The 144,179-nt window shown below is 39.9% G+C and overlaps 2 protein-coding genes across 5 annotated transcripts; one reads left to right on the plus strand and one right to left on the minus strand.

Annotated features, from left to right (window-relative positions):
- The first annotated feature begins 2,397 nt into the window (after positions 1 to 2,397).
- Positions 2,398 to 91,501, plus strand: SMAP1 (small ArfGAP 1). 2 transcript variants are annotated; one of them, XM_051777734.1, is made up of 11 exons: positions 2,398 to 2,630; positions 28,884 to 29,017; positions 29,672 to 29,757; positions 33,547 to 33,622; positions 42,996 to 43,073; positions 47,109 to 47,189; positions 69,472 to 69,556; positions 77,891 to 78,018; positions 88,408 to 88,576; positions 89,216 to 89,547; positions 90,521 to 91,501. In XM_051777734.1, the coding sequence occupies exons 1-11, from the start codon at positions 2,513 to 2,515 to the stop codon at positions 90,653 to 90,655; spliced, it is 1,422 nt and encodes a 473-aa protein (XP_051633694.1). In that variant the 5' UTR covers positions 2,398 to 2,512; the 3' UTR covers positions 90,656 to 91,501. The 2 variants fall into 2 exon arrangements, with proteins under 2 accessions (XP_051633694.1, XP_051633695.1); XM_051777735.1 differs by lacking the exon at positions 42,996 to 43,073 and having other exon boundaries at positions 2,399 to 2,630.
- Positions 90,747 to 111,260, minus strand: B3GAT2 (beta-1,3-glucuronyltransferase 2). 3 transcript variants are annotated; one of them, XM_051777745.1, is made up of 4 exons: positions 111,237 to 111,260; positions 98,985 to 99,129; positions 92,133 to 92,281; positions 90,747 to 92,053 (listed from the first exon to the last, which is right to left on the minus strand). In XM_051777745.1, exons 2-4 carry the CDS (start codon positions 99,127 to 99,129, stop codon positions 91,967 to 91,969), a joined length of 381 nt encoding a protein of 126 aa, XP_051633705.1. In that variant the 5' UTR covers positions 111,237 to 111,260; the 3' UTR covers positions 90,747 to 91,966. The 3 variants fall into 3 exon arrangements, with proteins under 3 accessions (XP_051633705.1, XP_051633704.1, XP_051633703.1); XM_051777744.1 differs by lacking the exon at positions 111,237 to 111,260 and adding an exon at positions 110,240 to 110,560; XM_051777743.1 differs by lacking the exon at positions 111,237 to 111,260 and adding an exon at positions 110,021 to 110,560.
- Positions 111,261 to 144,179: the final 32,919 nt, after the last annotated feature.

Consider the following 144,179-nt stretch of genomic DNA (forward strand, 5'->3'; position numbering starts at 1 on the left):
GAGCAACATCTCTGGCCTCTCTGCACTACATGTCACGGCATGGTGTGGGCAGACCTTAAGTCATTCTGTAAATCATACTGTATCCCGAAAGACATCTTTTCTTCCTTTTTTTTCTCTCTGAAAAATGCTTCGGGCAGTAACTTCACATCTACAACACTGCTTCTCTTCAGGATCTAGAAGAAGCAGCAAAGGCACAGAAGGGATACATTTTTGTCCTCTTTTGATTCATTTGAACTCTGAGGGAAACACCTAATAAAGTATTTACAGCGTGCTGTTTTCAAAGCCCTATCTATTAAAATATTAATAACCTGTTCATCTCAGCCCCCTGGTGAAGCAGGTGATTTCGTGTTTCTACTAGAAGCAGAAGTATTTAGAAGGAAAGGATAATTTTCAGACCTGAACACAAAAAGCGCATCTTCATGTTTGACTGTTAGAAGAGGATATTCCATATTAATCAAGATATCTAGTTTTAAGGCACTAAGGGCAAAAGTGCACACCAAACAATACAATTAGTCTGCACTTGTGTAGGTTTTTTCTGGTAGTATGGAAGACAATTTCAGATTACATTTAAATTACAGGTCAGGTCTGTCATGTACAAAAGCAACTACTATTTTCTTGTAAAATGGCAGTGCCGCTGGTTACTTGGCATATGAGAGGCAAGTTAATCTCCTTTTCTCTCGGGGAATTTCTACCCACTTCTCTTGCTCTGAGTCCTGGAATAACAGCAAGGAGCAGAGGCTGCCCTTCTAGCTGAAACTGGTTTTCTCTAAAAAAAAAAATCCAATAATTAAAACCACTTTAGGCTAGAAAAAAAGTTGTATGCTTGTAGGTAAATATTCAGCTAGAAGAAGTCAGTCCTGTTTAATGTCATGTTTAAGCGGCCAGGACTATTGCGCCCCAATAATCAAGTCTCTGGCAAGGGACTCATGGTGAATATCAGAATACAACGTCTGTGTTGCACACCTTCTGGTGTAGCAAGTCTGGATTTAGACACTGCAGTAAGGCAGCTGGAGCTCAGCTTTGTTGTGCCATTCTGTATTGCTGGTTTTAACCCTTAATGCCAGCTCCAATTAGGATGGTAAACCCTCTGTTGAAATTATGTGTCTATACCACATCCTCATTTTGCAGCCTCACACCCAGTAGCTCACTGGCCAGAACACTCTATGGGCAGATTTTAACTCTCTATTTGAGGGAAATCTAACCACATTCTCCCATTTTGGGTGCTAGCTAGCTACTAATTAACTTGACTAATTAACTTAACATTATTCTTAGGTTTTTCTGTTGTAACTCTTCCAAACCTAGGGGAGTTGGAACCGAGAAAAAGAAAGATACGGAGAATGACTCAGTAATTTAATGACTGAGAGAGAAAAGACCTGAAATTCCATCTGCCTCACTTAAGGATTTTATAGGCTATATATAGGCTTCAGCTCTTTCCAGAAGGGTTGGATTAGAGGCAAAAAACCACAACAAGCTAGAATTGATTTGATAAAAAAGGATGTTACTGGTGAACAGACTCAACAGAGTAGTCAAGAGAGGCAAAGGGACATGATACAAAATGGAGAAAGGGGGCAATATAGACATGGTACAAAGTGTAGAGGTCCAGCCTTGGTCCCAGAAAATCAGCTTGGGCTGTGCCTTCTGCAAGTGCTTTGTGTCCAACCAACAGAGCAGCCTCAGGATCCAGCTCTGCCTTCCTCAGAGCATCTCACCACCTCGGTGGGAGTGGAAAAGCCCTACTCTCCTCATTGTATGGTCTCTGCTGCCTGTAATGCTTTATTTCAGACAGAAACACGTACTCTTGGAGAAAGTTCAGAGGGCAAGTTAAGGCTGTGGCAGTATCTGTTCAGTCCAGAGGCTGTAAGAGCTTATCTTTATTCCCTCAGCAGCGGCCTGAAGAAAGAGACACCTGCCTCAAAGACACGGACACTGGCAGATCCCTTGGCTGCGTGTTTCGGGGCACTTCCCGCCTTGTTGCCACCTGGAGCAGCGCGGCCCCCAGGACACCCCAGGGACCCGTCCCCTCACGGCCGGGGCGGGGCGGGGCGGGGCGGCGCGCGCACAGGTGCGGCGGCTCGCGCCGGGCTCCGCCCCCTCGAGCAGCACCTGGAGGGCGGGATCACCCTCCGGCGGATGGATATTTCACCTGCTGGCTCCTGGTGACCCCCCCTCGGCTGGACACCGCCTCTCCGTGCCCTTCCAAAGCCAGGGCGGGGGTTTTCGCTCTTTGCGAAGATCTGCGAGGAAGGGGCGACATCCTAGCGCGGCATTTGAGACGCGGCGGACTATTTTTCGTCTCTGGCGGCACAGGGGGCTGCTGGGGGTGGGGGGGTCGTGTGCGCGCGCGCGCCGGGAGCAGCGGAGAGGGAGGCAGACAGACAGGCAGGCGGGCGGATGCGTCCGCGCCCGCAAGTAGTTCCGGTTGAGGAAGTCAGCGCTCGCGGCCGCCGGTTCCCGTGGCCGCGCCAGGGCAGGAGCGCTCCCGGCCCCGCTCCCGGCCCGCTCGAGCCGCGCCATGGCCACCCGCTCCTGCCGGGAGAAGGCGCAGAAGCAGAACGAGCAGCACCAGGCCATCCTGGCCAAGCTGCTGCGGGAGGAGGACAACAAGTACTGCGCGGACTGCGAGGCCAAGGGTACGCGGGGCGGGGGACGAGGGGCCGCCCGGGCGCGGCGCTGCCCCCGCGGGTCCCGCTCGGGGCTGCGAGGACCGGGAGGGGCCGCGCCACGTCCGCAGGGGCGGCCGGGCACGGCGGGCGGCCCTTCCCGGCCCCTGGCCCGGCGGGCGGCAGCCGGGATCGGGACCGGGATGGGCGGGCCCGGGGCAGCGGCGGTGCAGACGGGCAGACAGCCTGTCCTTTCGGTGCCGGCCGCCTCCCGCTCCTCCATGGGCTGGGCTGTAGCTGCCTTGTCCTCTGGCGAGGAACCCCCAGCTGGGGCTTTATGCAATGGCTGGCCCAGCCCTTTCCTGAAGTTTCACGGCCGCGTCCGCTTCCTGCGCTGCCAGGTATCGATCGAGAGCGGGCTGTGGCCTTCGGGAAGGGACTGGCCAGTGCCAGGGGTAGTTGCCAGATGAGTTGAATGCCGACTGTCCAAAACAATATACCCTGTGATGCTGACTCAGTCAAAATGCCAGGCTTTGTGAATCTGGCTGTCTGTGTCTGATTAAATGTGTCACAGATGTAGCTTTGGTGATGAATGAAATTTTAGAGATTATATCGCTGTCAAATCTTACATTTCTTTTGTCTAGTGGGTTTTCTTTCCTACACAAAAGTAGATACATATTTGTGTTTGTATTTACTTTGGATTCTGTAGCTTTGAAATAGAAAAACGTAGCACATCCCTCTTTCATCTAGAGTCAATTAATTAAGATCTTACCCTAAATAAGATGACTGCACTGTAAGTTATTAAGTGTAATGCTTCCTGAATAACGACCAGGGGTTCTCACTGTATGATTAGTCAGAGCCGCCTTGTTCAGTCCTTCTCCATTGAGTGGAGGTGAAGTACAGTGAGCTTTGTTTGAGCAACCAGAAATGGCACTGTGTTTGTAAATTCTCTTTCCAATCTCCATATGCTGATTTTTTTTTGCCACTGACATAAGAAATGCAGTGCCTTGAACAATTGGAAACAGGACTGTATTGTCCTAAGATATAACCCTAAGAATTATATGATGTGAATTACACCAAAGGTTAATAGATCTTTATATTTTGTAACTCTTCTTAAACATTTTCTAGTACAGTTCTTCTTGCCTCCTGACTTCTGGTTACCATGTAAAAGACTCATTGTAACTGGCGGTTTTCTGGAAAAAACATGTTTGTATGTTTTGTGTGTTATTGGCACTTCAGATTTCTGTGCTGAATGCTGCTCTGAGTTGCTTGCTGGTGGAATTCCCTATATATATTGTTCTATAGCGTAGGCCTTAGGGCTGTGTTGCTCAAGATCAGAGTCTGGAATTCTCCAATTACTTTTTGTTCTACCTTCTGAGTTTCCTCTTTCTAACCATCACCTGGTCAAAGTATTGTTTGTAAGTCTCTGTAGTCCTTGATGCTTGGTTACTTTTGCCCTTTCAGTTCAACAGTGCTGACACTTTCATCTTCCTCTTCCTTTAATGTGTTAATTAATGTATAATAATGTATTTTTATTCACTGTTCTTTTCTTTGGTGTTTTGTTTTGTAAGATCAAGCTTCAGTGTATCTTGAATTTGGTTCTTTTCTGTTCAGGTTCTGGAGGACCTACCAATCTTGACCTGGCTGCCTTCTGCTAGTACCTCTTAAGTAAAATAGTTTACTAGAAGGATGGAAACTGAATTAAGTCTGATGGGGCTTCTGAAGGCTTCTTGCTTTTCCCTTTTGCTCAACTCTGCTTCTCCCTTGCTGTCTGTCTGTGTGTCAGAGGCATGGCTTGCTTTTACCCTGTCCTCCAGGAAAGCTGGCCTGAAAATACTGGGTTGATGCAATTTGAGGGAATTATGGGTTGTTTATTTATTCTCTTTCTCTCTTCAAGTTTAATTTTTACTTTCTTCATCCTGTTCTAGCAACTCTTCTTTTAAGTCTTTTGTCATATTAGATTTATAGTGCTATCTGACTTTGCCTCTACTGTATTAAGTGTATGTTTTTTTATAGATGGAGAGGAGTGTGTGGAATGATAAAGATGCTTTAGTTGCAGCTGTTCTAGAGGTGCTTGGCTGAGAGATGGTCATATATGCACAGTCTTTGTAGATTTCTTTCCTTAAGTTAATGAAGTTTCTTTCCAGGAAGGAGAGTTGTGTGAACAAGTTGACATGCTTTCACTATGCCCTGAAGTCTGGATTTCTGTATACTTCCAGTAGACATAGCTCAGAAAAAAACCCAAGATCAATTGTTTAGTTGAAAATCAAGCTTGTCATAAGCCTGTAATGCCACTGTTGAGCTCTTCCTTGTTACATCAGTCTTTGTTAAAACTTCATGTTAACAAAATAAGTGAAAAATCTGCAGCCAGCTAGCAGTTTTTTCCTAATATGTTACACGTTTAATCCATGGTGTTTGAGTGCTCATGACTTGCTGCCGTCTGGCAAAGCTGTAGTTTTGCTAGTCCTGGAATGCAGTGCTGTCTGAGGCAGTAGCTATTAACATGGCTCTGTTAAGCTAACCAGAGTCTGTCAGGTCTTTGTGTGACTTTCCCCAGACTGTGACAGTCTCCTTCACCTCTTGCAGCACTAACAGCATCCCTTTCATCTCTGGTCATGTTTGTCATTAGTCTGGAGTTCCCTTTTGCCACTTCCAGTAGGGAGCCTCTTCATCCTGGATTCTGCAGACATGGACATGAAACCACTCATGACAAAATATTTAGGACTTCTGCCAGTCCTAGTTCATGTTTTGTAAAAAGCATGTTTTTCCTTTTGTTAATGTAATTTATTCTGTTTTCTTTGAAATGTTGTCTGCTTTAGTTTCTGTTACTTCCCTCTCTTGCGTGAACTTTGCTCCATTTTCTGTCATTCTCTTCTCTGTTGCTCAGTAGGATCCCCTGAGTTCTACTTTTTGGGTTTTTTTCTGCTCACCTAATTGTGAGGTAACACCGTCTTCGGGATTAACTCTGGTTGTGTTAACTGTGTTGCATTTGCATCTCGGGTCTTGTTCTGGCACTGTTTAAAAACATTGTTTTCAGTATGGTCTTTCAGATAGCTGTCAGTTCAGCATGGGTTCTTAACCAAAGCTGTCATCCTTAATTCCTTTCTCTCACCCTAGGTGTTACAGTCTTTCTTAAACCTGAGGTATTATATTTACCCTAAGCTTCTGTCCAGATAGTTGCATCAAAGTCTTGTGGAAATTTTGCAGATTATGCTTGTATATCTGTTTTAACTGCTATTCTTTGAGCCTTCAGGAATTCTTAAGTAGCTAGGTGTAATTTAAAATCTTATAAATATCTTCTTGACCCTTAAAAATTTAATCTGATCCTATTACCGTATTTATCACTTGTTACTTTCATTGTATCTGCAGTAATGCCACTGTTGAACTCCTTTGTATCATTAAGGCTTCTCCTCTGGCTTGTACTTCTTGCATCAAGATGATGATCATCAAAACTTACTACCATCCTGTCACTACTAAATTACTGAGTTAGCTCTCCTTGCTCTCAGATATAGGACCACCATCTGTATGTCCTGTGAGCAGATTTGAAGCATGCACCTTTCCTGTATTATCACATGCTTGCTCTGTGTAAGAATTCAAAAAAGTTACTTCTTGGTCTTCCTCAAGATAATCTTCCTGTCATTAATAGTGGTCTTGTATCAAGAACAAACCAATCCTTTGGTTTCTGATCTGCTTTTTCAAGTATGTGGTATGCAGACATGTTAGATGGCTTTGGAAGGTGTAGAATGCAGCTGAGGACGCATCTGCCAGAGTAGCATTAAGTAATAATTAGGATTGCTGACTCTGGCAACAATTTTTGGAAGTGTTTTTTATTCTGTATTTGCCTTTTGCCTGTTAAAATAGTTGCTGTGAATCTGATTGTCACTGCTAAAACGTGTCGGAAACTACCTGTCGTAGGGCCATACGGTAGTTGCCATATGTCACCTTCAAACTGTAAATCTTACAGCTGTCAGAAAGAGTAGATGACACTCTGTGGGGAAGAAGCCTAAAAATCAAAGGTTCTGGAACTGTTTTTTCAATCACTGAGACTTTTGGAAGAGTGGGGAGGTTGTGATGACATTTGACAAGGCAGTGCTTGTCTGTGTACTGCCTGTTCTTTACATCCCTGCCTGAACAGCAGTTACAGATACTTACATAAGGCAGTAAATGTCTTCCCAGTGTTATACTACTGGAAAGTAGTTACACTTCTGTTTTTGATATATGTGGGAAATAATAGGATATGGTGGCAGTAGCTTAAGTCACCCTGAAGTTTTCAAAGAGAGGCAGCTGAAATGCCTTTGTGATCCTTTTCTTTGTATAACTAAGTAAAGCTGGTAGGAACTGGAAGGATCTAGGAGAGGAAAGTAGATGGACAAATCTGTAGCTATATCAGGTGTGTAGACTATGCTGAAAGCTGTTGTAAAGCATGTGAATTTTTCTTCCCTTTCACTGTAGAGGGAAGGTAATGCATTTTTTTATTGTTGTTTCAGTGCTGGTATTTGAGTCCCTTAAGCAATAATACCTCTTAGAGATCTGTCAGATGGAACCAAAATAAAAAACCTGTTAATATCAGTCAGGGACCCTTTGACTATAGGGGATATAATTTGCTATTTCTGTGTGGTTAATACCTACTCATAACATGCCAGAAGTCTCCTGTGTTGTTACTGCTGGGCAGCAAGGCTGGTGTTACTTGGATGCTGATATTAAACAGTACTGAATCAAGTACTTAGAAATTAAAGTGTGTGATGAAGCACAAAAGGAGATGCTTTTTTCTTAGAAGGTGACAAGATATTCACCAGAATCAAAGGTCTGTGCACCTAGGCAAGCAGGCCTGTAGATTGAGGACAATCAGTCTTGGTTGAGTGTTCTTGATTATCTCTGCAAATGTGGAACATAAGATTGATTACTGTCCCTAACAATGTTTGAAACCAGGGTGAATGTTCTCTGACATACCATTTCTGTTTGCTATGATTGTATTTGGATGCATTTGTCTTTAGTACAAATGGATTGACTACTGAAGACTGCTTGTAAATTCATCTCTCTGTCAAGGAGGCAATTATGTGAGTTGTCAGCTCCTTTCCAATTTTTTAAAACTGTAACCAATTGTAATTGGAAGCTTGCAGACCTTAGTATAAACAATTGTAGATGTTTTGGGCCTTCAGAAAAAGTGAATAAATTTCTGTATTGGAGGAAGTGGTCTGGTTTTTTGGGTTTTATTTTTTTTTTTTTTAATATTTGCTTACTTCATGCCTGGTAGCACTTGAAACATGTTTAAATGATCTGGTACCACAATCCTAGCATGAAGAGGCACATGGATGCTGTTGCTTGTTCAATGAGATTAAAATTGGTTTATTTTGGTTATAATAGTAATGAAAATACTTTTCAATACTTAGAGTTGTACTGTACAGTCATTGAATATCAATATGTAACTGAAGACTTGGTCTTTTCTGTCTGAAAAGTGAAAGGTACAGGCTCATGGGGTGTGGGGAGAGACTGGACAGGAAAGACTGCAGTACTGAAATTTGTTTAGGTAGAACCAATTGTTAAGTGAACCTAATTTTAACTTCCCTAACAATTGGCCAATCCCAAACAGAAAGTCTCTCAGCAGTAGGGGAGCAAAACATCTAGTTTAAGTAAGTGGGTAAACTAGCTATCAGTAGAAATCTGGAATATTCCAGGTGTGTTTAAAGCTGCTATGATTACTTTTTTTTTTTTTTTTTTTACAATTTAAGTCTTGTACGGAATCTCTTCTGTGTCTGGGAGATCAACTCAAATGTTTGTGTGTGATCACAGCTTTTTGTGAAGCTTCTTTTGCTCTTTAATTGTTTGATGTGTGGTCTTTCCACGGTGTTCATCTTGCCTGTATACTTCAATAAATAGTGTACTTCTTCCTCAAGATTTAACCTAAAACAGTTGGATAGCTTATAACCCACTGCCCCCAGCTCATGCAAGGCTTCAGCTTTTGCTTCTTACAGTGTAAGAAAGCTTTGGGACAGCTCATCAACAGAGCTCACACTGGGACAAGGCCTGGCTGCTGTACCTCCTCAGGTGAAGTTCTTCCCTGTATTCCTCTTAAGGTGAAGGAACTCTTGAAGTAGGGCATTATGGGCAATGGAAGACAGTTGGATTATGTTGGAGGTCAGTTCCACACATCTCCAGTGCAACTTCTTGCCCTGTATTGAAGTTCAAACACAAAGTAATAACTGACCAATAGATTTAGTGCTCTGTGGATATTGTGTGCCAGTGACCATAGTTGCAAATATCAGATGTTACTGCAGGTCACTTGGATCAAGAAATTGCTGGTACTTCTCTGTGCATTTCTGTTGCAAGGTTGGTATTGCTGCTGGGAGATCAAATTGGTAAAGATTGTGCGAGCGTTACAGACTGGAATATGAATTGACAGATGCAACAATTAAAAGCCTCTAGCTGTCCAGTGAGGCTTTGCAATATACTTCCTTAAGGAATAATGAAGGCAAACCATTTTGATTCAGGGTGAGTCTTACTTAAACTTTGCAACTGGAATGATCTATGTTGAACTATAGAATTTCTAGTGATACAGTTCCTTACTATGATTAGTGACTATTTGGTACTTACAGTCTTGTTTTTCTGGCCTCTTTTTGAAGATAGTACCTTCAAAGACCTTAAGGGACCAGAGACTCCCTTCAGTCTCTCTTTATACTGTATAACCAGATAGGGTTTTTTTCCTGTTTCCCTGCTACTAAATAAAACTACCTCAGTGTTCTGTTTTTGTTTTATATGCTCTTACTTGTTGCTGACACTGGTTGGATGAGACTGAAACTTAGGAATTAGTTGCTGTTGCAGCCCTGAAAGTGGTAATTGTCTTCCCCAAACAAAGAGCCTCACTTGCTGGGAGAATAGTGTGGCAGTTTTAGCTTAGAACTTAGAGAACCACTTTGAGTAGGTTGGGTATTGCAGTGTTGGGTGACTCTAGTGGTGCCTGTAAGGAAGGGATTTGTTTCCATCTCTTGACTCTTACAGATCAGAAAAATACTCTCAAAAAGTCACAGGAAATCTGCTTAGCTTCTAATAGAACAGTTATTTGCAAAATCTGAAGGCTTTTTACCCAAGTCCTTAAAATGGTATTTGTGGGTGCAATCTCCATTCTTCAGGACTTAACTGAACTTGACTGGATGAGACCCAAAGTGGTATGATGTAGCTTTGAACTTAGCATTGCTTTGACATAAGGCTGGACTGGGTGACCTCTGGAGGTCCCTTTCAACCTAATTATTTCTGTGACTACTAATAAAAATATTTGTGGGATTTGGTTCTTTATTATGCTGCAAATTTTAGATTCTCTGAGGTGTATTATACAGATGCAAAATTCCTTACATGCTTAGTTTGCTGTCCTACATTGAGAAGTCATTGGCAATCTAAGGTGTTTCCATTGTGTGAACCATAAAGGTGGGACAGTTCCTGAAAAGTGATCATTAGTATTGATAAGACCACGTTCTTGCCTTTTGGAGTGCAAAACACCTCAGTCCTTTTGGTCAGAGTGTGTCTCCCAATGGTACCTAAGCTGTGGTTCTGCCACTCTCTAGTGACATGAAAAAGCTGCCACTGCAGGATGCAGTTTACACCAACTGGTCTTTCCTTTGTTCCTAAATTTCCTTTTGTGTAGTGGAATGATGCTGTCTTGTGAATCTACCCTCTTTGATCTGAATGCTGTAAAGAAAGAGCAACTGTGCTGCAGCTTTAAGAGGTCTTTGTACAGGATACAGAGGAAACAATCAGATATATCTGTATGATATCCAGACTTTTAGGGAGGTACCTTTTCCTGGAGAGGTGATTCTGTCTTTAATGCATATGCCCTGTAGGACTTAAGAGTCAATTATCAGACATTACTCAGGGAGTAGTCAGCAGTTGATTTAGCTCAGGTGTCACATTGTCCTAGACTAGCTTGGTAAGGTTCATTTGGGTATGATTCAGCTTTACATTAGGAACTGAGATGCTTCATTTTGTTCTCTTGTGGCCACAACTAAATTCTTAAAGGCATAATGACTTTGCCTTGTGAACAGGTAAAGTTTTTTGTTGATATCTTATTCTGATGTTGAGATTCTTAAAGAGTTATCCTATGAAACCCATGACTAGTTGAATCTACCTTCACTGTCCTGTCAATAAGTTGTTTTTAGATATTATGAAAAAGTAAAAATTATTTAAGACTGAGCCATGTTTTTTATTGGCATTGCAGAGTGGGCTAGCTCGTGCAGCTGGAGGACTGCGGTGGATAGGTGCAGGTCCTTAGGAAGGGCAGGCTGGGATGGTGATCAAGGGACATTGCCATTTGCTGTGAGAGCAGTGGGGCTGCCTGTAGCTTTGCCCAGAGATGGTTAATGAGCCAGTTGAGAGCTTATGGGTCAGGATTAGAGGCCAGACTGTCATGGGTGGTGGTGTGTGTATCTGCTTCACACTGGATCAGGAAAGAAGTAGTAACAAGGATTTTGTTGAATAACTCAAGCCCAACCTTCACAGGCCTTGATGCTCATGGGAGTCTCAAACCACCCTGCTTATTTCCCGGAGTAACAGCATAGCATGGAATAAGTAATCAAGTAGACTTTTGGAATGCATTGACGACCACATCTTAATACAAATGGTTGAGGACCTGTTACAAACAGGGAAGGACAGGTTGAGGATGTAAAGGTTAGGAATAGTCTTGGCTGCAGTGGTTGTGAAATGGAAGAGTTCAGGATCTGAAGAGGAAACAGCAAAGCAAAAAGTAGGATTGCAACTGTGATCTTCAGGAAGGAAGGCTGTGTTCTGTTCAGGGATCTTGGAAGAATCATTTGGAAGATAGTTCTGAATAGAGAGATCCAGGAGAGCTGGTTAACTGCTTTAAGCTCTAGTGTGGTATATCCAAGTGAACAGAAAATTTTGTGAAGGCAGCAGAGGTCCTACTTAAATGAACAAGCAGCTTCTGAGAAAGCTCAGGCATAAGAAGGAAGCATATAAGAGGTGGAAGAAGAGACAGGTGGCCCAGGGGGATGCATGGCTATTTAGAGCAGAAAAGTAAACAGGTGAAAGAAATGGGCCAATGGGAACCTTATGAGGTTCGACAAAGAGAAATGCAAAGCCCTGTCCCTCGAGAAGAGGGTGCTAGGGGTGCAGAGGAGATGCTGTAGGTCAAAAATTGGTCATGAGCCAGCAACGCACCCTTGCCAGAAAGAAGGCAAACAGCATATTGGATTGTATTTCAGGAAGGGTGTGTTCACAGTGTCTGGAGGGAGGCAATCCTTTTTCCTCAGCACTGTGAGACTGCATATGTAGTGCTGTGTCCATTTCTGGGCTCCACAGTACAAAGACAGGGACAGACTGTAGCAAGTCCAGCAAAAGGGCATGAAGGTGAAGAGACTGTGTGCCTAACAATCAAGGGGAGGCTGAGAGAGCTGGGATTGGTTAGCCTGGAGGAGAGAAGGCTGCTGGGGAGATCTTTTCAAGGTGTATAAATACTGGTAACAGAGTAAAGGTGATGGAGGCAGACTTATCTGTGATATCTGGTGATAGGACCAAAAGGCAATGAACACAAATGGAAACACAGGAAATTGCACTGAAACATAGGAATCAGCTTTATTCTGGGAGATGTTGAATACTGGAGCAGGTTACCTGGAGAGGCTGTGGAGTATCCATTCCTGGAGATACTGAAAATCTGATTTGGAACAGCCCGAAGCAACTTGCTGTATTTTCTGTGCTCTGAGCACAGGGCCTTGGACTAGCTGAACTCCTGGGGTCCCTTCTAGTCTCTGCTACTTCAGATCCAATTCAGTTGTTGCATCATGTACAAGGTGGTATGGAGTCCCACTGCAGACACCATGTAAATTTTTTTCTTTTTTTCTCCCTAGTGCAAGTATCAGCCTGTGTAGATTTAAAAGAAGGTTCTTTTGTTTAAAGTCGAAGTCTCTTATGAGAAAGAAAGGTGATTAAACAGCAGTAAATACAGGCTGTAGTAGAGCCTTAACTCTTCAGGAAGTGTAGGAATCTTACTGTGATTTGTGCATCCAGAGATAAAAAGGACCAAATCTAGCTATTTGAAGCAAGTGGGAATTGAGACACAATGGTAGAAGGGTTACCGATGTCTTGTTTGACTGAAATTCTGTTTAAATCCAGCTGGAAGAATACTTTCACTATTTAAACTGCCTCATAGAGCTGGTAGAAAATTGTTTAGAGCTTGTGTCTCTTGTGTCAGAAATTTCCCTGGATCTTAAAACTGCTGGTTTTAACTCCATATTATGTCTAAAAATTATGTCCCCTGGAAGACTGGGGCAAAAGAGAAACTGCTACAGATTCCTGTTTTTCTTCCATTCTGACCTCTTATCTGATTAATGTTTGAGAGCTTGAGCAATATTATTCTTAATATTTTTCTCTTGAATGGCTTCACAAAAAGCCATTCAAACAAAACTGCTTTATTTTCTTTGTAGTAACTTGGCATATTTAAGATTTGAATGGATACCTGTTTGTATTCATCTTTGTTTACAGTAGACTCTGATTATATGATATGATGCTAACTCCTGCTTTTCTTCCACTGTCTTGTCTGGATCACTTGTTACTTTCCCTTAGGTGCTAAACTTGTATGTCTGAGTACATACTCTCAAGGAGCTTCTGCTTGGTGCTATGAAGCAACCCAACTGAGAGAACCTGAGCTCCTGCTTTGTTTCCTGCTTGTCCAAAATACTGATGAGTAGATTTGGGTTCCTCTGAACAGAGAAGCCAGATACTTTTCTGTTCTGAGGTAAAGATTGGAAGAGGAGGAGGAACTTAGAGTTTCAGAGAACATCCTCATGCTGCAAGTCTGTGGCAGATGTGGATATAGAGAGCACTGATTCTGTAGCTGATGGGGATGGTGACAAGTGTTATGGGGAAAGTGAGAACTGCACAGGTCAGCGTTCTGCCTATCTCAGGAACCCTAAACTGTCAATTGCCCTTTTCCTCTCTTGGGTAGAGGTGTTTGCATCCCGTAGACCATGGAGAAAAAAGAGGTAGAAATTGTAGCTCAGTCCCTGTCAGAGTGGAGCTGTGGACAGCCGTGCATGATACTTAGAGGCAGTGTTGCCAGGCAACTAACTTTGCAGTTGTGGTTTGGTAGAAGAGCGGTTCTGTTTCTGAAAGCTGTACTTGGCTATGATTTTGTGTTAAAATATATTGATTAAGAGTAGGGACCTGTCTCTGTTGCATGGATGAGAAAAGGAATGTGATATTCCACATTTGGCTATCGATTGCTATACTCTTATGTTCCTTCCTCCTTTAACGAGAAGGGAACAAGAGTCTAATGCAGTTTTACTGAAGTGTTTGAACGAAAATGAGTGAAGCTTCATAGAACAGTAGTAGTAGTAGTACTTCACTGGCAGTAGTAATCCTATAGGAATTTCTGCAAAAGAAGATGGAAGTGATTAATTGTGTAGCCTGGTATTCCTGAATGCAGCTGAACCTGCAGGGGATTCAAAACATGGCAGTGAGTGGCAACTGGGACTGAGTGATCATTTTAAATAAGCTCCTTGTAATGTGTGCTCAAGTAATTTGGATTTAAATTTGTGATTCGCAACAATTTATAGAAACAATCAACAAGTAATGATGCTTTTATAATATATAGGGACTGATTTTCCCATTAAAGTCTGTACCTATGGCATACTTGCCTGTTACCTGTAGAATAACAAAAATATCCCTTTAAACATGGCAAATGCCACACTTAATGTTCACCCTTTACATCTTCAGTAGAAGTATGCTTGTGCATTTGAGCTCCCCTCCTAAACGAAAGAGAGATGCCAATAAGACACCGGGTGTAGACTTTTTGGTCTTTGTTCTCATTGCCAAGTGATAGGTGAGTTATTCTCGACTTTAAATATTGAACTGCTGTATTGAGTTTGCCTGGGTGGAGTTAACTTTCCGTGTAGCAGCCCTCATGGTGCTGTGCTTTGCAGCTGCTGCCAGGGTGTTGATAACACTGGTGTTTCAGCTGTTGCTGAGCAGTGCAAGTACAGCATCAAGGCTGTCTCTACAGCCTCACCCAAAGGCCACTAGACTAGAGGTGGGCAAGAGTTTGGGAGGGGGTGTATGTAGCCAGGACAGCTGACCCAAACCAACCAGAGGGATGGGCTATAAAAAGTGATGCATTAAAAGCTAAAAGAAAGTAGGGCATGGGGAACATTTGTTGTTAAGGTGTTTGTCTTCTAGAGCAACCACTGTGTACTGAGGCCTTGTTTCCCAGCAATTCCCTTGCTGATGGGTGAATAAATATTTTTCTTCTTTCTTCTGTGCATGGCCTTTGCTTTTCTGTACTAAACTGCCTTTATCTTGACCCATGAAGTTTTTTTCATCTTATTTTCTCCTCCTTGGTTGGTGTGTGATGGCCAGCCAAGGTTAATGTACCACAACTGCTGAAAGTTTCTTCTGTGTTCTGAGTAGAAGGTAACTGCTGTTTCCATTAATAAAGACTAAGAAGCCTTGGTTCACTTTTCTGGGTGTTATGTAGCATGTAGAAAGCAGCCTTTGAAAGAAGGCCCTTCACGCTTGCCTTATTCACTGCAATTTCCATGGAGTTTGGGTATTCATGGAATCTCTTCTTAAAAAAAGGTTACTCCAAAAATATATTTATGAAGCAAAAATATTCTGTCAAGTGGTTGGTCTTAAAGAAAAAAAAACAACAACCCGACAAGATCACATGCTTGAGATTCCTGCAAAGCTTTGAGAGTAAATTTTGAGAATTGATACTTGTCAAGCACCCTTAATCCTACTTTGAACCCATACTCTCAATCCTATATTCCAGACTAAATGCGGTGGACTACTTTGGTAGTAGTCTTTGGCATCTGAAGAAAATGGTGTTTTGAGGAAAAATATTTTATAGCAACAACTTATTTTCTACAGAAACTACAGAGAAACTTTGGAAAAAAAACTTATACAGTAAAGCCATGAACTTGCTCTCCATTTTTTGAAATGCAAATCTAGTTAAAATAGCTTTGAAGAACACTATTTAAAAATAAATTTGTTTTTTCCTTTCCCAGTCACATGTAGCTGATATAATGATGTCTGAATGTTGATTATAGTCTGTCATGCTGGAATGTTAGTTTGAATTATATTTAATTTAGTATCATCTTGTATGAGACTGCCTTAGTTTTAGGAAGAAAGGACGTGCCTTTAGAAAGATGCAAAACGTGTTTAAGCCTCAAATGTGTGGCATGATGCATTTGGATTGGATATAAATAAGTTATTTTTTGGTTAAAAATAAGAAAACTTCAAATACTGGACCAAGTTGTTCCTCAGAGAGATGGTGGAATATTACTTAGAGGTACTCAAGGCACCTGAACAAAGCCTTGAGCAGCCTGGTCTAATTAGATCTGATTGAAACATTAGGTTATTCTAAATGACCTCATGAATTCCATTCACAGCTAAATTATTTTATAGTTTTTATTCAGTGATGGAGAAAATACAGTAATTCTGTCTTTTAAAGAGCAGGTGTTAAACATCTCACAGAGCACAGATACCTTCTCTTCTATGTATTGGCCCAAACCCAGCTTCAAGGATGGGCATTGAAGAACTCTGAGGTGTGAGCTGTTTGCTGAGACTTTGGGAGAGTACAGTACTGGGGTGTAGCTAGCCTGGCATGCAGGTCCTGGACATTTGTGGGAAGGATTTGTGTCTATGCCACTGGAGCTTAAAGTGGAGGAAAGCCCTGATTTTGTCTGTCCTCTTCAGCCTGTTTTTTCCCATGGTTTCTTGTTAAGTTCCACAAAAGAGGTCCACAAAAAGTTCTGCTCCGAAGATTGATAATATTGTTACAGTAAAACTAGGGGATCATCTAAGACTAGAGCTACATTTGTGTGGTAGGCTGTTCCTACCAATATATTAGGGTATGAATGTGGACAGACAGGCTCTCTGTAGGTAAGAGAGGTGAGAATAGTGCAGCATAAAAATCTACTTGGTCTGATGTACATAACCTGCAGAGGAAGTGAGGGAAGACAGTATGTAGAGGAGGAATGTAGGTGAATATGTCTCTGCAGTGAATATGGATGTTGTGGGATTTCTTTGTAACCCATGCCAGTGGGATGGCAGAAGAAATCAGAAGGATAAGAGAGAAAACTCATGGTTTGAGATAAAGACAGTTTTGCAGGTAAAGCAAAAGCTGCACCCACAAGCAGAGCAAAACAAGGAATTAATTCACGACTTAGCATCGGCAGGTGGGTGTTCAGCCATCTCCAGGAAAGCGGGGCTACATCACATCTAACAGTTATGTAGGAAGATAAATGCCATCACTCCAAATGTTCCCCCTTTCTCCTTCTTACTCCATCTTTTATTGCTGAGCATGGTGTTGTATGGGATGTCCCCTTGGTCATTTAGGGTCTGCTGTCTCAGATGTCTCTTCCTGTCCTCTTCCCTGTTCCCAACCTCCTCACTGGCAGGACAGCCTGAAGAGCAGAAAAGGCCTTCATGTTGTGTAAGCACTGCTCAGCAGTAGCTAAAACATTGGTGTGTTATCAACACTGTCTGGTTGCAGATCCAAAACACAGCACCAGAGAGGCTGCTATGAAGAAAATAAATTCCATCCCAGCACAAACCCATATAGCAGAGAAGATTGGTATGAGAAACTGTCTGACCAGTCTTTACAGATGGTTTTCAGTGTATTTCTACAGTCTAGAACCTGAAATTTGGCACTGTGCTTTGGCGGCTTATGGCTTGGGTGGGTGCACTCTTTGCTGGGTATGAACTGGCTGTGTGGCCAGGCCCAGAGTGTGGTGGTGAATGGAGTTACATTCAGCTGGCAGCTGCTAACCAGTGGTGTTCCCCAGAACTCAGTCCTGTTTGATATCCTTATCAATGGTCTGAAGGAGGGAAGTGAGTACACTGTCAGTTGCAGATGACACCAAATTGAGTTGGGAGTGTCGGTCTGCTGGAGGGCAGGAAGGCTCTACAGAGGGATCTGGACAGGCTGGATTTGTGGGGGGAGGCCAGCAGTATGAAGTTGAATCAGGTGAAGTGCTGGGTCCTGCTCTTGGGTCACAACAACCCCAGGCAGCACTACAGGCTGGTGGCAGAGTGGCTGGTGAGCAGCCCAGTAGAAAGAAACTCGGGGGTGCTCTTGGCAGTTGGCTGTCAAAAGACATGGAGGTGCTGGAGTGTGTCCAGGGAAGGGCAGTGAAGCTGGTGAAGGGTCTGGAGTGCAAGCCTTAGAAGAAATGGCAAGGGAGCTGGGTTTGTTTAGCCTGGGGCAAAGAAGGCTCAGGGGAGACCTTATCTTTCTCTACAACTACCTGAAAGGAGGCTGTAACCAACTGTGGGTTGGCCTCTTCTCACAAGTGAGAAGTAACAGGGCAAGAAGAAATAGGCTGAAGCTGCATCTAAGGAGGTTTAGTTTAGATATTAGGAAAAATTTCTTTACTGAAGGGGTGGTCAGGCATTGAAACAGGCTGCCCAGTTCCAATGCCTGAAGTGTTGAATTGTCCCTGGAAGTGTTCAGAAACATACAGATGTGGCACTTGGCCATGCTAGGTTAATGGTTGAACTTTATGATCTTAGAGGTCTTTTCTGACCTTAATGACTGATTCTATGGTCCTTGCATAGAGAGACTTGGATCACTGCATCTTTTTCAAAGATAGGTTTATGCTGGAGACATTACGGGTTTGCATTTACCTGCTTTGTAATGTACAAGGGAGTGCATCTCTGGAGTCATTGAGGACTGCACAGAGGTTGTATAGTTTGTGGAGTGTTTACTTAAGTCTCTTCACTTATATTTGAGGAAAAATGGTTAAGGGAGGATCACAAGCACAATTACTAGATAATTTCTCTCTAGCAGAAAAAGGTAAGCTTTATTCTTGTTTATGGCACACTGACTGTATTATAAACCTGTCTTGCAAACAAATCTTATTTCTGAGACTTTTGTCATAGTTAAAGGAAGAACTTCAATTGCTGGCTAAAGGTTTTTTTACAACAGATGCTTATATAATCATTATCCTTTGCCTGGCTACGTAGGGGGATTCCTACATCCTAACAGAGTAGCATAGATTTACATTTTTTTCTTTTCAGAGATGCTTTTACTTAATGCTTAGCTACCAACTTATGAAAACATTTTGTAAGAGCTCACTGTTCCCTGTTTTCTTTTTATTTCTGCATATAAAAGGAATATAAATTGTACACTTAGAACCGTAAGCCTTTCAGCAATTCCTTGCTGACAAGGGAAAAATTGCAGTCAGGATGAGCTCTAGAAGTTTCCTACTAATACTGTAGTATATGCTACATAACCTTGTCTTTTCTAGAAAGTACCAAATGCTGCTAACAGGAAATGACAGCTTGCACACCTTGTTCTCACAGCCTGAGCTCTGACACAGGCAGGATAAAACTGGAGCGCTACTCCTTTCATTTCTGAAGCTGTTTGCTTATTGAATGTGCTGGGATTGGTACCTCTGTCATTTCTCATACTTAGGACACTGACTTTAGTTTCCCAAGGGTGTGCTGTAGCAGGCCAGTGTCCCACACGGCTGGTAGAAGTGCTGTGACTGTGTCCCATGTACTCTGTGTGTACTCACCTTGACTTAATCACTCTCCATATGCAGTCACCCACACGTGTGCTCTGCATAACCAAGTATGAGCATGGTGGGTGTGGTTGCCAGCCAAGGATCAGGAGCTGCTCTCTGACAGTTCTGTAGCTGGTTATGATCCTGCTTACCTGTGCAGTTTTAGGGTGGATGAAGTTTGTGGTGTGAAGTACTTCCAAGTAAGGAAGTGCTTTGTGAACTGGTTTTCAACTTTGTGAAATGATTATAAAGGAAGTTTCCATACAAAACACTGAGTTAAACTGATATTTGCATCAAAAGTAAGTGTTTTAATGAGGTAGGTGTTCTATTTAAATCCTGCCATCTTAGAAGTAAGATGAATAGGAGGCCTTGGTGATGTTTTGGGGAACAAATCTCCAAAAGCTATTCATGATCTCCCTTTTCTTTTAATTTACATCTGGAGTGATCAACTACATATTTATGTATAGAACTTTGTGGTGAACTCTAAATATTGTATTTCACAGCTTAGCATTTGCATCGTATAATCACATAACATTTTATTTTGGAAAAGCAAACTTATCTTCTCCCATCTTAGTCAAAATATTTTTAGTAGCTGACTGTTAATAAGGCCAAAAAAATTTCATTCTTTCACTTTGTCACATTACAACATTTCTTGTGCCAAAGGGCTATTAGACAAGAAAAAGGCTGTTCATCTCAAGAATAAACTGACATTTATTTCCTGTATATCTCCAATAGCTGTAACTAACCAGTTCTCTGATTTACAAACTGCGCTTTTTTCATATTCCAAACTTAATTTTCTGTATAAAGCTTTTGCTGTTTGAAATTACTTGGATGCATTCCAGAATTAAAGTACTTATGAAGCCAGCCACTTGATTTTGTGGCTTAAACATAGAACTGAAGGAACATTCATGTCACTGTACTTCCTTTCTAGTTGAGGCTTCATACAGCCCTTGAAATTTCTTTGAAATGCTTTTAGCAGTTATTGATGCTACTGAATCAAGTGGATCAGTGAGCTGAAGGAATAATTGAAACTGGTTGATACATATTTCTGTGACTTCAAGAGGTGGGACAGGTTGTGCAGAGGAAGAGTTTCGTTTGTGATACTTTTAAACAGCCTCTTTAGAGTTGTGCATAGGACTGAACTTAATGGATTTGTTGATGACTTTCATGAAAAATGGTTATCCAGGAGGACAAATTTGGAGGAATTCTGCCCCTGAAACTCTCTACCGCTTACCTGACACTGGCTAAAAATAGCCAAGCGATGCTTCTAAGGCTTGTCTTCACACTGTTCTTACAGTACACCTTGAACCATATGAATCTCAGCTGTTATCAAGCTGGGCTCTGGAACGGTGTGCTTGAATTGTCTGCTTTCAGTACAGCTTTATGCTGTTGAGTTTGATTTTATTTAAAACTACAAACCCAACCCATTTCAAACAGTTCTTCTTTGAACTCCTGTCACACTTCTCTGCATGTGGGAAGTTTTAAGTTCTCATATTCTGGCCTTGACTATCCAAACACAGGCTTACTAAGGCACCTGTAAGAGACTGCTAAGAACTACCATTTAAGCTATGGCCTTTTGTTGCCTTTGTTTATATAAAACAATATTTTGCTACATACTTAGACTTTGACATCTGAAAAGCATATAAAGACTGAGCTTGCATGTTTTTCCCAGTCTTGGGTATGGAGGTAAAACAAGGAAGCCTCGTCTACTGTAAGGAAAAGAAATGAAGCTTAATATGAGGAGTAGGTGTGACACAAGAACGTGTTTCAGGCTGTTTGCTCTGTTTAATCAGAAACTAATTCAGTGGATCAAGTGATGGGTAAATAGTCCCATATCAGTAGTCTCAAAAGACTTAAGGTTCAAGGACCTTGAAGAACATTTTATTTCATAGACTAAAGTTCTTGTACTGTGGTTCTTGCATGATTTCCTTTACTTCAAGATCTTTATGCAAAATATTTTATTCTTTTGGGGATTTGTTCTTTAATTCACAAAGTCTGTTTCAGTGGACATGATTAACATTGCAATTAATCTTTCGTATTGGGGGTAGGTGGATGGTGTTCTCAATTGTTTGTTTTTTTTTTCTCTATCCCCCGAAGTATTAGACTGAAAATGGATGACAGTAGTTGATTTGTTTTGACCATTTCAGTATCACCTTGACTTAATCACTATCTTCAGTGTGTTATGTTTTGAGGAGAGAAACTTGAAGGAGTCACTATAAGTTCTGACTTGGTTTTTTGCTCTTCCCTGAGTAGCCACTGGAGAAGAGACTGTTTTGTGTTAGTTTCTTGTGTTGAATTACATAAAATACAACTGCTGCTTACTTGCTTTTCTTCTTTTCTCTGTGTCTGGTATTTAAGGGTCTTCTGTTCACGATCTTTATCTGTATCTCAGCTTGGAGATATAATAGATATTTCTGGAAAATATTCTTTGCTAACTTGGTTGAAATCTTGAGTAGCAGAACACTCAAGCAGTATGAATTGTGTGTGGGAGTAATGCAGAGAGAGAGAGAGAGAGAGAGAGAGAGAGAGCACTGCATGGGTATGCTTGAATTGATGCAACCAGCGAGGCTTTGTCTTTGGCCAAAAAGTGTTAGCTTTTAGAAACTGTCTGTCAGCCACTCAGGATGAGTCAAGTGTGTAGATTTTCTTGCAGTTAATTTTCTGTTCCACAAGATGGAGCCAGTTCTTTGGCAAATCAGCTCTGTCAACCAGCAGCAGAATTTGAGGAAACAAAAGAGAATTAAAGTAACTTCACCGTGCTTTATGGTTAAAGAACAGCTTAGGTGCATTTGAGTGAAAGGAAGAACTATAGTCTCTCAGAAGTCTTTAAAGATGTTGGCCCAAGGTAAGTTTGCTACAGACTGTATTAGAGATGCAAAGCACTTGGCTTCCTTCCTTGTAGAATTTCTAATTGGTAACTGCAAGAATGTAAAGTGAAAACTAACTTAATTTCTATGTACCTCTATCATACAAACCTTATTTAAAGTTAGACTCGACAAGCTTTTTTCCATTTAAAACTTTCTCTCAAACTTATTAGTTACCTAGCAAACTGGTTTTATGCACACAGTATAGAGGATTCAGAATTGTTTGCTGAGATGTAAAATAGTTGCCCTTCCCATTGACAGCAAATATAAAATTGAAAAGCGGTGTGTTTGCTCTTTGTACCCCAATTCAGACCTCTGTTTGCTCTCTGTAAATTAAGGTGTTTAGTAAGAGTGGGCAACACCTGTGTTGAGAAAAAGGAGCATTTCAGTATTAACTGCAGTTACAGTAAGCTGAACAGATTGTAGTGGACTGATGGAGGGAAGGAAACTCTGAATTATTGTAATAAGGGAAGTAACATCATCATTCTACTTTTTAGTCAAATCTGCAGTGATTTTGTTCCATTGTGGGTGTCTCCCAGTTATGTCTTATCTCTTTTGTTTCTTTTTAGTTTTTTTCTGGTCTCCATTGCCTTTTTTTTTCCCTAACATGTTTATTAGGAAAACAGGTTCTCCTACTCCTGCCCAGTCTTGCCTGGTATTGTATAACCTTTCTCACTAATTTCCTACTGCAAGTGGAAGCTGAGTAGAGGCTGGAGTGTGGACTGAGATGTTTAAAACAGTTGAAGGATTTTTATACAGACTAATCAAATGAAGAGCTAAAGCAATGTTTCACACTGTATTGACTGCTTGGATTCATATACAGTTTCACATGTTTTGTAATGCTGATAAAAGTACCTTTTCCTCAGCATTTTAAAGGAACAGTATTGTGTAAACTGTGTTTTGTACTCATACAGTACTGTGCGTCTGCCGATGCAAAATAAAACTTGAGCAGATGCAGTAAAACCTTGGACTTACAAACACTAGTTTGCTTTGTCTTGTGTTTTCTTTGGAAATGCACTATACCAGCTTCAGCATTACCATTCCTGTCATTATTCTTGACCAAAGATCTATGTCAGATGTACCCACAAAAAGTTGGCTGTATTGTCTAAAATTGCATTAGCAGGGTATATCAGCAATGCTGTGAATTGTTGTGGCTTCTTCAATCAGCTTCTTTCTAATATAGTGGAGTATAACACCTGGTCCTTATGGAGAGAGTTAATGGGATTGGGGAAGAAAGCTATATACAGCGGTATGTGCACAAGCATTAAGCACATGCAAGATACCAGTCCAGTTTAAATAATATGAAGGGGAAATCTGCAATCAAAAATTATATCCTGAAAGAGGCCAAGTGTGGAGGAAAAGTGGAAAAATTTTTAAAATATGTTGAGAAAAAACTTTCCCTCACCAGAGAATATGTAAAAAATTACGCCTTTTTCACAAAATTCGCACTTTGTTCATTTTAGAATGAAAAAATGGCATGTGAAGTTGGATAAGTTTTTCAGCAATTTAAAAATTGGCTTGAAATCAACTTATGTGAAGGCTTTTATCTAAAATTATGTAAATTATTTTCAAGCTCTTTATTGCTTAAGTTTTAAACAGCTGAAGTCAGTTTTTGAAATGTTCTCAGTTTTACAGCTACCAACTAGCTGTAGATATTTCTACAAGTAGGGAGAATGTTGGTTCTATACAATAACTATACTGGCATGGAAGTCTACTGTAACTGGAAAAAACCTTCTCTTTAGTTTTTTTCTTAAATTCACAAGTTACCTACAAATTCTGAATACTTCAAGATAATAGCAGGTTACGTTGTTTTTTGGTGGTTACATATTTCTTTCATTCTTAGAGCCCAAATGGTCTCTAATAAAAGGACTCCTTAAGTACTCTAAATCTGTCACAGTTAGGGCTGTTTCCTTGAACCTGATTGAATTCTGTTTTGTGTTCAATGCTTGATACACAGTCCCTGAATATAAGGTAATGTAGTAGCAGGTGTGATGGATTGACCTCAGTGAGCAGCTGAACACCAAACCCCACCCCTCCATCTCTCCAGTGGGGAGAAAGTAGAAGGAAGGTGGAAAGTCTTGTGGCTCAAAATCATGGCAGTTTAATAAGGAAGGCAAAACCTGTGCATACAAATGAAAAAAAAAGAGGATTTCATTCACTAGTTCCCATCAGCAGGTGGATTTCAGCTATGTCATGGAAAGCAGGGTCTCAGCTTGTGTAATGGTTGTTTGCGAAAGCAGGTGCCATAACCACTATTGCCCCCCTTCCTCCTCTGTCTTTCCCCCAGCTTTTGTTCTGCAAAATTGCATAATGCCATAGGGTTTGGGTTGGCTGTTTGGTCAATTGGGGTCTGACTGTGACCCCTCCTGGCCTCTTGCCTACTCCCTGCCTACTAGGTGGGAATGGGAAAGAAATCCTTGAATTTGTGCAGTCACTGTCCAGCTGCAGCATTACTGTTTTCAGCACTGTTTTGGTCTCAAATCCAAAGCACATCTCCATAGGGGCTGCTATGGAGCAAGGTAACTCTATCCCAGCCAGGCTCAGTGCATTAGGAAATGTCACTTGGTATTTTCCATTTAACAGGCAATAGCCAAGACTCCAAATTAATTTTTGTGAAGCCATATGACAGCTCAAATCCATCTTTCTGTTTAGCTCTTAAAAAAAAAACTTGCACTTGTGCTGTGTTTAAATTTCAAATCAAAATTAATCACTCCTTTTTATTAAGGCAACTGAATTACAGTTGCCAGTAAGACTAACAATGCACAATAAACCTTGTGGGCTTAAAAATCTAACTTAGTTATTTTAAGGGTTACTTAAATTATGAATGATCTTACACATTCAAAATCTTGTCTTGATTTCTCTGGAAGATAGCACACACCTTCACAGCCACCTGTTAAGAACTGAAAAGGAAATTTAAATCCAGCCAGTAGATTGTATATATAAATATAGAAAAGAAAGTTCAAAGTGAAGAAAAAAAAAATTCAGTTCTCATCTTGGAAGCAGCAATCTGGTTTAGGATTGATGAAGTTTTTTCCTTTGTTCAGCCAGGCAGTGTTTCAGGGACTTCACAGTACTGTAGTATGTAGTCTAATATAAATATTGGTCATTTTCAGTCCTATGGCTTTTTTCCTTAAATTAACTTCAGCAAAGGACAAAAGAGGCTGAAAGTATTTTTAACCAGATACCCACATCTTAAATGACTGAAGAAATGACCTGAAGTGTATTTTTGTATTGGAGTGGTGCAGCAAGCTGTTGAAGAGCAGCTCAGCTCTTCTAGTAAAAAATGTGTATTCAAATGGCTTTCAAAAGAAAAAAATTACAATTCTATTAAAGCTTATGTCAAACATGACATAAGTATTTCATTTTATTATTTGCTGATTGAAGTTGCATTGTATAATGTAGTTCTTGATAGGTAAGGTAGCGTTACTACTGACACGTAGAGGTGTCTTAAATAGTGTAAAATAGCAGTAATCAAGATTCTTAATGTCCACTCTTCATTTCTGAAGCCAAATGTACATCTTCTGAATTGGCTACCAAAATAAATACAGCAGATAAACCAGGTTACTCTTGTAAATTTTTTCTGAAGAAAACCAAATGTATCTTTAAGGACCCAGAAGACAAAGCCTCTGAGTATTTTGATTAGTGCAAAATATTTCCTGTATACAGAAAAAAGGATCCTGACTTCATACAGAATTGGCAAAACTGTAAATTTTTTATTGAATCAGTCCAAATCACCTTTTAATGTTTCTCACACAGGAAAGTTTGCAGACTAAGCTTTAGTTAATTGGTTAAGTCAAGCACAGTTGGTTTGGTGCCCACACAGAAAACATTTTCTAACTTTTGCCTAGTGCTTAACTGTACCTGTAATCAATCTGTATTAATTAAAACATTTTTCATTTGAAATGTTTAATATTGCATATTAGTCAGAATTCAATTCAGAGGCTACACATGAATATTTTTGTCTGACCTCAGGTTTGCCTGTTATTCCACTGTTTAATTTGTTTCTTTATTGCTTAAATATATTTGATTTCCCCAATTTATTTTATAAATAAGTACAAATTAATGAAATCTGAGCTTCTGGGAAAATATAAAACTGCTTTTTTCCAGGAGAAAACCAGCTAATTCACAAACTGTATTATAATCTTTCTTTTTGTTAACAAAGTTTTAAGTGTGATATTTTAACTACAAAGTTAATGATCTCTGTCTTAATTCATTAAAGTAGACTTCAGTCATGTCAAGTCCTCCTTCCAGTCTTATCTCATTAATGTTGAACTTGCCTATCTGGGATCTCACAGCTGAGAAAGAACCTGAAGAACAACACGAAGCTCATGTGATGTGTAGTTGTACAAACTCATTTGTGGTAAAAAGTTCATAGTGATTGTGTACACACCTTATAGGGATAAAACCATGGACAGCATATAGAAACTACAGATAAACACCTGCTGTCCCTGTGGTAACCACATCAAAACAGGCTTGGCTTTTTAGCAGGCACATCCATGGGTTATTGTTTGGGGAAAAAAATGGAGAAGCTGTTGGGCATACAAGACTTTGTCTTACCATTTTGTTTCTAAATCATCATGGCTACATTAAGCAATTGCATAAACTGAGGTACTTGATCTGCAATGGAGTGGCTAAGGGTTTTCTTTTATTAAGTTTCTTCTGGTATAGTACTTTAGCTGAAATTTGATTAATAGGTTGAGGCAGATAACCTGCAAAACTCTATCTTGAAGCATTAAATCTAAAAGTAGTATAAATTTTAAGTGGAATCTTCCTGTAATATAAATCTACCAACTGTAAGGGGCAGTGTATTATGCATCTGTAGTGTTTTATAGGGGAAAATATAAAGCACAGATTAATAGGTTGCTAGTTGTTGAACTATTTAAGACACACATTACAAACAGTCTGACCATTGTTATCTGACAAGTAGTAGTTTTAATGTAGAACTGCCACTTGTGTCAGTTTTACTGAGTAACTGTTAGATCTCTTGACTCCCAAAATCTAATTTAATGATAGTAGCACTGATTTTGAAAACCGCCAATCATGTTAATGATTTTGGTCTTAAAGGTCAGGGAGTGGACATCAAATGGTCTAACTTTTTGAGATCTCGAACAAGATAAATTAAAAGCAAAGTGATTACCCAAAATACAGACAATATTTCTACTAGCAGGAGGAATGCTTCTTGTAACCAATCCAGAGATCTGTGAATGTGTCTTGGGGTTTCAAATATCAGTTTGAAACCCCAAGTTGAAAGCTGAAAGGATTTTTCCTGCTTCCTTATTTTGGCTGTTGCTGAACAGTGCTTGCACAGTATCAGGGATTTTCTCGTTTCTGTTCTGCTCCCCAGAGTTGAGTGGGGAGCAGAGAGTTGAGAGTCACCACCCCAACTAGTGATGGGTGGGCAAGAAATTTGGAGGAGATGCAGCTGGGACATCTGCTGACTCTAACTGACCACTCCATGCCATGTGAGGATGTGCTCAGCAATAAGTGCTCAAGGAAAGGAAGAGGAAGAAATTATGTTATTGGTTATGGTGGTGTCATCCAAAACAAGTCTTGTGTGTACTGAGGCACAGCTTTCTTAGAAAGTGGTTGGACAGCTGCCTGCCTGCCCATGGGAAGTAGTGAAGAAATCCTTTCTTTACCCTTTTTTTCCCACCTTTGTTTGTGTGTGATTTTTGCTTCACTTATTAAAACTGTCATCTCAGTCTGCAAGTCTGCTCACCTTCCTTCTCTTTTCTCCCTGACCTGTTGAAGAGAGAGTGAGTGAGCAGCTCTGTGGGTGTTTGGCTGGGGTCAAACCAATGCAGCCCTAAGCTAAAGATCGAGAGAGGGAAGAATAAAATTCTTTTGTAGGTCCCAGGAAAGTGTTCTTACAATATATTGATTTTGAAATGCAGAAGTTGTGTTAGTGGTGTAGATGCATAACTGTCATACAAAAGCAGAAAATAATTGCTTGAAATGTTTTCAAACTCTTCAATGTGTTTTCTTGCTTTTGGTGGTTAATTATTTAGTCTTTGAGCTCAGAACTAGATGGACTTTAAAGCGGTGCCTTTAACAGTGGTGATGTACAGGACTGGAATAAAATTATATTAATGTGTTTAATTAGAGACTGCATAGTAACTTCAAGTGAAACATTCCAAGTGTCACTGCAGTAATTCAGGCCAACATACTTTAACTCTCTCTCAACATGCTGGCACAGCTGAGAAATGATGGAAAGGTTCATAAATCAACCTGATTCTGTGAGAAAATCCATCAGTTTCTGAATGGCAACTCATACTTTAGTTTAGGAATCAAGGGTACTGAACATACTCATTTTTCTACCATTCTTAGTCATGGATATTTTTATCAGTTGATTTTGCAAATTGGTATAATCATTCCCTAAGACCTTGCATGCTGCTGTTCTAGAGTCAGTGCTGTATGAGGTATTAAAGGATTTGTTGCATTAATATAAGATTGCCCTGCATTTAATTTCAAGTTAAGTACAGATGCATGTCTTAAGAAGCTTTTAATTGGAGAAAAATTAGCAACTTCTATTGATGTCTGCTGATGCTTGCATCTGAGGCATAGCCATAAGGATTATTCAAGATGCAAGCAAAATCCTGTTGTTGCTAGTAAACCAACTTTCTAAAGTTTGTTTATTGGGTTTTTTTTGGCATGGGGAGATGGACACAATATATGACTTTCTAGCTTAGTCTGGCTAACTAATGTTCTGTGACATTATTTAGAAGTAGAAATCTGTGAATAAAATTGTTAACAGCAGAGATTGTTTAAAGTAATACATATCCTAGAGACACTGCTATGAGCCTTTATTCAAACTTGTTGATTCAGATTGTCAGTATGGAATTTTGCCAAAGAAAATCTTCACAGTATATGGAATTTTGAAAATAACTGATTTATTTCCCCATTCCTCTTAGGTCCAAGATGGGCCTCTTGGAACACTGGTGTTTTTATTTGCATCAGATGTGCGGGAATACATCGAAATCTTGGGGTCCATATATCAAGGGTCAAGTCTGTCAACTTGGATCAATGGACACCAGAACAAATACAGGTAAAATATCTTAAATATGTTTCCAATTTGGCAGGGATGCCAGGCGTACTTTTGAAAGGATTTGCATTTATCATCATGCCCAACTTAAATGTTTTGTAAACACAGTAGTTCTTAATGTGTTACATTTCTGCTGTAATGACTTTAGGTTCCAAACACTTCAGAAATTGGTATTCTACTTTCCCACAGGGACTCAGGAAGCTATTTCTTTGTTGAATCTGTAGAAAATGTGTTGTAAGCCTTTTCAGTAGTTGACAGTAAGGTAGCATTCACACATCTGCATCATTCCTGGTTATGTTGTTTTGGTGTACCAAGCACTGACTTCTCTAGGCGTTCTCCAGTCTGAAGCCTTTTTTTACCATCAGACAAATTTTCTTACTCCTTTCTTCCTGGTCTGAAGAGCCATCTTGAGAGATGAAAGCCTGTCTTTCCCAGGATGGGTTAGTTTATGCTGTAAACAGCATCAGTGTTTTTTGCTTTTGTCCAGCAAGTCTTGGCCGGCAGCCAAGGTAGCATCTCCCAAGGCATATGGCAACAGAGAGATCTCCAAGTTAAAAGCTTGTAGTGTCATTTAAGCACACCAATAGCATTCTGACTGTTTCTGGATTTAAAGTATTGATGGACATCAACTAACTGTTTTCTACCACTTTTCCTTAGTGCATGCAGGAAATGGGAAATACTAAAGCAAGGCTACTCTATGAAGCTAATCTGCCAGAGAACTTCCGAAGACCTCAAACAGATCAGTATCCTTTTTGTTCCGACTTTCACACTGAAATGACTTTTAATGCAATTTAGATGTTATGACTGTTTCAAGGAACTGCTACATTTGACAGCTCATCTTATTTATTTCATTGATATTGTTGTATAAGAAATGAGAGTGGAAGTTGAGAACAGTTCAGAAAAGGTTTAAATTACTTCAGTTATTGCAAATCTACTTTGTAATGAGATTTGGCAAGCCCCATTTATTTTTGCTTTCTGTAGAGGTGACTTCATAAATTCCCTGTATGTAGAAGGTAGAGTGATGCTAGAGAGTTCTTGAATAAGTGTCAGCTGAAGTTAGAAGCATTTGATCAGGAAATAATGAGCTGAATGGTAAAGTAAATAAGCCATTGGATCTTACTTAAGTGAGGTATGGATTTCTTTCTCTGGGTGACTAGCATGGGAGTACATAAAAAACACCTAACCTCTCTGATGGCCACCCCTTGTGTTTGGACATGGTTGTCACTATGTACCTGGAAGGAAAGGGTTGGAAGAAAAACTATCTACTGACAATAAATAAATTTTCTCAAAAAAATACGTTTTTTTAAATTTATTGAATCACTAGGGTAATATATAGTGGCATTACCTTAGATTTGTATTTTTCTTGATTTAGTGAAGTTACTTCATCGGTAGGATTTGCTTCACCTGATCTTCCTGGAACTCTTTAGCTGTAATGAGATCCTAAACACCTAGTGTTGAGTGAGCTGAATCTTTCCCCAACTCTCTTTTCCTGATACTGATACAGGCTACAGGTGCTGATAAACAGACTTAATTGTAACTGGATCTGAATATTCTCCTATGTCCAAAAGTGATTTTGGTTCTTCTGTTTGTTAGATTCTATGCTTGATATGCTGTGCTGGAAGATTTTTTTTTTTTTGAAGGGTTAGACTACTTTTTATAAAATGCACTTGAGCAAAACAGATGCATTTTTTCATATTCTAGTAGCTTTTGAATTAAACATACATCCCCATAAGAAAAAGTAACTGGAACCAGATAGCACTGTAGTATTCTAGCTGTAATATTCTAGAACTTTATTTCAGCCATAGGACTGAAATACTTTGACTAAAACGTACTCAAAAATGGATCTTGAAGATGTATATTTTATTCTTACTGCAGCTAACTTGAATTCACTGGTGCTATTGCATGAGAAGCAATAATGCTTTACTCTAAGCTTTTCTTGTCAGATCAAGCCCAAAGTCTAATTTTTAGACTTTCAGAAGTAGGAGCAAAATTCCTTTGTTCACACTGTATACTTAATTATGTACCCTTTTGAATAGTTGTCAGCTTCTGAGTGGTGGACTTAGTCAACTGAATATATTTCATTGCTTGTGTTTTCTTTATTAAAACTGCAGTACCAGGACAGGTGATGCCAGCATTTTCTATTTTGTTTCTCAATTTCCCCATAACTTGGCATCTACTTACCTACTTGGCATTCATGACAAGCTGTTGTGGTATGGGTGGGTTTTGTCCTTCCTCTTTGCTCTTTGTATCACTACAAAATTAACTTTGTATATCACCAGTGTTCTGGTTATGAATATTCTCATGTTCTGAATGTTCTTTTGGATGAACTATGTAAATGTTTTGCATGTAATGATCAGTTTTGTATATATTCATCTGTATTAGTGTGTAAATTCCTGTAGCACTATAATATACTTATATTTTTTTAGGTAGTAAAGTGAACGCACAGGAGAAATGTGTATGTGGCATCTGCACAAAATCTTTTGCTAAAGATCCCTGATCACATCTGCTTCTTAATCACAAGACTGACCTTTTTAAGTATTTTTTTTTCTTCCATTGTACTTGGCAGGGATGCTGTAGTGTAGAAGCTAACTTTGAGCATCATTGTGATGGTTTTTTTTCTATGGCAGCTTTAGTTTCCTGTTGGAAAATGTTTTCTTCCAAGAATAGAGTGAATATTTTTTTTGTCTCTTCATTTTACTCAATTCTTAAGTTTTGGCATCTGTCGAGGTTGCTTAAAATTCTTTTGTTAGCCAGAACACAGTAGGTTATTGACCTAAAGAAACTTAGGCATGGTCCAAAAATTCATGCATATTGAAGGGGGTAACTTGAATAAGGTGGATATTTTTCAAAAATAAGCCCCATGAAATTTAAATACTTATGATTCAATGTTAATAATTTTTAAATTAAACCTTTCTAATTGTCTGAAATATCAAGTGTGCATTCTGGGCAACTACTAAAAATACAGAAATACTACTGCAAAAGACCTAAAATATCTAAACCTAAAGTCTGTGCAACCAAAACATAAAACACTTGACAATCTGAATGTGGTGTCTGAAAATGTTAATTGTGGCAAATAGCTAAGATGTTTTATTTGAAGAAAGATTAGTTTGTTCAAGGGTATTTTATAACAGTCAAGTTTTGAATCTTTTCTCTACTAGTTATATTTTAGTACAGTTATCCAGTTGCAACCCAAAAGCATGGGAAAAAAAATTAAATTCCCTTTCTCTATCTTCTCCTCCCACTGAGTTAATATAATCCAATAATTTGCACTGCAATTTGGAAATAAACTTTTTGAGGGAACCCCATTAAGAATTAACTACATCTGTAAAGTTGTGGGAGGTGCATATTACACAACTTCCATTCATCTGTGATTTAATAATATACGTTGATTTTTTTTTTTTCAAAATGACAGTATAAAGGATAATGCAGTATTAGTACTAAGATAGTTGTATATTCAAAGTGCTCAAGATACCCTTTAGAATTTAGATATATTTGGAAAGAGGTAGAAAAGAATGTTTTGGGGTTTGTAACTTTTATGAAACAGTGTCTTCAGGTGATACTTGCATACTGTTTGAAACCAGATGTGATTTTTGACAAAATAATTTGGTGCACAGAGTGAAGGGACCGAGCTCAGTGTTAATCTTAGAATGTAGTATGTGGAGCTAAAGTGTCTTTCCAAATTGCTTTGGAAGTTTAAGAGGCAATGAATCGGAGCTTCCACAGTTGCAATTACAATTTTTGAATGGATAATCCCATTGCTGGACAAATTAATTAAAATTTATTCTACAGATACCAAAGAATCAGCTTTACTAAAGTTAGTGTTTACACTGCTTTGGATGAGCTGCTTTTATGAAGCTGAGAGAATAATTGAGGAAAAACTAGTTTTCCTTTTTGTATTTGAGCTACTGAGTTGCTAGTTCTGGTTTTCTACATCAATATGCTTGCTGCTATTGCCATATTTGCTTCAATATCATTTTATCACTAGTGTTTTAGTTTTGTTTGCCTTCCACAGGGATGTTTGTTGTAACAGGAGACTCTCAAGGAGGACTTTTGGATATGGGAGAGCTGTTTAGTACAAGCTTTTGATACATGGTGTAACTTGTGCAAATCAGAGAACAGATACATACGTTTCACCTTTTTTTTTTTCTGAAGAGAAAGTATTTTTCCCAAGTTAAGATGGTAACCTACAATTATTTACCATATATAAGTACTGTTGTTCAAGTATTTTTAGTACTACAGCCAGGTAGATTATAAATACCAGGTGAAAATGTCCTAACTGTGGAACACTGAGTTATACTACATATTGGTTTCTTAAAAGATTAAACTGATTAATTCCCTGTAGTAAAAAGAAGTTCATTTTGGACACTGCAATAGCAGTTGTTCTGTGTAGAGTGATTTGTTCTGCTGTTTTAAAACTACAAAATGAGATGCAAGAATCTAGTGCAGTTTTTGAATTTGAATAACCATGAGCTTTTTAGGTTAATGTTACTATTTATCTGAATGCGTATTTTCCTTAAACTAGCTACTTCCAGAGCTGTGGAGTTTTTCATCAGGGATAAGTATGAAAAGAAGAAGTATTATGATAAAAATGCAGTCAATGCCTTCAATGTAAGTAAACAGTTTCACTGAGAATTCTGTCACTTATTTTTTTGAAAGCTAAGTAAGAGAAATGTAGGAAACGTTATGTATGTTGTCTTTTAGAGTCAAAACTTTTTGAGACAGAGCTAACTGCTTTCCTCTGTATCTCTTGAAGGTTATTCCTAGGTTCTGTAAGTTTGACAAACATTGTCTATTACATTCATAACAGCAGAGTGTTATGATCTAATAAGTAGCTTGCTTGCGACTCTTTATATTCTGTTTTCCTCTTTCAGTGATGAGTAGTTCTTTAGCAGTATACTTTGAGTCCTTTCTAAATATATTTTTCCATGTTATGGGGATAAAACAGTATGACTCTTCCTGGTGACATTGTTTTGCCTCATTCTCTGTAATACCCTTATGAGAAATCCTAGTGTGTTTCCAGCCCCCCTTCTGCTGACTTCCAGACTGTTGCTTGCAGTGAGGTGCACTGTAGTAGCACACAGGCAATATGGTGAACCAGCTGTTTAATCAGGTAGTTGTGTGTTCACTGCAGTAAGTTGGTGAGGGCTTTTCTGGCAAAGCAGTTTTGACAATGTCTGCCTTGGCTGAAGTTCACAGGCTTGTTAGTTTTTGATTGTTTGTTTTTTGATACATCTATTTCTGTGACATACAATCTAGTTAATACATTTTTATTTATATATTTGTATTTATGCTGAAATATTATGCATGAACATAATACAGCTATACCCAGATAATGTAAGTATGGCCTAACATGTAGCTTACTTCTCCATCTTACTAGGCGGTGAACTTGGACAGTGAAGCAAGTATAGGTGTGGGCGTAAAGAGTGAGAGTATATGCTGCCTTTCTCATCTGAGAAAGTGGATCATTGAATGATGGTTTCATTTTAGAAGGGGAAAAAAAAAGCAAACCTGGGAACTGCAGAAGTGTATTTCATTAAGCATTGTTGAAATGGGGGAAAATTGCTTCACTTAAAAGGTAAAATACAATTGGGGTTTGAATTACACTGTCAGCTACCCTTCTTTACTTTTATTCCAAAGTAGAAAATAGGAAGAATAATTTAAAATTGTACTTCTTTACAAAGTTCAAAAGACTCCAAAGATATTTCTAAACAGAGAATTTTAGTGTCTAATTTAGTCGTTCACTGCTGCCTTAATATGTTCGAATGAGTAATCAGATTTTGCTTTATCGTGTTGCAGTCTAATATGAATCTCTGTCATAGCAGCAAGGATAGAATCCAGACAAGCTGAAGAGATGGATGTTTCTGCTGAGTACTTGCTTCCTACTTGGGTTTTTCTTTCACTGACTAATGTAAATGACATAATCTCTTTTGGATAGGAACAAAATCCGATTATGAAATATTTTAGCAATAGATGACTCATGCATATTCACAGTCACCTGCATTTCTTCAAGGCCACCAAACATCAGGCATTGGAATGGGCTGCCCAGGGAGGTGGTGGATTCTCCATCCCTGGAGGTTTTTAAGATAAGACTGGATGTGGCACTTAGTGCCATGGTCTAGTAACCATGGCGGTAGTGGATCAAGGGTTGGACTTGATGATCTCGGAGGTCCCTTCCAACCCAACTGATTCTGTGATTCTATAATTCTGTGATCAGGTTTGACCTGGGCAGTCTGAAATCACAGTTATGCTGAGATCATAAAAGTACAGTAGCACCCACAGTCGTCGTCTGGTGCTTATATTGGGTTACATTTGTTGGCCCTGGCCCAGCTCACAGGCTTGTGTAGTGCTGTGACTGGTATTGTATTCAGTGATCATCTTTCCCTGACAAGGAAGAGGAAGAAATGGTGAAGCTGAACCTGCATTCTACCTGTCTCCTACTGACCTTTTCTCCTCTGGATACTGTTGTCAGGGAAGATGATGCTTCCAGCACATAGAGAGGTCTGTGGGAAGTTTGAGAAGAATGGAGTGAAGAAGGGAGTTCTATGGAGTACATGTTTCCATGCCCCTTTGCAGGGTGTTGTGACAGTTTCTAAAACTTTATTTTGCAGTCCTGATAACATCTGAGACACCTTCTCTCTTCCTGCCCTGCCAGAAGGTGACTAAAATTCCCTGGGAACTGAGGGGCAACTGTGGAGAAAAGGGGATTTTCCTACTTGTAGCCTTCAGTTTCCCCCCCCCCCCCCAAGGTGTTTTGGTAGCATCAAAGCACTCACTAATACAGGAGTAACAGTAAGGAAAAACAGTTCTTGTGAACTGTTCTAATGGGGTGTCAGTGCTACACCAGGGCAAGCTCTTCTGGAAGATTTCTTGACTTACTTTTGCAGAGAGCACCTTGTGCCTATTTTTAATCAAAATTAGCATTGTTGGGGTGACGTGAGCTTTTTAGGACCCTTTTCATTATCACCTTTGAAACAGAAATACTTTCTGCTTGGATTAGGACCAATTTAAGTTGGAGATGCATATGTATATTGTAATTGGGTAAAATGAATCCCTTCTGGGGAGAAACAGGCTGCTATGCCCTAAGGATCGCTTTCCTTAACGTGGTAATTTCACTGAAGTGGTATTTAAAAATTTAAGGGGCTTTCCCAAATCTCATCCACTGTTACAAGTTGATGGTGGTGAAAGCTTCCTGTAGCATAAAAGTTGTTTTGAACAGATAATCTTAAAGCATGCAGTACAATATTTCTCTTAGGTTAAGGTTATCGAGTTCAAAAGCTTTTCAGGTTTATCTAACAGTACATCTCTGCTAATGTATTCCGTCTGTTGGAGCCCAGGAGTATATGTGAAGGTTCAGTTTTTGGTTGTCAGAATTCATGTATCTTTTGTTACAAATTTTTTATTTCTAATTCTTAATTATATGAGATGTTTTGTTTTCTGACAAGACTGTTGTATTACTAAATTTGGTTTTTAGAATTGCACACTACAATAACAAAATTAGCTAGAGCAGAAACCAGTAGTGCCATCAAACATGCAGATAAAAAAATATGCAAATATGAAAAATTAAATTCTTTTTCTTGTGGTTCACTGAAAAGCAATGCAGAATAAAGCTATGGGGGAAAAAAACACCTGTGGTTTTATTGACTAGTTACATTTTAAATAGAATAATGCAATTAAGTAAAAATCAAATATAGATTATAATAATGCTGACTAAAAGTAGCTTGACTTTAAAAAATATTTAAAATCTATTAAAATGTATAGATCTCAGAGTTCTCTGGTCCATCATTTTTGGAAAAATGTGAAATCAAAGTTCTGTAATGCTGCCCAAGTGCAGATGCAGGTATCATCACAAACAATCTCTACAGCTTTTAATACAAAAAAGTATATAGGGGAATGCATATGGAAATTACCTTATTCAGCGTGGATGGTGAATCAACTAAGTAGATTCCAGATACTTTCAGTCTCAAAAATTATGAACTGCTACAATCTATTCTACTACATGAAGTGGGAATATATTATCACGTCCTGACAATGTTTTAGAATACTAAAGAAAGTTTCTGTATTTAAGAAAGCGTGTGAATTTTGTATGAAACAGATGTTTTCTATGGCTTAAGTTCACTGCAGGAACATTTTCCACATTTTCCTAAGACATTGTGTATAATTTAACAAGTATGAACTTAGGCAACTGGCTAAAATGTGATGTTCATTAAGAGATTGTGATGGCACACCTTCCAGAAAGTTATCTTAAAGGAGATTAAATCTGTAACACATTTACTGCACTAAGTATGTTATGTAGGCACCTTAAGATGGATAAACTGGGATATGACAGGGTACATGAACAGTAAGTTTGTAATAGCTATCATTCCGAAGCATTCCGTCATTGTCATGGAGAGAGGTTACCAGTTACCCCTCCCAGTATTGCAGCAACCCTAGTGGGTTTTTCAGTGGTCTGTGAAAAATGTATGAATTAAGTGATATGAAGTATTTTTAAAATATGTTAATCAAGATAGGCATCAGTAGGAAGCACTGAAATACTATACAAGAATTATGACTTGAAGCAGGGATAGTGAAAGGGGGATAAATTATTTTCAAGATCATTCTGTTAGAACGGGTTGAATTATGGAATTGCTGAATAGCATGGGCTGGAATGGACCTGAAATGGACAACCTGTTCCAGTATTCAACCACCTCCACACTAAAAACAAATGAGTCATTTATTCTTATGTTTCAGTGGAGTTTCTTGTATTTCAGTTTATGTTCAGTGCCTCTTGGTCCTGTTCCTGGATACCACAGGCAGCAGTCTGTCTGCCTTAGTCTTTGCTCCTTACCCTCTCCCTGCCCTTCCAGCTTTCTCTCCTCCAGGCTAAACAACCTGAACTCACTATGCCTTTCCTTGTCTGAAAGGTGCTCTGGTCCTTTAAACATCTTATGGTGCCTTTGCTGGACTTGCTTCAGTGTGCCCACGTCTCTCTTGTACTTGTGAGTCCGTGATGCTGGCTCATGCCCAACTTATCCGCCAGGACCACAAGGTCCTCTTCTGAAATCTGCTTTCCAACCACTTGATACTGAACCATACTGGTGCATGCAGTTATTATACTGAAAACATTGGTTAGGCTGGACAGGGGAAGTGGAAGGAGCTTTAATAAGAGATTAAAAGCATCTGTTTTGTTTATCCAGTGCCAACCTTTAATGAAGCCATGGTAACTCTCTCTAATATCTAAAGGAAAAGCTAAATAATCTAAAAAAAAAGTGGGCAACAGTAGGTGCAGATGTTCTTGTTTAGAGTTGGAAAAAATATTTTGTACTCAAATCTATTAAATATATCTATATTTGCCAGAACGGTGCATAATTACATCTCTGTTTGATGTAAATTTTGTGAATGTCTGTAGCTCTGCACATATTCAGCCTATGCCTAAGCTTCACCCTATTCCTGTGACAAGGTACAATCACTCTGAAGGGATTGAGGAGTGGCAAGTGTGTTCATAATATTGATGGAAGAGCAGTACTGGCTTCTTTGAAAGGCCAACTACAGCTCTGTTTTGTAAAACATGGGACTTTGAACCTTTTTATGGGGTGTCAAGCATTAAAGCACTGAATGAGGGAGTGTTGTGGTTTTACTTCAGCTGGCAACCAAGCCCCAGGCAGCTGCTTGCTCACTCCCCTACCAGTGGGATTGGGAAGAGAATTGGAAGGGTAAAAGCTGAAAAACTCAGGGGTTGAGATAAAGACTCATGTTGTAGGGAAAGCAAAACTGTGCACACAAGCAAAGCAAAACAAGGAATTAATTCACTGCTTCCCATGGGCAGACAGGTGTTCAGCCGTCTCCAGGAGAGCGGGGCCCTATCACACGTAACAGTGACTTGGGAAGACAAACACCATCACTCTGAATGTGTCCCCCTCGAACCCCGCTTTATATACTGGGCGTGATGTGATATGGTATGGCATATCCTCTTGGTCATTTTGGGTCACTGGCTGTGTCTCTGCCCAACCTCCCATGCACCCCCAGCTTCCTTGCCAGTGTGGCGGTATGAAAAGCAGAAAAGGCCTTGGTTCCTTGCAAGCACTGCTCAGCAATAACAAAAACATCTCTTTATTATCAACCCTGTGTTCAGCACAAATCCAAAACATAACCCCATACGAGCCACTGTGAAGAAAATTAATTCTACCCCAAGCAAAACCAGCACAGGGAGACATTTTAGTAATTTTTAAAAAAGCCTTACCAGTTAGCCTAAAGAACTTTAGAACCTTGCCAGAAGCCTAAACTTTATAGATAAGTGTTATTGATAGTACGTTACTATTCTTATACTCCTTTCAGTATTTCAAGAATAAGCCTCTTTAAAAATGTCAAGCAATTGATTGTGTGTTTATGTGCATCTAATAGCAGTCTGTAATTGCTACTGCTTTAAGATAAATTGCTGATTTTACTGTTGTCAACATTCGTTGGAGATGTATAGTAATAAAGTCAGAAGTCTGCTAAAAGAAGAAAAACATATGTTGAAGCTGAACTTAAAGCCTGCCAAATGAAAGCAGAGTAGTCCTCTTTGTTTAGGTTATTTCCCTGCATACTGTGTGTGTATAAACTGGCCACTCGAGGGCACCTTTGTATTTGTTTCAGCTGCAAACTTTCTGGATGGTTTGATAATGCATTCATTAAAGACAGTATTGAACTTTATTATGCAAAGTGGCTATTTTTGCTGTATTGTCTTTCTAAAAAGGAGTCCCAAGATGCACACAATGGAAAGAGATTCAAGAATTGCTAAAAATTAAATGACTGCAAGTCTTCTGGTCTGAAGTGCAGTAGAAATTTTGCCAACATACAAGAAATACGGGAACTTAAGAAACAGCTCCTTGCTTTCATTCTCCGTTTTAGGCAATCCTGAATTAACTTCTTAATCAAAAACCCAACTACTCTTAGTTAAAAATCAAAATTATATATTTGAATGCTAGTTGTCATTCTGCAGTACGTTCATAATGCACACAAGCACATCACCATTATTCTTTTTCTAGTAGTATGTGTGATTGGTTGCAGGGGTCACCATTGGTTTTGTCTGGTACTTTAAAGTGTCAGTAATCAAGAATGTCTTAGTTGACAACTTTCCAGAGCATAGTGCAAACATGTTATCAGAGTAGATCAGTGTGTGCTTTTATACTTGAATTTGAAGTATGCCTGGAAATTGTCTTGGATTTTGATGTAGATATTTAGATGGCTGTCAGCCAGCACCCCCAGATCCTTTTTCCCCAGGCACATTTCCAGCTGCTCTTTCCCAGAAGACCCAAGTTCAGGACCTGGCACTTAACCTTGTTGAATCTTACTCAATTGGCCTTGGCCTATGGATCCAACCTGTCAGATCTCTCTTCAGAGCCTTCCTCCCCTCCAACAGATCAACACTCCCACCCAACTTGGTGTCATCTGCAGACTGACTGGGGCTGCACTCCATCTTCTCATCCAGATCATGGATAAAGATATTAAACAGGACTGGCTCCAATACTGAGCCCTGGGGAACCCCACTAGTGACCAACCACCAGCTGGATGTAGCAGCATTCTGCCCGGCCATGCAGCCAGTTTTTATCCAGCGAACAGTGCACCTGTCCAAGTCGTGAGCAGCTGGTTTCTCCAGGAGAATGCTCTGGCAAATGGTGTAAAAGTTTTTACAAAATTCTAGGTAGACAATGTTCACATGTTTAGCTTTGTCCAGCCGCTCAGTTTGATTGGATTTTTTCATTCAGCTTTCCTTATCTAGCACAGCGTGGTAGATAACAAATTTAACATGATGCAGTGGTGATAAAGCTGTTCAGCAGCCCAACCTCGTGCTGTTGCTTTCATTATATAAACTTAATCAGTTCTTTATACATTGTAATGTGTCTTCTCTTAAAGATTAGCTGCAGGTGTATGCCTTTTGTATTCTTGCTTAGTTGAATATTTGCATATGTGAAGTGTGCTTTCAAGTTCTCCTTTTTTGCCTGAAGTGGTTGTAGTGCTGCTGGTTGTCTTTAAACATTGCGCTTGGGCATCTCTCAACTTGTGCATCCTGTTATATATCCCATGCTAGATAGCGGCTGCATTTCACTCTATCTTCTGCTTATAGCTTGCATGACACCTTTCCATTGGTTCTATGATTCTCTACTTGATTATCAAAACTATAATAATTGCTTTCAGCCCTTCATAGGATTACCTTCTCCTAGGTTAGATAACCCCCTAATTTATGAAGATGGTATTCAGATTGAGAAGAACTATTATGGGAGGATGGAAATTGATGCAAACATCTATAATGCTCATTTTTCCCCTAACCCCCAAATGAAATTCTGCTTACCTGGTTCTGTGTAATGAGTAGCTGTTACCTGCCGTTCACCTGTGAGAGCTATCAAGCTTAAATTCTAAAATCTGAAGCATACAACAGAATGAAAGACACTGCAAACCCAAACCAAGAATCACACTTTAGCAACTTGAAAGTATACCTAAGATGTTTCATTATCAGAATTTCACATATTTGCATTTCATTGAGATCTTAGTAAGGAGCATGATGTTAGAATCCATAGTTCAGTGTCTTATATAGTTACCTTATCATTTTTCTGACATTATTTTTTTTACAATGTGGTGCAGTCTGAATAAACAAGATCCCAATGTTCCTATGGCAACAGAATGCTACCATTTGAGAAACTGCTTCACTGCAGCAAATATATCCATAACTCTGCTAATAACCTGAGGATTTTAAAACAGTAAATTTAGAAATGAGGATTCTGTTTCATATTTCTGCAGGTAAAATTTGGTTTTAAAATTAAACCTTATAAATATCTTACCTGAAGCTCTACACCACCTTCCAGCATAGGCGGAGTTTCTGAGTTTGTAAAAATAATAAATATATATATTCTATGAATATTCCAGCTATATAAGCCAAGGTACTGGTAGGATTTTCTGTAAGAATTAAAGGGTGTTTAGGCATGAAGGTAGAGAGGGGTTTTTTATTAGCTTTCAGTTTCCGTTTAGCGCAAGCTAGTTTTTTTAGGCTGAGTAAAAACATGTCATCTAAATTGGTTATTTTGGCCCAACATAATGACCTGATCTGTAACAGCTTTATTTATTTCTAAATTTTCCTTCTGTATAGTGGAGGTGATACAAGGCAATCTAGAAGTGTCAGCTTTATAGCTCTGAAGATCTTCTACATGTTTGGAAAATTTATTTCAGTTGCATTTTTATAATAAGGCAATAGAAAGATAATGTTTCCATTAAAGTGATCAACTGTGCATAGAGAAATAGGATAGGAAGATGTATGAAAATACATTTAGAGAAATCCTGTTTTCTTGAGCATATATAACTTACACTATTTGGATAATTCTGGAAGTCTAGTGGTATTAATACCAATTTTACATACCAATTCCTTGAAAAGAAGTATGACTTGTCTGGGAGGTCTGTCAACCCACTGTTAAGATGCAGCTTTATATTAACCCTAAGCTCTTTAAGTACTTGGAGTGCTCTTAGAGAAGAATTAATTAGAACTTTAATTAATGTATAACTTCCAGAGTTATTTTGCATTCCTCTTAATAAAAGTATTCTGTTACATTGAACAAGAACAAAGGCACTTTCTTCTCTCCCCCTCCTCTGGGACAGTGTGCCTTCATGCTTCAGGACATTAACATTTCAGTAGTTACACTGGATAAAAATTGAACAATGGATGAAACCTAATTATTTTTCTTAGGCCTGTGATATGATCTTATCCACATTCATTTGCTTATATTCTGTTCTAGTGAGTTTCATTATATAAGTCACACTTTCCTGCCTAAAAGATTTCCTTTAAATCTTGTACTCAGAAAAAAAGGATCAAATATTTTGTCTCCTATTTATGTTTCTTCTATGTTGTGTAATCACCACCACCAAAATTATTGAAAGAAAAGGAATGAAAATCATGTCTCTTAGCCACCTCTGCTCCCTCACTTCCCAGCTGTTCTTGCTTATTTTCTTTCTCATTTCTTTCCTCTGTTTTGTACAGATATCATCATCTGATGCTGCTCAGCCTTTGGCATCCTCTCCTTCTCTGCAAGCTGCTGCTGAGAAGAGCAAAGCAGAGGTATATTGGTTTGGGTGTAACTCTTATCAGGTTACTGCTTTGCACAAATGTTTACATTTCTATAGGATAATTTCACTGAGGTAACTTGAGAATTTGAATTGCTGGTAATACTTTACACATTTAAAATATTTCTCTCCTTTTTTCTTGGACTAGCTAAAGGAAAAGAGCCGATACAGCTGGACAAAGCATATGTGTGATTGTTACCTCTTGATGTTTCTGTGTCAAAATTTTTCTTCTGCTCTGGTTTAGTGTCACAAAACTGTGGAAAAACCGTTTCATTCCCAGCTAATGGGTATGAGTGACATTGTCCTGTCTCCTCAGGCATAATTCTTGATATCTTTTTTTTGTATTACTTGCTTGTTTCAGAATCTAAATTATCAGTATTGTTCCAGCCATTTAATTTGTTCTCCTTGGAGATAAATGTAGAATTAATTAGACTCATACTTCTAGCTGGGATATGTATATATGCTGATGTTACATTAACTGTTTAGAAGGGCCTTTGAAAAACTTAACACACAATTAGTAGATGAGGCATCATTTGTGTCAGCTTTCAGTAACTGTCACAATTTGCAACAATAATGAAATATATTTTTTAAACTGGGAATGCTCTTTCAGATGCTTCACTCTAAATTGAGATTTTATACAGAATATTAAATAATTTATGATCTGATCCTGTCACATTTTTTCCTTCTAAATACAGAATATATGGACCGACATTATAAATTATTTTAGTTCAGCTCTATTTAAACATTAATTAAAGTTTAAATGACAGGGTCATGGACTAGACCACAAGCCTCGTTGAATTTGATGTGTTTTTTATGTTGTAGCAGGAGTAGCAGCAGCCACTTGGAATGAAACTTACCTTCACTTTCTTACCCGCCTCTATTTATGTGTTCTCATTTGAAACTTCCTCTGTGTATCAGTATGCCATGTTGATAGAAATGAAACTTGGGAAAAAACGGAATAATTTTTGCTTAGAATTTAAGAGCAATATGAAACCAATTTCATTTTATTATATTCACAGTGCTTTTTTGACTGCTTTTGCAAGTAATGAAACACTTGAGTTGAAGTTCTGGCATCAATACAGCATCTGAGAAATGTTTTTATTTTGTCTGAATTCATTTTTATCTAATGGAGCTGAGGCAGAAAGCTTGCATATTGAAATTGAGAAGCGTGAAGATGAAGGACTTTTTCTTTTTCAAGTACATGGTGAAAATTAAATGAATAAAAATAAACTCACTGGGAATCAAGAGAGTTCCTGTGGGCTCTGTGAGGTGTGGAGGCAGAAACACTGTAGAACAGTTTAAGTCTCCATGTATTCAGGGTTTTGTTAAGGGCAAGGAGAGGCATGTATTTGTATTTGGTCACCTTTATGGAGTGTTTGCCATATGAAACTTTCTTCAAACCCTCCTCGATCTTCAAGTCCTGAAGATCAAAAGTTTCCAGATACTTTTTCCTCCAGAAGCAAGGTTTTTTAACAAAACATATTTTAGAAAAACATTGGAGTCAAACTGGACATCCTGAAGATGATTGTATGCAAAAACTTAAACTCTGCTTTCACTAAAACGTATTCAAGCAAAGTAAGTGTATTGTCATGGCACTTCCAATGCCCTTTCCCGGGAGGAAAGGAAACAAATCATAGAATGGTTTAGCTTGGAAGGGACCTTAAAGGCCATCTAGTTCCAACCCCCCTGCCTTGGGCAGGGACACCTTCCACTAGACCAGATTGCTCATAACCCATCCAACCTGGTCTTGAACATTTCCAGGGATGGGGCATCCACAATTTCTCTGGGCAGCTTGTTCCAGTGCCTCACCACCCTCACAGGAAAGAATTTCTTTCTAATATCTAAACTAAACCTACTGTAATTCAGTTTAAAGCTGTTCCCCTTTGTCCTATCCCAGTAGAGAGTCCCTACCTATCTTTCCTGTAGCCACCCTTTATGTTCCATAAGGCTGTAAGGTGTTCCTGGAGTTTTCTTCTTCAGGCTGGACAACCCCAACTCTCTCAGCTCATCTTTATAGGAGAGGTATTCCAGCCCACAGTCATCTTAGTGACACTTCTCTTGACTACTTGCTTCAGCAGATCTATGTTTTTCTGATTTTTGGGGGCCCCAGAGCTGGATACCAGAGGAAGGGTCTTAAGACAGCAGAGTACAAGGGGTAGAATCACTTTCCTTGACCTGCTGGTCACACATCTTTTGATGCAGTTGTCTAAAATGTAGAAAGGTTCCTACAGGAGAAGAGATTAGATTTATTTAAATTATTCAACTTGTGAAGGTTGGAGTGGGAAGTGAGGACAGACAATGAAAGACTTTTGGAAAAGTTACTGCTCTGACGGTATATGTGCATGTATATTAGAATGCAGGTTGGTACTAGGATCAGTGAAACAGTAATGGAAGAAAGGCTAAGCTTCATTGAAAGACATAGCTGTGCATTTGTAATCCTGGTTCAAAAAGCCTACAAGTCGCAGGCTATTATGTGACCTCAAAATAAAGCACTGCCCTATACTTGTCCCAGTCATACAGACTTCTCTTGAACACCTTGCACTGCCACAGGTGAGATACAGTTTAGGCAGGGACTCTGTTTTGGAATACTATGTTCATTTTTGTGTTCCTAATGTTCACTAAAATCTAAGTTGGTCTCTGTTTCTTTTTGTCAAAACAGGCATTCTGAATTCCCCCGCTGCAGTTTCATGACTGTGGTCATTGCTTTCTGTTGCTTGTAAGCAGGTGCTTGGTCTGATAGTCCGATTTTCCTGCAACTGAGTGTTCAGGTTGATGAAATAATTCACAAGGTTTAGTGGAACTTGAGTAACCTCAATCCATCTGGTAAATTTGGTGAAAGTTTTGAAAACTGATTATTGGAAGTTGTGAAGAATATGTTACTTGGGTCACTCTGTGCCTGGTCCCCCAGCAAAAAAAAACCTCAATTCATCTTAGTGTTAGAACTATATGAAATAAATGCTATGTTATAAAGATTTGAAAATTATATATACTGGATGTTAAAAAAAAAAGAAAAAAACAAACAATCCTTATTGACACAAACTATAACCTAGTAAGTTATTTTATTTTTAATATTGGAGCTACATGGACAGTTGTCTAACCTCTCAGCCTTCCTCCTAATGTTAGGAAACTTGCTAAACAATAGTGTTTTGTGAAACAAAGCTGTTTCAAAGCTTTGAACAAAGGGATACAAGTCTAATGACTAAAGAACATTTAGGAGTTACTATGTCAATCCATTTTAATGTTCAAATATACTCAGGAGTACTACACTGTAGTTGAACAAGGTAAATGCAGACGGATTACTGGTCTAAACTACTAACACTTTGTCAAAACAATTGCTGGCCTAAAAAGTGCATATTTTCTGCATGTTATTCCTTAATGAATATTTTATGCTTTGATTCAATCAGACTAAGTCTGTAATATTGGCCCATTTGTTCATTTAAAACCAAAATGAAGAAACTTCTGTAATGTCATTATGATGCATTCAGAGTGAAGGCATCTTTTATATTTTCACTTTCTGGAACAACTTAATGTCTTGTGACTCAGGTGGTCTGTCATAGGGCCTAAGGCAACTTTTTACATTCAGAAGTGTTGTTTAAGACACCTAGATTAGCTTTTAAAAATTAGTAACTTTCTGCAGAAAGCTGTGTGTAGTTCTTTGGTCAAGTAACTGACATCTGCCCTGATGAGAGAGGTTATCAGAGTGAACGGAAGTACTTGTAGAGATGGGTTTTCTCTTCAACTCTGCACAGTTCGGGAGAAGCAACACTGTTTTTTTTTTTTCCAGTCTGCTTAGAAGCAGAAATGCAGATGACCAGGTGAAATAGTGCATTTCTTGAATTCTCAAAGTTGCAGTATTTTTAGTACTACTATCTGAGCAAAGTGAGCTTCACTTCTGGAAGCAGAGCAGATAGAGGCATAAGCTCTGATTTAAAAAGGAATAACTGAAGATATCTGTTTATATTCTATATGGCTGTAAACATTCAATATGTTTGCAAATTGGGTACTAGCAAAATGCTTTTTCTTTTTGCAGAAGGAAAAAGAAAAAAAGAAAGAAGAGAAAAAGAGAGAGAGAGAATCAGAAAAACCATCAAAACAGTTAACAGCTGAAAAGGTAAGAAGAGTTTATTTTCTACAGTTATTTAAAAATTGCACATAGTATTAGACATATACAGAGATTTTGGGGGAAATTAATATGTATTTATATATATACACATGTGTGTATATGAATAATAATCTGGTTAATCCACATGAATCATTTACTTGTGCTGTTGCTTGTGTACAAAGATTGGTTGGCCATGTGAAGAGGAACGCGTTTAGGGTAAGATGGGAATTACAAGTTAAGCTTTGTTAAGATTTAAGCTCAGACTAAAAACCTAATTAAGGTTTTAACTTGTACCATTGCTATTCTTGCACAGAAAATTTTCAGTTTTATTGAGTCCTGTATTATCATCTAATACTGTCTTTCATAAGTGAATCCATTTTAAACATCGTTGTATAATTTATAGAATTTAAGTTAAAACTCTAGATAACTTGAAAATATGCAACTAGATCATGTCGCAAAATGTGACAAGCAAACCATTTAAGGTGCTTCTTTATACAGCTATGCTAAAGCATAATGAGCAGCCTTAGCAACATAGGGACAATTAAGATTTCGGGTACACTTCTGTATAGAGTTAATATTAAACAAAAATGAAATGGGTAATTTAAGTATTAGATAGAATAATTTATTTTACTACACGTGTCCTCTCTCAGATTATGTGAATCCATTAATATGTTCTGGTCTGTAGAATGCATTGGAGTCTCCATCTGTCAGTTTATTCCCCAACAGTGCAGTGTTACAATTATGAAAAATGTTGTATATTCATAGACTATGATTGCAGATGTATTTCTAATTCAGTTTTCAAATAGAGTTTTTTTTCATTTTGCATAACAAAACAAGATACAAAAATATATGCATGCTTCGGGGGGGAAAAGCCCCTACCCAATACAAATATCATTTTTCTGAAATTAGAAACCAGTTTTGGACTAAGTTAATGCAGAAGCCAATTTTGTTATGATAATGTGTGTAGCTTCACTGAGGTAGTGGAAAAGGATATCCTTATTCATATGGCAAGAGGTTAAAGCAAGTTTATGGGTGACAATAAAAACATTAGACTTGTTGGTTATTGAAGTTTTACAAGGGCATCCAGCCAAGTTAAATGTTTTATTCTGGTCCTTATAACAATATACTTTAGTTATAAAGGCTAAAAACTTTTCTGTGGTTTGGAAATCTGAACTTCCTAGAGCCCAAAGGTCTACTTTTGGTCTGGGAGAGAGACAGTTTCCCTTTGCAAGGATGCCTGAACCTTGTTACGTGGCTGGTTAGGTGAGCAGAAAGGACAACTGAGCGTAGTTACAGCTGAGGAATAATCCTAATACTTGAAATAAGAACCAATTCAAATACCACTTGTCAGATTTATATTTGAAAAGTCATTAGATTACCAGTTAATGATTAAGCAAATAAAAAGAAGTATTTTGATTTTAACTGCTTGTACTAGAAAATGTGGAAATTGGTAAATATATCTGTATTAGGTAATAGTGCTGTTGTAGCAGCTGCAAAATGTTTGAAATACTTCAGCATATTTTATTTCATTATTAATGTGTCAGCACCGATTGCTCAAATGGAACTCATCTGTGTGTCATCTTTTTAATTTAAGAGATTCTTCAAGCTTGGGATTTTCAGGGCTTTTAAAGATCACTCATTCAAAATAAACTGCTTTTAGACACAGCCTATAAACTTGATATATTTTAAAGTTACAGTTGCTTTCTTAAATCTAAAGGAAAGAGACCTTTATCAAATACTTGTTTCTGTTGGAAAGTGCTGGTGAAATAGAGAACCAGAAGGTTTTATTTTTCTATATGAAATAATAAATTGCTGCTGTTGTGGTGTGATTCTGCTTTAGGGAGCTGATAAACATTAGTATTTCAGTAATAGTGATATACTTCTCATCCCGGTAGAGACTGCCTGTAGACTATTTTAAATATCGTGTCTTGAATCAGGAGAGGAGTGCAGGCATCTTGACCGTAGTGTCGTGTTTTCAGCAACCACATCAAGCAGTAGATGGTTATTTTTCCCAGTTTTCACCTTCCTGGAGGAGGAAACAGAATATGAGAATTCTTTGGACACTTCATACGTAATGTCACTGGTCACTTTTACTGCAGGCATGGTTTATCTCCAGTCTGGACATTCCAGGCTTGGGAAATCAATCAGTTAAAAACACATGAGCAAGGAGTTGGCAGTTCTACCACAGTTTTGAGACTTCTTTTATGTTAAGTTAGTTGAAGCAATGTTTTAACTATCCTGTGAAAGAATCAATAAAGATGGAAAAAATTACAGGTCTTAAACTGGTAGAAGGTTGAATCTAGGGAAGACTTCAGATCTCTTTGCAAGTGTTGTGTACTCCTACCAGTCTTAAGTTCATAGTGACTGCAATTTTATCTTCCGAGTTTAAATTTCTTAGCTCTTTAAACAAGAATATGCATCCTAAAAATTTAAAATGTTCACATTCAATTCACATGTTTTGATCTCTGCTTCATAGAACTGACTAATCTGCTCCTAAATCTGTGTAAGAGTCTTTCTGCCATGACTAACTGATCTTTAGCTAGTCTAATATGATTTCTATTGCATTTTCAAATATCGCTAAAAGCTTGTAGCGTTGGTTTAATAAACTTTTGATCCCAATATTACATTAATGTATCAGGTAATTGTGAAGTAAAAGATACTTTATTGATTATCATGCTATGATAAGTAAGAACAGAAAATCATCTTTTAGCTGATTTAACAATTGTGAGTTTTCTTACGAAGTGGCTTTTCAGTAAAGAAACCTCGTGCTTAAAGTGAGTTTTGTGGGAAATATTTTTATGAACGTTCGAACTGGAGACAGTGATTTCAGATGTAGAGTAGAGTTTCCTCACTATCAGAGAGATCTACTGCAGAACAGTGAGTAGGATACTTGTTTGAGTATTTTTCTGGGCTGTGCACTTTCTGTGACAAAATTACTGAACAGGATCTCACTGTGTCAGCTACCAACTGAGTCTAGTCCAGTGATTAGCATTTTATTGGAAGCCACCAACAACATGATGTTCCTCATCAGATCTACAGAACTCTTAATAAGTGACGTTGCCAAGTTACTGGCAGCTGTAATGTTTTTTTCAGTCTAATTGAAGAAAGTTGTGAAACTTGCATAAGTTACCCAGGGCCCTTCCCCCCCTCTCCCTATGCCATTTCTGCAATTGCAGACCCCAAGTTTCCTCAGTGCTTGTACTTAAAATAACTTTATCTTTACGGTTACTTGGGAGAAACGGAAAAAAAATTGCAAGAAAACTGCTGAAACAATTATTATGCAGTTCATCTTGACATGAAAAGTGGGGCCAGCGGAGCTGAGATGTCCAATCAAAGCCCAGCTTGTTTACAAGCAACACAAATGCCAATTTTAGCAATATAAAAATGTGTTAAATTGCAAGAATAAATAATCAGACGGAGCTAGTTGTGTGCTTCTCAATGACTTAAAAATAAAAGCATAAGGTAGACTGTCATGTAATGAAAGCAAATTTTAGATATTCCATACAGATAATTAAGATTAAGAGATTTTAAATTGACTAACAAAGTAAATCTCATACTTTAAGAACCCATTTTAATAGTGGAGAGGGGAAGAAAGTCTGTAATTTGACCACCAATCTTATGTGTTTCATTGATGGTTACACAAGAAAATCTTTAATTCATAGGTGGGAAAGACCAGCTAGACTTTTGCTAGATTTTTGCTAGCCTTTTTTTAAACTTCATCCTGCCTGCCCTTTTATCAGCTGCTGAGGAGCTTTCCCTTCTTATAAATTACTCTTTTGCACAGCTGAAGTTAATGAAATTTCCCAAATCAGACATGATTCCCTTACCCTTTCTGACCCGACCCCCCTCCGACCCTCGCCTCTCTTCCCTGCTTAAGCTGACTGAGAAGTTCTCCATTCAGGAACAGAGTAAACCACCATTTTATTTCTAGTATGTCTACTGAGTGGAATTTTTGTTCATCTTTAGATGATTGAATGTGCCCTATTTAGAATCATTTGGTGACTTCAAAAAGAAATATGTAGCCTAAATAGTCTACTGGTACATGAGGGAGCTACCAAAGCCTCATAGTAGTTTTTTGAAATAAAGATTTAAACCGTGCAGGTACTTCAGGTGAAGTTCATTCTTGTAGCACAGAGGAGCACTTTAGATAAGCTTCATTCTACTTGTTCATGCAGCATGCTGGAGCAGGCTCTGTGTGCACCCCATCCAACTTGTACCTCTTTTCCACTGAAAGGAAGTTGGAAGGGAAGGACATGGGGTCCATTTAGGTCTTCAGACCGAGTGATCAGGACTATGAGAGACGTAGCTGGGACATGGCCAGTGCGTGAACTGGGGAGATTGTGTGCCACAAGGATAAACAAGAGCTGCAAAAAGTGAACTGAGGATGACTGTTCCCAAGTGATCAAATGGTATAAGGAATAACACTTCGTTTAGTAAAGGCACTCGCATTGCTCTATTTAGAACAGAGAACTTGGATTAAGCTATATGAATGACTTCTTGAGTTTCAGAGCAACTAGGACAGTTCTAGTTTTTTTCAAGACACCTGTTTATGTCCTCGTGCAATACAAATGCAAATGGAAAAGACCTAACTGGGTATAACGTCTTGAGGCTCTGGTGTGCTGCCGGGGTAAAGAAGGAGAAAATTCATACGCTTAAATGTTCAGATTTTTGTAGTACTGAACTCTTTATGTAGCCTAATTTTTACATTAAGAAAACCTGGTCTACAACAATGCTAGCAATCCAGAATTAAGCCAGAAGTTATTTGGAAAACTGTCCATGAAAAACTTGTAAGTGTTTCTGATATCCTAAAGTATAAGGTTCAGCTAAGTCCATGACACTGAATGCTTTGGAAGGGTTTGAGTTCAGCACTGTGTAGCTTTCTCTGGTGCTTGTTTTAGAGATTTCAAATGAGTTGAATACTTTCATGAAAATATTGTGATGTTTTCACTGTAAAATACTGCATTGTTGAGGACCGTAGTTACTGTGAAACCACATCTAATTTCTTGAAAGTAAACCCTTTTAAGAGAAGATTGTGTTGTACTGGAACAGTTAACTTAAATGGCTAGGATGTAAAGAACAAACTGTTCTTTTTCCCACAAACTACTTGTGCATTTGCAAGCTAATATTGACATTCAAAGTTAAGACTTTTTTCGTTCTGCTGAACATATCAGGATGATAAATGTTTCTGAAGGATTGCAGCAGTATCACTTGATTAACTGAAGTACAATATGACACTGTGAGTTTAGTTTGTTTTATTATATTACATTTTGAGTTTGAAACTGGCTCTTGTTTTTGTGTAGAGTTATTTCAAGTGACAGGAATGGGTCAGTTGGAGGTTATCTTTCAAGGATGGTATATCAAATGCTGTTTTTCTTCCCCAAAATGGAGACTAAATTGGCAGCTTAAACTCAGCAGTAACAGTGAGCTGCTGTTTCTCAGTCAGCTGGTACCAGCCAGCACCAGATGGCCTGCATTACAGAGGTACAGACATCAGTTTATTTGCATGTAAAAGGTACTGGAGAACCCCTCAAATAAAAGGGGGGGGGCCAATCATATTAGCACCTTTTCCCCTTCCTGTAGGAAAAACAATGTGACAAATACTAATTTAACCAAATAGGAAGAACTTAATGTATCTTGTTAGGATGGTGTGTTTGTTTTTCCCTAAAGACCAGCTAAAACTCCCACAGAAATTAACCTGCCTGGAAAAGTGAGGCAAGAGGAACTATCAGTCTCCATTAGTTCTCTGTGATGTTTTTTACTTACCCAAAGTATTCCAAATTATCATCCTAGTAGTTTTGTACAAGGATAAATGCATTGGAGCAAATAATGCACTAATATTCTACTCTTCTTTAAAGCTGAGTAGCATGGTGAGGATCGGTGGAAGAGTGAAAGCCCTCAGAGTTTTTGGTGTCCACTTAAGCACCAGTTTGGTGGAAGTGATGTGTTTTGGTATTTATTTTTAAGTTGTAGAAATAAGTTGGCTCACAAATACTGACCTGAATGATAATTTAAATGCAGAATTATGTTATAAATATTCTAAATGTTTTCTTTATTTTGATACTGTATTGATGATACCTTTGCTAAATCAGTTGAACAACTTGAAACGTTGATAACATTTCCCTAGCCTTCAAAGCATTATTTCCCTTTCTGAATCATTTAATTTTAAAGTGTTTTTCCTTTCAATTTTTATATAAAATGTAATATAAAATTAAATTATAATGTATAAGCAATCATATTTATCACAGGAACAGAAAAATAGAAACGTGTTTTGGCCTCTGGTTGAATACATAGTCTTATTTGTACTCTTAGTCTTTGTTTTCACAAATTCAGACTAAGTAGATATGAGTTAAAGCTCATGAGTTAAAGCTCAGGTTTTAGGAGTATGTGATAAAAAATAGGACAACCTGTTTCTCTTCCTCCTATCCCTACAAAGGGCGAAGGATTTTAAGGCTTCTTCTTCTGTCAGTCTGCATTTTACAGACTATGGACCTGTCCCAGCCTGGTTTTACATTTCTAATCGTACCTTTTCAGTCTTGCAGAAGAGATCAGATTGTTTTTGGTTCTTTGGTTGGTTTTAATGCTAATCTGGAGAAAGGCAAATCAAATTAGATTCTTCCCAAAACTGTGCTACTCTTTCTTTCACAGGTAACAAAGGACTCCTTATACTTGAGGATTGCTTTTGAAAAATAGTCTTACTTAATGAAATTAATCTGTCATGGCTCTTATTACATGTTGGAAGTTGCAGACAAAGAAATTAAGAAACAGATATTGCAGGTAGAAGCAATGAAAGAGAACTCTTTTTTGTCAGGAAAAAAAAGAAAAGTTTTTGTCTTTTTAGTGTTGGAGAAGGAGTCAGTGTTCAGGAAGAGTATCACATTTTTTCCTCAGCCCAGTGCATCTTTGCTGTTACAGTTTGATTCTCTCAACTCTGGTCTACAGCAGAACAGTATTTTAATATGGGGTTTGTTTTAATTCTATGCAAATAGAATATAAAAACTATGAGGAGAAGCTTAAGTGTGGGTTGCTTTGGTTAAATTTTCCTTTGTTTAACTTGCCAAACTCTTTTTAACAAAAAACTGTTAAGTGTGCTTAGTTTTAATTGATCCTCAGCTACATTTTTGCTCCATGCATGTTCAAAACATAATACTGCCTTGGGTTTCCAGCTGATAGTAGTTATTAACAGATAGCATTTCCAGCTCATGCTAAGCTTCACCTTTTTTCTTGGTGATTTTGAGAAAATTAGGTAAGCAACGTTACATATCATACAACATTTACTTGTATCTTGCACAAAATAAAGTGGGCACATTTAAGCAGGCATGAACTAAATCAGCCTTATTCATGACTGGATGCTGTCTTTAGAAAAAAACATCTGTATGACCAAGACTTAGTCATTCTGAAACATTTGAAACCACAGGAGCATTCATGAAGTTTTATAAAAATTATAGTACGAGTTAGGAGATTGTGTACAATCAATCAAACGTGAAGGAACAAAATGCATGACACTTTTACAGAAGTGGTACTGACACATGGAACTGACTGTAAAGAAGGATAAGGATTGTATGAGATGAAGTTGATAAGAGGAAAAATACTTTAATTTAAATAATGTCACTCAAAATAATAATCTTATCTTGTTTTGAATAATAGACTTCCTTTGTTTTCCTAAAATAATGCAAGTACTGGAGCATGAGCAAAGCAATCAAGTGTCTTTGTGTGCTCTGTTTCATTTTATCATGCTAGAAAGTCCTTAATCTCAACAGTGTGTGACCATCAAGATAGGGCAGTGGGGTTGTGGGAGGCCCTGTCAGATGTGCACATCTTACCGAAGAGTAAAGATATTGACTTATTTTTCATAAAAATTATTTTAGATGTCACTGATAACATTAAATCTCCATCATTAACTTAAACTTTAAATTGTTTAAAAAAATGATGCCCCAAGAGGTTTCAACAATATTCCAGTCTCGTGTAGTTTTAGTGTTTTCCAGTTTTAATTATAGTTGATATAGGTATTGATTGTATGCCTTTTTGCTAAAAGGTATAAGAATATTTCTTTGGACTGTTTAATTTATTATGTTTTAATAATTGCTCATGGCACTAAAACAGTTGCACAGAGAAGTTATTGACTCTGACATACATCCTGTTGCACAATTATGTCTTCACAAAATTAACTCAAGGGTATTTGGAAGACAGCACTGTAGCTGTGGCGGAGATAAAAGCAAAAGAAGATAGAAGCAGGATCTGTTAATACAATTTCAAGGAAGTGGGCAAGTTTCTCACTCTAGATAATTTTGTAAGATCATAAGTATGATGCAAAATTAAGTTACCAGTTACCTAGTTGGTCAAGTAACTAGCATCTCTTTATTGCTAAATTCCTTTCGTATATCCATCAGAACTCTTAACCCATCTGCAATCAATTGCCTCTTGGCTCTGTTGAAAAAATAATTGCAATTGGATGAGCTTGTCTTTCAGTTTTACTTGAACTTTTTCCTTTATAAAATTGGTACCTGCGGCTAGAAGAAAATGAGGGCAGTTCTGATGTTGGTCCCTGGGCATGTCAGTGTACTGTTGAAAAAATAAATCCATCCTGTCTCTCTGCTCAGCAACTATTGTCTCTCTCAACTTGAGGATATTTTATTTCATGTCAGAGGAAGATGCTGCAGGCTTGTCTGTTAGGCAGAGGGTGTATTTTACACTGTGTAGTAACATGGGTAACTTCTGATCAAGGTAATAAATAGATTTTTTGTCTTATGTACTTAAGCCTCAGTTTATACTGTAAGTAGATATCAACGTGTCTTTTTCTTTAGTTTAAACACAGATTATTTTAGTGGTAAACAAAACAGATTGGGTTGAATTTTAGCATAAATGTTGAAATGGATGACTGAACAAACAAATCAGAGGCCTTGTAATATCACTTTGAAGGACCAGTTGTAAAATTTCAAAATCTTTGAAGCTGTGAATCTAAAAAGTTTCAGCAATCCTTAAATTTTTTAAGTATTTTTAAGGATTTTAAAATATTTTTTAAATATTAACTTTCAGAATATCTAGAAATTTTATATAGATTCATATTACTTAAACTGGAGGATTGAAAGCAGAAAGAAGCTTGACTCATCTCCAGTGGAGATGTAGGCTGTTAGACTGGATTGTGGCTACAGTGCTTCTTGATATTTGATGTTAAAAATTATGATACGGAGGGTGATGACAAAGAAAATAGAGCTTACCTGAGTAAAGAGAAATCCATTTTGGTATTGTATATGATAGGTTAAAGTTACTTGGCTTTTAAAGCAATTGTTTCAAAGTGATTAACTTTGAAATGAGAACAAAATTAAGGAAAACAAAAACCTGACAGGCAGAAGCAACTTATACAGTTAATGATGCATAAGTATTTAATAAACATTTCTTCTTCTCACTAAATTCTGCATTTGTGAAACAGAATTATGTATTTCTATGTGAGGATGATAAAGTACTTGTCAGCTCTCTCCTAACTTTCATAGCAGTTAAAGAAAGCAACAAGCTGATACAGAAGTAAGAAAAATTAACCTATGGGGCTATTTCAATCTGATTAGTTGTTAGTGACAGGATTGAATTTCCATAGAGCTAATTGAGAGCCTTCTTTAAATGCACCTCTAGAGATATATTCCTCTAGTATGCTTAGACTTCATAAAGTGTTTGTATCATACTGCCTGCCATAATGATAGAAAAGATGCTAGTGCAAGGTATTAGTCCAACACTCTGTGAAACAGAACTCTTGTTACGAAAAGCCCTAACGCAGAGGCTGTTTATATGAAACAGTATTCAGTATGATGCTGTAAGACTGTGACTAAAACAAAGACTATAAGAATCAGAGGAAAAGCAATAGGGAGGAGCAGAGGAATAAACTAATGACTGAAAACAGAACACAGTGATCTGCTTCTGCTAGTCCATTGAAGGAAAGTGGTGAGATGGGTCAAGGAAAGAGATTCTCTCTCAGGAACCCTAGGCAAGTAAAGGTTGACTGCATAGTAGGTTATAGGACTTCTTGTGGAATGCAGAGAGAAAAGAATTTGGGGATTCATTTGCATGAATCTTATAATGAGATGTTTGGGTGGCAGAGGCCAAAAGCAGGGGAATAGAGGAATCAAGGTGGATTGGGGTATAAGAAGCATGAGGAAGCAGGGGGGAGGGGAATACAAAGGGGCAGTCACATACGTGCAGGTTGCTGGGCAGTACGCTTGTGAGTCCTGCACTTGATCACCACAGGCTATTGTGTATATGTGCCAAATTCTGTTTGCAACCATGTTGTGAGTGACTGCACTCTCTCTTCTGTGTCTGTATGTAAACACTAGCAAACTTCAAGTTGAACTACCAGACAAATAGGATAAGAAGCTGATGTCGACCACTGGAAAGAGACTGCAAGTCTTAGGAATCTCAGGGTCAGCAGCTGTAGAGACTAGCATCTAGAAACCAGTTGTTGCAAAGACAGCATGTCTTAACACCGGCTCCTGGAAACAAACATTCTGTGATCATGCACATTGTGTAACAAGTAGCAAATTTCATGCTGGACTAGCCAGTGAATGAGATATAAGCACCAGGGAAGATCCAGGTTGTGAACTGGTTGCTAGCTAAGGGTAGAGGGCTTGATATTGGATGAATATAAGATATAATATATTCTATATCCTATATTCATCCAGTACATATATATATTGGATCCTATATGTATCCTGGGCTTCCTATATCGTATGATATATGATATAGAAGGCTCGGGGGGGACCTTATTGCCCTCCCTGAAAGGAGGTTTTAGTGAGGTGGGAACCAGTCTCTTCTGCCATGACTGCAGTGAGAGGACAGGAGGAAATGGCCTGAATCTGAGGGGAGATTCAGATTAGATATTAGAAAAAAATTTTTCCCTGTTAGTGTGGTCAGGCATTGGAATAGGTTGCCCAGGGAGGTAGTGGAGTCACCATCCCTGGAGGTGTTCAAAAAGCATCTCAATCTGGTGCTGGCTGATGTGGCTTAGTGGTTTAGGGTTTACAGTTGTAGTACTGTAGTGGACAGTTGGACTGGATGATCTTAAAGGTCTCTTCCAACCTTGATGATTCTAAGTCTCACTCAAAAAACATTTTTCAGCAAAAGAAGGTGTTTTTGTTATAGTTAAGGAACAGACTACAAAGCACACCTTCATGAATAGGGATGGAAAAGATTTCTTGGATTGGATTGGTTTTTTACTATGAGCTCAGTCAGTTGCCATGCATGAATCAGCTCATTCTTGTCTGGAAATACATGAAGAAGGAATTACAAATACATGCCCTTTAGTTCTGATTGGGTATACTGATGTTGTATTATGTACTACTTGAATGGTTTTTAGAAGGAAAGTTATAAAAGAAAACAGTTAAATGAGGAGTTGGAACTAATATAGCTGCATTATTGTAATCTCGCCCAGGCTAATGAGCACGATAGAAGGCAAGGAGAAATATGTAAGTTGAGTTCACAGAACCATAATATGTGATTCAAAAACTGAAGGTGTATTTAAAATATCTTATAAAAATACAAACTGTGTTTATTGCATTTCACAGCTTGCAGACTGAGATGCATTAAAACACTTCGACCCTAATCCGATTTATAGATCTCATAATGGGACGCTGGATTAGCTTTAAGATGGATCTGTTTAGATTTTCTGCTTCATAGTAATTTCTACTTAAAGATTTAAACCCTAGGTTTTATTGGATTAAAAGTAGAACTCTTGCTTTTTATCTAAATCAAGTTCCATGACAAGATAATACAAAATAGGAAAAGGGTTGATAAACAGCTTTTTCTCTGCCTTTTGTGTCCTTGTAAACAGGTCCTTGCTTCTGGGCTCAAATGTAGTAATTTCAAAGATTTAGAGCTGCAGCAAACTCTGCTCAAGTCCTTGGCCTCAGAATCCCTGGAAAACTTGGTTACCTCTGCACTCAGTGTGCCTCTCCTACTCTGCAGTCTTGGCCATCTCTAGGTTGGCTTCAGGTTCCTATTTTTTGTTGTGACCATTACCTACCAGTCATCTCGCAATCTTTTGCTTTTTTCAAGTATCAAGCAGGAAAAAGAGCTTTCTCTCTTTTTTTCAGACCCTATTCTGAACTTGTCAGCTTCAAGAACCTAATATACTGAAAACAGAATGCGTAGATTTAATATATGAATCCCCTGGTGGTCTAGCGGTTAGGATGCAGCGCTCTCACCGCCGCGGCCCAGGTTCGATTCCTGGTCAGGGGACTTCCCCGGGCAGATGGAGCTCGTCAGCCCTGTAAGGCCATCCATCTAAGAGAAGGTCACTCTAAACAAACCCACATCCTGAGGACCTCGCTGCCACTGTCCAAGCTCGTTTGGCCCCGGCAGATGAACCTCAGGATTAAAGGGTGGGCTCAGTTCAGCGCACACTGTGTCTCACCTAAAAAATCCACTGCGCAGGCTCGAAGGGTAATGACCTTTCCCAAGTCTTCGTTTGCGAAGACTGGCCATGAATACATGAATATAAGAATTTAAAGAGATTTATCTGTGATATTTTGCTGTAGTCTCAGCAGTAAGTATAAAAAGACAGCCAACTTCATTTTAGGAAATTATGCTTCTATGTGGTTCATACCTTGTTTTGAGCAAGGTATAAGGGCCTCTGAGGTTGTCTGATGCATTAGAAAGGAACTAAACCGATCCAACTAAGTATAAGATGTGAAAGGTTTTAAGCCTTCTTGGAATACATTGACTAAAGTAAATGAGATCTGAGCCAATGTTTTAAATTCAGTTAAAATACAATGTTAGTACCGCGCGGTCAATAAGTAATAACAAAGAAATAGTCTTAATCCATTTCCATAGAAATTATTAGCATATTAGCCTAGACCCAGATAAAATCATATTAATGGAATAAGATTATGGTGCAGGGTCTGTTAGATCTGCCATGAAGTTTTTAATTCAAGTGACTAAAGATACAACACATTTTACATAATCTTGTTCAAGTACCTTGCTTTAACTGTGAAAATCTAATGAAATCCATATACCCAGGTTTTTAAAATGAAGGTGTGAATCAAGGACCACTTTAAAAAGTTTGCCTTTGAGAGTTTGTTTTGTCTGAAGAACCTTCATGTGCACAGAATCATATTTACAACAATTTGGTTTTGTTGGTTTGCTTGGTGTAAATGCCTTAAATTGGCTTATGCAAGTCAGTGTGAGTAGTTCAGTGTCTATGAGTGACTGGAATAATTGCAATACTTACATTTCCCCCTCGGGTTGGCAGTTTGGTTTGTGGTAATTCTAGTTTTATAAATGAGAATGGCAGCTTTTTTGTTGTTGTTGTTGACCTGCAGGTTTTTCTCTTGATTAGAAACGAATAGAGTTTGTTTGCAGAGTCACTGTAGTCTGTACATAATGGTAACACTGTAACATAACTTGTGTTTCAATATAGTATACCTGTTTTCTGGCTTTTCGCTAGTTCAGCAAAATAAGAGTTCATCACTTGTTAAAAGTATCCTGAGTTTTGAAGAGTTAGTCTGATTTCTAAGTTTCTTCATCAGTTTCAAGTGTGAAGAAAAAATCTTATGATATGATATGGTATCTTATAGGAGGGTAAACAGAATAACACATTTCATCTTTAATATAATTTAAATATTATGAAAAGATTAGTTTTTACTTATATGCACGTCAGGTACGAAAGCTGTAAAAACATTCTTTAAAAATTCTAGGATGCCTACGTGACTAATGCCGTAAATAGATATGGACTAAACTTTGGATAGCATAAATATATGAGCTGTCAGAAAAATCATATCTACAAACCTATTGCAAGCTTACAGTCAATTACTTATATTATTTTCTTGTATGGCAATTCTCAAATGTTTATACTCTCTTGCAAGTTTTACTGCCAGCAGGTAATGAAGAGGGAAGGAATCCAATTGCTTTATGCACAAGGCATACTATTCTTACCTAATGAGAGGAAAGGAACACTTTCGTTCAGTAACCATAGAGGCGTATATGAGCTCTAGTGAGTAAACTGGAAATTGCTTTTAAGTGCTTTTCACAAAATTATTTGATGGATCTTCAGCTTCCATAAGGCTTCTTGTAGTTAAGGTAGGGTATATAAGTTAGAAATGCATTGGTAGTCAGATCTGTTTTAAACAGACTTCCTAGATTCATATGAATTTTTCATTGAAGTAGAAAATTGAGGAAAATGTGCAGAGAAGTATTTTTTGTGTTTAATATTAAAATATGAAAGAAAATAGGAGCAGCTAAGTGGACTGGACAGCTGATGAATCAGATTTTTGACTGTGACTGATACCTTGCTTCAGAGTAGGAGGGACTTTTACATTAGTAAAAGGTTACATTTTTACAGTGCGTCATGTCTTTTAGAACTGTTAAACCCTTAAAATCAGTACCTATGAAGATAATTCACATAAGGTTACAAAAGCAGAAAAGAGAAACTTGAATCACCCATTTATAATGAAAAATAACTGGAGTATTTTCGCTCTATGCTGGCACATTTGAACCAGGCCTTACCAAAGAAGTTTGTTTCAGCACTGTCAATTCCAGTGCAAAATGCCCTCAGTTGCCTCTCTCAGAGGAGAGTGTTCTGATGAACAGGAATATGCAGAAGAGTAGCCCAGAAATTTAGACTGACCGCAGGCTCTGGAATGTATGGTCATATTAAAAAATGTGTTCTGAAAGGATACCAGTGTCCTTGATCATTTCACAAACTTGGATTATTTTCCTATTTTACTACAATAGTAATTAAAAAAAGTCAGTGAGGTTGGCTGCAGAGCAACATAGTTGCTGTTAGATCTGAATACTCTTACCATTTTCTCATTCAAAGTCTAACACCAGAAGACCTCATGTGTGTTGTCTATTCTGTCAACCAAGCAAGTTGGTATAAAGCTTTCCACTTCCCTCGTCTTCCCCTGCCCATCTTGTGCACCTAAGAACTATACGTGCTGCTGAGAGTTGAGAAAAGACAAGTTTGTTGTTTTGCAGAAAGGGAGCATTGGTAACACCAGCTGCAAACCTCACAGTATCCTGAATTTAATAGGCATGTGACAGTCAGTCTTGCCCATAAGATGACCATATCCCTTATAGGCAGCATCGTATGTGCTGTACTATAATCTTTGTGCAGGGGAAGGAGGAAGATTGACTTGGCAATGCCTTCGTTTTTTTAATTTTTTTTTTTTCTGAGGCAGAATGAATCACTCATTTAATGGTTATCTCCAAAAATAGCTGGCTGAAGAAAATTTGGTGAAATACCCACAGACACCCTGGACTTCCTACAGTATGTGACTTATACTTCAGGTGTTACTTATTGTTCTTCATGGTCTCATGTCCTGCAGACTTGCTGCCTGAGTTTCTGTGAGAAAGCATTGCTGCCTGTTCCAGGGACTGGGAGCTTGCCTTTGGATAAGTCTACTGCAAAACTGTAATGCTCAGATTCAGAGGTTCAAGGCTTGTGCATGCTAAGCTTCAATAGGAAGACTGAATTTGGGAATTCACTGTGGTTTGTAGGATGAGTTCCATATATAGGAGCATCCGTTTGCTTAGCTGAGGTCAGTTGTCCCAGCTACATCTCCTTCCAACTTCTTTTTCACGCCCAGCCTATTGCTAGGGGTAATGTGGGCAGAAAGAAAAATCCTTGAGTGCTGTGTGAGCACTGCTCAGCAGTAGCCAAAACAATGGTGTGTTACCAACAGTGTTGTAGCCACACATCCAAAGCGTAGCACCATATCAGCTGCTATGAAGAATGTAAACTCTGTCCCACTAGACCCATATAGGCAATTAGTTTGCAAAATATATGGTATAAAGTAGTTGTCAGTTCTCTTGTCCTTGTCAAAGAAGCATCCTTATATACTGGGTAATTTGCTTTAGAGTAACAAAAAAGAGAGAGAAACAAGTCTGTAAAATCAACTCCAGAACTTAATTTGTGAATAGTGATTAACAGTGTTACTTGCTGATTTATTTGGTTTCATTTAACTCAAGCAAAGTATGTCACATAAAGTAGATTGAACTAGAATGCTGTAACTAGTGGTATATTGAGGGCAATGCATTGTGAGAGTTCAATAAAGGCAAATATTGGTTTCTGTAAAACAGAGCTTTGTTTTTTAAATTGAGACCTAGTAGACACAATTTTTTTTTATTATTTTGCTGGCCTAACCTGGTGTTCTTACCCAATTTTTAAAAATTAAACTTCAGATAACTTCTATTGTTGCACAAAATTAGTAAAGAAAGAACAAAGGAAGAGTGGCACAGCAATGCAACATTAAAGACAGGTTGCCGAATTAAAAGATACCCTTTCATGATGGAATAGAAAACTTTCTCATTATGTGTAAATTGGGAAGTTATTAACAATTCTTTTCATTTTTGAAGATGTAGTCTGAATTGGAGCAAAATAAACCTCAAAACTTTGGTACAGATTTTTGTAACTTTTCCACCAAATCCTGATGGCCTGGAAATTACTTTAAAATCTTGGAGCTGAAATTGTATGTACATGACCAAGATTGGTAAGTGATTAAGCCTACCATTTTCTAATGGTAGGAAAATGATCAAGATTAATTAAATCCTAGCCGGTATCTCTTTGAATTACAAGAAGATTGGCTGGTGCAGTTCCTCTAATGAAGACACCATCTCAATGTGAGATTAAAGAAGTCTTGTGCACTGGGTTGCTTTAAAGTCAAAATAAATTACAAGTGGCCTGATCTTCTCCACTGTTGTCTGCTTTTGGATTTTATTTGTGATGGTTTCTTAGCATAAAACATTAAAGTTGACCAAGGTGCAATGTGGAGGTATGTGGAGATTGCCAGCATATGTATTTCTCTCCTGTAATTTCAAGCCAGTGGATTTACAGTGAGTGTGTAGGAAGTTAAGTGAAGGTCTAAATATTCATCTCTGTATTTTCTTTTTGTTTTCTTTTAATAGGAGAGAGATGCTGCTTCTTGTCTGTAGACATAATTCTCAGTTGTTCATTTTGGTAGAGGTAAAGTTATGAGAACTTCCTAAATATTTTACAATATTTGCTCTTTAGATACTGAAAGGGGATTTATCTTGTTACTAAGGACTACTCACGGATGTAGTATTAGTGCTATACTGTCACATTATTGTACTGTAGATGTGCAGCAGACAGGATTTAGGTGTAGCTTGATTTGGGTATAAAATTGGGAGTCAGTCATCACTGGATCATCATCATCATCATGGCTAGGCTTCACGAACGAAGATTTGGGAAGGGTTCTACTCACGTTTACAGAGAACTGAATGAGAGCAGGAAGTTTAAGAGGAAATTGTTTCCATGATAACACTTTTAGCAGTTATCAACAGCATCAAAAACCTTATTGAAGTAAAGGAAGATACTACACAGTGCTCTCCACTTGTTTGCTGAGACAGTCATGACATTGTAGAAAGTTGTTGGGTTGATCAAGCATAGCTTCCTCTTGGTGAAGCTGTGCTGGTTCCCCCAGTCACGTTCTTGTCTTTTATGTACCTGGAAATTATTTCCAGGTTAGTTGGTCTATCACCTTTCTGGGTACTGCAGTGAAGTTGAGCAACCTGTTGTTTCCTGGGTCTTCCTTTTTGCCCCTGAAGATAGGAATGACAGAAGAGTGTATTTAAGTAGAAGGTTAAAAGGACAGCATTGAAAAATAAAACAATAAAGGATTATTGCATAGCAGTTACCTGTTGTATACATGATTGCAAAAATGTTTAGTACCCATACTGGATCTGACTAATGAGTGTGTCCCTGCTCCTCTACTGAAAAGATGTGCTTTATAGATGAAAATACACGTAAAAGATTGCAAGGTTTATTTGCTTGCTTAATTTTGCAGAAGTATCTAATACCTGCTGAATAGAGGATAACTTAAATTGATTATTGTGGCTCTTTTCAAAACAAAGGCTTGTTTTTTCTTAAGGCAGAAAATTCCAAGTCATGCTAGGTACTAAGCTGACCATGTGAAGGATGCAAAAAAATTGACTCCCTGGAAGCTTATTCTGGCTTTGGTTTCTTTCAGTGATATTTGCAAATAAACTATTTTCAGTAATCTCAATTTAAGGCAGCAAACATTGCTTGCTTTCAATAGGTACTCCAACATGAGAACCACCTTGAAGAGTAATGTAGTGGCTATTAGTCACAACTGTGAAAAATGGCAGTGTAAGGCCTGCATATCCAAGATGTCTTGATGCTCTGCTGTTTGCAAGGACAGTGTTTCAGAAGAAATGTGCTAGTAGCATAAAAATTATTTTGAATGAGAAGTTGTTAATACAGGACCTGAAGTAAATATATCTAGGAATTGCTACAACCATCTACTTTGTTCAATCATCATCATCATCATGGTCAGGCTTCGCGAACGAAGATTTGGGGAGGGCTCTACCCACGTTTGTTACAAGCGCGCTGGTGGCTAAAAACACCAATATGAGATAGGCATGTCCAGTTGCAAAAGGCACAGCAGAAAGACTCCTTAGGTGGAATATTCTGCAAGGCACGATTCTTTCTGCATTGTCTTTTCTCCTCAAGAGTGACCCTGCGTGCTTTCTCAAAAGCATCAGCAGCGTTATAGATGGTGTGTCTCCAGACCTCCCGATTGGAGGCCAGAGTAGACCAGTTATGGTGATCAATATGGCCAAGGCTGAGATGTTGTTTCAGGGAGTCCTTGTATCTTCTCTTTGGGGCTCCTCTCTTGCGGCAGCCGGTGGCAAGTTCACCATAAAGTAGGATCTTAGGGAGGCGGTGGTCCTTCATCCTTGAGACGCGCCCTGCCCATCGCAGCTGTGTTCTCAGCAACATGGCCTCAATACTTGTGACTGCTGCTTTTTCTAGAACAGATATATTGGTCACATAATCTGACCAGTGGATGTTTAGGATTGTATATTACTAAGGCAGTCTTGAGTGTTGTAAAAACAATAGTAGCCTCAGTAACCCTGAAGGCTCCACTTGAAAATAAATGCGCAAAATTGTGTACCTGTTCTCTTCTGCTTGCCTTTTTCATATCAGATTTTTAATGCTATTTTTAGTTTATTTAATGCTGCTTAGTCTCCTGTTTTTCATGCGGCCTTATTCCAAAGGGTACAACAAGGACTAGATTATCTGGTACTGGTGTCAATACTTGAAAATAATTGCTGTGGGAGTCAAGCAGACCAGTAATAGAAAATGAGATGAATCTTAGTGCAGCAAGATTCCAAGCATTTGTCATGCTACCTTGCATCTCTACAAAAAGCGGTAATTTTTAGGTAAAGCACAACACTAAATTAAACATTAAGTTTAGGAAATGTCACTGCTTTGTTATGCAGTTTTTTGCCTGTTGCACACTTCTGTGCTCACTGTGTGCAGTACTTAGCATTAATATCTCAAAAGGCCACTCTCTCCATAAAGCTTAGTCATGTATGGGTCCTGTTGGAGGAAAACTACTAAAAAGAAATTAAAAATCACATTTCTCTTTATGATGTGGAATAAAATTTTCCAGTGACACTAGTGTGACTTCCCTGTTTGTTCTTTTCCAAAAATTTTAACACCTTGTTTATGCCAGAATTATATGGGCTGGAAGGGACCTCTTGAGGTCCTGTGCTCCAAATCCTAGGGCATGATCCCTGCTACAGAATGCTTCAGTAGGGCATTGCTTTTCAATCTACCTTCTTCAGCTGGACCACGGTGCAGTCAGGTAGCCCAAGATCCACAGGACCAAAGAGAGAACAAGACCATCCTAAGAAACAGTATGGCAACAAGGGGTATTTGGGTATTCTTAAGAATAATGGCATGCATGCAAGGTGTTTGTTCCAACTCATCCCACTAATGCCAACCTTACTTAATTTATGTCTAAATGTGGGTGACTTTAGAGAAGTCCCTGTCTATCTGTGAATCTTGGCAGACCTTAAGCACTGAACAAATGTCTTCTGAATTTGAACAAAAGCCCTCCTATGTGCTGTGAAGCATCTTAAACAGAAATAAAGGCACACCCAGTTATAGAATAGAAATCTTGGAGGATAGGAAATTCCTGGAAATGGTCTTTGTTGTGGTGAGAGAATGGGGGGAACAACATAGTATAGCAGGTAAAATTAAAGGTAAGAGGAAGATTTTTTTTTTTGTTCCAGATAGCTGCTGAATATTGCTTTGCATGACCACTATTGTACAGTTGTAGTATTGATAAATGTCAGGTGGCTGATATGTTTTTTCAATTTTCAGAATACAGGTTAGTGTGCTGGTGAAAACTGTGTAGCTCTAAAGGTGTTGGACTGTGCTTTGTGGAGAAAATCTCCATCAATGAAACAAATGCAGTATTAATGTCTAGAAATATTTGCTGTGCTAACAAGCTTGAAAATGGTTTTGCAGTTTTTCTTAAAGTAACTAACTATGAAGTAACCTTTAAACCGATTACTTTAGATACTGGCAAGGGAGCAAAATGGCACAGAAACTGCTGATCAAGAAATATCATAACAATATTAGAAATGGGTATCTTAAAGGATCATATTTTTATAGAACTTCATATTTTTATACCTTGTGTCTTCACTGCCTTTCTTATTTACAGAGTGATGAAACAGAAATATGCATTTAATAATTCTTGAAAATGTTCATTTGACAAAGCAGAGGACCTAAGTGGATTATTCCTACTATATTTTTAAATTTTTAGAGTAGATAATGAGATTAATTTACTACGGTAATAAGTGCCAAAAAAAAAAGAGTACCATTTGAACTCTGTTTAATTCTTACTAATATATGCAAAAGTGTTTACTTTCTGTGAAAAGTTTGCGTTCAAAACTAACCCTGCCAAGCTTTAATTTATTTTGAACTTATGCTTTAAGTTAGTTATCAGAAATCTAATCTGGAGTAATGAAAATTTGCAAATATGATATAATTCTAACAGTTATTCTTTTCAGTTGAAAGAAGTTGTTCTATATTCAGAATTTTTAGGATGTTTAAACAAAAGGAAAAAAAACCAGTTTCGTGAAATCAAGCAACATGTCAGAAATGCTTCTTTTTACAACTTCTGTGACCCATAGTGTTCCTTACAGAGTTGGAGAAGACTCAAATGTGCAAAGTTTCATGACAAATTCTGTTCTGAAATATTCACTGTTAGTTCTGATTGGTATTTAGGATAATAATTTAAAGTTTTATGGCACATATATTGAGGTGTGGTCAGTTGTAGAAAACTTTATTTTGAATTGTCACTTTAACAAAATTCTTGATATGCAAAAGTTTACTTTCAAAAACTATGGTTTTTTTGAGCATTGGGAATCAGTGTGCTGTGCTTCAGATCATAAACTCAGACATGAAAGTTATAATAGAGTATAGAATCAGGGCATCCATGGAATATTTTTCCAGCAGGTGATTTCCCAAACAGTTTGATCTTGAGCAAGGTATTTAAAGTCAACCTAAGAATTTCTGGCAAGAGGAGCCAAGTATTTCTCTGTGAGATTAGCAAGGGTCAGTTTGAGTATGACAGTAGCTGTGCCCTGTAGCTGCAGAAGTGGAGTTCAGTTCGTCAGAGCTGTTTGCTGGAGGTTTTCAGCTGGGGCTTTGCTCACATAAGAGGAGGTCGGTAGTGTGACAGTAAAGGTGTATTAAACCTATGTGAGGAAATGCACTTCTTATGTCACTACTATAAACTAGTTTGTATTACTTTTAAAAATTGATGTTTCAATGGATTCAGGCAATCAGCCTGATATTGGTATGAATTATAAACAGATATATGAAGTAATTTTCATAATCAAATTTCACGTCAGTAGAAATATTTTGAAGTCTCTAGACAAGAAAAGACTAGGAGTTCCCTTTTCCAAAAGAGAAGAATGCTATTATTAGCCTTCAGGTTTATAAAGGAAAAGATCATGAACAAAGGTTGTGCGCATCGATGCTTAGCATCTGTAAATGCTGCATGTTCTGCAGATGCTCTTTGCAAGAAGGCTAAATAATGTCACTAGTCTACTTTTAATTTTTAAATCTAAGCTTTTAAAAACTTGATTTTTTTTTCTCTTTAATGTTGCAGAAATGTATAGTTTGGTTGCTGAAATGAGTTGATAAATTATAGACAGCTCTTTGCCTAGTGCATGATATGCGGTGATCAGTTTAAGAGTTTAAGACTTATTTTTAAGCTATCCTTGAACTTAGTTTTATTTAAAAAGTGATTACATACCAGTGAAGATATAATGATAATTTTTTACAATTGCGTGCCATGTTCCTTTGTCCATAACTGCCACATACATCATTACAAATCAAATTCATTATGATAAACAAATATAGAAAAGGGCTTTTATTTCTGATACTGAAGCAGCATCTTTAATGAGAATTTTTTAAGCATGGAATCTTTTCAGAAAGGTTACTTGTGTTTATTTTTTTTTCCCTTAAAAGCCACAGAAGAAAGAGGATCAGCAATCAGAAGCTAAAGCAAGTCCAAAAAAGTCATCAGAACCCACTATTGACCTTTTAGGACTTGGTAAGCAGTACATAATTACCTGGTTTTAAATCAAACACAGGTACATCATTTTATATTTTAATAGACATACTTTTATTTTCGCTGTGTTTACTGATAGCTAGATAAATTTGGAAACCATAAGATTGAGTCTATGAATTTGAAACTATAAAGGCGAATGCCACAGGGATATGGGTATATCAATACTTATGTTTTGCTAAGGAAAGTAATGAGCTCCTCTGGGAAGGGGAAGTTATCAAAGTGATCTTCAAAGGGCTTGTGAACTGTAATATTTCAATGTTTATGGTACAAGTGTACTTTTCAGTGAAAATGCTGAGGTTACCTGTATTGTGTATCTGTAAAATACCTTATATCGTAAAATTCCTCTATCAGGTAAAAGAACAGGAAACTGTCGGACTGCAGCTGACTGGTATCTTGTAAACCTTAATACCTTGGGTATTTCAGTGTTGTGACCATCATTGTGTTGTGACCCTGGGTATTTCAGACTGTGACCATCATGCATTTTTATCTAAAAGGCCTTTTTGTTTTCTGACTGGCAGGTGACTGTGTATTTGTCTTGTAAGTAAACTAGTTTGAAGTAAAATAATTTAATTTGCCCTGTTGTGTGTAGTCCATATTCGTAAAATATGTCTTTCATTTATCTAGGGTTACTCTAAGTGTGCTTTTTCCATTTGATAGAATGGAAATGGAAGAATATAATGTTGCAGTAACTATTTTTATTTCCTTTTGTTATTCATTGTCAGGAAATTTTCTAAAAGTTGTGAGTGGATATTAAAAGTATTCCATTTATATCAAGATAATGGTTATTCTTAATTTTCAACATAATTTCTACAGGATATTGGAAGAGGCTGAGAAGTCATTTAAATGTCATTAGTGTAAAAACTTGACTTTGTAGAAAAATGGCTTGGGATTTTTTAATTTTTTTGTTTCAAGGTATGAATGATGTGACAAAAAACAATAAATGTCTTCTCTGTTTTAGAATTCACACTCTTATCCAAAATGCATGGTATTTTTCCCTCTGGATGTAGACTTAACTGTAAAGTACTATTTTTGTATGGATTATGTCTATGTTGTGATCCGTATCTCATTCCAAGTAATCTGGTACTATAGGCAAGCAAATCTTAATTATCACAGTAGAATGAATGTAGAATGAACCTATTTTTAAAAAAAAAGTTATTTAGACTTGATAGAAAGCTGATCTTCCTTTATTTTCCTTTAGCAGAACAAGAACCTAATTAAGAAGTAAAATTCAATTAATGTGGTTTTAAGATTACTAGGCTTCTGTATTCTTTTGGTAATGATTTGGAAAGAATCTTGATAACAGTGTCATGATAAAATAATGAACTTGGATTACATTGGCTAACTAGAAATGTAGTATGCAATGGAGAGAGTATTATAATTGGTGTTCAACAGCTGTGCTTCTTCAGTGAGATATACAAAGAGCAAAGTTTATAATATATATGTTAAAACGCCCTAATTTTAAAGGAGGGAATGCTTAAAGATCTTTTAAATAACAAGTTGAAAGGCAGTGTATTAAGCCAGTAGCGCTTGGAATCCACTGAGCTGCAAATGAGATATGTGTTAATGAGAGCAGACCTGCATATTTCATTTGGAGAGTAGTCTTTTAATTAACACTTCCAGTGCACTACTTAGATAATATTGAAAGAGAGATCACATCAACCCAGTTCATACAAGATATAGCAAAGGTTGGAAAGGACCTCGAAAGACCCTCTGGTCCAACCTGTGGGAAGGAGAGCCTAGAGGAAATTATCCTGTGTGATCACATCCTGAGAACCTCCAGTGATGGGGACTCTACCACATCTGTGAGAGGTTGTTCCAGTAATTGATCTCACTGCAAAAAATTTATTTCTTATGTTGAGATGAAACCTCTCCTGGTGCAACTTGTACCTGTTGCCCCTGTCTTTTCTGTGTGGCTCCTTGTGAGGAGAGAGCCTCTGTCCTCTTTGTAGCTGCTCTTTGAGTACTGGCATACTGGGATGAGATTCCTCCTGAGCCTTCTCCAGGGAGGAAAGGCTGAACTCTGTCAGTCTTTCCTTACAGAGCAGGTTCTGCAGCTCTTTGGTCATCTTCGTGGCCCTCCTTTGGACCCTCTGCAGTCTGTCTGCATCTATCTTGAACTGGGGGGCAGAGCTGGGCACAGACTCCAGGTGCAGTCTGGGAAGCTTTGAGTCAAGTAGGGTGATTACCTCTCTGTCTCAGCTGGTACCACCCCTGAGGATGCAGGCCAGAATCCCACCTGCCTCTGGTGCTGCAGTGATGCGCTGCTGATTAAAATGTTTAATATGTCATATCAAACAATATTAAAATGTATATGATTACTTAGCTCGTTCTTCTTAGCGGACATGTTTCTAATGAGGATTCATTCTCTTAGGACTTAATTTCTGCAAATGAAGAACAGTAGTAGCTTTTAGTAGGGCAGGTCAAAATTGCTTGTGATAGCAGGTTGAGTAATTTTAGTAGATCAGAATTCATGCTAGAATAATTGTGGCTTTCAGAATAGCCCATCTTCTTTGCCAGGTATTTTCTTGAGTAACCCTCAGTGCTGGCTTTGGGTCTGGGGTTAACCTTCGGGTCATTGCTCTTTTATTGTCTCAGTTGGTCTTGTAACAATGACCTCATAAGAAGGTAAACTTCCTGAGACAGGACTTACCCTGTGAAAATTGAAGCTAGACAATTTTTTGAAAATAAATACTTTCATTTTTCTTTACAAATTGCAAAATTTTCAAGATAATACATCTAGGCAAATTGTATCTTTAAATCTTGTAATAGGAGAAGATAATATCTTTGTAATATCATCAGTGATTGTACTATGATGTTTGTGTTTCTTCTGAACCTTTTTTAAACACATTCATGTGGTTCCATTGAGTTCCTGATCGGGGATTTACTATTGAGATGCTGTTTGGATATTCACTTTTTGATCCAACAACATTCGTAGCTTTTGGCCTTTTGTTTCAGAACAGATTTTAGTTCAGTACTCCACACACAGAAAGGTGGGGAAATGGGCATGTACAAGGTAAATATTGTTATATTCTCCACAAGCAGTAGTGTGCCTGCTGTGTTCTTGCTGTGCAACTCCAAATTCCTTCCCTCTGTTTCCAGGCAGTGAGAAGTCACAGCCTGTTTCTGTAGGCTAAACCTGAAGCTGCTTTTGTAGTCATCTCTGCGATCATTTGGATCTTATCCATGCTGGGAGGGTGCCCTGCTGAAAATGTGGAGTCTTAAAATTGGCACTAAAATCAATAATATGGGATTTTATAACATGAATTTTTAATATTATAATTATAGGAAACATTTTTCAGTTTGAAAGTCACAGTGTGTAAACCACAGTTCGTCAGCACTTAAGTGATTGGTGGTGCTGTATTTTCATCCCTTTGGTGTTAACCTTGTGCACTGTGCTCCTTTTGGAGTTTTTTTCTTACAACGTAGATGTCCCCACTTCTGCCAATTTGATGTAAATAATTTTTTTTAATCTTGTAAAAGATTGTGTAGTAGCTAAGTACAAATGTGGAATATTGGAATGTTACGCAGGCAGTTTTTGATCATTGTGTTTGTCAAGGAATGTCACTTAGAAATTATTTCAACATATAGAAAAAGGGAAAAATTAGTATTTTTAAATATAGAATTATCAGAGAGAAGAAAAGTGCATTTTACATATTCTGCATCTTTTACCATGTTTAGATGTGCCCTTCATAAAATGGACAATTGCACTTTCTAGAAAAACCATTGTATTAAGTTGCAATGAATGACTAAAAGAAAAGAGATTTATTATATCATTATTATTTACTGGATTTGATGTGTGGGGTATTCATCTAGCATGGTTGGACGTAAAGTATGGTATGTTAAAAGCTGCTTATCTGCTTCTGCATGGGAAATATTCTCCGAAAGAATTCGGATACGTAAGTATCATGTATGCATATATAGATCATAGATTCCTCCAATCATGGAATAGTTCAGATTGGAATGGCCCTTCAAAGGTCATCTAGTCCCACCTCCCTATAATGAACAAGGGTATCTTCAACTAGATGCTCAGAGCCCTGTCCGACCTGACCTTGAATGTTTGCAGGGATGAGGCATCTACCACCTCTCTGGGTAACCCATTCAGTGCTTCACAACCCTCATTGCAGAAAAATTTCTTTCTTATATCTAGTCTGAATCTGTCCTGTTTTAATCTAAAATCATTACCCTGTGTCGTGTCGCCACAGGCCCTGATAAAAAGTCTGTCCCCATCTTAGAGATCTCCTTTAGGTTCTGGAAGGCTACAGTAAGGTCTCCCTGGACCTTTCTCTTCTCCAGGCTGAACAGCTCCAACTTTCTCAGTCTTTCCTTATAGCAGAGGTGTTCCTGCCCTCTGATCATCTTCGTGGCCCTCCTCTGGACCCACTACAACAGGTCCATGTCTTTTCTGTGTTGGGGGCCTCAGAACTGGATGCAGTACTCCAGGTGGGGTCTCACAGGAGTGGAGTAGAGGATTAGAATCCCCTCCCTCATCTTGTTGGCCACACTGATACAGTTGGGTTTCTAGGCTGTAAATGCACACTGCCAGCTCATGTCCAGATTTTCATCCTCCAGTATCCCGAGGTCCTTCTCTGCAGGGCTGTTCTCAATCTGTTCATCCCCCAGACTATTGATAGCAGGGATTGCCCTGACTCGGTGCAGGACCTTGTACTTGGCCTTGTTGAACCTCAGGAGGTTTGCTTGGCCCTGGTTCTTGAGCTTGTAAACATGTTAACATTTTTAGTATTGCTGCAATGTTAAGATTATTCTTAGATAAGGAATATATCTACTCAAAATGAAAATATTTACAACCACTTGAGGCGTACAGCATTGTTAGATTTCTGGCTTTCCACATTTCATTTTCAGAAGTATTATATGGAAATTGCCTCCTTATGAATGCTTTTTCACTTCTGCAAAGGTTTTAGCAGTAAATAAAATTTTACTAATACATTAAATAATTCTGCCGTAATTTTGTTCAGACTTTGTTTGCCTCTTTGCCCCAGATTTTTGTTGAAAGTATTAACCTATTTCTCTCAGTTCTGCCTGTCTAGTAATTTGGTGTAAAAAAATGCATATTTTCCCTCTATTACAAGGCTCGATATGGCTGTCATAAATTATTGTATATATAAAAATACATGGCTGCTTAGTAACAAAGTTCTTGTAAATAGTTTGGCCCATAGAAAATGAGTTCCAGAAACATAATGCAAAGTTTAGAAGCAGATCTGCTTTCTTGCTGTTTCCTCTCTTGCTGTCCCTTTGAGGCTCTTCTGCTGGTCATTCTCACTATTGGTACAGATAAATATACCAAGGAGATTAATGATGTATATAAAAGCTATGATGTGTATGAAGGCAGCACTGAATTGGAAATTGTCATGTCAGGCATTAATAAAATACATACAGAAAAAGAATGTACACTGGAACCCTTCACTGTATTATTAAAAATATTGTGCTAAAGAGCTTGTTTCTGCTGTCAAACAAAATTTACTTATCTGAAATCAGAAGCAGCATCTGCTGTTGCACAGATACTATGTCACACTGCCATAAATTGTAAGAAGAGAAGTTTTAGAACCACCACTAGGAACAAAGATGAGGAACAGTGTCTATTGACTCTTCATGTTACCTTCTCCAGCTGAGCATGAAAGCTCTGCCTTGCATGTGCTCTCAATGCAATGGCTTCTGCCACATCTAATACCTCACTCCAAGCTACAGATGTGTTCTACAGAAAAGTGGTGGAGGTAGTGTTCAATAAAAGTTAATTGCTTCAAAGTAATTCTGTGATGGTCGAAGCTATAAATTTCTCAAAATATTCCGACAGACCCATATAACTCAATCTGACTTTTACCTGTTCCCTGGACAGGCTGCAGCCATGTTTCCTTCCGTCATATACACTCCACCTCTTCTAATCAGGTTTTAATGGTAGGCAGCATAAGTTGAATGAATAGTGATATGTTTAGAATAAGTTAGAAGTCTGCTGGATTATCTTTCTTATGCTAGAAAAATATTTTAAAATATGGAGGGGAAGGAGGAAGTGCTTCTTAATCTGTGACCTCTGGTTAAGAACTGTGAATTATTGTGTTGAAATACAAGTCTCTGTATGCCTGCATGCATATATATTTAAATGAAAACACTAATATTGCTACAATTAATAAACTGGAGTGAAAACATTGTTAGGTTTCTTCTATATTCTGAAACCTAGTTCTTTTAGTTTCTGTGCAGAGAAGGGGGAATATTTTTGGAGTTGCTTTTTAATAGAAATATTCCAACTATTTTATTTTGTGAAATCACTAAGAGAGGATCATCTATTAATACTATTCATACAGGCTTAAAACTGTGTTATAAACAGTAATTCAAAATGTCTGGTTTCACACCAGTAGAGACAGCGAGGTAGCTATCCAGTAAGAGATGAAAGGTGTGTACATTACCAAATAATACTCTTACAGAAGCAATCTAGCAAAAATTTTCGTAGTATTAATTTATAAGCAGCATATTAAGTACTTGAAAAATACTGTGTTTTTGCAAATGTGTTGTGTCATGAGTGTTCTAAATATGTGAAATGCTTGTTTAAGTGAATGGTTGTATTTAAATTTTCAGTCTTCTACATTAAACGCTTACATTCAGGTAAACTAAATCACTTTTGAATATGACAAGAGAGATATGTTTTTAATACAAGTGCCTGACTGAGAAACAAGAACATTAAATTATTAATTCCTGATAATCCATTTGCTTGAAAATTATGTATGGTTCATTCTTAAATTTATCTGAAACAGTGAACCTTTGAGATGTTTTTTGAACTGCCAGTCTGCAGAGTGACCTCAAATAAAGCTTGTTGCTTACATTTGTCAGTATATTTATTTACACACATCTCAGAGCACTAGTGTGGATGGAACAGTGGAGCAGATTATACATATTGTTTTGCTGTCCACTGACTTCCATTCATTGCATTAAGATATAAGTAGCTTTGTCATAATCATAGATGAGTATGTAACTTTGGTTTTCAGAATCATTGGAGTGGGAATCCCCCAGCAAAGTCAAATTACAACAGTAGAACATTAACTCTACCCCAGACAAAACTGATGTGATGGTCTTCTGAGTGGATTGTTTCAGGAGGCAGTGCCTTCTCATATGAGTTAGCAGTCGAAAAACATGTTAATAGCAGTTTTTTCAGTGTACTGTAATCTAGGGATTTTAGAATACCGATCCTCCTGTAATGTATAATCACCCATGCCAGTCACAACAGGGTTTCATTTGCAGAGAAAGTTTTTACTTAATTCAACTAGTTTGTTCTGCCAGAGAAGTTCTGCAGTGAGATTAGATAATTTGAGACTTAACTTCTTTTGCCTGAAAAAGCTTTCTCAAATTTGCTGTTAAGACTATGCAGTCATTAAAGTCCTCAGTAGAATCTACAATCACCTTTGTATTTGTCAAGCTCTGTGTAACAGCAAACCACTTGTGATATGCTTAGGTATAAATTTATGAGCCAGTTCTTACCACTTGATCTTGAACAGCTTAAAATCAAATGAGAAATGGTTGCTCTGTTCCTTAAAAACCTTTTGTGATATTTTTGTCCCTATATATTTTCAAGTATTTTCTTGAAATTCTCCTTAAAGTGTAATGCTCCATCCCTTTCGTTGTCCTGGAGGTATCCACTTTCACCTGGATCAGTAAATGCATTCACATGTTAAAGTGGTTACTGGCACCAAGGCTGTGGAAGGTTAACTCTGTACAGAAGGGGAGCCATGGGTTCTTATGGATAATTAGCCCAGTGTGCCTGGCAGGGGTATTCATGTAGAGCTATAGAATAAAGTTAATGCAAAGTACTTATAAAAAAGGAGGGGAGAATGGACTTTTTTCATAATGCAAAGTTCACTTACGTACCCTTGAGTAAATTAGCATAGCAAGAATAACTTTATGGATTCTAAAATGCAAATTGTAACTCAAGAGCACAGATGAATGTGTTTCGTCTGATACATGGCTACCAAATTTGGGCCTTCTCAGTAAGACATCTGTTAAAATTCTTACTAAAAATGTCGATGTGCTTGAAAAAGACTCCTGAAAAATGAGTAGTGTGGCCATCCTTAGGGAAGTCTTAAATGTTTTGTTTTGTCATTGGTTGTTTTTTAATGAAGCACATTAGTATGCCATGTTTTTAGGGAAAGAAGTCTTTAAAAATCTGAACAATATCACAGTCTGAAAAATATCTCAGAAATTGAATACATCTTTGATTGGGGGCAGGGTAGGAGGGAATAGGAAGCTTTAATTATTCTTATGCTGTTAAGATATTAATGATTTTCCCTTTACATGTGATCCTGCTGTCTTTTTAAGATGGTCCAGCTGAAGCATCTGTTACAAATGGAGGCACTGCTGCTGTCACAGCACTGAATGATGACCTGGATATCTTTGGCCCAATGATCTCTAATCCTTTACCAGCAACTGCTGTACCTCCTGCTCAGGTAAAATTTATTTACTAGTTTATTAGTTATGTGTGTGTGTAGATATTTGTATGCACATGTGTTTTCCTTCAGGGAATTGTTCATTCACATAGAAGGAATGCTCACTTCTCTACACTCATGGCTGAAGATGCTTTAGCTGTAATGGTGATATTTTTCTCACCTCTTCAAGTTTCTGCACTGCTTGGATGTAGATATGAAATTAGGAAATGGTGTGGTCTTCCATTCTGGTTATCCAGCTAAATTAGATTCTGTCTTACCTTGATGATGGTAGTCATGTTTTCTTTTAATTTAGTCTTTTGTCTTGTTCTTTTTTTAATTGCTGAATATAATTTTACTTAATGTTCTCAGGTTGTTAGGCTTTAAGTCATCCTTTTTAAGACCTCTTATTGCTTTGTGATGCTGATATTTAGGAAAGGCTGCAGCAGATGCTTCTCTCTTAGGGATGCTAAAAATTTTGGGTCCGAAGCTTCATACTCAAAATCCAAAATGGATGTCAAGAAAATCTAATATTACTACCTGGACTGATCTGTCTTTTGTCTCATCTTGGAACTTGTATGCCTTGCTCTCCTCAAGGAAGAGTAGCATAATCCTACACGAAGAACCTGCTTAAAGCTGCAGCTCTCTCAAAGTACCCGTCAGACTCAAAGAGCAAGGTATTTGTGTTGGACATGGCTGGGTCAGAATGCACATATGCAGGCTTCCTTACCCCAGACCGGCTTCTAAGAGGGTGGTTTTGGAGGAGTAGTGGGCTAACCTCCCCATCTGGGAAGTCCTGTTAAGGTAATTTAGAAGCTTATTTTTGTGTAAGGCTTTCTGTCTCGCTCAGCTGAACTGGAAAGAATTGTGTATATTCTTGAATTTATGGTTTGTGACATGTGATCTGTACTTGTTTCTCTTTATCAGTTATTTTTCATAATATATGTAAAATGGAAGGGATGATGATGAAAAGGAGTTCTGAGTACCTCAAAGCATATGCTTGTTGTTCAGCAGATTTAATTATTTAGCCTTTACTCTCCCTTCCCCTGCTTGTTGCTGAGGGCTGACTCTGTGCAACATGCTAGGTAGGGTTTTAGAGACTGAAAACACATTTCTTTTTAAGCGTAATACTACAGATGGGGCAAACTTCCCACTGTGCCTTAGCCACCCATAAACAGTGAGGGAAATGAGCTGTATACATGCATTTAGATTTGGATGTGTTAGCTAAAATTGTGAAGGAAATTGTTGGTCTAATTTCTTGTCTCTTTTGGAAGTCAATGTTCAAAGTACCAGGAAGAAAAGTATTTGGGTGCTTGTTGTCTGCTATCCTAACACATTATGTCAAAATTGGTCTAGAGGAACCTACCTATAGAGCTAGATGTGAAAAACAGTAGCCCATTTCCAGTTTCCCCAAGTTTTGTAATGTATCCAGTTTGTACATAGATTGAGTAAATTTAAATCTATGAAGTTCCCACTTGGCCCTGAAATCAGTGGGCTATGGTAGCAGTACACATAATGGATACGACTGAATTCTGGTTTTCCCCCTTTCCAGTCTTTCTGATGCTGGAAGTGACAACTTCTGTATGTAGTTACTGTCCGCTCAGGAGAAAAGAGCAGCTTGAGAGAGACGAGAAAACCCTTCTTTTGTTTCTCTTCCATGAACACATGAAGTGACCTGCTGGTTAAACGAATGATTTAGCTGTAGAATGCAGGAAATGCAAAGAAAGGCTGAATATTTAAGAGTGAGAACAAGAAAAATGAAGGGGGATACTTGGGTGATGATGATGACTAGTGATGGGTTAAGTAATGGAGTGGCTGTTAAAGCATAATGAATTACATGTATATAGATAATTTAAAATGCATTTCAGATTTGGTCATTAGATCTTCTGTGAGAGAAATATTTTGAAATGTAGTTTATCTTTGTGCTAGTTTCTAGGCTAAAGATGGTACTTACTCTGTGGCTAGGCTTCGTGAACGAAGATTTGGGGAGGGCTCTACCCACATTTGCTACAAGCGTGCTGGTGGCTAAAAACACCAATATGAGACAAGTCCGGTTGTAAAAGGCGCAGCAGAAAGACTCCTTAGGTGGTATATTCTGCAAGACACGATTCTTTCTGTGTTGTCTTTTCTCCTCGAGAGTGATCCTGCGTGCGTTCTCAAAGGAGACAGCAGCGTTATAGATGGTGTGTCTCCCGGCCTCCCGATTTGAGGCCAGAGTAGACCAGTTATGGTGATCAATATGGCCAAGGCTGAGATGTTGTTTCAGGGAGTCCTTGTATCTTCTCTTCGGGGCTCCTCTCTTGCGGCAGCCGGTGGCAAGTTCACCATAAAGCAAGATCTTAGGGAGGCGGTGGTCCTTCATCCTTGAGATGTGCCCTGCCCATCGCAGCTGTGTTCTCAGTAACATGGCCTCAATGCTTGTGACTGCTGCTTGTTCTAGAACAGACATATTAGTCACATAATCTGACCAGTGGATATTTAGGATTGTATAGAGACAGTATGAATGGAAGCGTTCTAAGAGTTGCAGTTGGTGGCAGTAGATGACCCATGACTTACTAAATAGATTAAAAAATGCTAGCAAGGATAATGTTATTCTCAGTATCTGGTAAGTATCATCTTGTTTGTGTACTAGAAAGTCAGAATATATTTACTTGCTGTAAACAAACCTGTCTAGATTTTTAGTGACATTTTTCTTTTTTCTGAATTCTATAATCAGGAGCAACAAATGGAACTTTCATCAAGCATTTTTTTTATCAAGCACATGATCCTTTTGGCATATTGCAAGATTTAATGCTTGGCTATCTTCCATTTTTAATCAGTAATCTCAAAGAAAATGTAATATAATCAGATAATCTCCCCAGATAAGAGGCAGGGACATGGGTAGGTAGCAGAAGACAGGTGATTACATGGGTTGCTTGGTGAACTGGGGCAAAGGAAATACCTGTTTTGCTTTAGGTTTAACAACACCTTGCATCTCAGGACAGCTGTGTGTGGTCTGGGAACTGAGGCTGGAGAGGAGCCTCTCATTTGGCAGCAGTATGAGTATTTTGTGAGATCTTTCACCTTGTAACGTGGATAAAAGTTGTATGGGATTTAGAGAAGTGTCAGGAGAATACAACAGACTGGAAAGGTTGCCTTATAATGAAAGGTTTTAAAGACTCGGTCTGTTTAAATTTCTGAAGTAAAAAAGTGGTGTGATTATGATGTGTAATTATTTTGTGTGAGACTGCAGTTGGGAAAGTGGGCACGAACTCAGACTAGCAGTTGAGTAACCCTAACATTCAGTTCCTGTGCTTGGAATTGGAAAATTTAAAGTAGAAATCCATGGCCAATCTTTAATTTGAACTTGTCCAAGTATCTATTAACAGAATGTATTGAAATAAAAAAACCCCATGAAGTAGAAGGGATCAAATGTGGAATAGCATGGCTTGCTTTCTCACTTGATGTTCTGCATAGTAGGTGTGTCTGAGATACCACAGTGGGATTTGAGAGCCTTGAAGAAGAAGGGAATGTAATGGTGCTCCTCAAACTGATTTGTAGAAGCAACGTATGACCCTTGAGTTTTCACAGGATTGCTTTTGTTTTCCAACTTAACTTGAAAGGCAGCATTTACTGCTAAATGCACTTGGTTTTATGGCACTGTGGAACACAGAAGTGTCTTTTTGAATGTTTTATTATGAGACTGAAACAACATGATGTCTGCAAACCTTAGGATTTATGTCCATTGTCATAGCCAAGACATGATTTTCAAGTGAAAACAAAAGTATTTTTTTCTCCTTTTTCAAATATGACTTCAGCGTCCAGGATCGTATGCATTTTCATTCTGCTTTCAGATATGTGTCTTTATCACAGTTTTCAAAAACACTAAAATATTTTTCTGCTGTTCAGCATAGCCAGATGCAAAGTATTGGTTTTGTAAAGGACTGGTAAAGAACAATACGTGACTGAGTAACTTTTTTTCTAGAATTTTGTCTATAAGCAAACTGAAGGGGAATTAAGAAGAGTTACCTTATCCAGCTCCTACAGTAGCTAAAAGACATGTGCTACAAATTTAGCCATTGTGCAGTGTTCATAGGCAGGAAAAAGGAAAAAAGAACATTTTGTACGTTAAGTGATGCTTTTTCATGTGAAGTGAGCAGAACTAAATTACGGCTATTAGAATAGGGTTTGTTGCCTAACACTGTATAGGAACTAAGCAAAGGTCTGTTGTTCTTACCGATAGTTAATTTCCTAACTGGTTTTAGCCAGAGTTTAATTCAAACTTTGTATGGGTGTGTTTTCCAGCAAAAGTGTGATCTTCATTCATCAGTGAAACTTGTAGGGAGGAGGAGAAGGGGAGAACTGTGAGTTATAAGTTTGGAAGTATTCACTGAAACATTTAATGTAAGTCTTTCTCCAAGAAGGATACTAAAATTCAGTCAACTTAAACTTTTTTTGAATTTCTGTGTGTGTGTGCCTGATTTGAAGTGTATTGTGTTGGGAGCTCAGAACTGGTTCAGTGGCTACAAAAGTATATTTTTATAGAAATGGTGTATGTTCTTCATGATTCATACCTGACAAATTTTCATGTAAAGTGCTGGTATATTTTAGGTAACTAGATGTTCTTAAATATTCATTTTCTGCTGAGGTCAGGTGTATGTACCTGACATGATTGCCATTGATCAGCAGACAAGTTTAAACTTGTTAACAAATTGTGGTGATGTTAATGTGTCAAAGCTCTCAGTTCTTATGTAAAAATGAGTTATTTCAGAAGTTTGCTTTATTGTGAGTGTTATTTAAGCAGGGTCTTACTTGAGAGCTGTTTAGTCCTGTTCAGATATGATCAGCTGAAATGCTTGTAGCTTCTGCTCATGTTTATTTTACCCCTCTTTACATTTTCAGGTCTCTGAAAGTAAAAGGTTCATTCCTTCAAATTGGGTTACGGCAATCCCAAACATGGGTACAGGTAGGGCAATGAGTAGGTTTGAGAACCGCCTTGCAGGGAAGGACTTGGGGGTTCTGGTGGTTGAAAATCTGGACCTGAGCCAGCAATGTGCATTTGTAGCCCAGAAACCCAACCGCATCCTGGGCTGCGTCAAAAGCAGGGTGGCCAGCAGGTCAATGGAGGTGATTCTGCCTCTCTGCTCCACTCATGTGAGACCTCACCTGCAGTACTGAGTCCAGCTCTGGGGTCCTCAGCAAAGGAAGGACATGGATCCCTTGGAGCAGGTCCAGAGGAGGGCCATGAAGATGATCAGAGGGATGGAGCACCACTCCTGTGAGGACAGGCTGAGAGAGTTGGGGTTGTTCAACCTGGAGAAGAGAGGAGGCTCCAAGGACACCTTATAGTGACCTTTCAATACTTATAGGGGGGCTACAGGAAGGATGGGGAGGGACTCTATCAGACAATCTAGTGATAGGACGAGGTGGAATGGCTTCCAACTGAATGAGTGTGGATTTAGATTAGATATTAGGAAGAAATTCTTTCCTGTGAGGGTGGTGAGGCACTAGAACAGGTTGCCCAGAGAAGTTGTGGATGTCTCATCCTTGAAAGTGTTCAAGGCCAGGTTGGATGGGGCTTTGAGCAACCTGGTCTACCGGAAGGTGTCCCTGCCCATGGCAGGGAGTTTGGAACTTGATGATTTTTAAGGTCTTTTCTAGCTCAAACCATTTATGATTCTGTGATTATACTCTCTTTGGTGCTGGAAACACCTTAGGTGGAACATAGTGGAACAACAGCCATCATATTCCAGAACCAGAAGGGGTCAGCTGGACAGTCTAGAGGAAAGGAAAATTATTTAAAGTTCTAGAGAAGGAAAATCTGAGGAAAGAGTTAGAAATGAGACTGCAGGGGAGATAACGGTCTTCAAACCTAGAAAAGGTTGATTGCAAAGAAAATGCTGCGTTGTTTGTCCTGAGTACTGGACATGCAACAAGAAATAAAGTTGAATTTTTAATCTTATTTTAAGGTTAAGTATGTTTTTGGAAATGATCTTAGGAAGTGATAGAAATCTTAATCTGACTTTTTCAGGTGTTGCTAATAATTCCTAAAATCAAGAGAAGAGATGAGATTTCTTAGTGGGTTTTTTTGTGTGAACTGAATATAGTTGAGTGCTCATTTCCTCATCAGTTATTACTGGGAAATAACAGTTGATTATTTTTAATGGAACTGTCTAGATGTCTAAAACAAAAATATGCAAGATCAAAAACAGGAAGAGCTGAAATAAGCAGCAAGTGCATTGACAGTGAAAAGATAAAGAGGATAAGAATTGTACACAGAATTTAAGACCTTAATAATGTACTTTGTGCCTAACTTGCTTACATAAGAATAATGGTGTGCTAGGCTGTATTTTCCCTATGCAGGTCAGCAGGGAGAAATTAAGACTGTTGTGTGGGACCATTATTTATCACCATATAAATGGAAAGCAGTAGAGGCCTGGCTTTTCTACAGCCCATCCCTGTTGTTGTAGATACCAGCCAGAGACCTTCAAGTAGCAGGAAAGTGCACATGTGCTTTTTTGTCTCCTGCAGTTCTTCACTCAACTGCACATGTCCTACTCTCCCCTTCCCTCTTTCATTACTGTTGCCACCTCTCTTTCAGTCTGTAGGTGTTGGAGCATCTGTCCTTGTCAGGGCAGAGGTTGACCCAGAGTTTTGGATGATTGATGCAGCCCTGCAGGTTGCAGGCTGTGGGGAGTGCCTGGTGCCTCTCTCTGAGGCCATGAGAGATGGTCTCTCCCACAGGAAGTGTGCTGTTCTTCAAGAACTGTGTCACCAGGGGAGGAATTATGGCAGGAAGTGAACAGGCTGTGCAGCATCAGAAAGGATGAGGGATACACAAGATCTTCTCAGAAACTCAGCATCTTCAAGAGCCCCAGAGCTTGACTGCACTGGAGTGCAGAGTCTGCTCCTGGCAGGGCAGTAAGTGCGAGCACTGGGGTAGGCGAAGAATGGGACTGGTGACTTCTGACACTTGAAAAAGTGGGCTCCAGCTCCACCTGAAGATTTCCTACCGTGGAAGTGGTTCACAGCCCTCAAAGCTGAAGGGCTGCTTTCAAATGAAGCACCTGAGGTGACTGATGCTGAGCTATGCAAGGCCACCAGGATGAAGAGGCGAGTGATAGTGGTGGGCAGCTCCCTGCTGCAGGGGGCAGGGGGGCACCCTGTCTGCAGAGCTGACCTGTTGTCTGGACGATTTTTCTGCTTGCCTGTGTCTTGGATCTGGGATATTGTGAAGGGAATGCTTAAGCTTGTTCAGCCCTCTGTCACCCCTTGCTCTTCTTCCATGTGGACACTGTCAGAGATGATCTGGAGGGAAGAGTTGACTGCAGACCCCTGGAGGTGGTTAGTGAGGGGTACAGGGCCCAAGTGGTGTTCTCCTCAGTCTTGCCAGTGAAGGGAAAGGGTGTAAAGAGGAGAGCGCTGATGCTGCCTGCCAACATTTGCTTGCAGAGCTGCTGGTGACAAAAGGGCTTTAGTTTCTCTGAATGCAGGACCTTGTTTGAGGATTAGCATCCACTTGGGAGAGAGAGGATCTCGTCAACGTATACAAATACCTGATGGGATGGTGCAGAGGACAGAGCCAGGTATGCCCAGTGACAGGACCACCAGCAATGGACAAAAGCCATGTGGACTGTTACTGCTGTCAGACCAACATAAAATGTTGAGGATGTAATGATCTTATCATCTGTTTTGCAGTCTTTTGGTAATTAAAAGACAAAATGAAAATACTTATTTTTAGTCTCATGCATTAATCTAAACTTCTTGTCAGCCACATGCTGTTTTGTGCAGTCAGATGGCAAGTGTGAAGTGTCAGATTCAGCTACCATATTTTATGGTCCTGACACATATAACCAATATTTCACAGTGAAAACTTCCTCTGGATGGGTATTGCCTTTTATTGGTAATACATAAGCTATCGATGACAAAAATTATTTAAGTTTAGACTTGAAGCATATCAGAGATGACTTCCAGTAGTTCTGAAAAATTCTGTTACACTAATATCGTGAAACCACTGAGTGGCATGTTCCTTAAGCACCTGTTGAGCATTTAGTTTTGGCATGACTGACTGAGAGCACTGTGTGTAGGAAAATGATTATATCTATGCCAGGTGTGTGTTTTTACAGAGGCCTTGGGAAGCATGACAGTGTTAGATACCTGAAAATCATGTCAGTGTTGTTGGTTGTTTTTTTTTACTTGAATGCCACCTGTTGTTTTCTTGCCATGTATTTTGCATTACCTTCCATTTATTCAGCTGATGAACACTTCAGGGAGTGATTGTTCAGTCCTTTGGCTCCTCTGAGGATCTTCCATAACCAAACTGAATGAAGAGACATTAAATGTTCATTTAGGATGTAAACACAACATGATCAGTCCTCCAGGTCTCCAGCTCTCCCTTCTAGAGAGAAGCAAACCCCTTCCTTGCTGCAGCGCAGGCGGTGAAGGGGAAGCCACCTCTGTTCACCCACTTCCACTGCTTATGTGTCCTCCTTCCTTCAGTCTGCTGAGCGTGGCTGTCACATGGGGGGCTGTCTTAGGCAGACGCCATGGAAGGAGATCCATGTCCCTATGGAACAATTCAATACTGGGACTTCCTGGCTGTATGCACAGTAAAACAAATACTGCTGTTCAGGATGGGCTTTTACCTGAATGTATCATTAAATCTGACTGTGGTATTTTTAAAGACTGCTCATGCCACCCTGATAAAGAATTGTCTCAAATAGAGGGGGCTTCCTCTATTTGGGGGCTACTACCTATTTAAAAAAAGTTGACTTTGCTTTGCAATCAGAAATTCTTGTGAGTAGTAAGAGGCAGCAGTTTTTTTTAGTAGGAAGAAATTGATAGTTTAAGTGTACGTTGGCCAGAGAGAAGGTTTCATGCATCTTTTTCTGTCTGCTTTCCCTTCGTAGTGCTGTCAGCCCACTCTTTGTTGCTCACTAAGTCCTAGTGACTTTGGCCCAAATTGGCTGTAGTATAAATGCAGATTTTCAGTTGCCAGAAAGTTCCCATTTCTCGTTTTTTTTTTATCTTCCCTTTCTGCAGCGGTTTTGGAGATTTTTCACCATCAACTATGTGAATCTAAGCTCCTTTCTCTTGGTCTGACAAATTTAATTAGTAACAGAATTGTTCTGTGGTTATTTCTTCCCTGATCTGTGGCAGTGCCTTAAACTAGAGGTTGTAGTACTTCAGGAGTCAGATGTGTTTTCTGAAGCTGCAAATTGAATGTTTGCATTGTGGTGTTTGTGTGAGCATAGTGGACTTTTTGGGGCATAGTCAGCAAAACCAGAAGGTGGAGGTTCTTGCTTTAAGGAAGATTTATAAGTGTGTTCCAGACTGAATATTTTGTGGTGTCCTCTTGTCTCTCTGATAAACTTGGGTGTGTGTTGACAGGAGACAGATGGACCTGGTTACGTGTCCAGTTCATTCACAGTGGTAGTCCAAGGAAGATTTTCCTTTAGTGTGGGAAAGAGCTGAAACTCGCACATGCTGTGGGATGTGGCAGGTGTGTGCTAAGCAGTTGGGGATCATTTAGTTGGACTAAAATAAGGCCATAATGCAAGTATGCTTTGCAGTCCTGGCTCTTTTTCACTGTGCATACAGTTGACTTGCTTTAAAAGTTCATACTTTTAATAGGATGAGTTGTGTATTTTAAGGAATATAACAAGAACTCATATATTGCCTAGTTCCCTAAGGAGGCCCCCCATATGGAACTTAAGTGCACAAACAACAAAATAACAGCACTGAGAGACACCTGGATATAATTTGTTTACAAAATATTTTAGTGTAAGAGCAGTAAAAAGCCTGCCAGCCTGCCTGTATTTTAGCTTTTCAGTCATACTACAATAAGTTTTAGATAATTACGTTTTCTCAATAAGTGAAATGTGTTTAAAGAACTCTAAGCCAATTATACACATTGTATTTTAGAAATTTTATTACTTTAAGTAGATAACCAAAATTTTACTTCTACCTTTTCTCCAAAGGTACATTTCAAAGCACTTAATCTTTTGGTTTAGCTCTTCTCTAATCTATTCTGCCTTTGAGAGGATTAATGAGATGTGAATTGTAATCTCCTTATTGATTTCCTAATTATTTTTCATAATCTAACTCCAGCTCTTGATTTATGCTTCTCACTGATGAAAAATGTAGAAGCAACAGGAATGAATAATCTGTATGTGTACGCCCTGGAGCTGGTCGAGGATTTAGTTTTCTTTGTTTTGTAACCTCCATCTGGTCTGGTGGTGTTTCCATATCATATGCACTGCTTTTTTATCTTTAGTCATACCACATCTTTTTAGATCCTCATTTACTTAAAATCTAGTTTCTGTAAACGAGCAGGATTTTATTTGATTGAGGAGCAAGGCTGTGCAGTAAATATTTAACATAATGTCTTTTTCCAGTTTCATTCAGTAGTCTGTCTTGACTTTTATTTCCCAGAGCACTTCCACTAAACCAGCAGCTGCTACCTTGTCTGCGGCATCCGGGGATCTTGATCTATTTACTGAGCAAACAACAAAATCCGAAGAGTCAGCAAAGAAACAACTCTCCAAAGACTCCATTTTATCACTGTATGGCACAGGAACCATGCAGCAGCAAAATGCTCCAGGTAAATAATTTTGTGAAGGTTTCTGTGCAGTCCTAGTTTAAGCTTTACCTAGAACAGTTGTCTTCTACAAATACAAAGCTTAGGTTGGCTACCTGCTAACTACAGTCAAATGAAGATTTTTAATTTTACCTTTTATAAAACTGAGAAAAATTACTGAAATGTAATACGGAAGCTAAAGAAAAATACGGTATGTGATTTTAATTTATTTATAGCAGTTCAAATTATCAAGTGTACAGTTTACTGAAAGATTTGTGAACTCATCTTCTGCAATCTAATTCATTGCTGAAGATCTGAGTCTCCACTGTGCAACCAGCAGCTGCCAAGATCTGTATGGAGCTGTCAGAGCTTGGGTTTAGCTATGTTTGTGCAAAAACAAAGACCTCCAATACAGCAATTAAAAGATTCTGTTTGGCCACAGGGATTTGCCAAACTCTTCTTGGCAGTTAATCTTGTGGTGAGTCCCTTTTCTTTCAAAGTTTTAAGCAAATTTTCAGTTTTAACAGAAGGTAAATTGACAGCTCTGACATACAACTGGATACACTTATCCTTTGAAATTATTTTGGTGCACTTCTGACCTATGGGGATGGGGGAGGAAAATCACAAAATGCTTTTGCTGAAATCTTCCTTTCTCTGGTACAGGTATGTTCATGGGGTCATCTTCTATGCCATTTACCACACAACCATCAACTCACTTTCAAGGCTTTCCAGCCATGGGAGTTCCTGTGCCAGCAGCAACTGGGATGATGGGAAACGTGATGGGACAATCGGTGCCAGTCATGGGACAGAGCACAGGCGTGATGATAGGAATGGGAATGCCCAATGGATTTACTGGTACTGCACAAACTGGTGTGATGGGACTTCCTCAAAATGTCGTTGGACCTCAAGGTGGAATGGTGGGACAGATGGTCACACCACCACAAAATAAGTATGGATTGCAACAAAACCAACAAGCTCAATGGAACCTCTCTCAGGTAAAGACTGGCTTCCCAGACAAGAGTGCTTTAGAAAAGATGCTGCTTTTCAGGTTCAAAATGTTTAGCTGTAGGAGGAAGGTGCAGTGTAGCCATGTTACAGACTGCTGGACTACGAACTGCTCAGAGGCATGTGTTAGCAAATCAGTGAATAATTCAATTAAAGGTAACATAAGCAGAGAATAATTTTTGCTCTCAAAGTTGTTTTTACATTGAGCACTGAAAATTACAGTGATTAGATAATATTTGTAGAGAGTATGAATAGTTTTGCACCATACTTGAAATGAATGTGCTGAATTTCGAACTCTTTCCCACCTTTAACCAGGTGCTAAATTCACATGAATTTAATTTCATGTGAATTATTTAATTCATTTAAGGAATTACAATATCTTGAGTAGATTCTTTAGCAATAATGGTTAGATTTAGATAACATTCATGTTTATAAACCCACCTCATTCTTTGCTGATTGCCACCTAAATGGACAATTTCTATAAAAACTTGTGTATTCAAGATTATGAGGTCTCCAAAGAACAAAAAAAAAATCTGGAGTTGCAAGTGCAGACAAGCCTATATTACTTGCTTTCGTGTCTCTTTATCTCTCTAACCATAACTTTCTTGGTTAGCTTTGACACTGTGAAAGCAAACTCTTACCAACCAACCACATCAGCCATCTCCTTCACATGCTGTGTCAGTTCCTTAGTGGAACTTTCATACAGATGTGACACATACACCAAGTGCTGCAGCCTGTCAGCTGGTGTATGATGGTGAGTGAAGGGCTCCAGAAAAGCTGGTAGCGTGGAAAAAGGCTTAGAAACTTAGATTGGGTCAGTATTTTTATTTAATGAGAAACATTTTTAGGGAAATGTACTCTTAACTGAGTGGCTGATTGGAGGCAGGACTGCTTTTGGCCAGCAGCATGCTGTGTTTCAGTGCCAGTGCTAACCAGCCTCATGCATGTGTTTGTGCTTTGCAGATGAATCAGCAAATGGCTGGAATGAACCTCAGCAGTTCCAGCAACGTGATGGGCTTTGGCCAGCCCCCCAGCACAGCGGCAGGATGGACTGGAAGCTCCTCTGGCCAGACTCTCAGCACACAACTGTGGAAATGAAAGTTGCAATAGAAGTCTCTCCCAGAACAGCCACCTAACATTCCTTGTTCAAATGCATTTACTTTTGCTGTTCCTTCCATGTACATATATATTCTTTTTTTTTTTCCCAGCTGTTCAGATTAAGAATATAACTGACTGACCGTGTTGTGGTCTATATTGATTTAAATTTGATGTAGTGAAAAGCAGATCAGGAATATATTTATACATCATTGGAAGCATTTTCATACAATGCATATGATTTCATAGACCATATTAAGAAGCTGCTTAACCACATACTGATTTTTTTCCCTCAAAATTCTAGATCAAATGTTTGCATATAAGGGACGTAGCTATCATGTTAGTAATATCCAAAAATATGAACCCCAATCCCCCCAAATTACCCAGTAATCCTGTAGAAGGTACTCTATGAACAAATGTTTAATCATATATAAATAGAATGTAAATGTATCACCGAGCAATGTTTTCTAGTGTATCAAACAAATTTTGTTTCATCATACATTTCACTGTGATGTTATTATGGTGTGCATAACAGGGAATGTGGTTATTGAAAGAAAGATAAACCTGGATGTTACTGTAGTTCTACAAATCAATAGTTTATTCTTTTAAAAATGAGCATTGGATGCATTTGAGTTTCCTGTGATAAAGTCTCTGATCTGGCTCATGAGGCACACCCACAGTATTAATGCTGAGAACTGGCGGCACAATATGCATACAAGGTAACTCCAAATGAATGGATATATTTTTCCTTGCAGAGATCCAGGTTTATGACAGTGATTGTGTTTACATTTTATGGTGCCTCGTAATGATAAAATGTTATTTCCCTATATTAAAAGGATAAATCCATAAGTGACTCTGGGTTTTTATTTTGTTATTGTACAACCTATTTGACCGGTACTTCTAATGAAGTAAAACATGTTCAGTTTGGAGGATCCATTTATGCAGATATTTAGATCAACAGTTTGTGAGTTAAAATCAGTTTATAATTACACCATTAAGCTGGATAAATACAAAAAGTATATACATAAATAATGATTTTGAAAAAATACCATTACACCACATTTCTCTATGTGGAAACAGCGTTAAAACAAAGGTAAGTGTCAGTTTATTAAGCTGAGAGTTCAGAAATGCATGCAGACAAGTTAGAACAAGCACACCCACTTGATTTGCTTACTAGAGTCTCTGACAACTTCCTTTTGTTTCCACAGAACTCCATCAGGTCTCACACAGAACCAGATGATTTTAACTGGCTGAATTCAAACACATCCTGACGCGTCCATTGTCCTGCACTTGCTGTGTGACTGTCTCCCCACATCATACCTCAATATTGACTGTATCCAGGTGGTACTTTGGCTCGTTAGCTAGATTCACCTTCTCTGTTCTCGTGTGCCATACCAGAACCTATAAAATAACATTTGTGTCAGTACAGTCATCTACAGAGATGACACAAAAGCTTTTTAGAAAGTGTGGAACTTGGTACCTTTGTGCAGTTGTTTGCTTTTGGCTCCAGTTCCTCCACTGTTGTTATCTGTTTCAGAAAATCAGATTCTTGCATTCCTGGTTGAGAACCACGACGCTTGAACACGGCTTTGGGATGCGACAGGATCACTTGAAGACTCACAGCAAATCCTTGGATAGAGGGGGACAGGGAAAAAGTTAAGAAAAACCTTTAGGCTTTACATTTTTGTGCAGTTACATTGAAGCCTAGAAATCTCCCATGCTCTTTTTAAAATTGTCTAAATTTGATTATATGAATATTTGGTAGGTTTGTATGTCCTACATTTCTGTGTTTTGCCCTCAAGATACAATCAGATGTTTTTTGCACCATATTTTCAACATGTTTAATCTATTTCCTGTCATGTAAGGAATATATATTTTTTTGCCCTGAAAAGTCAGATATTGCTAAGATCCTGGACTATTCATCCTTTCTACTTCTAATTAAGAAATAAAACTCAATTTTAAGTAAAATAAAATGTATAAAATTTATACTGTACAAACACTTCTACATTTAAAGGTGAAAGTCAGAAAAAAGATTAAAATACATTACAACTGTGATCTTTGGAGAGTTTCAGCCTGTAGAGTTTTTAACATTGTTGGTGAAAGACAAGCCACATTAATGCTCTGCCTTGCACACTGTGTAGTCATTGTGGACTTGTGAATGACTTTTATCACTGGTGGTCTGCAAGGCAGTCTGCAGATGATCTGTACATGGCACAGCACGGCTGAAAGGACTTCTTCGTGCACACACCTCTCTGCAATGCATTCCTCCAGTAACGTGCATTAGGTCCCTTGAAGGGAGATTGCACACTGAGAAATCACTGCTTTGAACAAACTCGCCCTCTCTGAAGAAGCTCCCATGAATCTCCAACTTCCATTATTTATAGAACTCTCCAGTTTTCCTTCAGCTATGCTCAGTCACATGTACGGTTCTTTCAGTAGGACTCAAAACTAGACTGATAGACTTGTAAAGAAAAATGACATTTGTAACTAACTCGTTATGTCTGATTGCCAAGCCTACCAAAGAAATCCTTTCTTCCTCAGTTCAGAGTGGTTCCAGCTGTCCCTTTATGACACAAGTAGTAACAGTTTTCACATCAGTTCTGGAAAACGGCAAGAACATTTAATTCTAAAGCCAGTATTAAAATATTATTGATTTAAAATTGAGAATAGTTTTCTCTAACTTAATATAATTCTAACCCATTTTTACTACAGTTGTCTTGCTACTGTATTTTCCTTGAAAGTATCTGTGACTTTTGTGGGGGCCTTTTGAAGAGGAAAATATAAGGAAGTAATTATTACATCACGTGTAAAGAAAGGCGTACTGAAACCACTTTCAGTGGTTCCTGCTCTTGCTTGCAGGAAAGCACAGAAGACACCAGAAAGTTTGTTTTGTTTTAAATAAAGATTTGGACCCCGATAAAAACTATGGGTTGGACATAAACTAAGGTTCCAATTCACTGATGGACACAGTTGCTGAAGACATATGTATATGTTATATCTTTTTTGTAACTTTATACATTATATCTTGTCTGAGATAAAGAAGAAGAGGTGTCTAAATGGAGAGGGCATATTGCCCACACCTTGCAGAGCAGTCTAGTGAATAAAAGACTTCCAGGAGGTGTGAGACCTTGGCTGTAGCCTGTCCTCACTCAGTTAACCTCTGCAGCATCACTGCTGGGATCCAGCTGTTCTCTGCTGCAGCTGCTGGGCTTAGCTCAGTGCTCCCAGGCAGAATAATGCTCTGGACTTCTCTTCCCCACCAGGGGTTTGTCTGCAGCAGGCTGCAGGCCTTTCCTGCTTCCTACAACTTGTAGACTGGTCATGAGAGAGCACAAGATGGGCTCCATTCCAGCGTTGTTGGTAGGCAAGTGTAATCATTTGGGAAGAGCTGAGGTTGAGTGTTTAAACTCCCTGAGCATGAGACAGCAGCAGTGTGTACAGCCAGCTTGCACCACCTTGAAAGGGACCCTGGACTTAATACTGATGAACAAATTGACCTGCTTCAGTTCAGTGGTTTTGGTTAGGTTTTGTTGGGTTTTTTTCCTCAGTTAGAACAAGCAATAAATTTTGGATGCAACTGGGCTTTGATAATTTTGGGCGCCAAAAAAAAAAAAGTTCCTTTGCATGGGAAGGCATTGTTGGAATCCTGATCAGCTGTGTGAGCTGCTGTTTCTTTTCAGAAAGATTTAGGATTCAAGCTGGCCATGCATAAATGAAGTAAACACCAAAATAATTAAGGTAGTGGCCTAGTTTTTAGAGTGGGGAAGGAATCTCATTCTAAGCAGAAGAGGCACGGATTTTCCACTGCTTACCTCAGTATGTGTCAGTGTGGCTCCCTGGCTCCCTCAGCCCATACTTATCCATACACTGATTAATTTCTTATGCTTGCTCCTCTGTTGAGAAAATTGCACGGAGTTCTGAGGGTGGATTTCTCCTATGCACAGATCTTCAGATGGGCTGTGCCCCCTGCATGTAACACATGCCCTTGCTACCATGCTATTGCAAATTGCCATTATAGGGTGCTATCAAAAATCAGGCATCAAATAAAACTTAAATTATAAACTGAGTGTTGTGGGTGGCAAGGACACAGACTACTGTGCACAGATTGGCCTGAGGTTTGTTTCCTTGGTGAGTGGTCATGCAGTCTTTGTTTCTTAAAAAATCCAATAAAGCAACAACTTGAAGAGAGAAAATAATGCAAGGAGATTTATGTCCTGCCTATTTTAGTTCTTCAGCTTTGCTTTAATTTCACATGTATGACATTTTGTAAGATGGACTTGGGAGAAAGCCACTTTCTAGTGACACCTTTCCACTGACTTTTTATCACAGATGTATCATTTTGGTGTCAGAAAGAGAGGAGATGGCTCAGGTTTTGACCAGACTGGCACTAATTTCTCTACTAATTTCTCTCAGTAGATAATGAGCCTGTGCTAATAGATGAAAATATGCTGTTATTTTGAATTCTATCACCAAACAGGGATTAATTTGGGATTACTGTCTCCAGTGTAGCATAACTGAACAGTGCTTACATGCATACAGTTATTTTACTTAATCATTATTCCTACAAGGTCATATTGGGCTTAAGCTCATATGACGTGCCACAAGACAATTTCATAGCTGGAGTGTGAAGAGGTGTTTTGGGGGTTTTATGGTGTTTAATGCAAGGTTGTAAATTAAATCTAATTGGCTGAAGAACCACCTAGACAGGAATTAATTTGCTGGAGGATAAGATACCTGGGAGACGTGGCAAAGATTATATGTGTGCTTCTTTCAACATAAGCTGTTCCTGTTAATTCACACCTTGACTTGTGTTAGATCAGTGGCTTCTGTTAAAAGGCAGAACTATTTTTTTTTTCATCCAGTTAAACTTGAGCCAGTGTTTAAAGATTTTGTTGCCATGATTAATGCCATTGCTTCCTAGATGTTCTAGATAGGATAGTGGCTGAAGGCAAGCTGGAAACTGAGAGTTTATAATTTCTGGAGTGTATAAATGCTAATGTAGAAACAGACCTACTGGTGTCCACATGGTTTAAGGTACCACCTTTGCCTTGTTGGATGTGCCATGGCTTGGGCTCTGCTGCTCTCACTGTTCTCCCTGTGACACACAGTTTGGGTTGCAATAAGGCAGAGATGGCTAACCAGGGGTTTCTGCAGTTCAGAACAAAGGCATCTGCTCACAATTAATTCACCATGAAAGGCTCTTGATTGTAAACTCAATTTTTAAAATAGTATTAACCCTTTCACGGAGGAGAAGTTGGGGTTTGGTTTTTTTGAGCATGCTGTCTGCCATAGCCACTCAAAATTTTTTGTTTGCATTTGTGTCTTCCAGCAGTGGCTCTTTCAGAGTCAGTCAAAATATGCCATGTTTTGTGGTGTCATGAATAGACTAGCTTTTTGCTCAGGGAACCCTAAGAAAGGTGAGATGTACTGAAGAACTCATAACTATAGCAAAATGAAAATTAAAAAAAAAAAAAAAGGTGTTTGCTCAGGCCCTAGCAGAGGCACTTCGGGCACAGTGGATGAGCTCTGCACCACACATCCAAAATCTGCTTGCCTAGTCATTTACAGGCATGTACTAATCCCTGTGACTGAAGTAACTCCTGGAATGCTAATGTAAAGCATGGGCCTGCCTTCTTGAACAATCCTGACACTAGGAGAATCATGATGTAACATGTTTTCATGAGTGGTCCAAAATTCTGGCACTGGGAACAAGCCAAATTTAAAACAGCAGTATTTAATATAGAAGACTTTAAATCAGGTCCATACTAAATAACACACTGCCTAATTCAGAATCAGTGTCACCTTTTTGCTTTCAAGATTCTTTCTCACTTTTCTTCCCTGAGGGTAAGGAAGTTTGTGTCAAACTCTAGAACTCACCTACAGTTAAAACTGAAGCAGAACTTAGATAACATCTGAACTAATTCATATGGTGAGTTGGTTGCCAGTCAAGAAGCAGCACAGGAAACAGCTACTCTGCTTTCTGAATGCAATTTAGCATTGGAGAATAGCAGTGTCAGCCACAAATTTCTCAAAATAAATAACCAGTGCTTAATGAACTGATCTAATGTGACTGCGATGTGTGAGTGTGTTTCATGGAGTCTGGGGAGGTTGGCCAACTAGGGTCTTTGAGCTGAGCCCAGTGAAATCAGCAGGATCTGTCTCTACTTGGAGTAATTTGAATTTGTATTTTGAAGCCTAGAATAAGGAGTTTTATGTGCTTAAAAGCTTCATCTGAACAGCCACAAGATATATCAATGATTCCAAACCTTTTAAGCGGTCTTGTGTTCACACCCAGACTCATGATCAAACTCTTGTGAAAATCATGAAAAGATAGTTCAGTAAACCAAAGGGAGCTTCCTTACCAGTGCATTGGCTGTCAGAACATTAACTGTAGATGGCTGAGCAGTTTAATATATGCACCTATACTTTTTTCATGGCAATATTTTCAAAAGAGGTCCTTGAACTTCCTTATGTGCAGTATAACCTAAATTGCTTGTGGGTTTGGTGAGGAGATGGAGAAATGCCAGTGATGGACCACAGCATGGACTTAGGTTTTTTTAGCAAGCCTCCCAAGTCTGCAGGGGTGTGTTGGGAAGTCAGGAGCAAAGGGCATGGGTAGGAAACTGAGTGTTGACATGTGTCCTGTAGACTGTACCTGCTCAGACACCTATGAAGTTCTGGATTTGCAGTTCTGTTCTGTTAGTGCCCTTCCACTGTATTCCTGAGGGGACTGAAGATGCAACTTTCACATAATTTTTTTAGCGCTCTACACAGCATCCATTTCTCTCCTTGCTGAAATTAAAAATGTAATTTAATTTCTTCAGTATTTTTGAAGACTAATAAAAGTTGTCTTACAAAATAGTAACTCCTTGTTTGTGGATCTGCAGTAACCTCCTGTACTAGCAATGTTTCTTTGTCTCTATAACCCTCCCTTTTGTGACTTTCATAAAAGTACAAGCAGGTAATGCTCCTAATGGAGCTGCTTTTCCCTCATGCCAGTGATTCAGCCAGCAACTGCAAAGTAAACCACAACTTAAGAACTTTCCAAGTATCTCTTCATGTCTGGGTTAGAGTCCCTTGGCCATTGTTGTGTAATGGGTTTTTGCCTGCTGCTAATGAATTATGAACCATGCTCTCACCTAAATAATGCCCATCAGTAATCCCTTCTACAGCACTGTATCAATAGGTATCTGTGAGTCCACAGGCAGAGACTGATAAAATCCACAGCTGCAGTCCTCGACACGCTGCATGGATTTGGGCATTGACATACCTACATCTCCCCTGTGGAATGCCTCTACCTAAACACCCAAATTTTAATTTTTATGCCAGGTGGTATTATTGTCTTGAAATGCCCCTACAGTACAGAAAAATTCACCTGCTGATGTTTCTATCTTTGAGCTGTTAAAAACAATTAGTACTTTATTCTTTTTAACCAATACAACTGTATATAGTGTACATATTTATCATCAGACATTTCAATTAATATATTCTGCCAAAGTGAGAAAGCACTGTTCTTTTCCCTCTCCCAAACTATAAGTGTACCAGAGGAAAAACAAAAGCGGCTATTTCTCTCCTGTTCTTGCCCTTGTATTCCTACTTTTCCCCTTCCCTCCTTGATACAGAAGATGCCTAAGTGCAAATATCGTATCGCTTGCTAGGAAATCAGCTGCTGCTACATCAGAAATTGGACTTCTGCACAGTGGTGATTCATGTGGCAGTTGTGAATATATTCAAGAGATTGTCTAAGCACGGACTGACAGCAAGACAGAGCTGTGTGGTGTGCAAACTTCACTGCAGAAGATTGATTACATCCATTTTGAAGCTTTTCTGCCTTCATCTACTAGGCAATAGCTGTCAGTGATTTTTCACCTAAGCCCAGTGTTTCAAACTATATCCATCTACAGTTATCACTGTCATTCCAAATAACCAATACAAAATGAATCATTTTATGATACAGTAGCATTTTACAACATGAGGTCTATGAAGGGTCTGTATTTATACTACCTGGTTTAGATTGATGACACAATGACAGGCAGGTGCTCCTTGCAAAAATTACTTCGATGAATTAACTTACAATTAACTTGTTTCAGACAAACAGTTTATACAACATAAAAGCCAAGTTGCCACATCAAATTAAAAACAAATGAAAGTAACTTCAGATATCACCAAGCAGCAACTTAATTAGACAAGATGTGCAAGCTAAGACTTCCAGGATATTTAGTGCCAAAGGGCTGCATACAGTGCTGACACTTGGGAAGTTTTAAAAGCTGCTTACGTTGAGAAAATCAGTTATTATGAGAAACATTCATGTATCACGTGAATTGATCCTTACCTGCCATGTCGATAGCAAAGGGCCTGTCCGCTCTCCAGCCCGTGTACCAGCCAACAACTTTGCCGTTCTCCACGACTGGGCGCTCGTACCGCCGGCCCCCGACCAGCCCCACGGGCCACACCGACACCTTGCGCGTTGTGCGCATCTGCAAGAGGCAGCACAGCATCACTCACTGCCTGCCCGTGCTCCTGGCAGGCTTCTTTTGTCAGTGTTGGTAGAAAGCCTACACACTAATCAGCAAGGCCAGGTATTCAAAGGCAATTCTAGCTTACAGATTTCAGCCCAACAGAGTAAGTATTTGAAAGCTACGTGTGCCCACTCATTTTCTGTGAAATCTCCAGCTCTTTAGCCCATAGGCACCTCAATTCTACTTTAACACCCTATTCATAATATCTTTTATAGCAAAATTTTTTAAAAGCTGTGAAAAAACAGGTTTGGGGTTTTTTTTCTTGTTTGGGTTTCCACAGGTGTAGTAGATCTTTTTTATCTGCAAACTACAGCATTCTCTCAGTAGGCTTATTTCTATAGATTGCTGAGATATTTTACAAACCCAATGAGAGAAAATGTAATAATGATTAACAAATACGCATGTCACTAAAACAAGTACAATTAGTTTGAGACTGGTAAAAAATGCATTGAGTACAGGAAATTATGACACAGCTCTTTCCTACCTGTAACATACCAGATTTGTACAAAGCTGAGATGCAGCTCAGATCTATTAAACGGTCACCAAAAAAAAAAAAAAAAGATTATTTGGGTTAAACCTTTTTTAATTTTACATTTTCCCTTTAAAAACTCTGCTAAATTTCCAGGAAGGATGAAAAACCAGGCCAGGCAGGATGCTTACTATCAATAACAGGAATTTTTCCCAGTGGTGTAAATGTAACTAAATGCAGTTCTAGAAACATGGTCCTTATCTAACCTTGAGGAATCTACAGATACTAAAAAATAATTCTTTCTTTAGCAAGAAGAGTGCATGACTGGGAGTCACTTCAAGAAAGACATTGAGGTGCTGGAGCATGTGCAGAGAAGGGCAATGAAGCTGGGGAAGGATCTGGAGAGTAAGTCATAGGAGGGACAGCTGAGGGAGCTGGGAGTGTTTAGCCTGTTAAAAAAGAAGGCTCAGGAGAGACCTTATTTCTCTCTACAACTACCTGAAAGAGGTTGTAGCCAGGTGGGGGCCTGGCCTCTTCTCCCTTGCAGCTAGTGACAGGACAAGAGGAAATGACCTCAAGCTGTGCCAGGGGAGGTTCAGTTTGGACATCGGGAAGAATTTCTTCACTGAAAAGGTTGTCAGAGATTGGAACAGGCTGCCCAGGGAAGTGGTGGAGTCATCATCCCCAGAGGTGCTCAAGAAACAGCTGGATATGCCACTTAGTGCTATGATTTAATTGATACAGTGCTGTTCGGTCAAAGGTTGGACTCAATCTTGGAGGTCTTTTCCAACCTTAAAGAATCTGTGATTCAGTGAGTTCAGATAACTGGTTCACTGGACCATTTTCTTCGGTAAACAGGAGATAATATGACATGAACTTTGACACACTGCTCCCCATGGGAAAATCAGATAGTCTGGTGTGAGAACTTGAGTAGACGAGTGCAACAGACACGGCAACTTGCACGATTTAACCACATTGATTCAAAAGCCACTGTTTCAACTACTGTGTTTTAAATATGGTGCTATTTAAACAAGTATTAAACTATTTCAGTGTAATGTGGGCTTTATTTGATTTATTCTAAAAACAGTCTCATCTTTTGTTGTAATTGAAGCTTATTCCTTAGGGAAAGGTTATCCCTTTCTCGTTCCAAGTACTCCTCTTAGCAAAAACAAATACAGTTTTACATATTTGTTACTGCAGTCCCCTATCAATGGATGTTGAAGTAAAAGACAACCTTGGTTAAATATTAAACAATTCTCTCTCTCTCTGCCAAGGTGAAAGATTTATCATGCATATCATCTAGACTCATAGGAGTTGCACCAGAAAAAACAAAGGCATCATGCCAGTGTGGTTCACATTTCCAAGCTAGATACATTAGCAGATTCTTAGAACTTTCACACAGGGAAGGCATAAAATATATATTTGAAAATCCACAAATATGTATGGACACACAGAAGAGAGATATGTACCTTCTCTCCCTCCAATTACTTGTGTATCTTCAAATTTGTTTAGCAGAATTTCCTCACCTCCACCCTAATAGCTGTGGCAGTCAGCTGAGAGTCACACCATCTCTCAGTAGCAGCAGAGACATCCCATAGTGTGTGAGAGCAATGTGTACAGTTGGCAATATAGAGATTTCTTGTGATAAGGATTCTGTCCAAGCCATTGACTATTTAATTGCCAGTGAGACACTACCATGAATCTCTCTACAGGTTATTGCTAATCATGTTTATCTGTAACTCTTCTCCCTGCTTACGTTTAATTTTCCAATCTGTCGCACTCCTCCATGCAGGAAAAGCAGAGTTAGCAGTTAACTGTTTGGGTATGGACATTAGCCAAACCTTCTCATGAAGGTCTTTTAACTCTGGTTTTAATGATATATCCCTTTTGCATATTTTGCTAATAGCATATTTCTATTAACATCCAAACATATCAGACATGGACACAGGGCATCATTCTGTTGGGCATGTCTACACAGGTAAGTTCCAGTAGGTTTCCAAGGGCACCAACAAGCCACATACACCCAACTGTGCTACACCAGCAATAACCACAGGATGAACACACATGTTGCCATTAACACCTCCTGGAGGGTATGGATACCTTTACAAATTATTAATGTACAGAACTGCAGCACGTTAGCCACCCTCTGCCAATCGCACCCACAGTAAACACGAAATGCCACAAGACAAGGGCAGACACACTCTAACTACGAGAGTGTGGCTGATGCATGGTGCACCCATGCCCTGCCTGAGCACACAAGAGAAGTTTGGGCAGCTGTACTGTACAATGGGCCAGGTTACACAGGACTTCTGAACTGGGTAAACAGCAGCCTCAGCATCTATGCTGGCAGAACCAGACGGATTTACATTAATACTCTACCATACACCACGTCTATGAAAATCTTGTCAGTGGAAAGTATATCACTGACCTCACAAAACCCAAGAATTTTTGAATTCCTACAGTCTTGGTTCTATCTTGGTGTCTAAGAGTTATGTCAGTAAAGCCACCACACAACAGAAGGAAGGAGCTCTACATTTTATCTTTGGGCTACTTTCTTTATTCTCACAGGTTACATTTTTGGAGAATGAAATAAGCAGGTGTCAAGAATACAGCAATCCCTTTAAGTAAAAGCTGAAAGAGCACATCTAGACCAGTATTTATGGTAATTCTGAAATACCTCACAGCCTCAGAATATGCTAGGCAGATGAAAGCAGGAATATTTCTTTTAATCTTCTGAGAATAGCATTACTGCAGTTAACATACTGCTATGTGAAGGCTGTATTTATGTATGATGGGGAAAAAGCTATTATTTGGATTAAAAGACCAGCTTGCACCTGGAATTTTATGCTGCTAATCATTGGGACACAAAAAGGTGATTCAAAAATGTGTTAATTCTAAATAGTCTTAGTGCTGTGGGCTAAACAACTGCCAAAATCCTATGACTTACAAATAGCTTCCTAAATTGCCCTTCTGTCATTGTAATGACAGCAGTAGCACACACTGTCTTAATACTCAGTATTTTAAGTCCTAGCAACTTACATGGATGGTATTCATCTTACTTATGCTTAACTCTCTGTAAGTATCTGGTCTGTCCTAGTTAGACTTCTGTAGTTAATGAAAGAGATAGGAACCCACTGACATGATTCATCCTGCTTGGCTTAGACAGCTATCTTAAGGTGGGATGAATCTCCCTCTGGAAATGCTTTTATCCTCTATTTACTTTTTGATTATTTGAAAGGGGGTCTTGGGCATAGGAGGAGTGTGATGTACTGTATGGGGAAGATGGTAGAAAAAATCTGAATGAAGTAGCAGAAGGGACAACGATTGGGAAGGATTGGGCAAGGAAATGACAGGAGAGATTGGTAACAACTGACCTAAGAAATCCGAGTGAGGTGATGGGCATATAACAGTAAATAGTTACAACAGAGTAACCACTAAAGAATAGCAAGTGAAAATGCAGAAAATGTATCTGAGTAATAAAAGGCAGGGTTAAAAGCATTGCCAAATACAGCATCTCATTAGTCAATCAAGAAAAGCTGCTTAATGGGATGTGCCGGACTGATGGATAGGGAAGATACCAAGCCAGTAACAAAATATAAAAGCCCAGGGGGAATGAAGGCAAATGACAGGGAGAAGGAAACATGGAGGTACTTCCTACAGTGAAAAGGCTTCCAGACTGGTACAACCATCCTAGTGTTTTTGCAGCATGATGTTGATGTGTTTTTACTTGAGATTTAAAGCTCTTTGTAAATGCAAACCTGCTGCTACACGTAGTACGCTTTTTTTCTCCCCCTATCATTTCAGCCTCTCTCTGATTTGTGATCTATACTGGTCAGGCTACAGGTTAGCACCCAGGCTCACCATCCCATCCCACTCCACCCCCCTGCCCATCCCAGCAACACTCGGGCAGATTTATACAAAAAAATTCCTATTTATTATTACCAAAGACAGGACATAGAGCTCCTTCACTACAACCCTTCCACAGCAGAAAATTTTATGGGTTAAAAAAACATAAACACAGCCAGGTTCCCTGTCAGTTCTCACACAGTTCTCTGCATTGCTCACAGGTCATCTAAAGCCAGATTCTGCTTCAATGAAACTCATGGGAGAATACTACGAGTCAGACAGCTCAGCAGCAGCGATGCTGTGCCCATTTACTGAGGCATTGGATGGAGCTTCTGCCCCTACTTACCATCACTTCAAAGGAGGTACTGAGGCATAGAAAACCTCTGCCAGTGATTTTTGTGGTTCAGGGACTGTGACACTTGAGGGATAGGAACTTCCCAAAGCAAGGTTGCTGTTGGTAAACTTGACTGTAAAAGGTATTCTCTGTGGGAAAACTTGTAGAAAGGGTCTACAAGTCAAAAAAATTTTCAGGCATTGAACTAGCCTGCTCCACAACCCTCACAGGTGATCTGATTTAGTTCTTCGCCATCCTCACTATTAGAAAGCTTTCTCTCCAAGCACCTGTTCTAAACCTCCTCTGCTGATTTGTACACAATCTACACTGCAAAGGGAGGATACATTAATTCCCCCCTTCTTTCCAGCAACATTTTATATATAGGGTACAATGATTAATGCTTTTAAATTATACCAGCATCCTTGGGCACAAATGTCAATATTGCTTCCCTACGGAAGAAAACTGTACCAAATTTAACTAAAGCAGTTAGGAGCCAATTTCTCTGGACTGGGATGACTTCCAAAACATTTGCTACTCATGTTACTTCTGGGCCCTTCTACTGACTGGTTCTTTTTCTCATCCTATTCTCTGTCATCCTACAAGGTTGCGTTCACTGCACCTCGGAAGAGCTGCTGACCCTCTCTAATTAAATTCAGAGTAACAGTATCAGTTTCACATATGAGACCACTGCTGTCAGTGCAGAAACAGACAGTACTTTGCAACCCAGAGTCCTTCACTTGGATAATGTTTCAAATAGCTCTTTTTTTTTTTTTTTTTTTTTTTGTCACTGTTTCCTCTCATTTTTAAGCTATTTCATTCTCTGCCAGTCTTTTCTAATCCAGTCTCTTTAGCACAGGTATTACATGTGTATGTGGAAGAAGAATGTCAGTGCGCATTTAAAATCTGTCATGTACTCCTAAATCATTTATACCCTAGAAAGGTATTTAATGCACTGCTAACGCACATTTGGATCATTTTTTTATTCTGAAGAATATAACTAATGACTGCCAGCTAATATTTAATTCTGTCTAGACTACTGAATGTTATTTTTAAGACTATATCAAAAGATTTGATTTTTCCAACCAGCTCCAAGAGATACAACAAAAGATTTTCATGTTTTTAAAGATAAACAGATTCACTTATACTAGTTTTAAATATTTTTGCATACATATATCCATTCAAAAATACACATGTACAGTGTATAAAGATTATGACAGTTATGTAAGTGTTATTGAAGGAACACTAACCCTTCCCTTGTCAAAGCTGGAAAAAATAGCAAATATTCACCTCTCCTGTGATGCGTTTTTTGAGTTGCTCAAAATATTTTACAAAGATGATCACAGGAAAACTGAAGCCTGTGTGACGTGCAATGCCTGCAAGTATTTCTGTTCCATTTTTAATAACAAGGAATTATTTTTTTTAGGCTACTGAAATGGCTGTTAAAAGCCATTAGAATATCTGCCACCTTCATACATACCTTTTGGGAAAAGGAAGAGCAGGGACGCAAGAAAGTGCTTTCAATCTGAATCTTGAGCTACCTGTAAAGACTACCACAACTTCAGGAGAACAGGTTGAGCTCTCTCTCCTCCTACCTCCTTTCCAGCTTCAACCTTACCATCACATTCAGGGTATTCTTGTGCAGGCAACAGCTACAGCAAATTGAATTCTGGTCCACAACTCAGCGGGCAACAGGGCTAACTGCTAAGCTGCTAAAGTTTGGGGGTTTTTTTTACCCTTCAGAAATGACAATTAGGGCTGTGATTTACTTTAAACTCCATGCTGCAAGGCTGTATTCAGATCATACCTTAGAGCATGGATTTCTCTAAGGCGGCCCAGTCTTCCAAGTTGCACACATATCCATACACGGATCAAGGCTTTTGGCCAACTACACAAAACACAGAAAGAGCAGAGAAAATGCCTGAGACAGAGAAACACATGAATTATGTGAAGAGTTAAGGGAAGTGGAACTTAGCTGTCTATCTTCAGTTTCTAGCGCTTAAGTAAATCCTGTTTTTAAAATCTCTCTATGAAGGTGGAATGCCAGCTTTATCTAAGATTTTCTTTCTGGAAGTTTAAAAATGTGCAATCAGCAGTTGCTAGGCATCAGTCACAATATTCCAATAACTTGCATTCAGGAATAACATGAAACACAAATGCACCAGAAAGTATAAGATAGTCACTCCAAAAAGAACAGCCTACAGTACAAAATGGAAGTTATCATGATTCATGTAGAAACATCTGTAAAACAAATGTACTAGTTGGGATTTTAGGCTTTTCAATGGCTTTTTTTATGAATGTAGGCTGACTTTCAACTGAAAACAGATATTTTCAGAAAGCAGACTGTTGTTTTTGATGGCAAGATGCAGATGTACCCCTCTAGGTGAACAGATCATATCTGAGCAGAAAATACATAATTACTTTTGAGGCCTGGATCCCAAAATATTTATAACAAAATATAATATGCCAGAACCACAGGAATTAAAATAAAAGCATGATTTTTTACCTGACCACCACTATATGCTCAAGCAGAAAGGGTTGGGAATAACTTAAAGGCCACTTCTTCACTCCTGGAGATATTTTCTTCATCATTGCTGCAGCCCCACTTACTACTCTAAAGAATTTCACAATTGCTGAACAAACCGGTTCTTTCCTGCAGCCTTTCCAGGGAGGGTGAGCCAAAATGCTCAAGAGAGCCAATGCTGAACTTACTGTAGCAGCAGAAAGACAAACCAGGCTCTCCACCTTATTCTAGAAAGGACAACTAAACCTGCTCAGCCCCTGTCCAGTTTGACTTTGAGGACATAGTTTTGCCAGTCAGAAAACTAGCCTATACATCCACATTCATCACAGGTCTTAGGAAAAAAGATAATTATAAACAGCACTAGAGGGTTCCAGATTTACTACAGACAGTGACATTTTCCAGAAAAACCCTACTGTAAACTGGGTTCTTGGGTTTTTTTCTTGATTTCCATGAAACACACTTGGTCTAGTTCTACTGGGCTCAGCTCACTCTATATCAAATATAAAGTATTCATTCCTATACATACCAGGCAGAAGGACTTTGGACAGAGATTAGAATTTCCTCATCAAAAGCTCTCAGAAGTATCCCATGGCACTTCTTGTCAAAGCATGCTCCTTTCTGATCATGACCCTCACAACTACACTACAACTCCCAGTAAAGCTTTTGCCGAATTTGCTTTGTTAAAAAGGCTCTGTCTTCTGTAAGGGCACTAGGGAAAGCCACAGCAAAAGAGCTGCCTTAAACATAATCTTTCACTGATGTGCAGTTCTGTGGCTCACGTTTTGCTCTGCAGTCCTGCTTTTTTAACCTCTGAGCAAAATGCATCCCTAATGCCAATATTTCTCTCATGCTGGCTTTACAATCCTAACTAGCCTTGGTTCCCACCTCCCCAATCTCTCACTGCTGTTACTGAAACCAGCTTTGACTCAGAAAAAAAGAATACAGACCTTCTATTTCATAAGACAGCAAATGTATGTAAGTGCTTGCGGGCAGACAGTACCTCACATTGCTGCTGGCAGTTTGGGACCTACACACCCCTCTGCCCCTGTCAGTGACATGCTGGAAGTCACGCAGCCAGCACAGGATGGTGGGTGGTAGGATGAGAATTCAGAGCACCCGTCTTGTCTTCCTACATTTAAACTGCCCCCTCCCAGTGAGCAGACTTCAGTTTATCAGACCTTTTTAGGATTAAGCAACTGCAGGTCTGGAGAATTGTTCCCAGCAGGGCAACGAAGTGAAAAAACTCCCTCTCGGGTAGAGTTACCACCACTTTCATGAGAGGAATTACTACCAGATTTCATCTACACACAATATGTTCTGAAGCTGTTCTCTTCATGCTTGGAAAAGACAAGTATAGCTTACACTCATATATCTATCAATTCCGGAAAGAGAGATCAGGATTTACTACAGAGCTGTCAAGCCAGAATCCATGGAGACACAGAATTTCTTTTATCAAATAAAAAAAAAGCAACCAGCCCTCAAGCAGTGCCTCGACTGAAAATCAGACTCCTGGCTCTCTCCAAATGTAACCTCCCACACATAAAGGCATCTTGTTGGTAAAGCTTGCCAAGGGACTTCCATTAACTTTGCCAGGTCCACGAGGCATTCCCTGTGTTACTACCAGTGGTGTCCCCCGAGACCTTGCATACAGCTCATTAGTGACCCCAGAAAACAGTCATGGGAACTTGCAGAGGTAATTGAAGCAAAAGCTCCTTCTCCACTCCTGTAGCTGAGCTTTCCAACCACCACATTTCACAGGGAAAACTCATTCATGTGTGTCTGCCTGTGAACACACAGCTCAGAATAAACACCTCTTCCCCAGCAGCTGAACCCTGGTGAAAGGGAGGTCTTAGGATTGCAGAGGTTCATGCTGGAGGTTACAATTCTTGTTAGCAAGAAGAAACACAGGTTGCCTGTTGTGCCTGTAATTTTCAAGGTTAACCCTTCAGACAGCTTTATCCCCTTGCTTTCCTGCATTTCCCACCTGATCAAAGAGGTAATTTGTACCTTTCTGTTGCATCCTTCACAGCAATTAGAAGAATAATGATAGAAATTATAAAAGAATGTGACTGAACCCCTTTTCAGTAGCTCTGGGTCACTGAAGTGAAATGCCTGTCAATACTGTTCTCTTTAGCTTGTCTGTAATGTCCGTATTCAAAAAAAAAAAAAAAAAAAAACCAAACCAACAAACTATTAAAAAAAAAGTAGATATTTGTCTCCAAATATCTTTTGTTCCACACTAGTCATTGTGTTGAAGTGTACTTTCTGTTTCAATTAACAAACTCCCTAAGATTCAGTCAGATTAGCCTTATATCTGTGAATATATATGTGGGCACTCCCATCACATCAAAGATGGGTACGGTGGAATTACTCTGCATTATAACGTGCTAAGCACAGCCGTGAGAATTTTAAAAAAATCAATTACGACAAAGGTTTAGCCTCCAGGCAAAGGTCCTTAAATTAGCAGCTTTAATGCTGAATGTCAAATGGGCAAAAGAAGTAGGACATCTCTGCTGAATGGGGACCCTGCACCTGCCCACTCACTCACTGGAAATGAAAAGGGATGCATTACAAACCTAAATATTTCTAAACCAGCTTGCTCTAGGGAATTGCACGTGCTTCACGTTTCTGTGTGTTGTGTTCATTTTAGCCTACTGACTGTAAAGCACACGAGGAGGCACATTGCTTGGAAGCAAGCTGTAAAATATGGGTGTACACCTCTAAATACAGTTCTGTCCACCAGCAAGAAGATATGGACCACAGTCTGTCAGAAGCCCTGTGTGTTCCCTATCTGCTGCCAACCTACTTTTCCATTTCCCTCCCTTATTTCCCTGCCAAGGGTACTCTCCTAACTGTCACAGAAGATGTACATGATCTTTCTTCTGCTGTTTTATGTCCACTTATTAAAGTCCCTCCTTCCTGCCAGGCAGAACTCAGAAAGAAAGCTGGATACCCTCTGCTCCAAGCGCTTGCCAATTCCCACCAAAATGAAACAAAGCCCTTCACCAAGGGAAGGCAATAAAGACAAAACCAGGTCCCTTCAGAAAAGAAACTCCTGAAAGGGTGTTTAGTCGTTACACAAACGATTTGCTGCTTTTAAGAGCGAAAAGGCTTAGAAAAGGCTTCAAAAAGGCAAGTCCATGTGAAGGAGCCGGCTCTGGATAAATTCATTTGTGCCAAGAAAAAAACTGTGAAGGATGGCGACTCCTGATGCCAGTTTGCCCTACAAGGAGAGGGATGCAGCCCGAAAAAAATCCCAACTACGAAAGAGTGCTTTTCATCCCAGTTTTAACAAAAACACAAGATCCCTTATTTAAACCCTAAACTTGCCTCGCTCGGCAGGAAAGCGAGAAAACAACAGTAAAAAGTTGGGGGGAGCGTGGAAGAGAGGGACAAGAAACTTAAAAATCAAGAGAGGAGTGTCACACGAAGGCAGCACCGGAGAGCCCGGCTGAGGGACGGAGCGCGGCGAGGTGTCCGCGCCGGGGACCGGGCATGAATTCTCCATGCCCAGAATTTCTGAGTAAGGGGCACCGAGCCGCCGCAAAGCGGGATGTGGCACAGCCCCGCCCGGGAGCCTGGAGAGGGGCGAGCCCGGCGGGAAGAGGGGATGCTGGAAGCGGTGGGAGCCCGCGGAGAGGCGGTGGAGCGCGCCCCCCCTCCCTTATCCCGCACGCACCTCCTGGAACAGCTCCAGGCTGTAGGTGTTGTCGTCGTCGGCGAAGAAGAGCACCCCGGGCTGCGGGGGCGGCAGGTGCTGGTGCCGCTGCCGCAGCCAGGCCAGGCCGGCGTTGCGCTGCTCGGTGGCGCGGGGCAGCCCCGGGCGCTTGTAGCGGCGCGGCGTGGGGACGTGCAGGTGCGTGCAGGGCAGCCCCGCGCCCGCCACGAACCGGGTCACCAGCTCGCTGCGCGCCGCCGCGTCCTCCACCAGGATCCAGTGGAGCCGCGACACCTGCCGGAAGGTGTTGGCCAGGCGGGTGAGCTCGGCCTTCTGCACCGGGCGGCTGTAGGTGGGCGTGATGGCATAGATGGTGGGCAGCACCGCCTCGGGCCGCCGCCGCGGGGCGGGAGGCCGCGCCCCGCCGCTACCGCCCTCACCCCCGCCGCGGGGGTACAGCGCGGGCAGCGGCGCCCGGCTACTATCGATGTCCAGCACGATGATGACGATGAGCACCCAGGGCAGCAGCAGAAGGAAGCGGCTGAACAGCAGGGACTTCATGCTGCCCCCGGCGCCCTCCCGCCGCCCCCCGCTCAGCGCCGCCCCATGGACGGGCGCGGCGGGGCGGCCCCTCCGCGCTGCTCCGCGGGGCGCCCGGGCGGCGGCGGCGGCCGGGGCGGGCGCCGGGCGCTCCCTCCCGCGGGCGCGGGGCCGCCGGCGGGGCGGGTCGGGGCTCCCCGCGGTGCCCTCCCGCAGCCCGGCGGGTCAGTGCCCGGCCCCGCTCCTGCCGCGCCTCTATTCCGCCCTCGGCCGCCCGTCGTCCTCCTCCCGCTTCTCCCTCAGCATCGCCGGACGGGGGGCTCGGCGGGGACTCTGGGGAGACGCTCCTTCTCCTGCGCTTCCCCGGGCGGCTCTGGCGGTGCGCGGGGGCGGGGAGGGGAGGGCGGGCGGAGAGGCGGGAGCGAGGGTCCCCGCGGGCGGGGGCCGGGGGGGCTCCCGCCCCGCCTCGCCTCGCTCCGGCTGCCGCCCCCGGGAGCCGCGGGGAGGGGGCGGCGGCGGCCCGGAGAGCTCCGTGCTCGCTGCCCTCGGGGGGCGGCGCCGGGGCTCGGCTGAAGGGGACGGGGAGCTCGGGGGGCTCCTCCTCTCCGCGACCGGGACGCCTTCCCCGGCACCGCGCCAGCGCCCGACGGGCTGGGCTGGGCTGGGCTGGGCGGAGGGTCCGTGCCTGAGTGCTTACCCTTCGGAGTGGTGGGCAGTCGCTCGCTTCATTTCTGGGTTGATTGGATTTCTTTATTTTTTTTTTTTTTTAATAAGGGAGGAATATTTCGAGCCCGGCCGAAGTAAGAAGTTGTAGATAACGCGGCAGTTTTCCGCAGCTCCTGTCGGTGCCCGTCAGTAAGTGTTGTCTTCCGCACATCGCCCTCACCGCCCTGCGAGCCCGTGCTCCCCCGGACCGCATCTCCCCGTTGTTCTGCTGAGCTGCTTCCCCAGAGATCACAGCTCCTTTTTGAAAAGGTTACGTGTATCAGAATTTCGTAATAATCCACCTCTCTTTATTTTGAGAAAAAGGCATTCATCATGTGCTGCAACACACATGAAATGCACAATCTAAAACCTCTTACGAATCGTTTCCTCCCAGGGAAGTTTCCGATGCATTTTTCAACACTCCCTGCTGTCATAACTAAACATTTCCTTACAGCTTGAATTATGTTTTTAAAACTTCGATCTGGATAAGAGCACAGAAGCACAGCAGTATAGTCTGCAAATTACAGAATTCTCCACGATTCTAGGATTAAAACATCTAGATCGAATGATGGTCTCACTGGCTCGTGAGCTATTTGAGATCAGAAACAGAGTGATTTGTCACTGATACATTGACTTATTGGTAGGAATAGCGTGGCTTAGAGAAATCAGTCATGCCTTCATGCCAGCCTCCTGAGCTTAAACTACTGCTTTCGTTCCAGTTTTATATGCATCCTTCACATTGGCATGTGTATAACAAATGCAGATAATGTGGGCACCATGTCTATCTATCATTCATATCTATCTGCAATCAGTCTGTTATTCAAAAGGACGTATTAAGCCAGCAGGCTCACACACAGATCGAAGTGATGTAATGTAAGCTGAAATTCATGTGAAAGTTAGGGTGACACATGGCCAGGCACTGAACATCGAAATGAGGAAACATCTGTGTAGCAGAGAGCTAATTAGAGTTAGCATGGTTAATGGAGAAGTGGAAGGGTTGTTATGTGATTAATGAAATAATATGGAGGAGCGCAGCAAGCATAAATAGTTTGATATATCCAAATGAAAAATGTCTTGGACCTGAAATTACAGTTGGTGGTTTTATGCTGATCCATTTTATCCAAAGGACAATCACCTGAACTCGATCTCTCTCCAGTGACTGAGCATACCATTGTTTTCTCATTTCCAGTACAATCCTATTTACAGAGATAATTTGTTCAGATAAGGCAAATGTGTATCAAAGCAACATACCAAGAAGCTATTGCTTGTTCTCATTTGAAAATCAGTACTCATTTGGAGAAGTTAGTTCAAAGCTAGTCAGTTCTAGATAGTATATGATATCATGTCAGGATTCTTAAAAAACTATTGGGACGGAACCTAGAAACTAAGACTTACAAGTGGATGTGTTTAATTGGCATTCTTTATAGTCAAACATATAATGTTTTAAAAGTACTATATTATTTTTTTCATCCAAAATATTATCTTTAGTGAACCTGTGTTTTGTATTCAGAGCTCAGCCTATAGAGGATACTTAATAGTTTATGCCTTAGTAAAGGCAGCAATAAGAATAGCTGAATGTAATTGCAACAGTTTAGAAAGGAGCACAAACAGTAACTCAGCACCAGGGAGGTATCCCAATGAACTGTGTGGTGATCTTCCATCTCTTTAATTGTGTTCCTGAAAGCTAGTAACTATGTGTTTCTCTACACTTGCTAACAAATATTTACTGCATTTACTCATTTAGCATTTGCTGTAACATAACAATATGAGACACGTGGTCACTTGATAACAAATCTCAACAAAGGTATTTTTCCTTCGGAACCATTGCAATGTGTCTTCATGTGCCATGGAACGGACTGGGAGGTCGTGAGTCAGATACATCAGATGGGATATCAAATAATGCAGCAGCATTTTCTGTAAGCTTTAGGAGTGGATTATTTTAGATGGAAAGGTAAAATAGAATGAAGGCACTACATACAAGCCAACTGCTATCAATTAAACTGCTGTTTCTTGATAAGCAAAGCAGAATGTTCTTCCTCTGGAAATTGGAGGACCCCAGTCAAATAACCACTCCATTTGTAGAGGCAAACAGTCTACAGAGATAGTTTTTTCTGCCAAACACCTTAGCACAGGTTATTATAAAAATTGTCACATTTGATTTGAGGCCTCAGGTGCGACTCCAAAACAAAGGACGAGTTTCTAACTTGTGATGGATGGTACCAATCACTGTGTGACTCAGGCTGTTCCTATGGTTTCACACACAGTATGCAGCACAGTGCATATTCTGGGTTGTATCAGAGTGTGTGGGCAGGCATTTCTCTTCAGGATCTGGTCCAGAATTGTTTGTTTGCAGTAGTTTATGGCTTGGCTCATCTATTATGGTGTTGTGATTGCTGCCCCCGGCCTCCAAAGATTTTTTTCAGAGATGTGTCAGGACTTGGCACCCAATTTTTCATTTGTTTTTAAAAAAACTATCTCTGCTTCAGTTTCTTGTGCTTCTTCCCCTCAGACGATGCCTGGCTCTGGCAGGAGAATGCTCGACCGACACAGTGTTAGAAAGCAGTGTGTGTGTGCAAGTGTGATACGCACACATATACAAAAGAAATCTCATCTCTAGGAGCATTCTCTACAGGCCCACAGAGGCTTTTTTCAAACTGGAGCACACTGCAGACACTGGCTGGATGCAGTCGTAAGGGGTGCAATGTTAGCCAGAAACAGTGTGCCCCAGTTCCTTTCTTCTTCATTGCTTTCAGTGTTTCCAATATCTGTAGAAAAGGATAGACATGGCAGGAGAGTTGCTGTAGCTGTGCCATGGATGTACTTTTCCACATTCTTAAAACAATTCTGTTCTTTCTGCCTTTCTCCCCCTCCCAACTCAGAGTCACTTGCCCATCAGGCAGCTCCATCTAGAGGCTTCCCCTGTGACCCAGCACTCCCACCCAGCCTCTCAGCTTGACATGTCTGGCAGGGGAACAAGCTGGCCAAGCCTTTTGCTTGCTCCATTTGAATTTCCACTCAGTTTCTGAACACCAGGATTTCCTCAAGCTAGGTACAGTGTTACAAACTGGGTTTTGGTTTTGGTTTTTTTGCAGTTATTGGAAAGATGGTCTGAGTTATAAGATACCATTTGAAATAAAGCTATTAAAATATATTGTTTTGTAGGTTCTGCAGTTGATAGAACTATTACAGTCCCATGGGAAGCAGAAGCAAAATCAGTTGGATAAACATATAAAAATGTGCAATTATTTTCAACTAGTGGATAAAATACTGCAGAGAAATAGTTTCTATTTCACATGACTGTAAATGAATAGATTAAACCCAAGGATGGTTTATTTTTTTGTGCTGTTTCATGTTTTTCTTTCAACAGCAGTCACTGGTGGTAACTGGGGGTGGGTAATTAGCTCTGGCAAAGGGGGCTCATCAGCCTGGTTTCTATGATGGGTAAATCCAGATGCCAGGTGACTCAAATCACAGCAGACAAAAGATTAGCCCTGCCTGTCTGAATGAAATACAGGCATTGTAGTGTTTGAATTTACACCCTCTGGCATCACTCAGTCAATCAAAATGTGTAATTAGGCAAAAAAAAAAGAGCATGGTGGCTGCATCTCACAAGAGTGTCAAAGAACATCCACTGTCTACTACACACCCAAGGGCACAAGCCTGATCTTGGTGAGTCACTGTGTATCTACAGGTTCAAATGAAAACAGGCTTATTACATGTTGGTGAAGGCCCAAAAGACCAATGTGTAAGCCAGGTATCCTACAGAGAAAGTAATGTTCTGCCATCTGACAGGAACAGATTGCCACCCTAAGTGTCTGTACAGAGGTATCTTGGCATCAGCAAGGGGCAAAGAAAGGTAAAAAAAATGAAGCCCCAGCAGAGGATGCAGCAAAAGCATAATTTCTTATGTCCTCTCCTACTCCTTTAGACTTATTTCAGCCTCATTAGATCACCTAACAGTTTTTCTAAGAGAGCACATTTTCCTACACTATCCAGTTTTGGAAGCCTCCAAGAAGTTTAATCATCCAGCTCAGACGGGAAAGCCCCACTCCATCACACAGGATACTGTGTGTCAGAAAACACAGTGGAGATTGGGCTGGACTTGCTAAAATAATGTATATGTTGTCCATGCTGCTCCAGAAAAAAGAAACCAGCTGCCCAAGCTGACAATGAGGAGCGAGATTGCGTGTTTATGTATGCACATAGGCCATTTTGAAATAATTTTCTCTAGTGTTTTGTTCCTTTTCCTAATAAGCCAACTTGTTTATCACTATAGCAACCAGTGACAGATTCCTGGAAAGAAGAGCTGCAAATGCTCATTTGGACCTCTGTGATCACAGGCTTTTGGTACTAGCAAGGTGCCACACGTGCCTCCCGGAGCTCTGAAGTGCCACACAGGGACAGAGCAGGGTGAGGCAGGTGTGACGTGGTATTTGAGGGGGATTCAATTATCCTTCTGTGCCAGGGGCTTAGGTGATGAAGAATGGAAGAGGTGGGAAACGGATGTGCAAATAACCTGCTCAGTGGAGATCCTCCAGGTGTGGTATAGATGAAAATCAATGTCTCACCAAATATCTGCTGCCAGCAAACACCTCTGAAATCTGTGCCACTGAGCCTCCCACTAGTGTTGAGCCATGTTCCAGGCAACATCTCACAACCACAGCATTCGTTCGAGTGGCAAAGGTTGGTGAGGCAGAACAAAAAATGGAATCTCCAGAGATAACCTTCACGGGCAACATAGTTACACAGAGGTGAAAGTTTTTATTTGCTTTTCAACCTAGAAAGCTGAATGCATGCCCACCCCCCCACCCCCCCCCCCCGATGTTACAAGAATATTAACAGAAATGTAAACTCTTGGTCTTCTTTTAAATCTACCTTTTCAGATAATATGAAAAGGATCATTCTTATGCTGTTTGCCTACCACTCCCCTGCATTTCTATAACTCATATCAGAAGCCCCTGAGCTCTCTCTGTGTCCTGGTACCTGGTCAGTTTGCTGATATTTTGAACAGACCCTGGGTAGGAAAAGATGAAAGCTAAAAGCCTTGAAGATTGAAAAAGGCTACTTGACCCTTGGTTCTGATATGAAAAGGGTTGAATGTTTTATTCCATGTTTTGTTTGTAATGTAATGTTATATTAGTGAAGTAATGTTGTTCTAGCACCAGTGTCCTAGCAAATGTCAGGCAAGCTCATAGGGAGACATATCTTCTAGTAGACTACATGATGCAGTAAAAAAGAACCCAAGCAGATGAGTGTTCAGGCATATAAGCTCTTCTTTCGCTCTCAAACAGTAACTTACTGAAACGTCCTCAAAGGAGGAACAGTCTAGGAATTACTTCTCATGAAGAAACTGTTTTCTTTCACTGTGTTGTGATTTTTTTGGTAAGAATATCAAGTTGATGATTTGTGCTTTGTTTTGTTTTGCTTTGTGTTTTGTCCTTGAGAAGTCAAAGGTTCTGCTCCAGTTTCTCTTGAAATTATAAAGGAACCTCCCACACCTTTATGTTTCAGACCTACAAGATGCCTTATTGACAGAATAAATAGTTTTGGCGTAACCAGGTGTGGACTTCAATCAGCACTGCCAGGTGCAAGCAAACTTCTCAGTAAGGATGCTTCACCCTACATGAAGACTAAATCAGTGCTGTGTGAATCTGTTATCTTCTATCTCACTTCTCAAAACTGGATCTGGGCTGACAGCAGTAACACTCAGACAGCTTGCAATCACCACGGTAAGTGGGTATTATATGACGAGGCTTGCAAACTGTCTTGCAAGGCAGCTGGGTGACACCTCATATTGTGAATGAGCAAATAGAAAATTCCCCTTGTCTTGGCCAGGGACTTTGTTTCATAACATAATATTTAATTCTGGTTGGTCCTTGTCATATGGAAATAAATGTCAGGACTGTTCTGTTTTTTATAAAGATACACTTTGAAAATGGGTGTTTAGGATGCATCTTTGAGGCAATAAGTGGTTTATGGCATTTTTGAGATGATGAGTGTTTTATGGCACTGTAGTGTTTGAGTAGCTGGAGACTGACTCAGATCATTTCAAAGACCTAGAGCATACACCTGCCTTCCCAAACCTCTCAGGAGTTTGGGGAGATAGCTGGCAAAATAGGGGATATTTCCTTACTATATACTCTTATATGTTTTGTATAAGTACTTGTATTGGATCCTAGGAGACATCAGGCAGGCAACATAAAAAGGCACATATGAAGGTGTGATCTCTGTCCAATAACCTTACAGTCCACAAACAGCTGAGGATTTATTATGGTGAGGTGAGAGCAGGTACTTTTTCAAACCACTTCCCCCCTAAGCCCACATTTTTCTCCTTTTAATAGGCTTGCCTGTACAGGTCCAATTTTGCCTGTACTACCAAAAAGAAAGAGGAGTTTGCTGCTTCCTGATGCAGGATGTGAATGGTGGTGCTTCCAAGGCAGTGAAGATGGCATCTTTGTAGTGGATAAGACAGCAGTGGGAAAAGGGTCACACTGTATTAACACCAAGCAGAAACTCATGGGCGGGAGTGTTACTTGAAACTCTGCCTCTTTTTTTCTCTCAAATATTCTAGACGAAAAAGAAGGGACAGCCGGTCTTGGTCAGCACCTAGTTGGCCTGCATGCCTTGTCAATGTGTCTGCAGATTACTGCTGCCTTTCCATCTGTTCATGGCATCTTCTCCCACACCGAAATTCTCGTTGAGCCTTGGAATGGCCATGATACTGTAAATATACAAGTTACACAGTATCCTTCTGCTGAGATTGCAAAACCCAGCTCCAGGTTACCTGGGTTCAGTGGCACTGAGGAACTGGCGCTACTTTGATGGTATTTGTAACGCTGGTGATATTTGCCACTGAGCCACAGAGCTAATATATTCCTCTTTCCCTCTTTACTTACCTTCCTAGTATTTCTTCTCTGCATTGTCCCAACAGGACGTCCCTGGAGCCTTCTAGTTTGTCAAGCACAGCACACTGCTGTGCTTGAGAGCATATGGGCAACAAAATAAGAGTTTGCAGCTGGAATTTGAACATGGCACAAACTGAATTGCTTAAAAAATCAAGGTGTCTGCTAAGAAGAAAAAATTGTAGAAATGATAGACACAAAAGGTCACATAGACCAACCACTGGCCTCAAGCCAGGAGCAATTGTCTAAACTTCCCATGATGATAATCCAACCATCTCCTGATATAGTACCTGACTGTGCTGATGGCAAGAAAGTTCAGCTGAAATTTAACACAAGTCTTAATGTTACTGTATGTTCACAGGTTACTTTCTCCTTGTAAATGGAAAATAACTGACCACTTTCACATTTATAGCAGCATAGACAACTGTCACCGATACCTCCCCTTCATATCTGCTTTTCTACAAAAAGCAATTTTTTCCCTAGAAATTATTTTTAATGCATAATAAATAAAGGTCTTTTCACTACCTCTGTGTATTTCCTAAAGTATGGACTCCAATACAATAAATATTGCTCTGATCAAGATCTTACCAGTGCCATGTGAAGAATATTGTTTACCATCCATGCCTTCCATATGATACTTGGAACAATTAGATTCCTTCTATCATCTGTTATAGGTCCATTGCTATGGTACTGTTCTCTAGCTAGGTATTCTGTACATAATCCTACTCCCTCATTTTAAAGGGGATAATATGGCTGTCCTCAGGATTGTTCTTGTTCACGGTATTTTTCCTCATGATTTTCCCCTTTCCCCACAAACTCACAAAGTCTTCAGTGATTTCTGGAATTTCAGCACTGTAAAAGTAATTTCAACTCATCCAAATATTCCTTAAAAGATTCCTTTTGTCTTCTAGCCTGTTCTCTTGTTATTAATTTTAAAGACTGTTAGCCAATAGATCATAGTTCAACTCTTTACTAAAGATAATTTCAGTTCTTTTAAGGCTGTTATTTTTGAGAGTCTGTCCTTAATATTTGTGTTAGTTTAATGGAATTATAAAAGTTTTCTAAATTCTCCTTTTCAGTACCTGAAAACAGTGAACAACAAATCACCACCTTTCTTCTCCTTATAAGTTCTGACTTTGAATACCTGTAATAAGCTGACTGTCACTCTAAAATATGACCAACAAATTCCCCACAGGATCATTGCTGAAGGTGTGGTGGAACATTTTTCATGAACAGCTGACCTAAAACACAGCAGCAGAGACACTTTCCTTAGACTGCTGGTAGGCTCATACACTCACTTCCCTGGTGATTTGATTTGCCTTTGTGCTTGCAGTTGATGCATAAGTGCAGGAAAAGATGGGAATAAGACTTGGGGCAGGATGCAGGAATGCGCATTGGATAAAACAGCAGACCAGGGATGGGAGAGCAACCTCCAAGATCTGTGGTACTTTGGATGTAAGGTAGGATGAAATCACTACATAGATCCTAGAAAAAGAGCTGCTGAAGGCCTGTAACAGATTAGTGATGCAGATTCTGGCTCTCCAAGGGTGAGGGGCCATGTCTAAGCAGCTGTGAGCAAACATCAGGTAGATGTTGAAGAGGCTCAGGATAGCTTCAGAGGATGGGGAGTGGGAGAAAAAGGCTCTTCCTCATCACAAGGCAAAGGATGAAGACACGCTGTTATTCCCAGGAGTTATTTTTCAAGGACAATTTGCCTTCAGGCACTTTTGTTTTTTTAATAAGGATGTGGCCAAGCTAAGCAATTTTCTCTATGTCATTGTGTGCATTTTTTTCTCAAACCATGTCCATGGCAAATTATGTATAATTGGGCTGTAAGGTTCTCTGTGTCCTGCTTAATCTGCTGTTTACTGATGTGGTCTTTATCAACACTGACAGTTTTTTTCGAGATGATTTTGTCACCTCCATCCTCTATACAGAATGTAAACAGTGATTATGTAAACAGCTTACACTGCTATTCATCACGTTCAAACACCCTGATTTCTTATCTTTTTAAGGGTGAGGACTGTATATAGAAATGTGGAAGCACTTACCACAGTTTTTTAGGGCTGGATGAAAGCACCATCCTGCATTAGGGATGGGCCACCCCTGCCGTGTTCTGCTGGGGCTTGCATCTAGGGCTGTGGCTTCAGATGGTGCTTGGGGCTTATTGTCAGGCAGATCAGTCTCTCCTTCAGAGAACAGGTCTGTACCAGATGTTAGTATGCTAAGGGACTTCTCTGATAAGCACAAGAAGCAGGTTTTAAGTAAAAATATACCCTCATCCAACCTGATGTGCCAGTGTAATGATACCAAGGCTTTCACAGACCTGAAGTCCCAAAGCATGAAAATTAGGTATTTCCACACAGTTTTCTTGCCCTGTAGCTTAAAATTCAGTACATATCAGTCAGATACCATATGTAGAAATTTTTTTTTCTTCCCTGGCAAGACCTTTTTCTTCCTGATGGAACTTTAAGGATCTAGAATTGTCATATTGTTTTAAGGAATATTATTCTTTCAGAAATCCTTGAGCAGTTTAGGCATTTGAAAAGAAAAAGCATTTCATCCTTTGTGTAAATACAAGGCAAAGTTGTATCCGTCACAACCTTCCTCTCAAATTACACTGTTTGTAATTCTCAAGTAATTCAGTTTAATATAGTTCAGCTGTTTGCCCCCAGTTTTCATTTTCACTAAAGATGAGATACATTTTAATTCTCAAATGGCACAGTTTAACATACCAGCTCTTCCAAATCTGCACTGATGTATCATATAAAGAGAAAAGTCTCATTAACTTGCTCTATCACTAGTGGATACTGAAACTGTACTATTTTTTCATCTATTATTTGTTCTTCCATCTTTAGTCCTGCCGCTATTACAAAGAGGAGTGAAACTATTCCACTACTTCACAGAAATCTCTGCAGTGTTTTCAACCAGTGGTGGATAACTTCATCACGATTCTGTAGCCAGTTATGGACCACTGAACTCCAGACTCATGGACCACCAGGTATCCCAGGACCTCAATATAGATATTTTGAGACCAGGAACAGCTGCTTAGTCATCTCCTGTTGCAAATTTGGGAGTATACTGCTGCCACCCTCATATTTCATATAACCTGTAAATGGTTCCCTCATTTTCAAGGTAATCGTCAGACTTGAGGACAGGATGAACTCTGAGCAGACAAACTGCACTGGCAACAGCCCGCTCTCAACCACCACCCTCCCCAGACATCTCTGGTCCTTGTCTGATCAGGGAAGATAACATTCGCCCACCATAGGAGAGATCTTTCTATGAAACCATGAGCTGGTCAGAGGCTGCCACCCCCAAACAGCTCAGCCAAGACTTGCTGACTTCTGGCTGGCAACAGAGTGGGAAAATTATCCAAGCAATCTATGGATAGCACCCTTGATTTAGTCTATCTCCATCCTTGAGATAAAACTGAGCAGATTTACACCATCCTCAGCTTCTCTTAAAAACATTCAGTGTAGAGGATGCTGGCAGCCTCTGCAGTAACCGATGCTCAATTGCCCTTTCAATTAAAAGGATAATGCCTAATCTAAATTACCTTTCCTCTCAGCAAATGAGATTACTTTTTTTCCTGATGATTTTGAAGAAAGATATACTTTGTGCATGTGAAGATTCACTTCATCCTTGTCTTCTTCCTAGAAGACAGCTTCAATTCTTTCAGCCATTCTGAAGAAGTCAGATGCCTTACCATCTGTGTTGCTCACCTCTGAGCTGTGTGATTCACAGAGCTACATTCTTCTAAAAATACCTATCCCAAAAATGGACACCGTTTTCCAGCTGAGGTCACTAATGCCAAGCTGAGTATTTTATACCTGTTAATGCATCCCAGAAGGTCATTTGAATGTCTTGCAGCAGCACTATATTTTGCACTTCCAATTACAATCCATTGTCATCTTCTGGATCCTTTTCTGCAGCAGAATAAAACTGATCAGGATAAACTTCTACAGGGCCTTACTTCTTGTTTCATCACATTTAAGGAATGCACTGAATGATAAATTCAAATAGTAATTGTCAATCAGTTGTACATCCACCTCATAATTTTATCTGGATCATTTTTATTCAGCTGGCTTCTGGTAACATCATGTGGGATTGTCAAAAGCTGTAGTACAGTCAATATAAATTCTATCTGTGGTCCCTCATGTCCTTGCTAGGTTTCTATCCATGCTTTGGATTTATTTTTTAGAATGATATCATGTGATATGCTCTGACCAAAACTGTATATTGTCTGTTTTATTGGTTATTAAGTGACCATTCAGTGAGAGCATTTCCAGGTAACGAAGTTAAACTAATCCATCACTGTGTATCCCATAGATTTCTTTCTAGCTTTGCTCTAAAGATAGATTTTTTTTTCCTTTTTGCAGTCCTCTGGGATTCCCTGTACACCTGCAATTTTCAGAAATGATCATTAACAGTTCAGAGGTTGCTCAGGATAAATCCTGAAATATTCTTGGAGAAATTTTCTTAGAACCAGGTCATATGAATAGAGCTAGTCTGTCTAGATAATCTGTCCTTTGCTCTTCTTGAAATTAATTCCATTATCCATCTGGTCAAAATCAACTTTTTTTGGTCATTAATAATGTAAAAAAAGAACTTCCATGGAATGTGCATCATTCATATTCTTTTAAAATACTATGTATATTTGGGTAGATTTTTCAGAAAACCCCACCTCAGTGATTTCAAATTCCATCCCATGCTTTGTATGATCAATAAGTTTACTTCAATACTATATCAATTGCTGGCTAGATTATGAAGTAGAGATGGAGTCACAGTCACAGAATCATTCCTTGAGAAGACTGGTCCTTTATAGATCATTATTTATTGTAAAGTTTGAATAACTTCTCTTTCTCATAATCCTTTCAAGGATTAAGTATTAAATTATATATATTATTTTAAGAGCTAGTCCTCATAATTCATTGCCTTCACCTCTACCTGTATTTATAGCATACATGAATAAAGTTTGCCCAGGCAGAAAGTAAGATAAAATTACTTTCAAAAACCATTTAATATCTGTGCTTGTATGCATCACATAGCAATGATCATCCTTATTTTTTCAGATTCCTCATGTTCTTGCATTTTTTTGTGAATGATGTCAACTTTACTCTTCAACATTTTTTGAATACAGGTTTGTGGAGTTTTTTTAGCACAGCTCCTCTTTCTTATACTGGAGTGTTTTTCTGGTATAGATGTAAAGCATCACCTAAAATACTGGGTGTGCTCACCCAGGCTCTTCATACAGGTGCATATTCATCTGTTCACCATGTCAGGTCAGATGTTAAGAGTTGTTTGATTTTCTAAATGAAATTTTTGCTGTTTTGTAACTTAGTGGCAGTTTTGACACTGACTTTAACGGGGTCAGAGCATCAGCCACTGTTTGCCCAGTGATTTCTGTGTAACATTCCTATTGTGTAGTTCATATGACTACAGGGTAAATAAAGGCATTTGTCCTCATCTGTACACTATTTCTTTGCAGGGAACTATTAGTCACAGAGAATGGACCAGGATGAAGGTCTCACAGCACTGGTTGCACATAAAGTTCCAGTCAAAGAGAATTCATAATCTAATTTCAGAGACTATAAGTGACTGCTGCACAGAGGTAGAAAACTAAAAGAAGCATGAGAAGTTTTTAAGCTCTTACAGTAAATGCTAAATAGACTTTTTTGTGTTAAACAGACCTTTTCTCCTCAATAGGGAGCTACATGCTTTTTATACCTTCCAGGTATTGCTACTCTATTCAGAAATGCAATAAACCAGGTATTTTCATCATTAAAACCTTTCCTTCAACTGCTTATAGCTTCCTGGAAATAAAACTTGTGTAATTTCTTAACATTGCAACTAGGAGAAAAAAAGCAAACAAAAAAGAAGCAGGCACTGAAGTGATATAAGGAACATGTAAAATATTAAATAAAAAAAAACTCCACAAAGAAATGTTGTCTAGTCTCTCGGATTTCAAAAAATAAAGATTAAGTAAAGTAAGTATAGGAAGAGTGATGTTACTTTTCTGACAGGATCTTTTTGCAGAAGTTTGCACGATGCTAAATTATGTACATAGTACCCCCTGAATAATCTGAACAGCACTGGCTAAGGTACAGCCCAGAAACCCAGGAGACACAGCTGCTTTACCTGCCTCCCCTGATAACCAGCTCTTCCCCAGTTACAAAAAAAACTCCCAAAAAATCAAAGAACAAAACTCCAAACTTTCCAGGGCTTTGCCCGCTTCTTGCCTCTTCCCTCCTTCAGTGAGCCCTGGCCAAAGGTGTGCTCTTCAGGCACAAGTGAAGTACTGGTTCCATCTGTGCTGCCTCTTGCTTTGTCACTGTTGGTGACCCAAGAGGTGATGCCTGGCTGCAGAGCATTCAGACACACAGCCCTGCCTAAGGCACACCTTTCCAAGGAGAAGCTTTGTCCTTTGCAATTCCTTGTTCTTGTTTTCCTGAGGTCTCATTATCAAACCTGCTCAAAACAGAGTTGTGTTCAGTGCTCTTGTTCAATGCAGAGCATAAAGGGACAATAGAATTTTATTAACCCCAAACTTTAAATGCCTCTGCACCTAAGCAGGAGCAGTCCTACCAGTCTTACAAAAAAACAAGCAAATGGGTCCTGGACAAGTCCATTTACTTCTTCTCCAGCTTCAGCAGAGGCTGGCAAAGAGCTCCCTCCTCTGTAATACTTCTGTCCCCTGCAGCTCCTCAGAGCTCTATTCTTTCCTTTAACAACTGAGGACTCTCCAAAGTAACTGACAGTCTCCCTGCATCAGCTTGCACAGGGGTTGATCTTACGTGGATTCATTAATCTGTCAATGCAGATACACTTCTACACCTGCACAAGGTTCACTGTGATGCTGGGGCCAAAATAATTCACAGCTCCACCATGTGCCATAGTCAGGCTCAGTCGCTCATCCCAGCCTCGCACCAGAATAAGGTCTGGGGGAGAAACCAGGAGGAAGAAAATCAAAGTAAACATCCACAATAATAGAATTTTCTTACATTATTTTCTCCATGTCTCTATCTTCCCCAAGCTGCTTTTGTCAAGTGCCCTGTCTTACTGGTGCTGCAGGATTGTTTGGCATGAGCATGGTCTGAAAAACAAACTTCAGCCCCCAGAGAATTTTGCTGGGAAGAATAGATCTGCATGAAAGTCTAAATCAATAGAAGTCTTTCTGAATGCATTTCCAGGAAACCTAGACACATCACCAGTGACTTTGACTAAAATACAAGATGCCACTGTTTGGAAAGCAATTTATAGTTAAGTAATTTAAATTTCATAGCGAAGAAGGCCATATAGTGAGAACCTCATCCACTGCAGGAGGGGAAAGCCGGAGGTGTTCAGGGACTGCAAATACTTGCATAATTTTGGGAGGAGTTTAGAGGATATATATTTTTTTTAAGTACAGTTTCTGGATCCCATTCCAATCCCAAAGGAAAACGCTCCTCTTCATCCCCTGAATCCCAGCATATATACAGCTTTTGCCTACTTTTTTCCCCATGGGTTTATTTTCTATCAGAGGATTATTTTCCCCTTTGTTAAAAGCTTCTTTTAGGCTACTGGGGTAGATGTTTAAGGTCTGCATTCTGTCACTTCTTATTTACATGTTTTCAAGTGTTTCTCCTAAAGCTTGACCATAACTGATGGAGAAATAAATGTAGAGGCTATACTACTATATGGTCAGTTGAAATGCACAGTTGATTCTTCCCCTTTTACCATCCTCTATTAGGACTAGCGCTTATGAAAGGTCTGATTCTCTTAACCTCAATTTTATGACCCAGTGCCACCCAGAAACCTTTCTTTTCAGCAGCAGCACCATTCCGCAGACACCTGAACATGATGTGTCCCCACATGCAAATTCCAGCATTCGACAAACTTCTTTTGCCCTGGCATCTTCTTGACTGAACAGCTCAGCAATTACCTTCAGTCCAAACCCAGGTGGGATGCCTTAAGCCCACATTTGTCACCTTTCAGAAGCATGTCCTCTCTGTGGAGATAAATGCCAGTGATGCCAGAAACAAGGGGAAGAAAGAAATTGTGATTTCTATAGACTGACTGAAGTGATGTCAGTGGATGGGCAGCACTGAGGGCAGGAACCACAGGGCCAGAGAGGGAAAAAAAGGGTTTTAATATCATCTGGTGCTCTCATCTGGTATGGTAGGAGGTATTGCTTGGAGCCCTCCCAGGATGTGGAAGTGCCGACTCTGCATTTCACTCTTTCTCAAAGTGAGGCGTTCACTGATCACAGGGGTGTTAAATAAAATATGGGGTCTGCTTTCTCCAGGCATTTTAGTTTTTTCCCTCAGTTTATGAACCAATATTTCTAGTGCTTCTCTTGGGAGACAGCCCACATGTCCATAGTGCGTCTAAAAGGAGGCACCATGACCCTTCACATCCCTGCCCATTCCTCTGTGACCAGCATTTCAAGGGGCTGGGCTGGGCAGGAGCATAGCAGAGGAGAGGGGGGAGCACACCACTAGCTGCAGGGCCCACTGCCAGTACCAGGACCCCCATGGTTAACAGAAGTGGATGGCATCCATGTACCCTGTGAGGGGGCTCAGTTACGTCAGCCCTACAGCAAAGCCCTGTGGTGATCTGAGCCCTAAAAGCTTGGCTTTACCACCACTCTCCTTTAAGCAGGGTGTTGATGACTTCAAGTGTTAATTACGCTTCCTATTGTCCAGGTTTGGTTGATACAAACTCATTTGCTTCCAGAGATCTCTTACTGGGGGTCATTGCAGCCTTGAAAACCTTAGAAAGAAACTCAAAGTGTGAAAACCCATTGCAACAGCAGAGAAAACAATTTGCAGGAAAACAGAGAAGAACAGCAATAAAGGCAGGCAGGGGAAAGGGATACAGCTTACTGTTCCCTCAGGGCACAGTAAGCTAAAATCAAAAGATAAAACAGCATGCAAGACCAAATCCTACCAGTGGCAAGTCCAACAAACAGCTGGAGCAAAAGGCAGCTCTTGGAAACGAAGCTGCCGCTCACCCTCATCCCCCCTTCATAGCTATTCCCTACACAGGAAACAAGATACCATGAAACATTAGACAGTTCTACTCTCATAAATATTTCTCTCTCACTTTTCTCTTGGCTTTGCCTGTTTCTTTTACCCTTGGCAGCCCCCCCACCAGGCCTGCTGTGCTGGGGATGGGGTATCAGCGGGGCATGCAGGGCCATGCTCCCTCAGCAGCTTGGACAGGGATGGAGCTGCAAGCACTGAGGAGGTTACAGCTTCAGCTGGCTTCCCACATCCTTATACTCAGCTTTTCTTTCCCTCTTTGGGATCGGAGAGGCAACTGGAAAGAAAGTATTACATATCTGGTGTTCATAGAATGGTTTGAGTTGGAAGGGATCTTCAAAGATCATATAGTCCAACCTCCCTGCCTTGGGAAGGGATACCTTCCACTGAACCAGGTTGCTCAAAGCCCCATCCAGCCTGGCCTTGAACATTTCCAATGATTAATCATTTCACAACTTCTCTAGGTAACCTGTCCCACCAGCCATTACACATAAAGTTTCTTCTGCATATCCAATCTAAATATAGCCTCTTTTAGTTTAAAACCATTGCCATTACAGCCCTTGGTAAAAAGTCTCTCTCTGTCTTTCTTATAAGCCCCCTTTTTATTTTGAAAGGCTGTGATACAGTTTCTGTGGAGCCTTCTCTTCTCCAGACTGAACAACTCAAATTCTCTCAGCCTTTCTTTATAGGAGAGGAATTCCAACTCTCTAATCATCTTTGTGGCCCTCCTCTGGACCCTCTCTAACAGATCTTCTTGTATTGTGGACCCCAGAGCTGGACACAGTGCTCCAGGTGTGGTCTCACGAGGGCAGAGTAGAAGGGAAGAATGACCTTCCTCAACCTGCTGGAGCATTCCAGGCTGCAAGTGCCCATTGCCAGCTCACATCAAATTTTTCATCCACCAGTATCCCCAGGTCCTTCTCTGCAGGGCTTCTCTCAACCAATTCATCCCCCAGTCTGTACTGATATTGGGGATTGGTCTGACTCAGGTGCAGAACCTTGTACTTGGCCTTGTTGAACTTCATAAATTCAGTGGCATGGACCCACATCTCAAGCCTGTCAAGGTCCCTCAGGATGGCATCCCTTCCCTGCAGTGAGTCAACTGGACCACTCAATTTGGTGTCATCTTCAAACTTGATGAGGATGTACTCAACCCCACTGTCCACGTGTTGAAGTTACCTATTTTCATGTAGAATGCAGTGTTTCATATTTACATATATATATTTATAAAAATGGGATCCCTCTTCAAAAATCTTGTGCTAGTTTGGGCTGTGGTACAGTTAATGTTCTTCACAGTAGCCAGGATGGGGCTGTGTTTTGGATTTGTGCTGGAAACAGTGTTGATAACATAGGGATCTTTTCATTACTGCTAAGCAGTGTTTGCACAGAGTAAGGGCCCTTTCTGCTTCTCACCCTACCCCACCAGTGAGGAGGCTGGGGGTGCACAGGGATTTGGGAGGGGACACAGCTGGGACAGCTGACCCCAACTACCCAAGGGACATTCATACCCTACATATGGTGTCATGCTCAGTATATAAAGCAGTGGGAAGAAGAAGGAAGGAGGAGGACCTTTGGAGTGATACCATTTGTCTCCCTGAGTCACCATCACATGCAACAGAGTTCGCTTTCCCAGGGATGTCTGAACACCTGCCCGCCCAAGGGAAGTGGTGAATGAATTCCTTGATTTGCTTTGCTTGCATGTGCATCTTCTGCTTTACGTGTTAAACCGTCTTTATCTCAACCTATGAGTTTTCTTCACTTTTACTCTTCCAGTTGTCTATCCCACCCACTGGGGGAGTGGGGGAAGGGAGGGGGCAGACTGAACAGCTATGTGGAACTTAGTTGCTGGCTGGGGTTAAACCACAACAGTCCTTTTCTGGTGCCCAACATAGGGCTCGAAGTGTTCACAATAATGACAGATTTGATTAGAATGTGCTAGATTGAATTTTTAGCAGTTCTTGCTGTTTAGCTATTAAGGGGCAGACTTCTGTGCTTGCCATGAGGCGTGCTTGCCTGACTGTGTATTAGAGCCTAGTGCTCGTTAGTGGCTGCTTTTTGCTTTTGCTGCTCGCTGTGCTGCTTATCATCTTACTCTGCTGTGCTTGGGAACATTTTGATAACAGCCATGGTGATGTGCCTGGGCTGTCAGATGGCCAGGCATCACTGCTGTTTCTGTGCTGCTGTACTGGACAGGCTGGAACTCCATTGTGAGCTTGAGTTGAAGGGACTATGACCTGGGGATGAGTCCATGTGGAAGCACAACACTCTGAAGTGTCTGTGGCCTTGGTTTCGTCTGTGCTGCAGTAGCTGTCCCTCTGAAGGGGCTGTGGGCTGAGGATGAGTCCACACTGGAGAAGATACACCTCAGAGCAGCTGTGGCTGTAACCAAGTCCATGCTGCAGCAGGTACACCTCGAAATATCAGTGGCTGTGCATGAGGTCAGGCTAGAGCACCTCAAAGTATGTGGCCATGGAAAAGTCCATGACAGTATTTGCCAACTAAAAGTACAGAATGGTACAGTAAATAAACATGGAGGCAGTAGGTTTCTACATCTAGAGAGTTCACAGAATGCTAGAATCTCCTTGTCAAAACAGATGCACTTTTCACAGCATGGAACAAAGTTTTAAAAGGGCTTTGAAGGTCTCTGGGAATGGTGTACCCAGCCCCAACTCTGTCTTTTCAAGCCTCTCTGGCTTGAAAAAAAAAAATTGTGAAATTTTGCACCAGTATCCTTATATTGAGCTAAGGATTACAAGCTCCCAATATGAATGCACATTTGAGCGTGTGCTTATAATATACCCACAGAGGAATACAAGGCAACAACATCTTTTTTGGCAACCCTTGCACTTTTCAAATCAGATGCAGAAGAGTTATTCTAATTATTTAAAGGTCTCTGAGTCTCAGCAAATTGTATTGACAGAGCTTTCGCTTTCAATAAAAAACAAACTCAAAATGCTTTTGTGAAATTTTTATTTCACTGTTATTGCCTTTTATACTGTGCAAAAACTATGTGGACAACCCCACTTACACACATCCCTAGTCCCCTTCTTGTTCACCACAAGGTTCCTGATTCCTCCAGTCTATTAACATCCCCAGCTCCTGACACACAGTGATCCAGCTGCACAAGGAGCCAAGTGCATTGGGTTGGCTTCTAAGAAAAAGCAGAAGTGGGGGGAGAAAAAGGGTAAGACGAATTAAAGGAGGGGATTTGGAAGTGCAAAGCATGAAACTAGAAGGACAGGCAGTATGAACAGAGCTGTGAAGCAAGAATCAGATGAGCCAGGATGACTGAAGCAGAGAGGAGCAAAGATTTTGCTACAGATTGTCCTGTCATGAAATTGAAATATGGGGCTTTAAATTGCAAGGTAGGTGAGGCAGAATGAGATAAAAGGAAGCCAAGGGAGTAGTAGTGAGCAATAAGCTGTGCTTGTGATGCACATGCACAGTAAGTGCATAAACTAATTAATGAAAATATTGCATTAGCATCTGCAGCAGGATCATCCCTTCCATGCACCCACACAGAACTCTCCTGGACATGGCTGACCAGTTGGATGTTGCTCAGGCCCATCCAAATTTTCCATTGAAAGGAGTGGTACTGTTCTAGTTTTAATGAGTTTCCTAATAAAGACATGATGACTGGCAGTGTAATTTCCCTTCTACATTTCATGCTTTCATGACTGGAGTTTATTATTAACCTTACTACTACATTTTCTGTTATTTTACTCTGGTGGTTTAATTGTATTTCCACCTCAGTCATGTGCATTTGCTTTCTAATAGTCTCCCTTCCCAGATTGCTTTCATGTGAGCAGCAGGGTTTTTCAGTTAAGTACTCTGCATTTCTTTCTGGTTTATTCCCTCTTTTTTTCCTCTCTGTCCGTGTATTAGTCATCCTTAATGGGGTACAGCACCTTGTGCTCTCTGACATGGAAAACAGGGACAATGTAAGCAAACATCAAGGACAAAGCATAAAAATAACAGAGGCAGTATCCGTAAAAGGGGAATTAATGACTCAGGCAAGTGGATGCCACATGTAAGTAATTTTAAGGAAAGAAAGCAACAGCCATGCTTAGAAATGCAGATGTATTTATTGCCTTTCAGCCCCCCTATTTAGCTGTTACTAATGGCATATCGAAAGGGAACAAAGGAAATTTCTGAATGCAGAAGCAGGGATGTCTTAGCAGGTGGTCGGGGTAATGGAAATTTAGGGCACAAGCAGCAGACCTCATTCTTATTTTATTAATGCTGACATAAATCAGGCATGTGTATCCACTGAAGGAGTGAATGAAGTTATGCCAAGGTAGGGTTGGAGAGAAGTCAGTCAGGTCTCCCATCTCCATTCTAACACGGAGCAGCAGTCCCCTCAGGAACTGCACCTCTGCTCTCACTAAATAAAATAAGATAGAAATAAATCTTTGTACTCCACTATAAAATACTAGGATGAGTGCACAGATGACTCCAGGTATGCGAGTGCCAGTCTAACAGTGCAAAGGAGCAGAAGCACAGTAACCCTGGCAGCCGGAGCAGTGGTTTGGTGTTAAGTCAATAAAAATAATTGAGAGTCAGCTCTTATCTACAGTCTGGACCCTTTCCGACACCAACATTTTAGGGATGCTGTACATTGGATCTAAATGTAAAGTAATTTGCTAGAGTTAAAGGTCTTCCATGTGAATGAGAATCAGGACCTTTGATTTTACATCCCGGTGTATGTTTCCATCTGCATGTCACACACAAACACTGTTTGTCTGCAAGAAGTAAGGGTAATAACATTCTGCTGATGGGGTTATGAGAAAGACTGAGAGCTGCTTTGGTTTTGGTTATTAATATCTTCATGAGAAGAAAAATCTTGATGCTGAATAGCTTTTTAAACTACTGGGGAAAGGTATGATAGGAACCCCAGGCAGGTGGATAGAATGTAACAACATCAAATGGGAAATGAAGTATGTCTGAAATGGTGAAGCAGAATAGTCTGTTGATACAGTAGAAGTGGGTGGTGAACTCTCCATTTCTGGTTATCCATGCTGGATAGCCTGCAAGGAAACATACTTTAGCAAGGCACACATACAGGGTTCGGGAGAGGAGATCCTCAGTAAATTTAAGGCCTCATATCAAATAAGTATTCGATTAGATCATCTAACAGCTTTGCCTATAGCCCCTGTGAACCATCTGCTCTGGCTGGCCATCACATGAATGCCCTGGAGCAGAGCCCATAGGGGAAGGCCGTGAGAGGAGCAGTCCTGCCTGAAGCCTTCAGCCTCCATGTGCCTGGCTGTGTTAGCAGGGGCAGGCTCTTCCCACAGCGATGCTAATGAAATCCTGCCACCGAGATTTAGGCAAAGCGCCGGAGCTCCTCTGGCTTACCCGCCCAAGGAGCTCTCCAGCCTTTAAACACAGGAGCACCCGCCGTGTTCCTCAGAGCCAGCAGATGCCGGAGCACTTAGCAGCATCCTTGCCCGACCGACGGCGCTCTGGTGATGGGAGGGAAGTACCAGCCCTCACTCTGCAGACAGTGCAGTGGGTCCTGTCTGAGGTGTTCAGCGTCACCCGCCACACCATCTGCTGTCCGTGACCTCCCCGGGAAGCCTGGCTGGGAGATGTCCTGCTGCTTCCTGGCGTTACTGGGATTACTTTTCCCACCCGTGCAGCGAGATGAGACCGATGGGAACACTGACCAAATGGTCCACAACAAACACCCCCCGCCACTGCAGCGCGCGGGCCCCGCGGCAGCGCTGGCACGGTCGCACGGGGCTGCCCCGGCCCCGCCGCAGGGGCGCGGCGCCAAGGGCGGGCGGCAGCGCCACCTGGCGGCCGGCGCGGCGCCGGCGGGCCCGAGAGCTGCGCCGGGATGCGACATTCCTGCGCTCTCTGGGGCTGGTGCGCGGGAAAGGGAGGGAGAACAGCAGCGAGGGAGGGAGGGAGGAAGGAAGGAGGGAAGAAGGGAAGGAAGGAAGGAGGAATTTTTCAGTTTTGTCACACTAAGAGCAGAGCTGCAGCCATGTGTGTGGCCTGTGCCGCCTGCTGTAGTGGGGCCAGTGCTGCAATTTGGTCAGTGGAAAAATCAGTTATTAATCAGCAAAGAACTATTGATTTTCCAAGTGCTCTTTCCATAGAATAGGATGTCAGCCGTTGCAGCCGGTGAGCGGTGAACTGTGAAGTGCCACTGGGAGCACCTCTGGCCCAAAGGAGCCAGTCGATCCATGGTGGGAGCTGTGAGGTATTCTGGGGTCACTGCTCAAATAGAGCAGTTCCCAGTTCACAGGACATATAGAGGTACATTTTGTGTTTGTACTTAACAAATTAGGGCAAATTCCCTGTTGCATTGGGAAGCGGAATGGAAGATGTGGCATACTATTTAACTCCACATAAAACCAAGTTTTTGGTGGATGTAGACTGTTTTCTAGTCAATTCATAGTAGCCCTGAGAAATACCTGATTTTCCTCTGATGGAATGTAGTCAGCAAAGCAAACTTTTCTTCTTTTCTCTTCCCTTTTCTTTCTTTTTTCTTTCTTTTTTTTTAATGCAGTAGAAATATCCATAAGGTGTTCAGCAACATACAGTCTTCTGATTGTTTTTCTTCTTGTATAGATCAATTGTGATGGTTCACCCAGGCAAACGTGCTGATCTGGACCATACAGATTTCCCTATTTATTTTAGTTAGGTCTATAATGGAGATTTTTATCATCAGCTACTGGAATTTGTTTTTTTTTTATGAAACCTGTCCAGAAATGGAACATTTTGAGACCTGAAATTCTTCTTTTGTAGTTTTTTTCCTAAAATCCCTGAGTAATATACTCAAGAACATCATTGAAATGTATCTACAATGCAGGGCTTATGCTGACATTTACCCAGGACAGTATCAGCATCAGCAGTCTATAGTGCTACATAATAGGAACAGGCCAGTGTTCTTTCATACTTTCTGGTATAAAAATTTTAATTTCATGATCTAAAAGATGCCCTGCTTTGGATCTGAATTTTAACTGTCCAGCCATCAGCAGAGAGTGTGGGTTGGCTTGCATCAATTTTAGGTAGCTTTTCAATATGCACATAGTCAGTGTTACTCTGCATTTCACTGCATTTCTCTAACAGATCAAATTGTGGTTGTTTCTTCAGTCATGGTCCAGCAACACAATGACAGTAGCAAAGGCATGAGCTCTCACAGCTGTCATTAAGAATCACAAGTTCATTTACTCACTGCTGAAACTTTTATCTGGAATAATCCAATACTGCACAGCCATTCCAGGCAACTGGAAAGGGAAAAAAATGTCTTTTTGAAACCAGAGCTATGAAAGAATTAGTCTGGAGCTTGACACAAAGAGCATAGTGCATAGCTCTATTATGGTGATCACCATCAGGAGAACATTGAAAGGCAGGTAAAATGCTAAAATTGATGCTTGTGGAAGATAGTGTTCCCAGTGTCACTGCTGCCACTATGAAGAACGCAGTCCTAGCTTCATACAGGATCACTGGCACATGCAGCCCTACTGCAAGGAAAAACTGGTCAGCTCATATAGTTTAAGCATATTGAAATTAAAGCAATTTATTGATTTATTAGCAATGCATATTTAATCTGCTATCAGTGAGCTCTATATTCAGGACCGAAATCATCAACACATCAGATAAACCACAGTCCTAGACGCTTGCAAAATAAATACCTGCAGATTTATAAGCATGCTTTTATAGCCCAACATTTAAGAGCAGCGTGCATTGCAGCACCCATGCTTTGTGTGTGGGTGCCGTGCCCATGTGCAGCCCCGCCTGTTGAGAAGTGGGTGCACCCACCGCGTGTGCACCGATGCTGCTGCCGGCACCCCGCTAAGGCACTGCTGGGAGCAGGTGCCTCTCATGGCCCCATGTGCACCCTGAGGAGTGGTGTACTCCCCCCCCTACACTCCCCATGCTGTGGGACACTGGCTGGGAGCTGCTGGGGCTGCTGCGGGGCGATGCCTGGCAGTGTCCCAGTAGGGTCACTGCTCCTCTTTCTGCTCCAAGGCATCTCCCCGGGGAAGGGTAGTCTCTGTCATTCCCTGGTTATTGATTAATCGGGGCGGTCATTTTCCTTGTTAGCGCTGCCAGCATCGGGTAATGCCCTCTCAGGCGGCTTTGGGCGTTCCATAAAGCTACTTAGCTGAGGAGTGTGCGGCTGGGGATGTGCTTCTGGGCTTCCATTGCTGCCGCCGCTGTGCGAGCTGGACAAGCTCACGGCCGGCGCTGCCCTTGTTTCTGGACGCTGGTCTGCCGGTTTGGTAGCAGACATTCCTCGCTTCCCCGGCGTGCTGCCTCGGCCGGGAAGGGCTCTCGCTGCTGACAGGGGGAGCTGAGCAGTAGCTCTCCCTGCCTGCTCCTGGTCCAGTCCGGGGTCCTCCTCCTGATCCAGTCCGGGGTCCTCCCGGGTGACTATCTCAGAGCAACACCTTTACAGACATGAACCCTTTGTTTTACTCTGTTAAAAGAGTTTGCAATACAGCTGCAAAGGTCCGAGTTTACTGGTGTTTGGTTATATAGCCCTGGGCTATATAGCCCAAGGCTATGTAAAATTCAGATCCTCTCTGAATGCAACTTCTTAGAAAACTGGGGATTGTTGCAACAGTTTCTCTCTCTCTCCTGTACTGATACTCTTCCTGTCTAGATAGTAGTAATTCGTACTTCTAGATATGCTTATTTGTTTCCAGTCTAATATTTCTGCACCTTGTCTTATTTCTTTTTAGTTTTTCTTTATTTTTCCCTTAACCAAGTTTTTAAGACCATGTTCTTTTATGTGGCTCCTTCCTTTTCCGTGCAGTTTCCCTGAAATCCTTTCTTCCTCTGCAGCTTTCCAATCTGTGTCAGTCTCTCTCCAGATGGATAGTACTTAATTTTTGGGTTTTTTACTTCTTTCTTAGACATTTCAGCTCTTTGGTCCCAGTCACTGTCTAAAAGCAATGGAGAGTGTTCCCAGGGGTACTGGGGTGACATAGAGCTTTGTGCCTTCACCCTTCTTATGCTGCCAAGTGAGCATCCTTGAGGCTACACCAGAGCTGATCTCAGCATCTCCTGTTAGTCTATAATAGTGCACAATAATGTTGTGACTCTCAGTTTGCAGCTGTTTGCATTTGACCAGGACATGGAAAAAGAAACAGTAATTTGGGAGCACATTTTTCTCCACTTTTTTTTTTCCGTCTGAAAAACAGCAAGTGATCCAAATTTAGCCAGCTGTGGTGTTTCTCCTGATGCTCTGCGGCAGAGCTTGATCAACAGTAAAACAGCAGATTGTAGAGAAAAATAAGTATCAATAGCGATGTTTTCAGATGTGAGGAGGTCCCTATGGCTATAGGGGTTTAGTTTTCTCTAGCTCAAACAGCACTGAATTGTCCTTTAGAGAGAAAAAAAAGAACAACTCAAAGAATGGAAAACAAACACTTTTGGGTCTCTTCTTATATTTCACGTGCACTCACATCTCCAGTTTCATAGACCAAACCAAGCAAAATTGAGACGCATGTCAAGTTTTTCCACTCTTTGAGAGATGCAAAATGCAAAGTCCAAATAAATCACCAAAAGTTTAGATAAGAGTCATGTTTGCAAAGTTGTATTTACAATGCAACTTTTTTACCTCACTCCCTGCAACCCTCCTGCTGTTATGTTTATGCACTATGTGGAGCTTTTTAAAGCTGACATTTGGGATTTGTCCCTGAAGGATTATCTTTGAAGCAACATATCCCTTCTTAGTACTTAAGATTTTTTTAACATCCTGCATTCATAATTCTAAGACACAAATAATACTATCAATATTAATGCACTGTAGACAGTTTCTTCTGTACTTGAAGATATGTTACTACCCACAGAGATAAGTAGAATTTCATAAATACATACAAAAATCTTAACTTTTGTTCTCATGACATGTCTTCAGAGCTGTAATTGTAATAACACTTCAGAGCATAGTATTGTTACTAGCTGCCAGAAGCTGCCTCTCAGGAAAAATTGACTCCATTGAATCAAGCACCTCTACTCATGCTGAGAAGATACTGAATACACACATGCACATCTATGTATAAATGTACATATAAAGATATATATCAGTGTCATTATTCATTCAAGTGAAATTAATTTCCTCTTTTAAAAAATATTTGACTTTCTGTGAATAAGTAATAATAATAATAACAACAATAATGTAATTTAAGAAGAAATAGTTAAATAGTTGTGCAAGGGTGTGTTTAGGCTTCAATTGACATAAAGATTCCCTCTATTTAAAAGGTACCATTTTCTCCTGTGCCTGCAAAAGAGTATTGTCTGTGTTTTTTGTCTAGTCCCCCATAAAAAAGGTGGATTGCCACCCAGAATTCTTTGGGCTGAAACAGGTCTACTAAAATCACAGGAAAATTTTGAGTGAAGGTAAAACAGTGACATTTAAATCCATTCATGGATAACTGTCATGAAGGAAATACTTCTTTTCTGTTGTAAATAGTGGTTCTGATTCTGTTCTCATTTTTGGATATAAAGCTGGAGTTTCTTCACCAACACTGCTGACATAATTCTAGGTTTATAACACATTCTATTAAATAAGAATTGCTAACAGAATTAGGTCACTCATGTTCACTACAGAAGAAAAATATTTTAGAGGGCTAGACACAGTCAGTGGTGATGAACAGTTCTTAACTACCCCTGTACAGCTCTTTCTGTCCAAGAAGGGTGGTCTGAAGGAAGAGTTTACAGTTTCTGGATAACTGCACAGTATTTATGTCTCACAGCCACAAGCTTATTTTCCTCAAGTACAACAGGGATGTTGCACTACTATTCACATAAATAAAGTGTTGGGTAAGTTGTCCTAATTATTTCTTACCCTAAATGTTGAAGAAAACACTATTGTCCCTTATAGCAGAGTGCTATTTATGCTTCCTTTATATCTCCATAATTTTTGTGCAATGTTTGCTGTGGAGTCCTCAAGACTTTTCTTCAATATAATTGTTAAATAAAAAGTATATATTTTTTTAATTATCTAAGGCTCTTTTAGACATCACACAGAAATTAATAAACAAGGGTACTTGCCAGAGATGTGTTACATTTTGACTATAAAATAGATAGAAATAATTCATGTACTGATTATTTATTTATATCTTTCAAACAGGCATCAACAGGACTAAAAAGAACACATTTTTAAGCTTTATTAAAGGCCCTAGGCAACAGATTTCTTTCTGTAATGTATTTTAATCTCCTAACTGATTTATGGATAATAAAGCTGCATGAGATGTTTTCAGTGGAATTGGGGTCACTTAAGATTGGCCATGGTGTCATTACAGAATGAAGGATCCTTCACCCAAACATCACAATCTATAACCACTAAATCATCTGCGATGGGCTGCTGAGCCTGTGCATTCCTATGTGTAAAAGTCTAGAAAGGATTTTTACGTCTTCTGGTCTCCCAGCACACTGGGTCCCAAATCCAGTCTGAGACTGCCTTGACCTCACTTTGTGCCTTTTGCTAGCTCCAGTGGTCAGAAACCACCTCCTGATTTCCAAACTAATTTTTTTCCTGGCTGGTTTGTGCCTTTTGTTGTTGTTGGGCCAATATTATATTTTATCTGACATAGCTGTTCCCTTCTGACACTTTACTCACCTGATATAGAAGAGCCTTGTCTTTCCTGAGGGTCTTGCTCAATGAAGCAAACCAAGTTGTCCTAGTCCTCTCTAGTAAATACAGTGAGTAACTGTTTATCCTAAAAACTCTCTCCTGTGTCTAGTCCAGTTAAAATTCAGCTTTCTTGTATGTAAGTGACTAGAACTATACGAGAGCCTAAGGAATTGTTAAAGTCACCACAACATTTCACTTGCCTTTGTTGTGGCTGCGAGTTGTGGAGACATCTGTGAATACACGTGTGCTTTGCGTAATGTCCGAGTGTATACATGTATGTAACTACACATGTGCACCCACACACACCACACACATCCACACATTGCTTTGCGTGTTTGTTGCCAGCTGAGGAACTCTCAGAGTACAGTGCACATTTTTAGTACTGTTGCTGAAGTGCATGCCCTTGTGTGTTATGGTACTCTGTTGGGATTCCTCCTCTCCTCATGATCACCTCTCTCTGTGTGAAAGACAGTCTCCTCCATACTGAGGATAGTGTATTTGGCAAATTTAGTTACCACTTGTCCATTTTTTGCACTATCAATATTGCTAAAACTAAACCAGACCCAGTTCTTGAAAAACTTTGCTCATCATCTTCTTCCAGATCTGTACCATCCCTTCCAGCCAATCCTGCTGACATTCTCTCTTCAAGCATCCTTATGCTACATGGCTTGCATTTGTTCTACTCAAAATAAAATTATTTCCTGGGCGACTGTATAGTAGATGTTTTACAGATGTTTAGAAATGAAATTTTGGTCTTAGTATTGCATAATAATAATAGTTTAAAAATATCAATTATAGTTTCTAAGAAAGATGCTAGATTCATCTGACACGTACATTGCGTTACTCTTCCTTCCATCTTCACAGGTTTAATTAGTTTTTCTTCAAAAATTATTCCAAGTCCTCTCCTCTTTTGCTTAAGTTTGTTTAAGATCTCTACTCTCAGAGTTGTGACTGCAAGAGCCCAGTCTAGTATGGACTAATTCTCTGGTTCTGACTATGCTTCTGATATTGAGATGACAGCTACTTCCCTCTCTATGTGTGAGTTGAGTTATTGTATGCAAGAGCATATCCCTAATGTGATTGTTGCCCATTAAAGAACAAAAAACTCTCTTGATGTGGTCAGAGACTTACATTTGCTTTGGGGGAAGTTGGAAAAAGCCCTGATGAAGGTAACTATTTCTGCGGGCAGGCAATAAAAACTGGAGGTGATGGAAGGTGGGATGGACCAACCATATTTGTCCAGCTCTGTAACTTCTGTCATTAAGTTTGTCACATTAACACTGGAATGAAAACACCTCTTTCCCAGGGTTCCCATTTCAAAGAAGTTGCCAGGTATCTCTTTTATAATTATGCCCATGGTTGGGGCAGTTGGATGCAACCAGTGTTCTGGCTCTGTCCATCATCCCTGTGCTTCCCAGACAGACAGCCTATGCATGCAGCCTGGGAGAAGGATGTAGGTTGGTGTGATGGTGCAGTCAACATGACTACCATTGATGAAGTGGCAAACATTGCTGCTGAAGCAGTAGAAGTTCTTTGATGCAGAGCAGGACAAGAGCTGCTGAGACTCTGTGGAAGGTCGGGGGAATGCATCTTTGCCCTGTGTCCCTGTTGGACCTGGACTGAAAATCAAGGCCTTTGTTTCTAACAGGGATGGCAGCAGTGAGAAGTAGGATCTTGGTGCCCACGAGGCAGGAGGGGTAACTTCACCTATGGGAAGGTGTGGGGTGCCTCTTTAGGAAAACCTCCATGACAATATCCCAAAAAGGGAAATGAAAATGGATTGAAGAAATTAAAAAGCACACAGAGCTGCTTCGAAAAATTTTATACCTTTTAGCACATCCCTGTGGAGTCAGTTGTGGCAATAGGTCTGTCTGAACCCTTTCATTTCCCTGTTGCAGTATAATGCTCCCCCACTTAGCTAATTTTTAATCCTTTTTTTGAGCTGGGCATGCCTTTTTAATTTTTTTTAATAATGCTTAATAATCATGTATGTTCAGTTCCCTGGGTGGTATGTTAATTCTTTTCTTTCATCTGCTTAATTAGAAGATTTTGTTCTGCATAAAATACATGAGGCAGCTGGGGCAGGGTCTTATGAACTGGTAAGCATCCAATAACTATATTAAGCAGTTTCTTAAGGCTTTGAAACTGTCTTCAGATGGTAGCTGTTGACAAACCCTGAAGTGAAGCACTACTTGAATATTCACATTAAAACCACCATTGCAGTTAAGTTAGCGATGCATGATTAATTGGCTTAAAAGCAATGGATTCATATGGAGTAAAATGCCTCTATGAAAATCAATAGCATGACAACCATTAGCAAGAGCATTACTTTGAAGATATTAAGGGACACAAATCAAATTTGTCAGCTGAAGAGTAACAGTGCCTACATATACAAACAAACAGCAGTTCTGTCTGCAACATAGTATGAGTGGTTAATGGGTCTTCTCTTAATAATCACAGTGATGGGATAGCACATAGTTACTCCCAGCAAATAACAGAGCCAAAGGTGCTACTTTGCTTCCACCCACCAGGTTTGGCTGGAACCTCTTGGTTCCCGGCAGGTGCAGATGTTCAGTACTCGATGCTGTCACCCAAGACTGGCTCCCCTCTCTTTACCAGCTGCATTCACACCCATTTTAGCTGGTGCTGGCAGCCTGGGCCAGCCCCAACACTGACAGATGGGCAACCCCAGAGTTTCACAGGGGCCTTGCTCCTCTACCTCTAAAAATTCGAAGGCTTTTTTTGCACTGTAGAAGCATTATAAATACTGCTCCTCTCTTCTTGCATCCCCACAAACTCCCTTTTGTGCTGTTGCATAAAAGCCTCTCCAGGGCTGAGAGTCACTTCAATCCATAGGTGGATGAAATACTGTATTGTGGTCATGTTTACAGCAGTACACAGGGAAACGGTACAGATTTCAGAGTTCTCCTAGGATATGTGCCCTGAATTAAAAAAAAAAAAAAAACATGAACAAAACCAACAAACCAACACGCCACTTGGGTGCATTTTTATGTCTTTCACTCACACAAACATGCTGAGTGGCTGATTCTGTGCATCACTGCAAAAAGTAGAAAGCTGTCTGTCCGCTGGGGCACTAGTCCTCTTGGCTCAAAGCTGATATAAATGATGATAAGAATTTTAACTTGGAAAAGAAGGAAGATGGATGGAAGGGACTTCTTTAATCTCCATGCCTGGAGATCTAACGCAAAAAAAGAGAAAAATCAAATAAACAACAACATGACAATCTGTAATGGAAGTACAGAAGATGAGAGGCTGGACAGCACAAAGAATGAAAGAGATAATACTAAGGAGTATGGGGGGGCTAAGCAACTGTTGTACTGACCTGAATATAAATTAACCTCAGACATAAGGCAATTGTCACTCTTTAAGGAACAGAATAAAATATTGATGTTCTTCTTTAAAAAATCAGAAAGTATTTAATTAAGTAAATTATCAACTAACATGGCAAAACATATGTACTATAGGAATATTAAGTTGAGATAGAGGTTCATGAATGATCCTTAAAACTATCAGTAAGAGGGTCCTTCTGAAATTTGTGGGTGAGATGATGGTGGGAGGCATCATTGACATGGCAGAAAATGAGGATATTTGCATAAAAAAAGACTGTTCCAAAGAGGCAAACAATGTGACAAACAATGTGACAAAGTAGAATGAAAGGCAAGATCATTTAAAGACTAATGTGGAGATTTTGCACTAAAAAAAATGGGAATTTATCAGCTGGAAATGGAAATGAGTAGCAAGCACTAGGTCACTGAGCCAGTCGGGATGAATACTGTCATCCATGTGATCCAACCATGAAGGGCAAATCCAGGCTGAGGATATTCCTGATGACTTGTTTCCAGTGGAGCGAAAGCAGCATTCAGGCGGTTTTGTAGAAGGCTGTGCAGAGACCTTATCTGGAGTATTGTGCACACCGGTGGCATCCCCACTCATGAAGGATGGATGAGCTACAGAGGACAGCCTATGGGATGAATGTGTGAGGGAAAAGCAAGGGCTGCGCTCAGCCTTCCTGAAGCTGAAAAGAGATATAATTATTCCCTGCAAGCACATCGTGATGCTACATTATGGAGAAACAGGAGAAGAAAAGGTATTTAAGCCAAAGAATATAATTCACATAGAAACAACTGGAAATATATTTAGGCAGGATTTCATAAAATATTTTTCATTATCAGTGTACTGAGGATTTGGAAAAGGGTAGTTGTGGTGTAAAACCTGATCACCATTAAAACAAAGTTTTGGCAGCTCATGTGACCAGTGTATTTGGCAAATGACTGGCATTAAAAACTCAGGACCTCCTTTCAAGATTCACATTCCTCTGACTGGTACTGCTTAAGGCTAGGAATAGATACAGAGTCTCATATCCCAGAAGAGTCGATGCTGTGGTCTGTAACACTAAGTCCAGGCTTCTTGTTGCTCAAAACTCAGCCATCCTGGTCTTCTTCCTTAGAGCTGTGCTTGCTGTGGGAATTGAAGAAGAAGCAAAATTGGTTTAATCTCATTTATCCACAGCCCAGCTGCTGTTTATCACTGTGAGACAAGTGCCCAGCACCCCTCCTCCTGCGTTGCATTAATCTGGTACCTCTATCCTCTGCTGTGTCCCCATGCAGCAAGCAGAAAGCATGCTTTCTGTGGAGCACGTGCTGTGCAAAGAATCCCGGCATTTCAGACATCCCAGAACAAGTCCAATAAAATTATCCTGAAGCTAGGTGCAAGATTCAGATCTGGAATCTCCTCTCCCCCACTGCTGGATGTCCCCAACCCAGAGTCAGATCCTTTGGCAACCCTAGAGTTTGGTTTGCTCTAGAGTCAACTGCAGGAGGAAGAAGGAAGAGATCATAGACCTCTGTGTGCTGTATGTATGTGCCTGGCCTTTTCTCTGCAAGGTAGAATCACCTCAGACTGCCATAACTCGTGTTTGGCTTCTTGAAGCTTGAGAGTGCAGTGACAGAAAGGTTGCACTGTGCTCCAGACATCCTTTCTGCCTCCCCAAGCCAAACTGGGAGGCACTCCTCCCTTCAGCCCCAGTTCCTGCCACTATCAGTGGCTAACAAAACCTGCCCCACTATTTAGTTCTCCTGGTTTCCACAACATTAGGGAAACGGGAAACAGATTTCATATTAAGGAGGGGTGTTTTTTAGCCTCTTCTAAGTGAATAACTGCACCACAGGACACAGGAGGTGCAGTCATCAGGCTGGCAGAGATGCCATAGCATTGCGTTTATGAGCACCTTTTTTAAAAAAAATTCAGTCATTATTGAATCATGGGGAGGTGGGGAAGGGAGACAGATTTAATAATTTTTTTATCTCCTAAAGAAGTGTGATTTGTTATCTGAAGGCAATAATTCTAACTGGTGTTATTGGTATGCGGCATGCAGGGACCTTAGCACT

This window comes from Manacus candei, unplaced genomic scaffold (assembly GCF_025592945.1).
Source record: "Manacus candei isolate 608988 ecotype Guabito, Panama unplaced genomic scaffold, ASM2559294v1 h1tg000011l, whole genome shotgun sequence".
NCBI classification, from domain to species: domain Eukaryota; kingdom Metazoa; phylum Chordata; class Aves; order Passeriformes; family Pipridae; genus Manacus; species Manacus candei.

What these genes read in the sequence shown, in the direction of transcription:
- B3GAT2 (XM_051777743.1), bottom strand. Translation starts at nt 110,560, where the DNA reads ATGAAGTCCCTGCTGTTCAGCCGCTTCCTTCTGCTGCTGCCCTGGGTG. An exon ending in GCCTGGAGCTGTTCCAGGAG is followed by an intron (nt 99,130 to 110,020) that starts GTGCGTGCGGGA and finishes TGCCTCTTGCAG; the next exon opens with ATGCGCACAACGCGCAAGGT. An exon ending in AAGCAAACAACTGCACAAAG is followed by an intron (nt 92,054 to 92,132) that starts GTACCAAGTTCC and finishes GTTATTTTATAG; the next exon opens with GTTCTGGTATGGCACACGAG.
- SMAP1 (XM_051777734.1), top strand. Translation starts at nt 2,513, where the DNA reads ATGGCCACCCGCTCCTGCCGGGAGAAGGCGCAGAAGCAGAACGAGCAG. An exon ending in ATGCAGTCAATGCCTTCAAT is followed by an intron (nt 33,623 to 42,995) that starts GTAAGTAAACAG and finishes TGTTTTGTACAG; the next exon opens with ATATCATCATCTGATGCTGC. An exon ending in CTGAGAAGAGCAAAGCAGAG is followed by an intron (nt 43,074 to 47,108) that starts GTATATTGGTTT and finishes TTCTTTTTGCAG; the next exon opens with AAGGAAAAAGAAAAAAAGAA.